The sequence below is a fragment of the Rhamphochromis longiceps genome, linkage group LG7 (assembly GCF_057381845.1).
Source record: "Rhamphochromis longiceps isolate RC_006_pf linkage group LG7, R_longiceps_female_GT1.1, whole genome shotgun sequence".
NCBI classification, from domain to species: Eukaryota; Metazoa; Chordata; class Actinopteri; order Cichliformes; family Cichlidae; genus Rhamphochromis; species Rhamphochromis longiceps.
Window position 1 is genome coordinate 47,196,995 of NC_140563.1, and position 141,417 is coordinate 47,338,411.

The 141,417-nt window shown below is 41.0% G+C and overlaps 10 protein-coding genes, 1 long non-coding RNA gene and 1 other non-coding gene across 16 annotated transcripts in view; 4 read left to right on the forward strand and 8 right to left on the reverse strand.

Annotated features, from left to right (window-relative positions):
* Positions 1–1,774: 1,774 nt before the first annotated feature.
* hcar2 (hydroxycarboxylic acid receptor 2-) lies at positions 1,775–5,805 on the reverse strand. The gene is made up of 2 exons (XM_085410967.1): positions 3,587–5,805; positions 1,775–2,709 (listed from the first exon to the last, which is right to left on the reverse strand). The coding sequence occupies exon 2, from the start codon at positions 2,657–2,659 to the stop codon at positions 1,775–1,777; it is 885 nt and encodes a 294-aa protein (XP_085267093.1). The 5' UTR covers positions 2,660–2,709; positions 3,587–5,805.
* Positions 5,806–7,133: 1,328 nt separating this feature from the next.
* On the reverse strand, positions 7,134–20,550 carry sapcd2 (suppressor APC domain containing 2). 2 transcript variants are annotated; one of them, XM_085413950.1, is made up of 6 exons: positions 19,489–20,550; positions 16,206–16,339; positions 13,645–13,791; positions 10,556–10,657; positions 9,713–9,829; positions 7,134–9,611 (listed from the first exon to the last, which is right to left on the reverse strand). In XM_085413950.1, exons 1-6 carry the CDS (start codon positions 20,294–20,296, stop codon positions 9,483–9,485), a joined length of 1,437 nt encoding a protein of 478 aa, XP_085270076.1. In that variant the 5' UTR covers positions 20,297–20,550; the 3' UTR covers positions 7,134–9,482. The 2 variants fall into 2 exon arrangements, with proteins under 2 accessions (XP_085270076.1, XP_085270075.1); XM_085413949.1 differs by having other exon boundaries at positions 9,713–9,832; positions 19,489–20,549.
* Positions 20,551–32,213: 11,663 nt separating this feature from the next.
* tmem141 (transmembrane protein 141) lies at positions 32,214–35,124 on the reverse strand. Its single transcript, XM_085413951.1, has 5 exons — positions 34,947–35,124; positions 34,725–34,791; positions 33,193–33,276; positions 32,958–33,068; positions 32,214–32,755 (listed from the first exon to the last, which is right to left on the reverse strand). The coding sequence occupies exons 1-5, from the start codon at positions 34,998–35,000 to the stop codon at positions 32,694–32,696; spliced, it is 378 nt and encodes a 125-aa protein (XP_085270077.1). The 5' UTR covers positions 35,001–35,124; the 3' UTR covers positions 32,214–32,693.
* Positions 35,125–37,541: 2,417 nt separating this feature from the next.
* trnak-uuu (transfer RNA lysine (anticodon UUU)) lies at positions 37,542–37,614 on the forward strand. The gene has a single exon. It is a non-coding gene; the product is annotated as a tRNA-Lys (tRNA).
* Positions 37,615–41,982: 4,368 nt separating this feature from the next.
* On the reverse strand, positions 41,983–44,988 carry zmynd19 (zinc finger, MYND-type containing 19). The gene is made up of 6 exons (XM_085413952.1): positions 44,712–44,988; positions 43,612–43,671; positions 43,421–43,527; positions 42,626–42,766; positions 42,297–42,477; positions 41,983–42,204 (listed from the first exon to the last, which is right to left on the reverse strand). Exons 1-6 carry the CDS (start codon positions 44,760–44,762, stop codon positions 42,061–42,063), a joined length of 684 nt encoding a protein of 227 aa, XP_085270078.1. The 5' UTR covers positions 44,763–44,988; the 3' UTR covers positions 41,983–42,060.
* Positions 44,989–54,481: 9,493 nt separating this feature from the next.
* On the forward strand, positions 54,482–63,419 carry bspry (B-box and SPRY domain containing). The gene is made up of 6 exons (XM_085413953.1): positions 54,482–54,942; positions 55,562–55,660; positions 58,561–58,791; positions 58,910–58,935; positions 59,024–59,148; positions 62,378–63,419. Exons 1-6 carry the CDS (start codon positions 54,556–54,558, stop codon positions 62,911–62,913), a joined length of 1,404 nt encoding a protein of 467 aa, XP_085270079.1. The 5' UTR covers positions 54,482–54,555; the 3' UTR covers positions 62,914–63,419.
* Positions 63,420–70,281: 6,862 nt separating this feature from the next.
* On the reverse strand, positions 70,282–77,524 carry coq4 (coenzyme Q4 homolog (S. cerevisiae)). Of its 2 annotated transcripts, none has more exons than XM_085413957.1 (7): positions 77,210–77,524; positions 75,519–75,671; positions 74,407–74,503; positions 73,305–73,407; positions 73,057–73,186; positions 72,475–72,568; positions 70,282–70,836 (listed from the first exon to the last, which is right to left on the reverse strand). In XM_085413957.1, the coding sequence occupies exons 1-7, from the start codon at positions 77,271–77,273 to the stop codon at positions 70,659–70,661; spliced, it is 819 nt and encodes a 272-aa protein (XP_085270083.1). In that variant the 5' UTR covers positions 77,274–77,524; the 3' UTR covers positions 70,282–70,658. The 2 variants fall into 2 exon arrangements, with proteins under 2 accessions (XP_085270083.1, XP_085270082.1); XM_085413956.1 differs by having other exon boundaries at positions 75,519–75,674; positions 77,210–77,500.
* Positions 77,387–90,190, forward strand: traf2b (Tnf receptor-associated factor 2b). 2 transcript variants are annotated; one of them, XM_085413955.1, is made up of 11 exons: positions 77,387–77,517; positions 81,901–82,103; positions 83,181–83,259; positions 83,500–83,598; positions 85,486–85,647; positions 85,754–85,828; positions 85,982–86,056; positions 87,443–87,655; positions 87,762–88,065; positions 88,306–88,454; positions 88,542–90,190. In XM_085413955.1, exons 2-11 carry the CDS (start codon positions 81,928–81,930, stop codon positions 88,758–88,760), a joined length of 1,551 nt encoding a protein of 516 aa, XP_085270081.1. In that variant the 5' UTR covers positions 77,387–77,517; positions 81,901–81,927; the 3' UTR covers positions 88,761–90,190. The 2 variants fall into 2 exon arrangements, with proteins under 2 accessions (XP_085270081.1, XP_085270080.1); XM_085413954.1 differs by lacking the exon at positions 77,387–77,517 and adding an exon at positions 77,804–77,947 and having other exon boundaries at positions 88,542–90,189.
* Positions 90,191–95,217: 5,027 nt separating this feature from the next.
* On the reverse strand, positions 95,218–106,905 carry fbxw5 (F-box and WD repeat domain containing 5). Its single transcript, XM_085413959.1, has 10 exons — positions 106,602–106,905; positions 104,588–104,783; positions 104,339–104,496; positions 99,702–99,885; positions 99,200–99,348; positions 97,977–98,306; positions 97,704–97,884; positions 97,469–97,616; positions 97,172–97,384; positions 95,218–95,863 (listed from the first exon to the last, which is right to left on the reverse strand). The coding sequence occupies exons 2-10, from the start codon at positions 104,772–104,774 to the stop codon at positions 95,590–95,592; spliced, it is 1,824 nt and encodes a 607-aa protein (XP_085270085.1). The 5' UTR covers positions 104,775–104,783; positions 106,602–106,905; the 3' UTR covers positions 95,218–95,589.
* LOC146666129 (uncharacterized) lies at positions 105,421–109,635 on the forward strand. 2 transcript variants are annotated; one of them, XR_014912738.1, is made up of 5 exons: positions 106,024–106,337; positions 106,899–106,972; positions 107,980–108,209; positions 109,167–109,256; positions 109,345–109,635. It is a non-coding gene; the product is annotated as an uncharacterized LOC146666129 (long non-coding RNA). The 2 variants fall into 2 exon arrangements; XR_014912737.1 differs by having other exon boundaries at positions 105,421–106,337; positions 106,899–108,209.
* A 1,386-nt stretch (positions 109,636–111,021) lies between these two features.
* Positions 111,022–114,777, reverse strand: prdm12a (PR domain containing 12a). The gene is made up of 5 exons (XM_085413960.1): positions 114,360–114,777; positions 112,728–112,918; positions 112,457–112,612; positions 112,121–112,235; positions 111,022–111,995 (listed from the first exon to the last, which is right to left on the reverse strand). The coding sequence occupies exons 1-5, from the start codon at positions 114,583–114,585 to the stop codon at positions 111,556–111,558; spliced, it is 1,128 nt and encodes a 375-aa protein (XP_085270086.1). The 5' UTR covers positions 114,586–114,777; the 3' UTR covers positions 111,022–111,555.
* Positions 114,778–119,002: 4,225 nt separating this feature from the next.
* fubp3 (far upstream element (FUSE) binding protein 3) overlaps positions 119,003–141,417 on the reverse strand; it is a 27,883-nt gene continuing 5,468 nt past the window's right edge. Inside the window, exons 2-19 of the mRNA XM_085413961.1 lie at positions 135,827–135,938; positions 133,039–133,072; positions 132,088–132,137; positions 131,878–131,949; positions 130,502–130,559; positions 130,109–130,271; positions 129,024–129,122; positions 128,735–128,839; positions 128,530–128,632; positions 127,738–127,838; positions 127,386–127,515; positions 122,831–122,991; positions 122,482–122,555; positions 122,295–122,371; positions 121,940–121,996; positions 121,701–121,751; positions 121,460–121,584; positions 119,003–120,858 (exon numbers count right to left, since the gene is read on the reverse strand). Of these exons, the coding sequence (XP_085270087.1) occupies positions 120,850–120,858; positions 121,460–121,584; positions 121,701–121,751; positions 121,940–121,996; positions 122,295–122,371; positions 122,482–122,555; positions 122,831–122,991; positions 127,386–127,515; positions 127,738–127,838; positions 128,530–128,632; positions 128,735–128,839; positions 129,024–129,122; positions 130,109–130,271; positions 130,502–130,559; positions 131,878–131,949; positions 132,088–132,137; positions 133,039–133,072; positions 135,827–135,938 (1,581 nt within the window). The 3' untranslated portion in view covers positions 119,003–120,849. The remainder of the gene's footprint in view (positions 120,859–121,459; positions 121,585–121,700; positions 121,752–121,939; positions 121,997–122,294; positions 122,372–122,481; positions 122,556–122,830; positions 122,992–127,385; positions 127,516–127,737; positions 127,839–128,529; positions 128,633–128,734; positions 128,840–129,023; positions 129,123–130,108; positions 130,272–130,501; positions 130,560–131,877; positions 131,950–132,087; positions 132,138–133,038; positions 133,073–135,826; positions 135,939–141,417) is intronic.

Here is a 141,417-nt window from a genome sequence, read left to right on the forward strand (position 1 = left end):
AATTAAAGAGATGCATTAACGAAAACAGATTTTCATGTTTTATTGAGCTTTTATACGTTTAAAAAAAAGCACAAAAAACACAGAAACATTCAAACGCATTCAGTGCACGATGAAAATAAAACACACCACAGTGTGGTATTCAGATTGTGGTAAGGTGAACTGATTTTACTTTCACTGAAGTGTCTCATGCATTGATAGGTATGTAACAGTGCTAGAATCCAGGTGTGCAATGCTTGCAGAAACATAAAGACTGGGCTGTAAGCGCAGCTAGAGTGATTTCTACTAAACAAATGTGAGAAAATTGGAGCTTCATTTTTGGATTTTAATACATTTAGAAAAAAAACCCGCCTAAGAGTTACTGAGTGTAGGTTTTACTGATAATTTTAAAAAAAAAAGTTTATTTTAAAATCATAAAATAAAGAGCCTTGAATAATTAGATAATAGCTTCTGTGCAAAATGGTTACACATTCCCTGTCTTCTAGGTTCAAGTCCTTTCAGCCATTGTGGTGGCAGATTTCTTTTCTCGTGTATTAATCACATATTTAATCATATCACATTAGTTACAGTAATATCACTTTCTCACTTTACTATAGTAAGAGCACTCCATTGTAATGGGAGACGTTAAACAGATAGTGGGACTCCTTCTGCTTATCAGGGATCAAGCAGAAAACAAGGTCATAATTGGCTCTGTGAGGGAGGAGGTATAGCCCCCCCCCGTGAGAGGGCCAACATGTAAGAGTTTGTGGAATGTTCTTTGTCTGTGTCTCTGTATATAAGATGTTAGGGCGGTGGCCACAATTCAGATGGACCTAGTGTTTCACTGGGATGCTCTCTCCACATTGCAGTGCGTTTACTAAACCCACTTCAAATCAAGCTCACTGGGTGTGTTGCAGGTTATTGTTAGATTTTCCACAACACCATCAAATGTTCCACTGCTGCTACCAGTATCAAGTATTTGTGTGAATTTAAAGGGAAGATCATGGCACCGTGAATTTTAAGGGATGCTGCATGTGAAAATTTATCATCTTTATGAAAGGGATTTATGACCTGTTGCCTCATCGCGGTCAGACTGCAGGTATCTGAGGTTTGAATATGTAAAATATTGCCAAAAGGAAGCGGCGACATCATCTCACCAACGTGTACTCATATCTGTCCACCATTGTTTTTGCCTGATTTCCAAACATGATATTTTATCGCTGGTGTTCCTCGTTGCCTTAAATGCAATTAGTCTCTGTTGTCTGCGCTCATGTGCATTAGATTCCTTGTAGTTTGCGACTCAAACTGAGGACATGGCTACACGCGAGGACGAAAAGGGCATGCATGTTTATTTAATCAGATATATAAAGAAGTAGGTGTGCATGGTTTTCTTTTAAAAAATTGAATTAAAGAAAATGTTACAGTGGCAGAGTGAAATCACATAAAGTGTCACAGCACACCTACTGACAGCACCCACTGTAACTGCTGTTTGAGGGTGTCACTAACTAACCTCTAAGATACTCATTCCTTTATTAATTATCCTATGAAATCTAGTAAAATAACAATGATTTTTATAACTTCCCACAGCCCTTAAAGATGTATTATTTCAGAGCTATCTGTAGGTCTGACCTTTCTTGTTAATTAAACCAAGAACTTCAAAATTCTGGGGTCTTGTAGGGCGCTTAGATCTATTTACCTCATTGGTAAATGTTTCATTAATCATAATTTTCAACATGCAATCAAGCAGGAGCAGTACATTTGTTCGAATACATCCAACATACATGTAGCCCCGCTGGATTTAAGTGTTGCTCCTCTGGCTGCAGGTGATGCTCCATGGCAGCCCCTCCTTGGACAGATACAGCACAGGCTGAATGGTGCTGCTGAAGTCCATCAAGCCGAAGGCGATGTAGTGAATATAGCAGCGAAACACATCGGGGGAAAAGTACTCTTTGAACGGGAAGAGTGCGACAGGTGGGAAGTAGTTGAACACTATGATGGCCAGGATAATGAGGACCATCTTGAAGGCTTTCTTCTTCACGGGATGCATGGCATCTCCGCCAGGCCGCGACTGCCTCAGCACCCAGAGGATCGCTACGTTGCAGTACACCATGAAGGCGAACGCTCCGAGGATCATCACCGTGAAAACCTTGTCGAAGTTAACGATGTTTCCTGCGCATTTGGCAGCTGCGTAGACCAGAATGATCAGCCAGACCACAATGGCCAGGACTGCCCTGTGCAGACGGTCTTTGAGCTTAGTGAAGATGATGGGGTGGACCACGGCCATGTAGCGGTCCAGGCAGATGCAAGAAAGGAAGAGGGGCGAGGAGTCTTTGATGCCGTAGAAGAAGCGCAGGACGTACCAGGTGCTGGTAGTCGTGGTGAGGAAGACGAGGTTTACGAGCTCCAGGGGAGGGATGAGACAGAAGAGGACGTCCAGAACTGCCAGATGAAGGATGAAGATGTCAGAGGTGGAAGAGTCGCGTTTGTTCTTGTGGATGAGCCACAGCACCGTGACGTTGGCTGGGATGCCTAGGAACATGTTAGTGAACTGCAGGCTCAGATACCAGATAAGTACGGCAGGCATGTTTCTGCAGGACTCATACACTGTCTTCTCAACCGCAGTGGAGTTGAGCGGTCTGTGAGAGATGAAGAGCAGAGACGAATTGATGTAGAAAACCTCCATGACCTCTCAACTAGATCAGAAAGGGAAGTATTGAGAAGATGTGCAAAGATCTGTAAGATAAGAGGCCAGCAAGGCCCGTTAGAATCAAGAGTCAAGCAGGAACACAGTATTGAAGTGTTTCAGGGTGATGGTTGGTAGAGGCGAGTTGACATAGAGCTGTTGCTATCCTACTGCTGCTTTAACATTTTACTTTACTGTGTCTCTTTAAGCTTAAGGTATGTGTGGCTAATTTTGTTGCTATATTGGGAGTTATACTGTCACAATACATGCGTTTGCATTTACAGCAGCACGGCACCTATTTTTGTATTTTTGACACTTGAGCCAGAGATAAATGAACGCGTGAAGAATAACCTCTTCAATACCCAAGTGAACATCCTGATGCTGCAAGTAAAACTGAAGTCTTATTTAATTTTTTTTTTACTAATAACAGCTGGCTAATGTTAGAAATATCATAAACAGAATGAGTTACAGCTGATTAATTCAGTAATGATACACCTCTCACCCTTTATTCATATTGTTATGAACAGAAATCGTCTTACCTTTCAGCCTCTTTTGCCTTTAACTGTTCAAGTATGACACCCTCAATAGCCTCGCAACCTCATATACAAAGTTTTTACACCCCCCCACAGAGCTGTGACGAGAGTGTGCATAATATTATCAAACGTTCAATAAACAGCTGCTGGAATTGTGTGTGTGGGTTTGTGCATGTTTCCATGCACCACACCATTTCTATTTGTGGCATGTAAATGTGCAGCCTAAGCTGAACAGAGCTCCATTTCATGTAGAACAAAAGTGCTCATAAAGGTTGCAGCGCTAGCCAATGAAGAAAACATGGCCACCAAGACTTATGAGCTAACACAGGATGCAGACACTTAAGCAAAACTGTTTCTACTGTAATCTAGCGATCAGGAGTTACCGGGTGCTCACCTGATTAATGTCTTCCTGAAGCGGCTGGTGCCCAAAATCTCCACGAATCATTCATGTGTCTCCTGTTTACCTCTAAATGATTAAGAAACATATGAAGGAACATGAGCCAACACTTCGGGGATCATCCAATCACAGCGTGGAGATGAGGGCGTGGAGGCTGAGGCTTTCCCTCTGGATGCCACGATGTCTTTTTGGGCCCGCGTGCACCACCTTTAAAATTAACACTGACAAAACTAACGCAAGTAATTTCTCAAATGGGTGAAAGGTAGTTGAAGCGGTTTGAAATAAACAGCTAAAGGGAAAAAAAAAAACAGGTTAAAACAAAGATTAAGGGAGGAGCAGATGTTGCGGCAAGTCGTCATCCATTCACAGCGATTGGCAATGATGCAACAAACTAATGGTGCCTGACGGAAAATCGGCAGTAAACAACTGATGCAACAGTCCAGAAAAATCACTTCTGATTGGTGTAACATGTGTAACAGGTTACATGAGACTGTCAGGTTTCACGGTGTGATGTCTACCGGGTGGGTTATCAAGCACGCCAAATGGGGGACGCGTCCCTATTCCTACTGAAATACTGCACGTCACCTCACGCAGTGATTCACAGTTACACCATGAATGCTTTGAGGATCTATGGAGACCTTTGATGTGGAGGATTACAGAATTACCTCTCAGGTGACCTTTGACCTTTTCGCAACTAATCACAATTAATTTAAAAGACCGCTGTGAAGTTTACAGTCTCTGAATATGTAAATGCCTGTAAATCATTCTGTCAGTCCCTTCATGGCGTCCTGCTCGTTTATAGCGTTTCATTGGTTTGGGTTGTTTGAACAGCTTTACAAGGTGCCTGCTGAGGTTTGCTTACCTTTGAGTTTGAGTGTGTGTGTGTGTGTGTGTGTTGTTGTCAGGTATACAGGAGGTGTTTCTCCCTCATGAAAGATGGAAGATTTCCACAGGTTTGCTCTGATACTCTATCATCAGAAAGAACAAAAGCAGATGGCAATGAAAGCAACATGTCAGCTGTTTTCTGAATCCAGACACTTTTTGTGGCTTCACATAACTTTTAAATGAATATTAGTGTTTTTCATCAAGTTCAAAGACTCTTACCTTGGTCATATTGTAGAGCATAATCCTTTATATCTATGCTGTTCCTGTGCAGATAATGATCACACTGATATCCCTCATCGGTGTCAGTTGTCGGTGTCGACGGTGACTCGAGTATAAGTTAGACTTGGCGAGCCTCCTTGTGCGCACACAGACCTGTCCAGGAACAGCGTGATTTTCCACATCTGTTGCATCGTATGACCATCTGGCTGCGAGCAGTTTGACATTAAACGTCACACTGAGTTACATTGTTTGGACCGCCAAGGTTTCGCAGTCCATGACAGTGCAGCGTCTTTATAAAGTATTTTATTTACAATTTTTTCTAGGAGAAAATAGTGTGAATTGGGAACAACTTGTTAGAAGGATCACATTCATTCTTTAACAAAGCGTGAACTCTCTTAGGCAGCTTTCCTGTATTTTGTTTAAATAGTTTTCTGGAATAGTTTTCCAGGCTTCTTCAAAGCTCTTCTTTGGATGTTGGATGCCTTTTGTTCTGTTCTCTGTCCACATGATCCCACACTGCTTCAATAATGATGAGGTCTGGGCTCTGGGGAGGCCAATCCACGAATGCTTCACTGTTTTTCTATCCAGTTATATTTGTACTGCATTTGCTATGTGTTTGGGATCATTGTCGTGCTAAAAAATGAAGCCATTGCCAATAAAACGTTTTCCAGATGGTATTGCACAGTGGATCAGAATTTGACGGCACTTTTCTGTGTTCATAATTCTGTAGATTTTCACAAGATCTCCAACACCTTTGACTGAAATGAAGCCAGAGGCAGAGCCTCCACCTGTTGTCACTGGTTTTCAGTCCAGTTTTTGTGATGTTTGGCATACCTCAGGCGTTTCTCCACCTTTCCACTGAAGCTATTTCTGAAGTGCTTTCAGTGAACAGTAGATGGATCCACTGAAGGTCTAGATAGCCTGCATTTGTATAGCGCTTTTCTAGTCCCTAAGGACCCCAAAGCGCTTCACACTACATTCAGTCATTCACCCATTCACACACACTGGCGATGGCAAGCTACATTGTAGCCACAGCTGCCCTGGGGCGCACTGATAGATGTATCGCTCAGTCCTGTGTCAGGTCTTTGTCTTATTTATTAAGGTAATGAACTTTAGATACTGTACGTTTTCAGTAGATAGGATTCATTTTATTCCTCGTGGTTCTTTTTTGTCCTCCACTTGGACAGACTGCACACCACACTGAGATATGCCAAGTTTTCAGTTAATAGCTCTTTGGGAATCAGCTTGTTGATGCACAAATACTGTTTTATGCCTGTCAAACTGTGCTATCTTTGGCATTTTTTGCAGATTGAACTAAAGACATGGAAATAAATCATGCATTTTTGCAACAGGCTGCTAGTACCAAAGTTATGTGTAGACACAACAATGGTTCCTCCCTTGGATTAGGTTCCTTTAAATGATGCTCAGTTGGTCCCAAGGGGTCCAAAGTGCGCCAAGAAAATATCTGCCACACCATTACAGCACCACAAACCTAAATATTCATGTACGGTGCAACAAATTCTGACCCTACCATCCAAATAAACACCAGAAACCAGAAAAAAAAACAACACCCCATTTAAAGTCACTTAAATCCTCTTTCTTCCCTATTCTAATAATAATAATAATAATGGATACTTTATTGATCCCCATGGGGAAATTACTTGTTTTTCTCTGCATTTGACCCATTCACTCAGTGAAGCAGTGGGCAGCCCACTAAGCAGGCGCCCGGGGAGCAGTGTGTAGGGACGGTACCTTGCTCAGGGGTACCTCAGGGTAGCCGTTAAGTGGATTCGAACCGCCGACCTTCCGATCATGGGGCGACCACTTTACCTACTGAGCTATCCCTGCCCCAATTCTGAAGTTCAGTTTAAACTTCAGCAGATCATCTGGATCATGTCTACATGCATAAAGGCAGTGAGTTGTTGCCATCTGTGGGAGAAGTGCAAATGTGTTGCATTAATTACATCAGGTAATCATCACTAACAGCCAACAAGGGAAATCTCCTGGAATTATGACCAGAATTAACAGCACAATTCACAGCAGAGCTAAACGGGTCAGATTATCCTTGAATATCAGTTCTACTTGAGTTTTTCTTTTGTAAAGATATTTAACTGCTTTGTCGTGTAAATTGCAATTGCAGTTCGTGACTAGCAAACTGCATCAAAATGTGGGAGCAGAAAAAGAGAAGCAAGACCACAGAGCTGCTCATCTTTTCTGATATAGAGACTAGCTGATATTGCGTTTGCATCAGCATCCACATTTCTTTTAAATAAGCTTTGTTCACACTGAAAGATAATCGATATGAAAAGAGCTCAGATTCAAACAACTATCATTCGTTTGTGTCATATTGTGCTGTTTTTATAATGTTTATTCTTTAATTTAAGTGTTTAGCGTCAGCAAAGCTTGTGGGAAAATGCATCTCGAAGAACCACAGAACCAGTGTCATCGCTGTCATGTTTATTTCTGACATTTAACCTGAAGTCCTCTCAATAGAAAGCAGAAGGAAAAACAGTTTCACACATCATGCAGTTTGAGCAGCAAGAAACATACAATCAAACAAGTTGGGGCTGGACACCCACACGGCACAGAAACTGTTATACGCAGACATCCCAGCAGTACCATACAGTTGCTATTAAACCATAATGTGTTTAATTATTTCTATTTCCACCCACAAACTAAACAGTACTCCTGTAAACTTGCAGACTGCTGGTAAAAGGGGAAACATAACAGGACAAAACAGGGTTTTCACATCTGTGCTAGCGTTTTAATCTCTAAGATTCAAAGTGAAATCTTTTCAGAGAATAGAGTGATTTAGTATAGTTCCCCCACCTGGCTTCTAAATCCTAAAATCTGATCCCTCAGGTCATCGAGGCAGGTCCTCCAGGGGTGTCCTGTGGTGTCTGGCACCAGATCGTTTGAGCCTCTGTGGATCAAGTTGTCCTAGGGCTGTTCGATATAACGATATATATCGGATGACGATATAAAAACATCTATCGTTTCATTTTACGCTATCGTTTGTTTCGTGGTGTCGCAAAATAAACTTTACGGCAATATTTTTTCATCATTTTTATGGTCACTGTTGTGGCTATATTAATTTCTTAAAGTTCTCTCTTTCTCTTATATGTAATATAACCACACTACGGACGGACAAGCGCCTGTTTTTATGCGTTGTGGTTAACAACAACGACGGTAACAGCATCGCGTGTCCGCTTGTTTATGTTCCACATAAACCTTTCACAATAAAGCTCAAGATCCTGTTGAGACTTTTCAAAATAAACTGAATCACGTGAAAGAGCAGATTATTTACGGATGAGAAGTAAAAAAGAGCCGCCAGGTGCTAAAAAATAAACCTTAGACTCAAACGTTAGAACAGGCTTTTCCCCGCAGCACGCCGTGTAATAAATACTCACAAAGAAAACGGCGGCTGTTACAACTTATGTCTAAAAATGTATCGTTTCATGCATCGGTTAAAACACTCGACTCCAGCTACATGACGCGCAGCTGGAAACACTTCCCGCAAGTCGAGCCGCCCGAGATTCACAGAATTTACAGAAAATGTTACATTTTTGTGATTTATATCGTTATCGGACGATAGAATTCTTATATTGGGATATGAGATTTTGGTCATATCGCACAGCCCTAGCTTGTCCTGCATCAGCGAGGCTGGAAGCCAGATGTCTGCCATTCTCTTCAGCTGCGTTCGCAGGGTGGCAGGCTGCTGCTATCAGTTTGACCATCAGGAGTGTTAAGCAAATGTTATAAGTCAAAGCAACACCAGCGCAAATTCTAGGGAATAATATTTCCCAACAGAACACTCCATTGTATCAAAGTGATCAGTGCTTCTTTTGTTTATCTGTATTACTGGGTTTTTTTCTGGCAGCAGCTTTTCCGAAACATTCACCATCTACTACGTTCATGCTCCGCAGCTTTCTTCCACATGCAAACTTCCAAATTTCCCTAATCCACCTCTGCCTCTCATTGGATAGTAGGCTATCCTTCCATATTTTTTTTCTCCAGTCTTTAAAAAAAGATAATAACATTCAAAAATTGAGGAACATTTAACATGCTACTATGAAATACAAACCGCTCTTTCATTAATTCATCTCTGTCAGCTTTTGAAATCAGGGAAACGTGCTATTAAGGATTCATTTACATCAAAGGGGAGAAATACTGAAAGTCGGGGACACAGTGTTTCTTATACAGATTGAAATAAAAGTACCAAACTTTAAAAAAAAATGTATGTAGGTCACAGCAAGTGTATCCAGCTAATGATTTGTTTTCCTTGTTTAAGAGTATGGCGTTTTATTCCAAGAGAAATGTCTCCTCCCTGCCACTTCCACTGTCCAATAGCTTCTCAAACCGCTACTTAAGGAGCGATGGTGGACTCCCGGTGAATGTAAACGTTCTCGTTATTTGTTTGTTGTGCAGTGGAGATCCTCTAATCCTGCAAGAAATGGAGTGATGGGACCATGAGCCTCAAGTTTCTAACCCTACCAGGAGTGTTACTGCAGTACTCGTACAACGAGAAGTAAAAAAAGAAAAAAAAAGAAAACGGATTTAGACAAGATCAGGGTTAGGATCAGGAGCGCTTGCATCTAGCAGCAGTGCGTGGTTTGATTTGGGTTGGAGTGCTCGCATTTATGGCTAAATGTGCATCACTGTCCTGAACGGGCAGCTGGGTAAACAGGAGTCAGTTTCAGATTACCGGCGTGCTGATATGACATCATCGTGTTGTCTCCTAGCTGACGTTTGGTGTTGGGTGGAGTTTCTTTTTTATTTCTTTTTTTTTTCAGATAAAGGTGGAATCCAAGGTGCTTGTGTCTTGTGCACTGCGGGCTCGGGCCTCAAAAAGCTGCTTTATCAAAGCAGACTTCTCCTGCTCCAGCTGGGTGATCCGCTCGCTTTTCTCCGTCACCTCCTTAAAGAAAAGGTAGAAGAGAAAATAAGTGTGCAGGCTTAAAACAAACAAACAAACAGTATGTTTGGTTGGTTATTGGTGACAGATTAAATATATAAAACCTGCGTGAGGAGGCGGTTCTGGTCCTTCAGTCTCTGAATGGCTTGTGGAGGAGCTGGAGCAGGAGGCTGGGCGTTAGCTGAGAGAGCTGCTGTCTGAGCGCCGCTGGAAGGAAATGGCTGCTAAGAAACGAACAGGAACCTGTTACACTTCAGCTCTGCCACAGTGTGTCACAGAGTAACAAAATTAACATGTTGAACATTAACCTGGCTTCCCTTTAACTGCTTTGCCTGCTTCAGGCTATTTATTATTATTTTGAGAAATATTTACTGCATTCAACATTTCCAGGTAACAAAAAGAAAAGAGATACTCTGAGTAGGACAAAATTAGGTTTTAAATACATTCCACTTATTTTTATTTAATTTCTTTCATTTGATGTCATTTAATAAAACTCTGATAATGCCGAGACCCACGTGCTTTATTACAGCTAAATGATTATAAGCATACTGTTTCTCAGGTTTTGTGACTCTCGGGGATTTTATTCTAAAAAATGCTGATTCTTAACCCCAAGTCTTTCATTAGAGTAGCAAATATTCAGGCCTGGTAGGGTTGTGGTTGGCTTATTACAAACACATACATTACAACATTACACAATTTACACAAGCTGACATTGCACTTTATCTACAGACAACAGAGAAAGACAATATTGAAACCCCACATAAAGAGTTCCTCAGGAGCTGGGCGTGCTAAGCATGTTCTGGCTATTGGACATTTTGAAAAGGTCGAGAAAAGTTTAAATCCAAACTTAGGGGTTGTAATTAGATTACACTAATAAATCCCAAATCATTAGCAATGCCTGACTCTGCTTAAATCCTAAAACAAAGAAAAACAAAAGATAAACTCACCATTCCCGTGCAGGAAATAAGCTCATTAAGGCAGCGGTTGGCTTCTTGTAATTTGGGAATGAGAGCATTCATGCGACTCTGATTGGCTTCTGTGAAAAAATCCTGCAAACGAGAGAGCATGAAAAAACGATCAGGATGACATTCAAGCATCAAGAGAAAGAAAGATCCCATGGCAAGCTGGGATGGTGACTTGACAAAGCATTTGTAAGCTCAGGTCAAAAATTGTGTCCAATCAGGTAAAAGTGCTTGAAAAACAGTTGCAGAGACATAAACCAAGCCTTGTTACATATTTTTATTTTGTCTGAGGTAACTGAATTACTCTTCTCCTGCCCTTAAATTATCAGTTTCCTGCATTTCTCGCTCACATTTACAAGCAGTGACTGGAAAGGCTATAGCAGAAAGTTGTATATAAAAGATGGAAGTAGTGCCTTAAACCTGCATTCTTTCTAATGGCCAGCAGGGGGTCACTTCTTTTTGTATGTAGCAGCCATTCCCAAACTTCACACTGCTTAATCCGCCCAACCTTAAAACTGAGACTCTGTGGAAAATAAAGCATTTCCTATGTGTCCTCATTCATTAATCCTGATGATTTTCCATCAACAGCCTTACTTTCCCATTTAAATTTCTTTCAAGCTAATAACAAAAGATAAGACAAGTTTAAGATCAAAAATTGGTCAGAAAAATGAAAAATCACTTTTAGATACTAACGTTTTTTTCCCCCCAGGATTTCAAAAGAAAAACATAATGGGGGAAAAATGTATATATGTATATATCAGCTTGTGCTACTAGTTTTTTTTAAGTTGCCATTTTTAACATTATGAATTCCTTTGTATTTATATATTTTTTTAAATCTTAAATTCTTATATAATCTTATATATTTTATTATTCATATTATTGTTGTTGTTGTTGTTGTTGTTGTTGTTATTATTATATTTTTTTTAAAAAAACTTTTAAATGAACCCTCACCCCACCTCCAGTACCATTACAGCCTATCACTGTGAAAGTGACTTTGATTTATTTGCTCAGTAAGCACCAGGGTTTTAATAGTTTTGCAATTTTCATTAGTTTTTATTTTTATTTAGTTTTGACTTCAGATTTTCAATTTTATATCAGTTTTAATTAGTTTTTACCAATTGTTTGCTAGTTTAGTTTAGTTTTTATTTTTTTGAAAATCCTTAGTTTCAGTTTAGTTTTGATTAGTTTCAGTTATAGTTTTAGTTGTGTTTGCAATAATTAAGTGCAACAAAATCCCAGTTTCATCATATCAGTCATGCTCTTCTGCTTATCCTTGGGTATGTTGCTATTCCAGCTACCATACCCTGCACTCTGGACAGGTCGCCTGTCTGTCGCAGGGCTAACACGCAGAGACAGACAACTCACATTCCCACCTATGGGTTCTTTAAATAAATAAATAAATAAATAAAGGCAGATGAACAACCATTGATACCAGGCAAATATAAAATTTATATCTTGGCCCCAATGAGACTTAACTCTTGCAGCACCGGGTGTTCGTAATTTTGGTTCAAGTGAATTGATAAACCTTTTGAAGGCAATTGACTCACACAGTTATGTAGATATCCCCGTCCTGTTGTCTCGGGATGCATCACGCTGCCTGCCTGGGGTTAGCTTCTGTTTTCTGGGGATGAGGTTTGAGTGCGCTCCCTTACCTTCTCAAGGTAAGCTAGGTTAGCCTTCTTGTGTGAGCTTTTCAAGTGCACTTTAAGGTTTGTGGGATTTTTTTCCCCTTTAGAAATGTCCCTCATAATTTGTCTCTTTCCACTACAAGACACTTGCTTTATCCAAAACACAGTCATATTCAAAGTAATCCCAAATTGGACTCTGGCGCTTTCTCCCGACCTTTCCTGACATGATTCTGCGCGTGGACGGAGCAGCAACACAGACGACTCGACTAACGTACTGCCACCTGCTGGCATAATGAGACACAGCAAGAAAAAAATCTGGACACTAAACTTCATTTTCACCCTTGACTATTGTATGACACGCACACATCAATGAAAACTAAACACATTTTTGCTATAAATTCAGTTAATTTTAGTTAGTTTTGTGAACACTCATTACAGTTTTAGTTAGTTTTCCTTTTTTTGTTTTTATTTTTATTTCCGTTAACGAAAATGTTTTTTCACTTCTAGTTTTCGTTATTTCGTTAGTTTTCGTTAACGATAATAACCTTGGTAAGCACTTTCTTTTACTCTGTGACTAACAATGCACTACTAAATTAGTGACTTCAAAAAAGGATCAGATGTTAGCCACATCCATCTTTTATATACAGTCTATATAAATGACTGAAAAAATGTCATACTTCTGTGACACGAGGTGAGCAAAGTTGATTAATTAATAACTGATTTGAAGCAAAGTCAAATCATATCAAAGCTGCAGTAGGCAGAAATAAGAAAATAAAGACTCCACCATCATCCTGCAGATTACTATAAGCCCTTCAATTAAAAAAACAAATAAATACAACATTTCAAACCCAACTTTCTGACATGAAAGTCTTCTCTTTAATCAGCTCCATCACCATGTCTATTATTTATATTCACATTTTTATTCATATCATGAAATCACAGGAGTTGCCTTAAGGTGCTTTATATTGAAAGGTAAAGACTTTACAATGATAGAATACAGCCTTTTGTACTTTTTCTAATGCTTCATAATATTCAGCTGATCTTTTAAGAAATGTGATTCCCTAAAGTCGCCCATAATTAACTAGATTTTCTAAAGCCTGAAATAGTGCACGGTCGTAGATCCCTGTTGGGCAACTTGTGTTAATTTAAAAAAAATAAAATAAAACAAAACATATTGCCTACTTCAATTTTCACGAAGAGCACTCAAACCGTGCAACCTCCAGTTCACACTGAATGCAATATCACAACAAATTACTGAGACAGTCGCAGCCTCATTCTTAGTGTTTTCATTCATTTCACAGACTAACAATTTATAATTGTTTTAAACAATTAGTCCTTATTCTAGATATTTCAGAAGCACCGTCTTGTGATGCAACATGGTCTATAAGTTTTATTTTAAATGCATATCACACTTTGTAGCTGTTTCACAGTAGTGTTTGAACTGACCGCACAGTGTGAGCTTTGGCCGATGTGCCGCTGTCTCTCTGTGACATTGTGGATTTGGTCCTGGTACCATTCTCGGGCCCGCTCCACCACTTCCAGGCCCGCCAGCAGGGAATCCTTCTCCTGCTCCAGCTCTTTCATTTGCTTCAACTGCGTGAGTTGAAATTGAAAAGCAGATGTAGGAGAGTGAAAAGAAAGAGGAAGAGAAAAGCTTGGTTAAGAACCTAAACCAAACTCGCCTGAAGTTAATTTCTGGATAGATTCCCCACTGAGACTCTAATGAATGAAAACATTTAAGTTTCGTGACATCACTAAGTGCGCTTTCGAATCAAGATGAAATCTAATCACTGATTTATTTTTATTTTTTTGCCAGCACTCTGCATGGTAGACAAACTCCAGTCCTTTCACAAGGGCATCCGCAGCACGCTCTTTTGTGCTGGCTGAGACAATGGCGCCACACCAATTGTGTGGGACTCTCTCCCATCATGAACAATGTTTAGAGGAGCAATCACCCCCAGCCCTATGGCAACCGCACAGCAACCTAAGAATGGGGTAAACAGCACTTCAGCTATGGCCACCCCAGTGTTTGTGAAAGAGAGACAGAGAGGAAGAGATGTGTGAGAGAAAAAGCATGTTTGTGTGTGTGTGTGTGTGTGTGTGTTTGCAGCCCAGCAAGGCTGCAATGAGTTGTGCTGACCAGGCTGTCCATGCAGCAAGCAGCCACAGTCAAGGCCTCACTGTTGGCATTCAGCCACCTGGTGTGTCATCTATGTCTATCTATCCACCCATGGCTCCATCCATCCAGCCAACCCTGCACAGCTCCCTACATTCCACAGATCATCGCTCATACACCAGTAAACATGCGGGAAACACTGCCTGACAACACACTAAAATCCTTCACCAAAACTCACTCTCACTCACACTAAAGTGAGAGTGTTCACAAATGAAGAGGAGAGGAGGGGGCCTCTGATAATGAAATGGTCGGAGGGGGGAGTCCATGTTTAGAATGAAGCACCAGTATCAAATCTCCCAAAGGGTGCAAAAAAGAGAAAATACTCACAGAAGAAGTAGAACAGCAAAAAGCTTAAAGGGTTATGGAAGACTTGTGCTTCCGTGCTGTCATGAATGCACACAAAAGCACAGATTTGATACCAAACTGATTCAAAGAACACAAGGTGTTTTCAAGCTAAAAGTGATAAAAAACAAGGATATTTATGAAGACTTATTCTGATCATTTGATTAATTGGCAAGTCTCCTTTCCTGACATATTTAATATACCTGAATATTAAAGAAACTAAGGCAGGAAGTGCATACATTGGTGAAGAAATGGTTTAAAATGGCATGCTGTCAATCAGCTAACTCACATCATTTAGTTACATTTTCTTTAATTAATCAGACTTCTTAGAGACTTTTTTTTAAAAATCATAACCCAAAAAGTCAAACTTACACTCAAACTGTATCAAATCCTCACAATGGAGACACTGTAACCACCAAAAAAAAATCTTTGTTACTTTGTAACTTTCTCACAATTTTGGGCACAAAGAAAAACCTCATAAGTACAAATCGTTAATTTCTACTGTCCATTTCAGCTCATACATCAAAAAGCTACTGGGAAATCTTTACTGACGCTGACACAATTAAATACCAATACAAAATCTTCAACAGTGTAACCTTTTCTTTACAAAACCATCTCACAGATAGTCAAAGAGGATAGAGGCTATCTCTCCCTCTCCTTCTCCATCCCTCTCAACCTACTCACCCAGAGGAAAAAGTGCAGGGCCTTGCTGCTGTAGAGGCTACTGCTGAGGGGGATGAAGACGGTAGTGTAGGCCACCCACACAGCCGTTAAAGCTGGGCCAGGCCTGCCAAGCGAGTCCTCTACTTCTACTAGGCCCCTGGGCCCAACTCGGCTCACTACCATCAGGGCAGCAGCGGGCCAAGCCGGCCTGGGGTGGGAGGGACAGAGGGGAGTGAGGGGAGGAGGAGGAAAGGGGCTGGGATAGAGGAAGAAGGAGGGGAGCCGGTCAGTAAATTTCTCCAGACACAGAGGCCAGGGGAAAAAGAAAGACACGGAGACGCTGACAAAAACACGCAAAAGGAAGAGGGAGAAGAGGTGAGCTGGAAAGAGTGGAAAACGTTGAGGCAGGGGGAGAGAGGGAGAGCGAGCGCTGGACCAGAGGGTGGGAGGGGCGGAGTCAGAGGGGGAGGCAGGGGGGCAGAGGGATGGGAGGGGAATGTGTGGGCCAATAGGAGGTGAAGCAGAATAGAGCCTGCTCTGGAAATGTTTTCTAAACTTGTCAAAATAGATATTTGTCTGTTTTTCATTAAGTTTCCACACAGGCCTCAGTCTCTCTATGAAACTCCAGCACAAATAAAACAGTGAAAAGGGCCGCCTGCTAAACTACAACGTGTATATGGCTTAAGGGTCACTGCTTAACTTATCTTTGCTTTTCCAAACAGGCTTAAACATGTAACATTTTCCAGCTGGTCTGTTTATTCCCGTTTGCATGGTAACTTCATAAAAACCTGAAACGAATGTGTTTGTCTGCTTTTCATTCACCAACCATTCCGTAATCCACTCCATTGGAAATGGTATGCCTCCTCTGCTCTTCCCGGCTCCGCCCGTGTCGCCTTGAGCCGCCGGTAAATCCTGTAGCTGATTCACTTTGAGACCTCGGCAAACCTGATTTCACAACACCTAGACAAACGTGAAACAGACAGTTTCAGCATAGCAATGCAGTCTGGCGTGCACTCGGTTATTCCTGATGACAGTGGATTAAAAACACAATACACTGCGCTGTAAAAACATTTGAAAAAGTGACAATCTTGCACAGTAAAGTAAAAATACTCCTATTCTTTGCTGCACTATGACATACTTCTATAATTATTCTTCTTTTGGCTGCTCGCTTTAAGGGTCGCCACAATGGATCACCTGCCTCCATCTCACACTATCCTCAGCATCCTCCTCTGTCACACCAACACTCTGTTCCTCTTGAGCCACTCCTCATTTCTTTCTAGGAAACTTTCTTGTAATTTTTTGTTGTCTTGAGCAATATCTCTTCAGGCTATTTGAAGGTCTTTCAAATCAAATGTTTTCTTTGGACACTGGCTGCTTTTTTCCAGTTATTTTAAAAGATTTTTTTAATTTATTTATTTAATTGTTTGTCATACTCTGATTTCCAAAGTACTTTCAGATGAAAAACGTCGCATATGAGAATGCATGTTACTAAAGTTCACAAAGAGTAAGAAAATGCTTGAACTGATGTATTTGGGCTGCCAGTTTTTACCACAGGAGGGAGCTGCACTCTGTAAATGTGCACTGATGTGGCAGCATTTCTATTTTCTGTTTTATTTTAAAGTGTGCATATGGTCATTGTCCCTTGTGTGAATGCTTATAGGGATGTAAAGCATCTGAGCTGTTTCCTGAGCCTTGTTGGTGCTTCTAAAGCCAGCAGTGTGCAGCACTTTAATGTTTAACAAGGGAAGGACTGACAGAAGACATCGGGTTAGGATTATTTCTTAAAAAAAAGGGACAGACTTTGATTTCAGTCCAAGCAGGTGTAGATCTGCTTCCAGTTACTCTATAGATCTAACAAGGTTTCTCTGCAGTGACAGAGAAGCGGTTCAGGTTGCAAACTGGTTCCAGATTGTCTAATCCGTCACAATCTCTTCCCTTGAGGTGTATCACATTCTTTCACCAATGCTTGAATGTTTGTCTAACAGTAGCAAATTGCAAAACAGTGATGTCAAACTTGAGGCAGTCAAGCCCTTTTTTTTAAAATACTGTTTCTACACTCCATTCAGACAGAGAGTTAATGAAACTCTTGCATCACTGACACTGAATCTGCACAGGCCTGCTTTTTTCCACATGAATAATAATCAGGAATCAGTGAGCGAATCAATAAAGAATCAAAGCTGTGAACTGATTCGACAGCAGCGCTGGTATCAGTCTAATCTAATTAAAAATCATCCTTATTCTTTTGCCCACATCTACTTTAACTCTTCTCCTGGCCTCTATACCTATGAATGTGGAGTTAAGTGAATGTTTTCCTCTTTCCAAGATCATGCTGTCACAGCTGAAGTACATGCAGGTTCACGTTAAGTGGGCACTATCTCCAAACTATTCAAAATCTATATGTACCACATCTCAGTGGTACTCTGTGGTATTTTATCATCATCAGATTTTTAGATTAGAGTGCACAGCTTTCACTAAACCAGGAGACAGAGAAAGACAGAGTGAGTGTCTGGGATATGTGATGAAGTTCACAGCGTTGAGGAGGATTTCACTGCTGCCGTGATTCAGAAAGTCCTGGCCTGTGTGCTGTAATCTGGACTAATCCAACAGGGTTTGGCTGCATGTGAGAGATTACAGCATGAACACTGCTGGTCAGTCTGTATTATGCCCCAAAGTGTGTGGACACATAAGCTGCACACTCTTGCTTTGATGCTTTAACATTTCTGCCATTAATGCGCCATTATATCAGCATGCAAACTTTTGCTGATTTTGGAATCCGGATCGTAGTCAGCACCTAATTCCAGTTCATCCCAGAGGTGGGGTCACAAAGCTGGAAGAACAATGCTGTTTAAAATGTAAGGGTTTCCCTCGATTTCATTTAATCACAGCGCCACAAAAGACAAAAAGCAGAATAGACGTATGTGAGTCTTTGCATCTGAGCATGAGTGAAAATCAGAATTCACACTGTTCTCAAATGGTATATGCAACTAAAGCCCTGTGGGCTCAACAGAGAGATGGCAAGAGTGTCACTCTTATTGTAGCTCCGCACAGGCCTGAGTGTACAGATATGATGCAAACTCGAACAGACTCAAGCTGAGTGTATGTGACTATATGAAAGGGCAAAAAAGAACTGTCATTCCATATATGACAGCATGTATATATTTAAGAACTTCACCACAGTAGTGGTGTAAGACCAGAAAGCTAAATACTGAAGACTCGAATGAAACTCTAAATCTCTGTAGTTTCTAACATAATCTCTGACCTATCTTAGGGTTAACGATGGCAATTATTCAACTAAGCACTCGTGACTGCAGCAGACCCTCTGTTTAAGCCATGACATAATGCCATAACGTGCTATCAAAATCCCAGAGACTGTTACTGGACTCTCTTCAATGTTCCCTTTTTTCACATGTGAAAAACCCCAGCTGAATAACAAACAGTGACTTGCAAGAAACTCTGAAGATATTGTGCACTTGTGTGGACATCACGGTTCAGTAGCCCCAGTCAAATTATAATAGGGGAATGAAGAGCGTAGGACTGCAGTGGACATATCAGCTCAGGTTATGCATGCAATGTAAGGACTCATCACAGAAATTTAGTGTCATTACTTCTGAGCCCTGGTGTTCTTAATTAGCAGCTTCTCAGATGCAGATTAGATGCTTTAGTTTTGGAACAATAAAAATCGATTTAGTTAATGCGCCCCCCAAAATATCTGCGAGCACATTAATAAATGATTGTTAATTTTGGTTAAGAAATGCCAGAAATGTCTTTGTTTTACAGACCTCAGATCAATCTCTGCCAGTCAGACTAATTTAAAGCCATCATACTGGACTTTGATAATTATGTCTGGCATTTATTAGTAAGTTATTAACACTTTGAAAGATTCATCGCTCTGGCTAGAAATTTCAGAGGTCGCGGAATTTCATATAATTACATGAAAGCAGCATATTGTGAGTCTTTGCATCTGAGCATGAGAAACAGATCCATAACTGAGCAAATATGGATCTGTTTTCAGTGAGCAGTTATGAGTTGCTGTTATAAATGATGACATAATGAGTCCTGCATGAACTCGCTGCCCCCTCACACACTTGCAGTTTTCTAGTGGCACTTACTTGGTCTCTGGAGCTGTGGAGACTCCAATGCCAGCGACTCAATGGACCTGCCCCTGCTCTGCTGGTGCTGTGCCGGGTTGGTAACATGGCTCGGGTTGGTAACATGGCTCGTGTCGGTGCGGTAACACCCACCCTCTGGAGCGACGGGAATCCGCTCCAAACTCCGCCCGGGTCTATCGAGGCCCGCGCTGTACCGCGCCGGTCCACACGCCGGGTACCCGGACCCTTCCTCCGGCCTGGCCCGGTTGTGCTGAGGGGGTGCCCGGTGCTGCTGGGTGTTCGTTACGTTACTCGGCCCCAGCGGGCGGACCTTGTTCTCAACCCGAGTCCCGACATTGCATTTGGACAGTGGTGCGAGTTTGTGGTGCTGCTTCGGAGCCTGCTGCGGGTGCACGGCCGCCTGGGCCTTGAAGTTGGAGCTGTTCTCCGGGTTGAGCATGGAGTACCGGAGCCCGGCAACAAAGCGCTCAAAAGTGAGGCAGCCGTGCGGTGGTGTGACCCTCCTGAGGCAGCCCAGCACTCCGCCTGGCAGGTCCCGAGTGTCTGCGCCCTGCCAGCGGCTCTCGATCTCTGAGATATGGACGTAGCCCCGACCACCGTCATCCAAAATGTCAAAGAGGGTCCTCAGGCTGTGCAGAAAGGCTTTGGGCAAACCATCTGTTGAATACTCACTTTCTTTGGGCTGCATTTTGGCAGTTTTAAAGCCGTCCGCGGGTCCCCGAAACACCTCTTTCCTCGAACCAGCTCTGCCGTAAATCACTGAAGTCCCGTTCAGCTTGCAGCTCTGGTCAGTCGCGATCAGAGCCATGAAGGTATTGATAGTCCCCAGCTAATCAGTCAAAAACACACTACACGGGTTGCCTAACTGCGTGTAAACGCAAAGATGAAGATACAGAGTGTAAAATAAATTCCCGCTTACTTACTGAGCAAGAAAACATATATGTTCATTAACTTTTATCCCCCAAAACGCCTCCGCTGCATATATTTCGGGAATAACTACCTCCGCCGCTCTGAGATCCATACTTTCCTTTTTCTGCCCAGGACCGCCCTTCAAACGGTTGTGCGCGAGCATCCCGGGACCAGCCATTGGCCGCGGTGTGCACGAGCTCCGCGCTCATTGGCTCTGACCTTAGGTAGGCTCCAGTTTGAGTTGTGCTTTTGTTATTACTAAAGCTGCGCAGACGTTATTCATAAAGCCTGGATATAATTACATACAGGGCGTTTTTAAATAAAAAAGACGTGCAAACTTTCACCTTACACACGTCATATCCGATACAGAACCCCTTTGTTTAACATTAACATTTGTTTAACATCTCTTTGTCTGCATTAAACTGACTAACACATACCGACTGTGTATAAAAAATACTTCTGTGCTCCATAAAGAAGTCTAGCAGGCAAAAAATAAAGGCAAGTATTCTACAAGACAGTAGAAAGTTGCTTGTTGCAGGTATTCAAGTTATCTCCTCATCATTCTGGTGCCTGCATGCATGGTCTAGATATTCATTGCAGGCAGCAGTGTCAAGTATTGCAATAAAAGTATTTGCTCTCTTCCTGGTTTCTTAATTTTTGTTTTGCATATTTGTCACATTAACATGTTTTAATCATTCAATATTTTTGATATTAGACGAAGAAAGCCAGAATAAATACAAATGCTGTTTTTAAATGATGATTTAAAAGTCTTGATATGTGTCCCCTAAACCTAATAAATGGTTGTGCCGACCTTGGCAACAAGAACTGCAGTCAAGCATTTGCAATATCTGGAAACATGTCTCTGCATCACTGTGGAGGAAATTGGCTCATACTTCTTTGCAGAATTGTAGAGTTTTGGAGCATAAACAGTCTGTTTAAGGTCATGCTAAAGTATGTCAATTTGATTTAAGTCCAAATTTTCACTATGCCACCACAAAACCTTTATTTTATTTATTTATTTTATTAATTCAGAGGTGGACTTGCTAGTATCTTTTCAGATTATTGTCCCGTGATGACCAGTCATTCTATTTCAGAATTTGTTTGGTAGAGAACAGAGTTCATGTTTTCATCAAATATGCCTTTGTTTAGGTCCTGAAGCAACAATGCAGCCCCAGACCATCACACTACCACCACCATGTTGCTGCATTGCTCTTTTTATGTTTTATGAAATGCTGTTTTAATTTTATGCCAGATGTGACGCAACACAAATCTTCCAAAATTATTATTATTATTTTTTTTATATCTCCATTCTATAGAATATTTTCCCAAAAGGCCTGGGGATCATCAGAATGGGGGTTTTTTTTATGTGAGACGATCCTTTGTGTTCTTGACAAACAGCCATATTCTGAATTATCTGCAAACCAGAGCGAGAGAGAGTGGAATTGGGCAATCCTATAGGGAGTTCCAGTAATACACTCAAAAGGTAATAAAGGTGTGGATAACTGTTTCAAAATCTTTTGGTGTCAAAGCAGGTTTTAATTTAGTCATGGTTCTCATTTGGTAAAAGCTTCCCATAACAAAATTTCCAGATTTAATTTAAAAGACAAGGAAATCTACATTTAAAAAAACCCCAACATTTTTCACTACAGTTTTTCCACATCTGGATAAAAAACAATCCAAGCTGAATAGAAAAACTTCAGTTTTTCAGTTCATTAGCTGAAGGATTTTTTATTTTTTTTGCCATTCAGGATTTCAAACCACCCAAACAGTCAAATATGTTCCTAATGGAGTGGTCACTGTTTAGGTGTAGCAGATAGATAAAAATGTGTGTCATCTGCATAACAGTGATTGTCAATTTTGTGTTTTTGAAAGATGAAGCCAAGGAGGTAACACATATCATGAAAAAAAGAGGACCTAAAACGGATCCTTGAGGGATACCAAGGTTAACGGAAGCTGGGGATAAGGGTTTCCCACAAGAACAGAAAAGGTCTATATTTTTCAAATATGAGGAAAACCCACGTAAAACATGACCCTGTAGACTGACCACAAGCACCAAATGTTTTAAAAGAATGTTATGGTTGATTGAGGTCCATCAACACTAAAATGGCACAAGAACCGTTCTCATCAGATAAAAGATTATTGTTATACACCTTTAACAGGGGAGATTCTGTCAGTATGTAAATAGGAATTGATAGTAACCTGATTTAAAGGCTGGCCTTTAAATCAGGTTACAGGGTGTGCTATGCATCTTTACGACTTCCTTCATCATACATCAGCTTAAATATTATGTAACATGCATTATGACAAGGTTTTCTTTCAGCGAGTTGACTCAGTCTTTATATCCAATGTTTACACAGAGTCGAAACACATCTTTTCTGACACTTTTCCTCCCACTTTAGCAGTGAGTAACATGGAAAAACTGTGTGCACAGATGTATGTTTATCTCGGACCTGCCCAGGCTTGAACTTTCCTTACCATTGTCATCAACACAGGGTGAACCGGTGATTTACCTGAAACATGCCGTGTCCTAAAGAATGTCTTGTAATTACCACCTAATGCTTACTTTACAGTTATTTTTCCTGTTGGTCCAGATTTTAAATTGCACGCTTTCCTTGCCTCGTGTACCAAATGCACAGTCAGGACACATAATCAATACCACCCCCTGCCCCTCCAGTGCACGTCAATCACACACCAGTTCTTCTTCTTAACACATCGATTTCTGTGGATTGATCGCCACTGCAGGCCACAAAGAAGAGCCAAAAAATTAAAGAGGTTTTGATTTTTCCACTGTGGGCCCAAGATCGTTTTTAGGATTTTTTTGCATCCCTGGCTCAATTTTTATGTAACCATTGAAAGAGAGTGAAAGAAATAGGAGAGACGGATGCACTGTCCAGCTACAGCTCAGCGTAATCGCTCACAGGGTCAGACAACTGAGCGCTTACTCCTGCTCTCCCCCATCTCTCCCTCTCATGTTGTCATGCACGTGCCAGACACACAGACAGACTCGAACCAACAAACACTGGGCATTGTTAATCATGCCAGGTTTTGCTGAGGGTGCCCCGAAAGGCCAGTCCATAATGCTGTTTAAGGTTTTGGGGGGGGTTTTGTGGTCATGTACTGATCCTTTGCTTCACTGGCCAGTCAGTCCTCTCATGTAACACTCTCTCTCCTCTCATTATCTCCTGTTTGCTCTGATTCTCAAAGTCTTCCCCTTCAGCAGTATCGGTGTGCATGTGACAAAGGATTTGAGAGCTTATTCAGTACATGATGCATGATTTTTTTTTTTTTTTTTTTGGAAAGACACAAAGAGACTTCAAAACCTTCAAATGCTGGAGGTGTTAAATCAAATCTGAAATATTGTGGGAGGAAGAGAGCGAGAGGAATTAAAAGAGTGGGGGTTGACTCAAGCTGAGCAGCAGGAAAAATAAAAGGAATATTATAACGAAGCCAAAATGGTTCATTATTCAGATTTTCATTTACTATGAGAATCTCCCATATCCGCTGTCTCTCTCAAACGTGCTTTCCACATCTCTGGTTTGAGTTTGTGTTTCCAGCTCTCAGAATAATTCTCTATATTTCGAAGGCTTGAACTTTGGATTTTTCATTCACTTAAGGTATTAAAAGTATGCTTGAAAGACTCTATTGTTTCAATGGGTTGCACTGCATGGTTCAGAATTTACACTACTAATGCCTTATTGTGCAAATAAGTCAGGAGAAAACAGACTGCTCATGTTTGCGTCCACTAAATCCCATATTGATAGAATACTATCTTTGTGAATATTTATGGTCCCCATTTTCGAGGTATCCTTGTAATCTTAAAATAATGCAGTCTCAGTAATGCAGGATTTGCAGTATTTAGTTGGTTGTTATATAAATAGCTCGAGTCTATTCATATTTACATTAGATTTTGTTTTGCATCTGGCATGACAATGCAAGTCTTCTTTTTGCATGAAAGTAGCCTAATAGCCAACAGCAGTCTTCTGCTGCTGTTGTCCATCTACAATAGCTTAAAGAAGCCTGGTCATTTTCCTCTGACCTCTGGTATCAATAAGCCATTTTCTCATTTTCAGACCATTCTCTGTGAACCTTAGAGATGGCTGAGTGGGGAAATCCCAGCAGTTTCTAAAACACTCAGACGCTTCTGGCACCAACAACCACGCCACATTTAAAGTCACTTAAGTCTCCTTTCTTCCTCAATCTGATGCGTGGACGTGTGGAATGAATGCAATGTATGAAATAAATGTTTGGTTCTGGTACTGTATATTTTAAATAGTGGCCGTATAGTTTAAATACTGAAAAACAGAATACTTTGTAATTTTTACATATTATTGAAGAAAATATTACAAGGTTATTAGCAGAATAGAGTTAAAGCAAAAACTTCCAAAGGAAAAACACTGAATTCTTCTCAGTCTGTCATAATGCAGACAAAAAAAGGTAACCTAAAGACTCTATTACAGCACACCTGAACCATTAGACGTCCAGGGGCTGAAAGCTAAATGTTGTCAGGATTAATATGCTGCTACTCTGAGAAAGCAAGGATTTAAAAGGAATAACTGTCCCCACATGATTTACTCTGTGTAGTTCAGGCACATGTTTAAATAAAAGGTTAGTAACTTGCTTGTCATTTACTGGTTTGGCCCACCAGAGAGTCCAATAAGCAGCTCTACATCATTAGCTTTACAGTAACAAGTAGAAGCTGGTTTTGGAAGTGCACTGTTAATTCTGTTGCACGACAACCCAACACATCCAAATATTAATACAGGGTTCATACACCTTTTTCAGGGTGAAATTCAAGTACTTGTTAAGTACTTTCAAGGTCCCTTTTCAAGCTTTTTTCCAGCACCCCCCCCCCAAAAGTGCATGTTTCAATTCGCATCACCTCTGTAAGACCATGTGAAAATTAAAACAAATCATCCTAGGTGAACTTGAACACCTTTGATCCCCTTTTGTTAAGACAGAGAAACACACCACACAAAAATACTGCAAAAGGACGGTCGCCTTATGTACATAGTGTATAAACTCAAAATGCACATTTCACTTAAAAATTAAGATGTGTACAAATCAACTTGTTAGGGATATTCTTCTCCTGTTGAAAAAAAAAAGCCCAAAAAGAAATAAATAAGTCTTCTCATCAGATATTGATGCTTCTTTCCTGTGTGACAGAAAATAGGAGACAGATGTTTGTTTGTTTTTTAAGTTAATTCCCAATAAAACTGTTTTATTGCTAACTACATTGCTGTCTGTATTATTGCTGAAGTCCTAAACGTCACGTTCAAAGTGTTTGTGCTAATACCATCATGTACAGTCAGACAGGCATGGAGAACAGCACTGACTGGGAGGCTTTGAACAGATCACATAGTTCAATTCAACATATAAGACTTTAAGAATGCACAAGCATCTACTTAAAATCTATTTAATTTATCATCTGTCATATTATTATGTACAATTCTAATGTATTTTGTTCATCTCACTTAAATAAACAGGCAGCCTTAAAGTATGAAATATTCATATACAAATACACATATAAATGTGTGTACTGTCTCAGTGGCTGATAGTGCCCCACAGGCCTCAGTGTGAGCTTGAAGACATTTATAATGTTTAAGTAGTTTAATGTGTAGGTGCCGACCATAAACACATTTTGAATGAAACTTTGGTAGCACAGAAACAAGTGGCTATTCTTTGTGACCATATGGATCACTCATATTACCATTATTTCACCCAAAGGCACCAAATTAATATTCAAAAAAGCTGCAGCAATACACACAAATATAAACAGTACTTGGTGGCAACTTTGCTTTTAGCCTTTAACCCTCTGGGGTCCAGGGTATAACTGGCCGTTTCTGACTACTTTTGATTTGGCCTCTATATTTCACCTTTAAAAACTGTTTATCTTGCCAATCTGTTATTTACTCATTTTGACATACTGTAAATATGTAAATATTGTGCTTAAAACATGAGTAGAAAGTGATATTTCTGACTGTAAAAACCACAAGCATGTTTAATGAATCATTTTCATAACTTGAAATGCAAATAAAAATTGTACATTTTTAAAAAATATGCACAAGTTTAGCAAACAACAAAGTTATATGGTACTATTTATTTAAAAATGCAGCCAAGGCTCAGGCGGTTTTTATATTGTGGAGGTAAGCATCAACGACACAGAGCTCTCAGTTCTCACTCCTTCTTTATTCGTCTCCAACATCAACTGCGCATATCGCGCCACAATACACAGGAACACACTTCCTATACACTGGGTGTGAGTGGAGCCCTCTAGTGGTCCACCACACATGCCCCCCCGAACACCCAGCAGAACTAGTCCAGGACCCGGGGCTTAAGCAAACGGCTGAACTGGGGGGGTGGGGAACTGACAGAGGGCAACCCAGCCCGGGAGCGAGGCTGGCACTGGCGGTCAGAAAAAGCTGCAGACGACTCGGACTCCGTTGATTTTGGGTCGCTCCTGGGGGGAAAAACGGAATCCGTCAGCCCGGTGGCAGGTAGGCGGCCGCGGCGAGGGGCCTGGGCCGGGACCACCTGATCCTCCTGCATAACATGTGCAGGCTTAAGTCTGTCAACAGAGACAACCTCCTGCCAAAGTCCAAAATGAAATGTTTGTTGCCTGGTTTAAGAACCCTGTATGGCCCGTCATATGGTGGATGCAGCGGAGTCCTATGGGCATCGTGCCTGACGAAAGCGAAACGAGCAGAGTCCAACGAACTCGGAACAAAAGTGTCAGGCAGGAAGTGGTGCACAGGACCAGGAACAGGAAATGAGTCTCTTGGGGGGCGAAAAGGCAACAAAGAGGTATCGAAACATGGGGGAGGGCTCTCAGGTAAGAATTCCCCGGGGACCCGGAGAGGCTGGCCGAGGACCAGTTCAGCCGGGGAAACCCCGAGGTCTTCTTTAACCGCGCTACGCAATCCCAGAAAAACCCACGGAAGACGGTCGACCCATTCGCCACTTGTTAAGGAAGCCCGGAGCGCAGCCTTAAGTGACCGGTGAAACCGTTCGCACATCCTATTAGCTTGCGGGTGGTATGCTGTGGTGCGGTGGACCTTGACTCCCAGGCCGTCAGCCATAGCAGACCAAAGCTCAGAAACAAACTGGGGGTAATGTCAGCAGGGGGCCCGAAACGTGAAACCCATGTTGACAAAAATGCCCTGGCCACCGTCACCGCTGTCATGGACGCCAGGGGTACCGCCTCCGGCCACCTGGTTGTGCGGTCCACCACAGTCAAAAGGTGCGTGAAACCCTGTGACTGCGGCAAGGGACCAACCAGGTCCACATGTACGTGATCGAAACGCCTACCCGGGACACGGAAAGGTTCGAGGGGTGCCTGTGTGTGCCGGTGGATTTTCGAGCGTTGGCATGGGATACAAACTGCCGCCCATTCTTTCACCGTCTTGCGAAGGCCCGGCCAAACAAACCTGGCGCTGACCAGTTTGACCGAGGCCTGGACGCCGGGATTAGAGAGGGCATGCACCAAGTCAAAAACACGACGACGCCACGAAAGGGGAACCACCGCTGAAAGGTCTGGGCGACACCTTTCAGGCCAAACGGCATGCGCAAAAACTCGAACAAGCCGAAGGGGGTAATGACAGCGGTTTTAGGAACGTCTTCGGCGCGCACGGGAACCTGGTGATACCCCCGCACCAAGTCAATTTTAGAAAAAAATCGACGTTCCGGCGAGATTGGCAGAAAAATCCTGAATGTGGGGGATGGGGTAACGGTCATTCTCCGTGGCATTATTTAAACGGCGGAAATCTCCGCATGGCCGCCACCAACCGTCCGATTTGGGCACCATGTGAAGCGGAGAGGCCCATGCACTGTTCGAACGCTGTACAATGCCAAGGCGCTCCATGGTTGCAAACTCTTCCCGAGCGACGGACAGTTTCGCGGGGTCGAGGCAGCGCGCAAACACCGGGGGCCCGACCGTGGGACTATAATGCTCAACCCCATGCTTCGTTACCGTGCTAGAGAAATTAGGGACAGACAGCGATGGAAACTCTAAAAGCAAATGCTGAAAAGCATCCCCAGAGGTCACTACATTATCCCGAATCAGGGGCTCGGCTGCCCGAGTAAAACAGGGTAGCGAAGAAAACGAGAGAGCATCGATTAAACGTCTGTTAGCGACATCGACAAGTAGTCCATGAGCACACAGGAAATCAGCACCTAAAATAGGTACAGAGCTAGCGGCAACAACAAAGTTCCACTGGAAATCCCGGCCATGAAAACAAACAGTCACCAACCTTTCCCCAAACGTTTTGATGGGAGAGCCATTAGCTGCAATGAGCTGCGGCCCACAGTTCGCTGCTAGTCCGTCGGCAGCGGTAGGGGGAAGGAGGCTCTTCTGGGAGCCGGAGTCCACGAGAAAACGTCTCCCGGAGTGCGAGTCCTCTATGAAGAGCAGCCTTTCTGTATTGTCAGCGGTCGCGGCTGCTACGGCGCGCTGGCGGGTCCGTTTCCCTGGGCCGTGAAAGCGCAAGGCGGCAGGCAGCGACGCGCTCTGTCGCCAAAACGCTGATGGTGGAAGGTGCCGCCGGCGAGTCCGTAGCCAGGGCGTGAACGTCGAAAGTGCGGCTAGCCAGGAGAATGCGATCCGCTTCTTCAGCCAGAGAGCGATAATCCTTCGCAGGCAGAAGCGGGGAGTTTGCGAGGACAGCTCTCACGGCGGCCGGTAGTTGGCGGAGGAAGAGGTGGGCGAAGAGGAAACCACCGTCATCCGGCCCAAGCAACGATAGCATGTTCTCCATGAGCTCAAGCGCGGTACCGCCACTCAAGCCTGACAGGTTGAGGAGCTTTTCAGCTCGTCCAGCGTCGGAGAGGGCATAGCGCCGAAGAAGCAGCTCTTTGAGGGCGGCGTATTTCCCTTGGGCGGGTGGGTCCCGGAGGAGCGCCATCGCGCGACGGGTGGCCAGCGGGTCGAGCGAGGCCACTACATGGTGATACTTCGTGTCGTCAGCCGAGATGCTGCAAAGGGCGAACTGAGCCTCCACGTGTACAAACTAGAGATGGCACGATACCACTTTTTTATGTCCGATACCGATACCGATATCATAAATTTTGATATCTGCCGATACCGATATGAATCCGATATAGTGTGTTTTTTAATCAACAAAACTGTTTTTTTATATCTTGCTGCATTTTGTATAAGTTCATACTCAAGTTTAAATAAACAACAACACTAAAGCTATTCTGTTAGACCTGTATGTAAAAAGTACAACAAAATATTTCATAGTAATAGCAATACTGATCAATCTAATAAACTTAAACCTACTCCATCCTCCCTATTCTGGTATTTTAAATAGTACTTAGCAGAAATATTAAGCAACCTAACTAATAGGGTTGCAAACTCCCAGCAAAAAAAAATAGGGAACCACCACCCATCCTCCACCTCATGATGCTTAATCGACGTAATCAACTTTAATTTGATGCAGTGTGGGGGAAAAATGCATAGAAATCAATTATTTTTCAAGAATAATTAAATAGATTCAACATCTTTCTTCTACAGAATTGCAGACTGCACAGATGGTACCTTCCCAAAGAAAAATGTAGTATAGCTTACTAGGGTATATTAGACTTAATAGTTAATATATACAGTAATGGACTTTTATTCATTTTACATCAGATTAAAATTTTGGGTGTAAGATTCAGATAATTATTTATTAAAAGCTAGACATTTTAAATGAGAATAAGAAAGAAAAGTATGTCTTTGTGCCCCCCTTTTCCCTGTTCATGCCCTATCGCCCCCCCCTGGCTAAACTTTGCTAGATCCGCCCCTGCACAGTTACTAGCCGTCAGCTGCGTAGAAAAGGATCCTGGTGTAGAAAGTAATATTAAATAAATTCTAACAACAGCTTATCAAGCTTAAACGTGCTGCTGTTGTTCAGCCGCTGGTTTCGTCTTTCTGGTGCAAAGTGGGCCAAAAACGAAGAGAGACAGACTCACAACAGAAAAGCCGATCAGCTGATCATTGATCAGTTTCATGATTGAAGTAGCAGCAGGAGAGGGAGGAAGAGAGAAGAGCCAGTCGCTCCATATATCGGTTGTTAAGCTTAGCGTGGGAATGCTTTACAAACATTCAGAGATAAACTTAGACACTTGCTTTACTTCTCTCTGGGATCACTTCAGAGATGAAACGCTGGTTTGGTAGTGAGGCTACAAATACACACAGCCGCTCTATCACGTGACGCATACTGCTCCGACATGCTACGGTTATGAGCCGAGTTGCGCTGTGTTGCAAGTTTTGTGAAGTGCTTTTCTGATATTTAATGGATCGGATTACATTTTTTATTTCTCTCCGATATCCGATCCAGTAATTTAGGTCAGTATCGGACCGATACCGATACGTAATATCGGATCGGTCCATCTCTAGTACAAACCATGACGGGGGTCATGGAGCCAAAAGTCCGGCAGTTTCAGCGCCACAGCGAACGTAGCTGCAACAGGAAGCGGAGGTCCGGCGGCCGCTGATGCATCCATAGCGGAGTCTGCGTTATCTGCGGCTCGTTGCATGCTCGAGTCAGGGGTCACCAATGTGGAGGTAAGCATCAACGACACAGAGCTCTCAGTTCTCACTCCTTCTTTATTCGTCTCCAACATCAACTGCGCATATCGCGCCACAATACACAGGAACACACTTCCTATACACTGGGTGTGAGTGGAGCCCTCTACTGGTCCACCACAATATAACCATTTCAAACTATTTACAGAACAATCAGGTGTTCTGCATCAAAGAAGAAGGCACTTAAATTATTTATGCAACTCCAAAAAATTGTTTGTGTCCACTATAACACAGATGAGAACAGCACAGGGATAAACCTGCAGGTCTGACAGCAGGTGTGTCACTCAGTGTTTACACTACAATCTGCCTTTGGTGGCTTTAAGGCAGCAACTGTGATGTTCACTAGTAGAACTGACACACAAAACAAAACAACGACTACACCGCACACTAACTACACAAGACAACACACTAACTTGAGACTCCAAACACCGTAAACGTCACAAATCTCTCACGTATCAAAACTCTCTGTCTCTCTTTCGCTCACTCCTAAAACTTCCCCCTCTTCCCAAACAACCAGATACCACATGTTGCCATGTGATTTTTTGATTGGTCCACACGGTACATTTTTCCACCAATAGGGAAGGAGTGTTTTTTCTTTTTCTTTTTTCACTCACAATCAAAGCGTGTTTGCTAGCGCTCTCCTTGGAAAAGGCTGTTTTTACCGTTTCTTCCCGGAGTAAACGCCAGTTCTATTCAGAAGAGAGAGAAAAACAAACAAACATCGGCTTTACGTGGCCTATCAACACAATTTAAAACCTGGTACATAGTTTGAAGTCCGCACGTTCGACCCAAGTTGAAATGGAGACTCTGGGTCCGTCGACCCCAGAGGGTTAATCAGAAAGCCTTAAGTTGGCTAGTTATGTATCGGGCTAATGTTTAAAGCTTTCACTTGAGTAAATGAACTCATATTACTGCTAAGTAATGTTAGCCAAGTTCACAGCATATTCCATAATAGCGCTGCCATACTGCATCACACTCAGTGTATTTCAATCATTTCTCCAGCGAGTTTGACAGCTGGCAAAATAATAATCGTAATTTAAAAAAAAATAAAAATAGCGTGTGTAACGTACACGCACTGGAATATTATTTACTAGGACTCATCATGCGACCGGAGAGCGCAAACTCCGCCATTTGTTCCATCAAACACTCATTAAAACAGCAACCTACAGGTATGTTAGCGCACTCATCCCCGACTGTCCGACGGAGGGGCGGGGTCACACGTTGAAACAGACACGAGGCAGCCCAGACGGCGAAATTTTGCTTTTACATTTTGCGACTCATTTTATTTCTCTATCTGATAAGAAAACTATTCAATCAGATAGTTATGTGTGGTGAATGAAATACAGTTACACTTTCAAGCACTTTTAAGCACCACATCTGAAATTCAAGCACTTTTCAAACCTTGAGAAGACAACATTAAAATTCAAGCATTTTCAAGGTTTCAAGCACCCGTACGAACCCTGTTAATAACAACAACACCGGATTACAAGCATTACATCTAATTCCTACTAAAAACCCACAACTAATTCCTGACCTCTGAGTCAGGAAAACCCAGGGTTTTTTTTTTTTAATCCACACATTGATACTGTTATGAAATTTAAGAGCTCCACAACCAGAATAAATATAATACACAATCATGTGGGCCATGCAAAATGTGCAGAGCACCACTGAGCTCTTTCTCTTTACATATTTATAATCTTTATATTGTAGATAATAAAATTTGTTTGAAACTTCTTCATTCCATCACGTCACCATATTTTGTCTTCTGTGGTGCTGTTGGTTCCTCTTGTTGGGGTACTGAAAGACAGTAAAGAGAAAGGTAGAGATGAAGCATACGGTCTTCATTTGGTGAATCATAAGTGATGAAATGATACGCGCCGATAACTTTTCTGATCATAAATCTATATACCTCAATAGGTTGACTCTTCAATCTTATATCCAAGACAACAGTTAACACAACATTAAATTCACATTTCATACAGTTCTGCACTGTGCTCACCTGGAGGTGGTGACCTGTCTGGGACTTTGCCTGTTTCTAGGAGCAACCAGAGGTCTGAGCATTTCTGCGTTTCCCAGCGAGTCACTGCGTAACTGCCCACTGATGATGCCACTGAGAGCACACAGGGGAGAGACAGTGGTTTCAGTGGCAGCACTGATGTAAGATCTACATTTGAGAGCTAAATACATTTCTTTATGTATTTTTAATAGCACAATCCAAATATTTTACTCCTCACCTATTGAAATGAGCAGGTTCCACTGAAGGGGATAAGGAAGCTTCCTCTGTAGGGCCTTCTGAATAGCAAAAAAACCTGCAACACCTGCACCAACAACACAACTCACTGTCACACATCTAAAACCAGGGAGAAACATTTACACTTGTAACTGTGCAGATTTTCTTATTGCTGCTGGTTGGTTTTTTTGTTTTGTTTTTTTCAATTAAACTAATTTCTAGGTTAAACCTAAAATGACAGATGACCTGACAGCTGAGTGGGTAGGACACAGACGGGTAAATGCCATCAGCAGTGGGCACTGGATTTGATTCCCAGCTGACTGGACATTCACTGTCATTCCCACACTTTCTTTCACTTTCTTGTCTCTTGTTGGCTCTGAATAAAACTGAAAATGCCAAACAGTCAAGCTTTTGTTTGGAGGGTGGTAGGTGTACTAGTTTCCCTTGGACAAAAAAGGCATAAATCCTCTCACTGGACACTTTATTAGTACAAGGCCTTCAAAAATGGCTTATTTCTTTGTCCTATGTCCTTGTGTTTGAAACCAGTTCAAGATGACCTGACCTTTGTGACAGCCATTAGAAGATGGTTACACTGTGGTCACAGAGGAACGGACATGGTCAGTTACTGAAGCAGTGAGTTACTCTAGACTTCCTATCAACTCAAAGCAGGCTGGCCATTCTCCTCCAACCTCTGACATCAACAAGGTATTTTCAACCAGAAAAGTGCTGATCACGGGATATTTTGTCTTTTTCACACTATCCTCTATCAATCATAGAGATGGTTGTTACAATTTTTTTTACTAGGACAGCAGCTTCACCTTTCTTCCCCACACTGATGCTCAGTTTGAACTCCAGCAGGTCGTCCTGACCATGTCTACATGCCTAAATGCACTGAGTTGCTGCCATGTGATTGGCTGATTAGATATTTGCATTAAGAAACAGTTAAATCAATGTACATTACAAAGTGATCGGTGAGTATATTGTCAGAGCTATGTTTGGGTATCCTTCAGTACATTTCTGTTATCATTTCTTCATTAAATCATTTACAGTATGAACTGCTGGCATAAAAACAAAAACAGTCCAGGATGCTAAAAAGCAACATCAAAAACATAAATAGATATAATAACAACAATAGTTATTTTAACTTTAATAATACAATCATTTTCTCCCTGTGCTGAGATCAGTGTGATCATTGTGGGTGATACAGCTCCCTCTTGTGGTACATTCTGTCTGCAAATCCTGACATCTGTATTGTTTGCCTACATTCACTTTGACCTTACTTCAGTGTCTTGATTTTCATTAAAAATGTCAACACAATGCAGAAAAATTTTATAACAACTGAGGTTCAGAATTACACATAAAAACAGCAGCACTGACTGGGTCAAAGTTAGAGCAACACAGCCAACAAGAATTTGGATGAAAGCATGAACGCATTAAGAATGTACAAATAGGAGAAAGTCAAAGATTGTAACATGGACTGAAATATTTCTTATTTTAAGTGTGTGACTTTTAATAAATAATAAATAAAAGTATTACCCAGCACAAAGGTCCCAGACCCCTTCATGAAAGCATGAGACTGACAGGCGGCGTAGCTCTCCAAACCCTGAGAGACAACAAATAAAAACAGCTCTCACCTGTGTTACACATTTCTGTTGTATCAATGTGAGCAGCTGCTGGTTTATTCCAAGTGTGCAGAGGGACAGTGTCCTCCAGAGTGCACAGGTAATAAAAACGCATAAAAACAAACACAAAACCCACCGGATGTTTGGCCACCAACGCGTCGTCCACTTTGGTGAGCCCCAGATTAACCATGTTGAAGCTGGAGGTAACTTTTTTTTATATATAAGAAATAACCACTTTAACTCATTCCCTAACTTCTTAGTCCACAGCTTGCTGTAGATGTACTATTAAGAAAGTTCCGTGTTTGAGAACAACAAACACCGAAGAAGGAAAAATAGAGCAGTCTGTCCAAAACTGTGGCGTCATCTAATGGAGGGAGAGTGGTACTGCACCCTTGCTAACTCAAGGTAGCATTTTAGAGGTTGCAAGAAAGAAAAACACAAGAAAATACATACATGAATGAAATATATACTAACTCACTAACGCAAATATCTAATCAGCCAACCACATGGTGGGCATTGTCAGGAAAGGTAGTTTAACAGATTTTGATTGTGGTGTGGTTGTTGGTGCCAGACTGGCTGGTCTCAGGATTTCATAAACTGTTCATCTACTGGGTTTGTCCCACACAGCCATCTCTGGGGAAAGAGGAAATATGTATTGGTTCTGTGTGAGAAAATGCCTGGCTGAGGAAAAACAGCCACTTTTTGAGCTGCTGATAAGAAGGCAATGGTAACTTAAATAACCACTTGTTAAAACCAACGTATGCAGAAGAACATCTCTGAATACATAACATACCGAACCTAGAAGCAGACTGCCACTCCTGTCAACTAAGAACAGGAAACTGAGGCTACAAATCATGCAAGCTCCCAGAAGATTAAAACATTAAAAAAAAAATCCTTGCCTGGTGTTGTGAAGTTCAACAGTAAGAAAAAATATATATATAATATGAGAGACAACAAACACTCATTCTGAAAGGAGTACTTATATATTAGAGAGGGTCCATTTAAGATTTTTCCCCAGACTGAAGAAATTTAAGTGCTGTACTTACACATGATGGGGAGATTTATCTTCTGCAGTGGTAAAGGTCCACAATTTAGAGCAACAGACAATACCAGCATTAAGTCGTGCAGTAGACAAGGAACACACACACACAAAGCAAAAAATGTATTCTTATGGAAATACACTTTCCTCATTTCCATAAGAATAAGGTTTTCTCCTCTTTGTTGTGCGCATGTGCAGAACCTGACCTCTGGGTGTTTCGGATGTTATCTCGACGTTTAAAAAAGATGGTTTAGCCAGTGCTACCCAAACTTCTTTGCCTAGCAGACACATAACAAAGGGCACCTAAACCACCACATGTGGCGCTTTCAGCACAAATGCAGACTTGAACTATCAAACTTTTCATTCAGGATTGTATTTATCTCCTTTGTTGGGTACCACTGGGCTTCACTGTTGAACTACTTCACCAAAATGGTCTCTAATCTATACTCAGAAATAAAAATTCTTCTTGTTAGCACTACAAAAATGTCAGATAGATCAAATCTCAATAATCTGCAAGTGCCCAGACTCTCTGCTGATGTCTGTGACCGGTCTGTTGAACTCTGACACCACAGTGGCCTAAAAGATTTAAAGACCTGAGAGCAGTTTCTGTCCTAGAAGAGAAAGAACAGGCAGATGGAAAGAATCCAACTGCTGAGACCCAAGAAACAACACCAAGGGTAGAGTTACAGGGAGGCCACAGCAGAGCATCCGAACATCTGTTGCTTGTTACAGAGGAGAGAAAACAAAGGGCAAAGGACTGCTGGAGATACATGAAGCATAGACTGTAAGAAAACATTAGCTCTCAAGGTGGTGACTGTGATGATGCATATAATGTTTCATTTATTATTCATCATACTTTCACAATAAGAGCATAAATATTGAGATTAAAAGTGAGCTAATAGGCTTAATAGGTTCAGTCAGTGCCAAAGCAACGTGATGGAAGACAGCAGCTCCATTAAAGAGCGACTTCCCCTTTAATCTTCTCAGCTTCTCTATTTTCATTCATATAACTAATAAAGAAATTTTTCACAATAAAATGTAAAATGTAACTGAAAATAAATACTGATCTGATTACTTATTTTCTTCCTTTCCCTTTGATTTATCCAGTGGCTCTATTTAAGACTCGGGTCTGTTGCCTTGAAACAGAGTGATAAAATAGTAATAGCTCTGCCTCAGACAGTTGGGGTAAAATAATACAGCTGGTATGTTTTTGGTCAAATTTTGGGTTTGATACTCTTAAGTGTATTTATTTTTACTTAAAGTGGACTAGCTTTGCTGATTCACAGTTCAAAATAATCTCTTTCCTTCCATTTAAAGCAACTTGCTCCTGATTGGCTGCCCCTCTCAGGCAGCACTAATGACGTCAGTCATTATTGCAAACTAGCTACATTTTATATGCATCTTTTAAGACATCATATGCATGACAGAACATAAGCTGGTTTTTGTATCTTTAGTATTAATTTTAGTGGGTTATTTACAAGACATGCATATTTGTGAAGAGTTTGGTCTAAATTAAAACAATAATAATAATAATAATAATAATAATAATAATAATAATAATAATAATGAAAAGAATATTTTACCCCAGGAGGTCTTTTGGACTGAATGGAAACATATACAGCGGACATGAAAAAAATAGCTAAATACACTACATCCTGGTAAAGTCTACATTTTAGCTGAACACACGTCAGAGCCCGGATAGCTCAGTCGGTAGAGCATCAGACTTTTAATCTGAGGGTCCAGGGTTCAAGTCCCTGTTCGGGCGAGAAATTTTGACGCGGAAGAGAATGGAGCTGAGAAAACAAGTGCTGGAAGTTGAGGTAAAGATGGAGAAAGAAGTAGTAGCGAGCGGACTCTCCCGTACCTGATTTTGGTTTGTCCAAGTAACTGCAGGTTAGCCCTGACTCTTCTGTACTACTTCTGTACTTTTTATTTTATTTTATAAATGTCGTGTAATGTTTCTTTGTCGCGGGAATGTTCGTAATGACATAAAAAATATTATAAATGTTGTTCTGCTTCATTCTAACCGGCTGATTGGTTTGTTTTACACTCCTGGAAACACACAAAGGAAACCCGTTCAACCAATCACATTCATCGCACTTTGATCTGCGACAAACTGCAGCGATGTCCACAGCACGCTTTAATGTTTAAATGGATCCAGTTTAAAGTATCAGAGATCTAATGTGCTGCTGTCACCTTATAAATAATCAACAGCACTGGGAGCTCACTCAGTGACAAAATCATAAACTGTATTTAAGCTGATGAATTTGCATTTACAGCAGTGTTGGATTTTGCTGGTATATTTTTATGCTCTTTAGAGATTTTTTTATTACCCTTTGATGACATGTCTGGAGTAGGTGGCACTCACAGTGATGGTTTTCCGCGGAAGAAAAGTCATATGATCCGTGGACCTCCCTCCTCCCTTTCTGATTTGTCAAATGCTGCCAATGCCACCCTATTTGTGTGACTATTCATCTCAATCGTAAGTGAATTCAGAAAAGGGAAAGATGTCCCGGGTATGCTGAGTGAGGAAAGTTAGAGAATCGTAAAGTGCAGAGGAAGTGAGGGCAGCTATGAAGAGTGGAGAGAGAGCAGTTGCCTTTAAGACCAGATTATTTAACACCATGCTTGAAGAAATGAAGTGTTGATGGTCAAGAAGCAGGCTGATGTGCAGCGCTGTAATATCTAAAAGAGTTGTGAAAGAGTTGTTATGCTCAGTCATGAAGAGAAGTGATGAGCAGCAGTATGGCTGGTGCCAAGAGAGGAACTGTGGTACTGTATGAGGAAGTCTGGAGTGAGGGTGGTGAGACTGCGGTGAGGAGTGCAGTAGGATTGACACAGGTTTAAGATGGGGAGGTGGATTACATCACGTATTGACTTTGAGTTCATTTTCGTTTGCGATGGTGATGGACAGGTTGACAGATGAGGTCAGGCAGGAGTTTCTGTGGACTATGATGCTCACACCTGCAATGATGTATGGTTTTGAGGCAGCAGAAAGACAGCACATTTGTAAGTATAACTCGGGTGCGAACTGGTGACTGTAGATATTTTTGATCGGAGCATGACAAAGTTACACAGATGAATCCCCTCCACTCAATTAATGAATTATTCTAGTACTTGGAGGCATTTCTTTGTGATACCAAGAGTTCAGATAATCAAGACACTTTAGGAATCAACTGCTCCGTTCAGGAGTCACCACAGCGGATCATCTGCCTCCATCACCACTGTGATCTTCTTTCCCCCCCGCCTTAAAACACTATCCCTCCTTTGCACCAAAACCATGTCCAAACCCACTCGAGCTGAGCTGTCCATCTAATGTACTCATTTGTAATCCTAACTCCCAGAGAAAGACTGAGCATCTGCACCGCAGCCTCCTGTTTGTTATCACAGCAGGTCTCATTATGGTCCTCTAAACCTCTTTCACAAATAACCCTCTGACACTCATCTCCAACCACTCCACCCTGCCTGCACTCCCTTCTTGCGCCCTGTCCATTGCGTTGGATGTCAACCCCAGGTATTTAAACCTGTCCACCTTCCCTCTCATTCACCTTGTCTCGCTTTTATCACCGATCTCTGCAGTGCATACCTCTACCTGCTCCCTGCTCTCACTGTATGTGGCCCCTGTATGCACATCAAACCAAACTCCACCAAATGAGGTTCATTTTTATTTATTATCATTTAACATTGGAAAAGCAACTGTCGGTTATCCCAGTTGTACTTCCATTCACATATTGTAGCTCTTTATTTCTAGGTGATTAATGCGTATATTTTTACCCAAAAAAAAAAAAGAATAAAAATTTATTTTAGACACAATCTGTACACGCTGTCCAAATCCACACCACACCCCTCACCTCATCTACGACAGGTATGCCAACACGAGAGCCAAATTTTAGTGCAGTGTTCAAAAACTTTCACATTCACACACGCGCACACACAAGGAAAGCAAATAAATCACATATACACATGCTTATTAAGTGTTGGGAATTCTCACCTAAGAAACAAGAGGACACATTAAGCAGGTGTGCATTGTAGGTAACACAAGGAAGGCAGGTGATTTGTGGATAAAGTCGACAAGGACCACCATGTCTATTAAAAAAAAAAAAAAAAAAAAAAAAAAAGCTCCAGAGCAGGAAATGGTTCAGTTCATCAAACCACTTTCCAAAATAAAAGTCACAAAAAGAGGGCCGTGGGAGGGATTCAAGTTTTACACTCCAAGACACCTCTCACGTGGAAGATTGTTTTTTGTCACATGACTGTGTGCAGTGTTCTCATGGGATTTACAAAAAAAAAAAAAAAAAAAAAAACACTGGGAAGGCAACAGCCAGAACTCAATCATTCAATCATCCATCTAGAATCAGGAAAGTAAAATAAATCAAGTAACAGCGATGAAATGTTTCAGCCCATCTAACCTCATCACCTCACAGATATACAACAACAAAAAAAAAAAGGTCCCACAATGAGCACTTTTTATAACGATGACTTATGCCTTCAAATATCACCAGGACAAAAGAAAGGTTCACAATCAATTTTTTAAAATAAATATAGCGCCATAGATAAGATTTTCTTCAAAAAAAAAAAAAAAAAAAAAAAAAACCCTTACAAACACACATGCGAGAAACTGAGCACTAGCTCCTCCTCGCCAATCAATGCACACATTCAGCGTAACCCTGGAGATGTAAAAATACAGTTTGAAAAGGCAGGTGTCTGTTCGGAAGAAACAACCCCCTCCCCCCCAAAAAAACCCAGCAAACTGAGCCCAAGAGGGATTTATACCAGCTGACAGGAGTGGTAAGCTACGGAAGGTCAGAGAAGACTTTGGTAAAGATCATTCTTACAGGTTAAGCTATTGAACATCAAATAATAAATTGCTTTTATATTACGCCATCAGTGCTCACTTTTACTGGGACAAATTGTGTGTAAGAGCATCAACAACACTGGTCGTACTGAAGCTGGTTTCTGCCAAAGTAGAAAAACAAACAAACAAAAACGCCAGTTACTTTCTCAGAAGACTGAGTTCATAAGTCAAAATTTCAACATAAATGCAATAAATTTAAAAATGTTTTAGTTTTGTTTGTTTCCACCCCAAATGTATTTATTTAATTTTTTTTTTTTTTTTACAGTTGCAGAAACAAGCTTCCATAGAAACCACTTTTCTTTTTTAAATGTTAACTGGAAATTCTTTTAAAAAAAAAAAAAAAAAAAAAAAAAAAAACCCACACACACCACCTACTTCCAGCACAAACTGAAGTCTTTAACCATTAAAATTATATATATAAAAAATAAAAAAGTGACGCCTTTATTTGGCAGCTACTTTATTACAGAACAATGATCTTACTGTCAGACCACCAATTTATAATTAAATAGGACATTTTTAAATTAAGTAATATGGCCCCCTTTAAGTAGAGCAAAGATGTCCGTTAACCTCGACTCATTAGCAATGGTGACCACCTCAAAGTCCTTTTTTGTACATGTTGGCAGCACAGGCGCTCACACACACAATACTGGTAGTGGGACTCTGTGAAATCTCTGATAATCTGTGTCGTGGTTTGCTGTGTGGGGAATACAGACAGGGAGGCCGCGGCGATGGCAGCTAAAGTGTCGATGACTGTGAGCGCAGCAGCCGTGTGCACGAGAGAGGTCAGAAAAGGGAGCGATACAGTGAAAAGGTCCATGTCCCATTGTACCAGCTGAATGACAGATGCTGCAGCCCCCCCAAGTCCCCTGTTTGGACAGACGAAGTGACACCCAATGGGATGACGGCGGTCTGTATTCCGACTGTGGTCCGGAGAAGCTTGTTCAGTTCATCAACAAGATGACTTTCTCCTCCTTACATACAAAACCGTAGCAGCAGGTAGTGCCCGAGGTTCTCCCTCGAGAGAAAACAAAGACCCCCCCCCCCCCAAAAAAAACAACAAAAACCAACAAACCGAAAAATAAAAAATAAAAAAATCCCATCCCTGTCATCCACATGAAAAGCAAGCTATGGAGAATTACCAGTCCTGGGAAGTGGCAGATGTCTTTTTGCGTTACTCTCCGTGCCCTCGTCTTCTCAGTCCTGAACTCCTTCAATCACTCAACCAATCAACATTGTCTCTTCTCAGGAAGCCCCCCCCACCCCGCACTTAATCCCCGCTCCCCCTCCCAAGTGTAACCCCATTCCCTCCCCGATGATCATCCTCCTCCTCCCCTTCCAAGCAAGGATGAAGACGGATCACCGCTCGGGCTCAGACTCCAGGGCCAGCGCCCGCTTACGCTCGCGACACTGTTTCTTGTGGGCCGGCCAGTCCCTCTGCTGGCACTGGGACCCGCAGTAGCGCGCCACCTGGCAGCGGCCGCATATGTTGAACTCCCGCAGCTGTGGAAAGACAAGGAAGAAGATCATCTTTGGCTCTGAGAGCACGGAGCTTTCGAATGGGAATGCTTTGCTACACGAGTTGGAATACATACCCTCCTCTCAATGAGCGAACAAGGAGGGTAGTGACACTCGTAGTAGGTGCAAGAACACTCCTCTTCCTCCACCAGCTCCCCATTTGCGTTGTAGTAACGTGTGCGACTCAGCTCCAGATATTGCTCTTCCACAGGGTCGGCTGGTACCTGCTGGATAGCCAGCCAGTAGAGGGACTGCTCTCTGTACAGATAACATGAGAAATGTTCGGCATGCATTACTTGTTTGGATAACCCTGGAATAAATCACAAAAGGATTTAAGACTCATTTCCCCTCAACAGCAGTGTGTCCTTTCTAGCATTTTCACATGTACCTATAAGCAATGTTTTACCTCTGCTTGCTGGAAATCTCCTCTGGTTTAGGGCTCCAGCCTACTGGAACCAGTCGAAGGTTGTCTAGTCGGTTGTCCACCGTCACAGAGTTGATGTGGATAACTTGAAAACTAGGGGCGATGCCTCCTCTGTGCTTCTCCCTGGGTAAAGACATTAAAAGTTAGCCAGTCTGCAACCAGCAGGACGAAAATCTGACCTTTGATAAGAAGAGTGTTTATTCCAAGGACTCCTCAGTAAGGAGCTGATGCTAGCTCAGAACACTTCTTATCCAATATGAAGCGTTATTGAAAGCCAAGTCCACTACAGAGCTTGAGCATGCACTAGTTTACTATACAACCTCTATTTCTCACGACTAGTGATAAAACTGAAAAGCTAGCTCGCTAAACAGTTGATGGTTTAAGTGACACCTGTGTCGCTGCGCCGAGAGAATTCGTTTTGCCATTTTAGCCCCTTCCCCTACTTTTGTTAAGCTGAAGCAATTCTCATGAGCACCCACTTATCTTATCTGACAACTTTAACACTGATTAAACTAAGATGAGCCTTACAATGGAGGGCGCTTTCACAAGAAGCATGCTCATAGATTTTCCAGCAGAGGATAAACCACAGAAGAAGCCATTTCCAGCAGGCAGTTCCACATGTTTGATTTGGCAGGTTGTCTATTTTTAAATCCCAGATGCAAGTCCACAAGCTTGCAAACCTGAGACCTGTCGCTTGTTAAAGCAGTGTGTAAACGACTACGATATGCAGTCACAGAAGAAAAAAACAACACCTTGACACAGTTTAAACAGACTTACCAGAGCAGCTCGTGCAGCGGCCTTCCTGCCCAGCGTCCTTTGCCGACGTCAAAAGCATAAGCAAAGATCTTAGCTCCATTGCCATCTGCATCTACTTCCATGCGTGCCTGGAAACAGAAAAACACTGCTCTATATTTTTTCTCAACTGTATCCGGATATCAGAGCAGTAGTGAAAAATCAAACACGCTTACCTCAAAGGCATAGTTCTCCACCAGTGGTATGTCCTGCTCATCGATCAGCGTGTACTTTGTCTGAAATAAGAAAATTCAGGTTCATTTTCATGTTTAAACCTACAACTGCAACAACAGCATCCCCACTCTCAGGGGAGCTTTATTGTTTGTGAATTAGCACTAGCAGAGTCATAAACGGGGGCACTACTTCTAGGACAAGTTTCAACCTTCCAAACTTTTTACACTGACCACAGCAGCAACACGTTTCTGAAGCAGTCCCAGTTGTCTCACAGACACCTGAGCTCTTCTCCAGCAACACAACATGAAGCAGATGAAACCTGTGTGACACTTTCTTCTTTCTATGATTGCATGTGTGTGGCGTTTCCACGAGTGACATCATGTTTACAGCTGAGTGACCGGAGCCCTGCCACTCAGCAGGTGGGCAACCGGCTGCTCACGGTTCAAATACGGTTTATTCCCAGTGTGTCCCGTGACTTCAGCGTTAGCAGCTGGGAGCGCTTTCTGACCCACCGCTCGCCACAGTTTCTGCTTCAAGCGTTAATTAGTACGATTAAAGCCAAAGCCGACACAGGCACAGATGTTGGGCAGTGTCGTCCTACCGGTGCTTTGTCACACTGCACAAAAGAATCAGTTGATGGCAATGGCTTCCTCATTAGCCGACACTTGAGGGTAATCCTAGTAACATGGCTAGCGTGGCTCTGCTAACTGCACCGCCGAGTGTTTGGGTATGACACGACCGCCGAGGGGTTTCCAGTCCACCGACAGCGGCTGTGACAAAAACTGAGCACGTGTTTACGTTTCTGGCGCTGTTTGGTCGTTAAATGTTAGCCAGCGGCTAGCGTAACGCGCTACATGCTAATTAGCGTTAGCGGCGGAGTTTGAGAAACCAGTCTGGCTCGGCACGGCCGGCTTTTCTAATCCGCTCAAACGCCTTTAAATCGGTAAAGCCGAACTACTCCCGCATTTGCGACTGCTTCATAATAAACAACTCTGTTGGCTAGAGCTGATTGAGCATCGCTAACTATATCTTTTCTGGTGACTTTTCTCTTCCCCGCGGGCCCTCCCCCGGCCGCACATGGCAGTCCTGGGATCCAGCTCACCTTCCCGGCCACACGGCCGAGCCGTACGATCCCGAGCTTGAAATCCGACATCAGGAGGACGGGCGGAGGCGACAAGAAGAAGCGTAGGGTCCAGCCTAAACTGTATTCAGGTTCAAAACCCGCCTCTTAGCCCCGTTTGCCAGGTTGCGTTAAATGGTTGGGTATATTCTGAGTCCGGATCTCTCCGGCAGCAGCCCAGCCTCGGTGACACACCGCCGCTGGCGCAGGAAAGCCGAACGAGCTGCCGCTGCTGGGAGGGGCGGGAGGTACCTCTAACCGCAGCGTCCAATCAAGCGTGGCGTTAAGGCTTTTTAATACAACACGTCACCTCACGCTGCCAAATAGGAAGCGGCAGTTTCAAAAGACCGCCTATTTTCAGTTATAACGTCATCACACTCTCGTGACCACTTCCAGCCATTTTCGCGCGAAATGTTTGATGGCTGGGTGGGATTATTGCAGAGGGCTTTGACGTCATGATGCGCCGTTTGCTGCTAAATTTGGCGACAGGCATTGAATGTGCATTGCGTAAGCCTATAGAGGAGGCTAACAATGATTCATAAGGTAAACACTGAGCCCAGTGGAATAAGAGAAACTGGTACACATGGATAAAAGAACATCATAAGACTGGAAAAATAGAGATAAATATAATAAAGAGAAAAGGACAAAAAAAAAGAGTCAGTAGAAAGCTGGGCCACTTACTGTTCAGGATCAAGGATAAAGTACACAGTGTATTCAGTTTATAGCTCAATGCAAGAACAAAAACATAATAAAATGAGAAAATTGGCCAGTGTTCAGATGATAGTTTACTATTACTTTAGCATCTAAGGAGCAAAAAACAAATTGAAAAACCTGATATGGAGAGCTTAAAAAGGTAATTGCAGTTCTTTAGGTTTGTGAAGACGTTTCATCTTTCATTGATTAATTTGTTTTACTAACAAAAGGTGGAGAGTCCCGGTTATTTAAACCTTAGTGAGTGTTGTGTGCCATGGATATGGTCATTAACCAGTTATTGATCATGTGAGTAATCACATCATCAAGGTGTGAAAAAAGGGTGAAATCTTCACTGTCACCCGGGGTTATGGGTGAAATCACTGTGTGATCTTGGCTCAACCCATGTGAGCTACTGAAGTCACCTGAGTCAAGGCTGAGTGTGGAAGGGGGTTTAAGAGCCTGGGAAGGGATCTCAAGACTATGTTCTGGTAATGGGGTCAACGATGGTCGTTTACAGGGGATGTAGATGGGTGTCTTCACTCTTCTCTCGAACAATCTGTCATCTCGGTCCAAAATGTCAACATTTGCGTCCTCAAAAGACTGCCCATTGTCCTTTAAGTGCAGGCTTAGAGATGAGTCTTGGGCCCATGTGTTTGTGGGGGTTTTTTGCAGTTTGGTTTCTCTAATACTGAGGTATGAACACGCCTCACTGCACTGCCCAGCATACACTATGTTGTTTACCTTGTGTTTGGGAGTTTGGAGAAAATTCTTCCAAGTTTCTCTGACAAACCTGCTACACAAGGGTAAACAATATTGCTGTCCAGCTGTCTTTCTGTTTGTCCCTAGTTGGCGTCTGCCCTTCTCTTCTGTGCATTTTTGATGATTTAATGAAGGCCCAGTTGAGATAACCACATGTTTCAAGAGCTTTCTTTACATGTGTGGAATATAGCTGACCTAGCCAGACCTACCATGACCTGGACGACTGAGAACCTACACAGACGCACTGAATCTGATATAGTTCTTTGTGTATTTTGAAAGATCAGTTTCTTTTTACAATCACTTAATTCACTGACTGCATAACATTTGCTCATAGTTAATAGAAGGCATTTCTTCCTACATTGTGTAGCATTTCTTGCTACACAACCCCATTACATTTTGGCTTTTCAGCACCTTATACTGGATTCTGTGTTTGTCAGCAGTTGTGATATGGTGTAAAATAAATGCACTGGAATTTTACCCCACTCTTCTTTATGACGGACTATTCATTTACACATAGCTCTCTTAAGGTCACACCACAGCATTTCTGTCTGGACTTTGACTGAGCCACCTGACAGGTCTCGTCCATGCCGCCAGCCGCCTGCCAAGTCATCCAAGTGTGGTCAGCCATGCCCGCTTCACCACCGCCACTTTCCACGTGGCTGGCCCCCTGATCTGCTCCGTCGCCATCGCTGGACCTGTGGCTGGCCGCCTGAACTCTTCGGTCATGAACTCCTGTGCTGTCAGCCTCCGGGTCGGCCCCCTGAACTTTTCAACTACGGACTGTTGTGCCCTCGACCCCCTGGTCAGCCACCTGAACAGCTTCGCCATGAACTCCTGTTCTACCGAGATCTGGGTCGCCTTCCTGAACTATGTTCTTGAACTCCTATGCACTTGTGTTTGGACTGAGTGCTCCAGATTGTTTATTTGGTTGTTTAGTTTCTTTTAGTCTCCTTTTGCCCTTTATGTGTTTCATGCTCCGTGTCTTATGTTGTCAAGGTTATATTGTCTCATGTTTTCTGTTTTATTTTGAAGGTCTGTGTCCTATGTCAGTGTAGTCAGCTTTGCTTCCTTTGTTTTGTTATGTCAGACTAGTGTCAGCTGTTTCCCCATGTGTTTCCACTTCCCCTAATCACCCTTGTGTGTATTTAGTCTGTGTGTTTCTGTTCATTCCTGGTCAGGTCGTCTGTTGTCCACGCCATGTTTCATGTCTAGGTTTTTCTTGTTGTTTGTTTGTTTAGTTCTCCCAGTTTAGGTTAATGTTAGTTTTACTTTAGTATGCCTTGCCCTTTGTTTGTACCTTTTTTACCAGTCTTATTAAACTGCTTGGTTTTTGTTAATACTCAAGCTTTGGTCCAAGTTCCTTCGCGTCTGCATTTTGGGTCCACTCTTCACAATACATACAGTCTGCCTCTGCCAAACACAAAGAACCATAAGTAAGCCTGTACTCTGTTTGGATAATATGGCGTTATGAGGTCTTTAACATATGGTGGGGCCTGATTATTCAATACTTTGTATCCTGGAGGTCATTAACCTAAGTCATTTTAAGTCATTATTATTAAAGTAATACTTGGTTCAAGAGAGCTCTGACTCTTAGCAGCCTGGCTACATTGCTGAAAAGAAATCGTTGGTTGATATTAGATATATATTAGAGAAGGAAGTAGATATAGTGTAATTAGATTTATTAAGAGATGATCAAACAAAAGGGGGTTTTCAGGAACTACTAACCAAATTCCAAAAAAGTTAGGAGGCTGTGCAAATTGTAAATAAAAGCATTCTGCAATGATTTGCTAATCTCTCAAAACCCTTTTTAAATTGACAACAGATCATAAAAAATATATCAAATATTTAATTATTTCATGAAAAATATGGGCTTATTTTGAATTTAATGTATGTAAAACATCCCAGAAATGTGTTATGTGGTAACAAAAGACTGCAAAAGTAGGTGGTAATAAAAAGAAACACCTGCGGGAATATTTTGGTTCTGGTTATAAAAAGGGCATCTTAGAGAGGCAGAGATTCACCAGTCCACAAAAGACTGCATCCACAGGTAGTGGAACAATTACAGAATAATGATCCACAGTGTAAAAATGTGACGATTTTGAGTATTGTGTCATGAATAGTGTGTAATATATTAAAAGGTTTAGAGAACCTGGAGAAATCTCTGCGCGCAAGGATAAAGGCCAAAAATCAATCTTGGAAGCCTGAAAGCTTCAAGTCTTCAGGTGGAAATGCACTAACACAAGTATGATTCTGTCATGGAAATTACCGCACTGGCTTAGGAACGCTTCCAAAAACCATTGCCTATCAACACCATGCATCCAAAAATGCAGATTAAAGCTCCATCATTCAAAGAAGAAGCCATATGTTCTTTGGTCAGAATTTGAAATTGTTTTTGGAAATTCTGGATGCTGCATCCTCTAGACCAGGGGTCCCCAATCCCAGTCCACGAGGGCTGGTGTCCCTGCAGGGTTTAGATGTGTCCTTGATCCATCACAGCTGATTTAAATGGATAAATGACCTCAACATGTCTTGAAGTTCTCCAGAGGCCTGGTAATGAACTAATCATTTGATTCAGGTGTGTTGACCCAGGGTGAGATCTAAAACCTGCAGGGTGTCCGGGGCTGGGCGCTCAGGTATGTACCGGCTCACTCCCGGTGGCTACTTGGCGGGGCCTGGCGCCTGTTGCTCAGTCAGGCCTCTTCCGGGGTGCGGGGGGCCCTCGGGCCTCCGGCCTCTGGGCCTGCGGCTCGGTTCACTCTGGCACAGCTGGCTGCCGGTAGAGCCGGCGGGCACGCCAGTGCAGCCCCCTCTAGCTTCTGCTCGGTGGCTACTGGGTGACCCCTAGTCTGGGGATCCCCAGCCCTTCCCATGAGGGTGGCACGGATGCCCCTCTGGTGGTCCTCCTTGGGCTCTCGCACTCTGGGGCCTCTGGATGTCTGGGGCCTGGATCTCCTCCATGCCTGCTTCATGCCCTGGGGGACAGGGCTATGGCTCTCTACATCCTCTTGCAGACCATTACATGTGGAAACCATTTGAATACAAGCGCGCTGATCCACACAGGTGTGCACATGGGTGTTCACTGTTCATAGACATAAACTACACCTTTCTTGGCTGCTACTTCAAAGCACATTGTGTGCTGTCTGTCCTGCATGCTGCACAACAACATTCAATATTTAGTATTAGTAGTACTGCTGTTTACACTTAGCTAGATTAATGCGATGGTGTTGTGTTTAGTATGTTGCTTTGTTTTTTTTTGCTTGTTTTCTATTCTTTTTCTCTCAACAGGTGATCCAGGAGATTTTTTTCCCCTTTCTCACTGTCCCTCTCCCCTTCTGTTTTTCTTTTTCTTCCTCTTTCTTTCTCCCTTTCCTATCCCTCACTCATGTCTGTCCTGTCTGTAACAACTGAAAATAAAATAAAATAAATAATAAAAACAAAGGTCGATCAAGTGGACCAATACGGCAATGCCATGATGATCCATTTGGCAAAATAAATCCATTGGGTATCCTTGTTGGTCTTCAGACAACAATTGTGATGGCTAAAGAACCAAATGGGACAGGCAAAAAAAAACAAAAACCTGCAGGGACACCGGCCCTCGTGGACTGGGATTGGGGACCCCTGCTCTAGACTAAAAAGGATTGGGACCATTTGGCATGTTATCAGCACTCAATTCAAAAGCCTGCACTTCTATAGTGTGAGGTGCAACATTTCTCTACCAAAAGCCCATCAGCTAGCCTTCATAGTTTCTAGACCTTATGACCTGTTGTTAAAAGAAACACAACCCTGTCCCAAACATTTTTGAGATCTGTTGCTGCCATCAAATTAAAAATTACTTTTCCAAGTTCAAACATTTTGTTACTTTGTAGGACTCAGAAGCAGCACTGATCTCATAATACAGCTTTATTTATGGACTTCCCTACATAAAAATGTAAAAGAACTTAAACTGGGGAGATAAAATTGCTAACTAGGAAGTTACAAAGGTGAGACAAGGGACAACAAAACAAAGGAAGACTAAGACAATATATACACACAGATAATGAGGGAGGAGGAAACGGGCGGAAAACACAGCGGGAGCAAACCAGGAATAACATGACAAGGGAAGTTAAAGTCAACACAATGCACATGAGACAAGAGGTTATCACAATAAAACAGAAAGCATAACTACTTTTGAGACTGAGCCTAAAACATGCAAACTTTACAGGAACAGAAGACAAACATGGTGACAGAACACAGAGAGACGCAGGGATGTGATCCTTAAAGATAAAATGGAAACAAAACACACAGACAAACAACACCTTGGGTCAAGACCCAGGGATCATGACAATTTACAGCACATGTGTCGAACTCCAGGCCTGGAGGACCGCTGTCCTGCAGGTTTTAGATGTGTCCTTGATCCAACACAGCTGGTTCAAATTGCTAAATTACCTCCTCAACTCTTGTAGTTCTCCAGAAACCTGCTAATAAACTAATCGTGTTATTTGGGTGTGTTGACCCAGGGTGAGATCTAAAACCTGCAGGACACTGGGCCTCGAGGCCTGGAGTTCGACACCCCTGATTACAGCATCCTAACAATTTTGCAATTGCAGAAAAGAGACAAAGTAAAACTAATGGCTTAGATGCCATTAGTTTTTTTTCTTCAAAGTGAATGTGCCGAGAAAACATGGAAAATCTGGAATATGAAGCCATTAAAAATGAATCCTTTTTAAGGAAGCCTATCATGTAGAGTCCTCATTTAGAATAATCTTTGTGGTCTCTCAGTCTGGAACCTCACACCAACACACGTTATGTTTAGTTAAGGGGAGCCAGCGCCCTCTGGAGATCAGGAACAGTATTACAGAAACCTCAAACCAAGCAGCTTGAGTTAGACTGAAAATGTAGAAGAAATGCTTAATAAAAGAGCAAATATGTAAGAATTTCTTTATTCCTTTTCTTTTTAAGTTATTCTGTTGAAATTTGCTGCTGTTGTTAGGATCCCTCTTGCACAGATGGCCTCACATTTGACATATACTTTGGTATACAGAGTTGCTCAGGTGCTGTTACTGCAAAACAAGCCCAAATGATCTCCCCTCCCCCACCACACTGACAGTTCATATGAGGCATTTGTGCTGATATGCTTTGTTTGATTTTTGTTAAATTTAGATTTTTGTATTGATATTCTTTATGGCCAAAAATGGTCTCTTTGGTCTCATCTTGCAAAGGACATTGTTCCAGAAGTCTTGTAGTTTGTTCAGGTGCACTTTTGCAAAGTTAAGCCGTGCTGCCACGTTCTTTTGAGAAAGAAGTGGCTTTAACCTGGCAATCTTTCCAAACACGCCAAACTTGTTCAGTGTTTTTCTAATTGTGTTATCATGAACTTGAACATTTGCTGAACATTTTTCAGGCATCTAGAGTCTGAAATGTAGCTCTCAGCTTTTGTAGCTTCTCTGAGCACGGCACACTCTGACCTTGGAGTGAATTTTCTAGGACGTCGACTCCTGGGAAAACTGGCAACTGTCTTGAATGTTTTCCACTTGTGAATAATCTTTCATACTCTATAATGGCATAACGGTATAATGTATGACTTTAAATCATTTGGTAATGGTCTTATAACCCTTTCCAGATTGATGGGAAGCTGCAGTTACTTCTTTAAGATCACTGATCACGAAGATCATATCAGATGTAACTTTATTTTCTAATGGAACTCATCAGGATGCATCAAGAGACAGAAAAGCATGAGCTTCATTTGTTTTTTGTCTGGATTATAAAAAATCTTTTTATTGTTTTCCTTCTTTTACTGTGTAATCACATAGTCATCATTCTCCCACAACAAACTCAGTGTGCTGGAAACCCTTAATCATTTCATGATATAAGCACCTCTTTGTCTTGTGTTTACTTGTTTCCCCTTTACAAAACAGCTTTTTATGTCAGTATAACAATGGTAGCCCTGTTTCTCTGTTGTTCTCAGTTCAAAGTGAACTGAGTGGAAACCCACCTTATCTGAGCCAAAAGGCATGATGCTGTCCTGTCAATCACTCCTATTCATTTCTCTAAAGACATGGCTCTGGGAGGAGTGGGTGGGGGTCGGGGGTGGGGGTGTCTCTTCCTGCTGGTTTGAGTTTCTTGAGATCTGATCTGTTTGCTCCAAAATGTACAGGTGACTTTCTTGTTACTATTTAAAGTGCTTTTGACCATTATTCATTTTTTCCAAATGTCTGTCAGTTTTTCTTTGGACATCAGCTGTTTTTCTCACTTTTCACTGTACTCCTTGTATGTGACCATTTTCCAAGGGGTGTTTTTTTATTTGCTGAACTGCATAACACTGGCACGTAAATCATTCAAGCATAAGAAAAGCATCTAACTGAAAGGATGAACCAGAGCTGTGTCTAAACATGAAAACTGGGCAAAGAACCAATTTTAAAACGTATCTTAAGGCACTTTTTTTTTAGCCTATCACAATAGCACATCTACAAAAGAAGTCAAAGATAGCACAGTTTGACAGGCATAACATTGCTCCAGAAAGGGGATTGCTAGTTAGCTATTAGATGAATGCTTAATATATCTCAGCATGGCGTGCAGTGTGACTTAAAAAAATGGAAAAATCTGGAAAAGTGGAGGACAAAAAAGACATGCCAAACCTAAAAAAAAACTATCTACATTTCCTCATGAAACAGGAAATGAGAGATGCATCTGGACCTTCAGTTGATCTATCTGCAGTTCACTGAAGCCTCATCAGAAATGGTCTCAGCTGGCTGTCATTAATCCATTCTTAAGGAAGGGAAACAAGGAGTCAAGGCTGAGTTGTGCCAAATTACACAAGAACTGGACTGAAAATCAGTGGCAACAGGTCTGATGGAGCGATGAATCCAAATTTGAATGTTATCTATATATGGAGGTCATCAGGGGAGAGTCACAACAGTGTGTGTCTGTGGAGTCTTTAAAAAAACTATTAAACACTTTTCTGTTTAATCAGGGCTATTTTTAGTCTGTTTTTCTTATTAATTGTGTTTTAATTGTTGTACAGCTCTGTGTGACATTTATATCTGTGAAAAGCTCTCTATAAATAAACTTTACTTACTCAACTTACTTACTTATTTACTTACCTGAATAGAAAGACACACAGTGGAAAACTATGACTCATTGATTAGAGCGTGAACCTCAACATTAATGGAGCTGCGTGGGATCATGTGGGCAGAGAACAGAACAAAAGGAAACCAACATCCAAAGAAGAGCTTTGAACGTCCTCAAGAAGCCTGAAGCTCAATAAATCACTGCACCTGTTTCTCATCCCAGCAAAATGTAATGAAATAAGAGGCGGCTAAAGAGTTTTTTTGGATGGCACACCTTACAAAGCAAGTGGCATTTTTTTGTTAATGGACTTGGCTGTGGTATGATATGTGATAGCAGACCATCTTCCAAAGTGTACATTGGGTATTCCCAGGTCTCTCTGGATTCACTGGCTTTTCCAGGGAGTGGGTGTTGCTCAGTATTGCTAAATGAACTGTCTCAAGGTGTGGCCGCACCGCCGATCCCTGCACATAGTCATAAAATGAACCATGAGTTTCTATCACACCTGTCCTTCCTGAAAAATATAATTACGCTCTGCTCACACACAGGTATCTAACAGACACTCCAGGGTCCTATTGTTGCATTGATACGGTCAGAAACTCACCATAAATGAGCCAAAATGAGGAAATAAAGCCTTTTTATTTTACACGTGAGAGTTTTACTTTGTTCGAAGTATAGCAAAACTCAATTTGACACATTTTAAGTATATAAAAAGTATAAATGTCTACAAAGAAACATTCTCATTAATTATCGGAGTGTGATTTACCTAATGTACCCTGACCTGTTCTACAATATCCCACTCAGTTTTTACTCATGCTGAATTTTAGGGACTTTGCTCAGTTAGTAGGATTTTTAAAATATTATCTATATATGAATTTCTTCTGAAATAACCACAATGTAGGGCTATGAATTAAAGTTGACTAAGGTTGAACTCCTGCCCTTTGAGCTGTGCTTTATTAAACAAAGTAACTGTTTTAAAACCAAAGGTGTTATCTGCATATTGAAAAAGAAAAAAAAAGGTTCTCAAGTGGCCAAAATCAGGAACACCAGTGAAACAGGGAAATGAGAGATACTATGAATATGTAACCGCAGGCTATTAGGCCATAAGGCACACCTGCTTGCATGATGGCATGATTTCAGACTCTACGGACGGTTATCAGGTGACGCTCGTGTGAAAACCAGAAGCTTTTTTTTTCTTTTTTCTTTCTTTGAGCTCTGACCTCTGAGATCCCTGTTACTTCCGCGTTCCGCTCACCTGTTACACCTGTGTTACTGCTACGCTCTTGATGCGACTCCTCCTCCGCCGGTGCACCTGTCCTGCTTTCGTGCCATGACCGAGGACTTCGAAACGTGTGATTTAACATGCTCGTCCCCATCGGGTGACCCAGAGGAGACTCTAAAAGTTAAAAGCTGGAGTATGGAGTGCGAGCAGCCCATTTTCTCCGCGCTGGGAGGCGGAATGAAGCTGCAGAAGACAGTCGACGCTCCGCGGCCGACTATGAGCGGCAGTCCCGGAAAAACCTCACTGGCTGCGGCCACCTCCGACACCGAGTCCGGGATCTACTCTGTTGAGAGTGAGCTGTGTGTAGACCACGAATCCGAGCTGGACTGGTTCTGCGGCACCGAGCAGAAACTCATCTGCTCCCACTGCGCCACCGTGGGCTCCTGCCAGGGACACACCGTGACCCCTCTGGCCACCAGAGTCACCAGAGTCAGGGTGAGTCTCGGGCAGCCAAGCAACAGCTGTTTTAACATATTTCACTCTTAGTGATCATTTTCAGTTCAGGGGTGTATAGCTACAATAAATACACATTTTCACCCGCAATAATCTGCCTGCAGGTCTCCAAATGGCTTCAGGAAGGTTTCACTTTGTCTGAGTGGAACTATCTTTAAGGGCAACTATTTTCTTCTAACCCTATTTAACATAAAATGACCTTTTTCTGACTAAACTTAACAAAATACATGTTTAAAAAGTAAAAATACTTTGATTTAATTGAGTTTTTGTGAAAGATTTTGCCCATCATGACTGACAAAGTGTGGATTTTTATATTTCACCTACAGTTGTATAACCATAACAGTTATCCAGATAACAGTTATTATGAAACAAAGTGGCCCGGGTGTTTCCATATTTGTTAAGTTATTGTTTGTGTAGCTCTTAGGGCTTTTTTGGGAGTGCCACACTGGCTGATTCCTCTCAGCGGTATTTGAGAATACAGGATTTTCTTGCTGTGTTTCCAGCTGATGAATTCCACGTGGTTTTTAATGTGTTTTTATTCCTGAACTGCAGACAGTGTGCAGGCTATTTAGGTTTTTCTTTTTTTCCTTTTTCTTATCAGGACAAACTGGTGGACGTGTGTGAGAAAATGCAGCTGCAGGCCCTGAGGATTGAGAGGTTTATCGAGCAGACACTGGCAGCCAAAGAGCAGAAGCTTCAGGTGATCCACACCCACGCAGGCTCAACACACACTCATGATGATCTCAGCATCCAAATGCTATGGAGCCTGTTTAGCAAGTGCATTGTGTTGACATTTGCTGGATCCTGTTTCAGATGTGAATTTTTGGCCACGTTTTGGGTTTGTGTATAGTGATAGAAATTTCTACAAGCTGCTATCTGTTTCTACTGATCAGTCAATTTATAAATTTTTTTTCTTTTACTATTAGTATAATATACATATATAAATCAACTCTCTGAGCCCAAAGGGAAGTCTTTATTTTGACTGTTTTGTCCATCTAAACCCAAATTATTCAGTTCACATTAGAGCAGAGAAACGGAAGCAAATCGACATATTTCAGAAAAACAAACAAAACTGGGACATTTCTTTGATAAATATGCAAACTAATTGATTATTGGTAAATTTTTCTTTTGAATTTCTTTGCACGTAAAACAAAACTTAACATGCATTTACCCGTTTATTCCTTTATATGACCGTATGTGTAAGTTCTATAAATATTAGGAGGCAATTATTTATTTTCTCTTACAATTAAGTATTAACCCGGGGGTATAATAATGAAAAGATAATGATAATATATTTTATAACATGTGCTTCACATGGTTTAAAAGACTTTGATATAATCACTGACTTAAAAATATATAAAAATGTAACGGATGAAGACTGTAACAACAAAGCATGGGGCAAGTCTTGCTGATTCAGTGCACGTAGCAAAGTCTGCAGCCTCTCTTAGCTTAATGGGTGTTCAGGACAAGTCGTGCTTGTGCACTAAAGAGACCAAATCGAGCCTCAAGCAAACAAGAAAAGTCTGATAAGTGGAAAACTACCACCACACCTGAGCAGGAATCAAATGTTTCTGTAACAAAATAGCTTTACACAGTGGGGGGTGGGGTGGGGGGGGGGGGGGGGGGGGAGAGCGTGGTCAGTGAATCTCTGTACACTTTGCTGTGCTTGGTCAGATGTGCGAGTCACAAGTATCATTAACGAGCTGTCGTCCGTGCCCACCGTCAAGTGCTTGTGTCACTGCTTATGAGGAGCAGCAGCTTCCATTAGGCGCAGGTGTAGGCCAGTGTTTGAGTTATAGGAGAGAATACCAGATAGGAAGTGGGCATTAAAAAGAGAGACGACGTCACAGTATGACAAATTTTATGCTATGGATAATAGAAAATAAATTATATGCTACGTGCACTTAAATTTATTACAGCAGTGCAGGTGTTACATTAAAACATTTTAAAAAACAGACTTGTAGACCTTCAACCATCCACTACTGACCCATCAGGCAAGTTGTAATAAAATTGTTACCAAAATAATGGATACTAAAGGAGGGATGTTACTATGATACTAATAATGAGATTTCACAAAGCGTTTCACTTAGATTTACATTTTTTTTAAAGTCTGTTTTTTATTTTTATTCTATTTAACTAAAAATAATACCCATGCTACTGCAGGCCAACATCTCAGATAGCTGACACAGTTTGATTGGCTCACGGTGTGCCGTATGTATATTGTCATGTTAGTCAGTTAAAGTATGAAGATGTGAAAATTAGTGCTGGGACTGTGGATGTGGTTTTTATGGCATTTTTCACGCATTTGTGATATTCAAAGAACTGTACAAGTGACGCTAAATGATTAAAAGAGAGTAAAAACCATGTGAGACTAATTCACAGGAGATGCACAAGGATCTTGCAAAGAAAAGCGTCTGGACTTCTTTAATTTGCTTGAAGACGTTTCACCTCTCATCTGAGAAGCTTCTTCAGTTCTAAGGTCAAATGGTGGAGAGTCCCAGATATAAACCTAGTGGGAGTAACCCCCCACAGAGGGACAAAAGGACCCCCTGATGATCCTCTAATCGCCTGAGCCAAGGTGGGAAACTGGGCGTGGGTTCCAATCAGCCAGAGTTTCGGGTGTGTTCATTGTGAAACCTGGCCCCACCTTATCATGCGAATTCCTGAGGTCAGATGGCCCAGGATGTGAGTGGGCGTTAAGGTGTCTGGGGAGGGATCTCAAAACTGGATTATAGATGGCAGAGAGTTGGTGTCGTAAACCCCCGCCTCTGTTCAAAGATGGTCGCTCACAGTGGACATAGATGGCTTCTTTCACTCCTCTTTCAAACCATCTGTCCTCTCTGTCCAAAATGTGAACATTGGCATCCTCGAAAGAGTGTCCTTTATCCTTAAGATGCAGATGGACTGCTGAGTCTTGTCCTGTGGAGGTGGCTCTTCTGTGTTGTGCCATGCGCTTGTGAAGTGGCTGTTTGGTCTCTCCAATGTAGAGGTCTGGGCATTCCTCGCTGCACTGTACAGCATACACCACATTGTTAAGTCTGTGTTTTGGCGTTTTGTCTTTCGGGTGAACCAGTTTTTGTCTGAGCGTGTTGCTGGGTCTGAAATGCACTGGGATGTCATGCTTGGAGAAAACTCTCCTGAGTTTCTCTGATACACCGGCTACATAGGGGATGACAATGTTGTTGCGTCTGTCTTTCTTATCCTCCCTCGCTGGTGTCTGGTCTTCTTTTCTGTGCCTCTTTGCTGACTTTAAGAACGCCCATTTAGGATAGCCGCACGTTTTGAGTGCTTCCTTTACATGTGTGTGTTCCTTCTTTTTCCCTTCAGGCTTAGAGGGTTCTCAGTCATCCAGGTCATCGCTTTGACTACGATGACCTGGATGACTGAGAACCTTCACAGACATGCACAAGGATAAAGATTTTAATTTTGGAGACAGTAAATGTTTCATTTTCAGTTTTCTCGTGCCAGATTTTAAAGGAAATCATTTTAAAATCATTGATAAATCAATAAAGGATTTATCATTTATGCAGTTGGATTCCAAACCACAAGTATTCACTTCACACTCATGCATTTCTTCTTCCCTGCTGTCTTATTATGCAGGCAGCGGCGAGCAGGGCGAGGGAGCAGGTGCTGGCTCAGGTGAGCGCGGCACGTGAAGCCCTGGAGGAGGAGGAGCAGCGTCTCTTAGAGGAGGTGCAGAGAGAGGAGGAGCGTGTGGAGCAGTGTCTCCTGACCCAGAGAGCCCACTGGGGCCAAGCGTTGACGAATCTGTCGCAAACACGCTCCCGTCTGGTGCACACGCTGACGCACACTCCCGACGCACAGCTGGTGGTGAGAGACTCGGGAAGCTTTAGCAGGAAGGGGTTAACAGGGGCGGCTCTAATAACTGTATCCTGATAACAGTCATAATCACTGAGAGTAATCACCTGCTTAATGTCTCATTTTTCAGACCAGTGTCCAGGAGATAGCTGAAAGGTAATGTTTCTTTTTTATGAAGCAATATTTTGTGAATACTATTTTCTTGCTCAGGAGCTGTATCATTAAACCTCTTTTCTCTGCTCAGGGTGGAGGAGGCAGAGGGGGTCGGGGAGCCCTGTGACACAGACCAGCTCAGCCTGAACCCGTGCTGCACTGAAAGCAAGCTGCTGAGGGGTCTGTGGGCTACTGCAGTGCTGCTCGGGCCAAACAGTCAGTAGATTTCTATTATACTTGTTAATCATTTTGTGTAAATGCAGCACATTCAAAATTCAAAAGCATAAAAGTTTTCACTGCAGCACTACAAGGTGTATTTACCAACCTTAAAAATCTATGAACGGAGTGGATTTTGTAGAGTATGCTCAGAAAAAAGTATAATATCCGATTACAGTTTATACAGATGTAAGAAAACTGCTCCTGTTCCATTACTGATTCTCATTGGCTCGGCTTTGAGTGTCACCGCCATCGCTAAGCAGCATGTCAAAGATATTACATTCATGCTGAGGGTCAAATGGTTATTCACGATGGAGGTATTTCCCCTGCTTCCTGTGATAAGTGTTGGGATCATCAATCAAAAAAAAAGGAATTATTACACAGAACACTTCTATTAAAAGTATTGCAGTATGTTACTTAATTACACCTAGGAGTAAGTAATTTGTTTTACTACTTCATTTCACATTTCTCCATAAAATCACCTTAAATGCATTGTCTCATAATCAGCATTTAACTATATAAACCTGAGGCTGCAAACACACAGATTCTACTTTAGACACATGAACAGGTAGAAACAGAGGCCTCATCATGTTGTTACCTGTTAAAGTTCAGGGTCTGGCTGCTGGGCTGGGGTCAGTGTTCACTTAGCTTTAACATCACTCTGGGTTCTTGGCTAGCTTAGCGTCTGTGTAGGTGCTTGCAAAGTCGAGATTGTGTTAGCAGCATAATGCAGATATTTCTGTCCTGGATGCAACCCCATTCTTTAACAACAGTACATTATATTCCATAAACTAAATATCCAAAATATGGTTAAAACTAGGGGTGGGTTTTGATAATCGATTTATCGATTAAAATCGATTCTGGCTTGGATAACGTGATATCGATTCATTAAAATCCTGAATAGATTTTTTTTAATATAAATTTATTTTGCCTGAAATGCCAGAATCTCAGTTTCGACAACCACCAAACAGCTAAAACAGTAAATGAGAGCAGGTGCACGGATTCTGCACAAAGACCGCCGACGCATCAGAATCGGTGAGATGTCGCCTTTCTCACTCGACGGCACGGACACGGTCGGGGCTGAAAGCCGACAGCTCGCTGATTCTGATGTTTTCTTCATTATTCCCTTGCTTGTTACGCACAAGTCTGCTGTTGTTTACAGCACTGTCGCTGTTTTTTCCCCTTTTGCTTACTTCCAAAAAGAAAACCTAATTTCTGCCGTTCAGTAGGCTTCTGAACAAATTTAAACTTTTTAAAATTTTGCAAAACGCTTAGCCGTGTCTCTAATAAAACCACTGTAACTTCAGAGGTAATGTTCATCAATGGTTTTCTTTCGTTTTTGATGTACTGCAGAATATTTTTATAAAATCCCAGGCCAGGAAAATCACCTTCATGTTTTTCTGTGTTTTATCTTCAGCTACTTTGACACAAAGGCATCTGCTGTGATGCTCACACCTTTGCTAAAGTCTTGCGAGTGTCAGCTTTCTTTTTATAGATACAAAAATATGTAAATGTACTGATCTGAATTATAATATTCCTGACTGTCTAAGGCAAAATTTCCCAGATTCAAATCGAATTGAATCGAATTGAATCGAATCGTGGATCGAATCGATTCGGGACCTTGTGAATCAGAATCAAATCGGTTCTAGAAATCAGTGACGATACCCAGCCCTAGTTAAAACCAATTATGTTTTTTTGTTTCTCACATAAAAGGAAAGTAGTTATTGTACCGCCGCAGTGAAATGGCAGAGTCAAACCTAACTGAAACTCAATGATTATTCTAAAATACTCTTTAAAATGTGACGGTTAGTAAAATTATGCCTTGAAATGAGGCATAAAAATAATTACCATTTTAATTTTAGTTTAGTTTAGCACAATATTTTCTGAATTAATTGATTTTAAAAAAGTTGTGTTATTTATTAGAGAAATAACAAACTGAGTTCATGTTTTTATACCCAAATTTGATCTGGCACTTGTGTCTGAGAGGTCAGGAGTTCATGAAGAACAACATTCAGCTACTAAAACTCATTTTTCTATTCAGGAATCCAACTAAATAATTTGGCATCTTAATCTAAAAATAAATGTGCTTCATTTTTTTTCCCCTGCTTTTTTTTTTTTTGTAAAGTAGTGAATTTTAAATTGTATAATTACATTTACAACAATTATACTAACATTAAAAATATAATTTTATTAAAAAATGTTGGTAAATATCATTACTCTTCATTTGCAGCTGTTGCATAAATGTTATATGTGTTGGTCTACTAAATTTGTAATAAAAGTTTTAAAAGCAGGGATGTTAGAGCTTGTTTATATAAATAAATTGAAGATGAATCAATTCTGGGCAGGAAGAATCCTTAGAGTCCTTATTTGTGGGTCCCCTGCAGTGCTCACGTCCTGCTCTACTATATAAATGTTATTGTAGTCCATTGTAAGGTGGTTGTTAGGCAAGTTTATAAATGTATGTGTGTAAGGAGTTTTTGGGGTGTGGTCCCTCTCCTAAAAAACGGATAGAATATCTTCAGTCAGGTGTTACTGTGGTGAAATCAAAACAAAAGGTGTTACTGATGCACAAATTCTACAAGTGGATCATTTTAGGTCGTTGGTAGGTGGTTGCTAAACAACATGATGACATCATAATGCGTGATATAGATAACAACCTTCAGACACCTAAGATACACATGTGTGCTACTCCTGCTGTGTAGGGTGAGTATGCAGAAAGACAGAGGTTTCATAATAAGATGATGACAACGTCACTCTCATTGTCATACAGACACAGACTGACGCCCTACAAAATATCCCTGCTAACTGTAGCAAATTGAACATAAAGCACATACAGTACTTACATTTATTTTTTAGCGACACAAATTTAAGCATGTAATCACCCATTTATCTCCAAAGATGATCTGATTTCCTAATGCGTGTGTGTTTGTTGTGCCTGGACATCTGAATGTAGGGTAAACTGAAACACATTATACTTGTGCAACTTAGAAATTCAGGAGTTACTGGTATATCAGGAAGATCTGGAAGATGAACGGGGCAGTACTGTAAAGTAATTCCAGGTATTCTGTGTTTGGAGAAGAGGCCATGTGCCATCTGTTTGGCAGCGCTCGGAATTTGCTTGATGTCCTGTTTATATTCTCTGTATTCATGCATATTCTCATGTTTAATAACGAAACAATATAAAAACAAAAACATGATAGTAATCCACCCTTTTCCTTTCTTCTCACAGCTTCTGGATCATCATGTTTAAAGTTCGATGAGCGCACAGTCAGCCCTCTTCTCTCTCTGTCTGAGGACTTCTGCACTTTAACTTTCCTCCACAAAAAACCGCGGCAGTCTCCACCCTACGACCCAGCACGATTTGACTCTTGGCCCAACGCCTTAGGCTCGGTGTCTATGTCCTCTGGCACCCACAGTTGGGTGGTAGACGTGGGCCAGAGCGGCGCCTTTAAAGTCGGGGTCTGCTACGCCTCCCTGGAGCGCAAAGGTTCTGGGAACGAAGCTCGACTGGGCCACAACAGTCAGTCCTGGGTGCTGTCTCACTACGACGGAGACTACTCCTTCTGCCACGCAGGGAAGAAGGTGCCGCTACAAGTGGCGAGGAGGCCAGAGAGGGTGGGCCTGCTGCTGGACTGGCAAAGTCAGACGCTGCTGTTTTACGAGCCACACTCCTGCGCTGTGCTGTACTCAGTCTCACAGAACTTCAGTGCCCCGCTGCTGCCGGCCTTTGCCGTGACTGACCGCAGTATCACCATACTGCACTGATGGACACACACACACACACACACACACACACACACACACACACACACACACACAGTTATATAGTGCCAAAATTGCTAAATGAGCATTAATGATGTGAAGAAACCACAAAGAGAAACAACGTCCTCTAATGTAGATTTAATTAGCAGCTTCGCTGTGTGAGCAGTAATGAGAACTCCAGACACTCAGTTTCTATTTATTCAGTCCTGCTGTAGACACCTTTATTTTTTACTGTTTCTTATTATTTTAGGCTTAAACGTATTTGTGAGCTGATCCCATTATAAAGTAGTGTTGTTATAGTAATAACATTTTTTAATAAAGAATATTTGTGTTTTTAGTATGATTACATGTTGCTAAGAAGTATCCACAAAGAAAACATCGCTTATTCTGGTTGATCCAGGACTATTTTAAATGTGGAAAAGAAACTCCCTTTAACAATAATCTGAAACTGTTTTGTATTGTCAAAATTTTAGATGTTATGTGGTGAGTAAAGGAGTTACTAAACTTGACTCTTTTATTACTTGAGTCTAATATTACCCTGTTATTTCTTTGAGCCGCAGCAGTGTTCGATGTTGTGTATGTGTGGCATGTCCACTGGGATACAGTGAAGCACAGCGTAGTGTTTAAGTTGGATTTTTGGTACTTTCGGGCAGCGGGAAAGGCAATCAGGAGGAAGCTGGCGCAAATAATCCAGCTACTGGTCATTTTCCACATGTAAATATATGAGAATGATACTTCTTGATAAATCTTACATAAAAAGGGGCATTTGTGAAGGTTCAAAGAGAATGGAAAAATTAAAAAATGAAGCATTAAGAAAGAAAACAAACCAACAAACAACACAGGTGACAAACATTAAAAAACAAGCTGGATGATAGTCAAACTAGTTTGATTCAAAAGCCAAAGTAAAAAAGTGAGTTTTAAGATGTGATTTAAAAGACTGAATCGACTCGGAAGTATGAATATCAACAGGAAGGTTATTCCAGAGTCTAGGTGCTGCAGTTGCAAAGGCACGATCACCTCTGGACTTCAGCCGAGACCTTGGTTGTACTAAGAGCATCTGACAAGAAGATCTTGGTGCTCTTTTGGGGTTATACAAGTAGAGGACTTTAGTTAGATAGCTAGGTGCCAAGTTGTTTAAAATTTTAAAAGTAAGCAAGATAATTTTAAAATCAATGTGATATTTGACAGGGAGCCAGTGTAAGTTGGCTAAAACTGGAGTGATGTGATCATACATTCTAGTACCAGTTTAAAGGTGTGCAGCAGCATTTTGACCTAACTGCAAACGATGGAGAGAAGAGTCGTGGAGGCCCAAGTAGAGAGAGTTGCAGTCCAGTCTAGCGGTGATAAATGCATGAATAAGTTTTTCAAGGTATTTCAGAGGAAGATAGGGCTTCGCTTTGGAAATCTAACGTAACTGGTAAAATTCTGTAATTTGAAAGAGCTATCCAAAAATACTCCGAGGTTTCTTACAGTGTGGGAGAGATGGCTAGCAAGAGGACCAAGAGTATCAGTTTGCTGGCCCAAAGGACTATGATTATCAAAAATAATAACTTTGGTTGTATTTTCATTCAGGGAGAGAAAATTATTTGATGACCAGACTTTGACATCATGAAGACAGTTAAACAGTGGTTGCAGTGTGGTAGAGACATCCAAGTTCAGGGGAAAGTAAATTTAGATGTCATCGGCATGGCAGTGGAAGGAGATATTGTATTTTTTGAAAATGGATCCCAAGTGCAGCATGTACAAGGAGAAGAGTTGGACCCAAAACAGACCCCTGTGGGACACCACAGTAAATACGGAAAGAAGAGGAAGAGAATTGCACCATAGCAACGGAGAACGACCTCTAGCCTTGATAAAAGAATGTTATGACCAACCGCATGAAAAGCAAAGTCCAATCTAGTAAAACTAAAACCACAGAGCAACCCGAATAAGCGGTTAAAAGAAGATCATTAAAAACTCTTAATAAAGCTGTCTCAGTACTGTGGCGAGGTTTGAAACCAGACTAGAAGTTTTCACCAATATCATTAACATCTAAAAAGGCCTGAAGTTGCTTAAGAACTATGTTTTTCAGGATTTTGGACATAAAAGGGAATTTGGAGATCAGCCTGTAATTAGAGAGAGCATTAGGGTGAAGGTTTGCACAACAGCATGTTTGAAGGCAGTTGGTACACAACCTAATGTCAGTGATGCACTCAAAAAAAGTAAAATACAGGGCCCAATAGTCTCCAAAGCTTCCTTGAAAATGCGAGAGGGAAGAGTGTTATGTGGGAAATTAGAAATTCTTAAGTGATCAATTATTACCTTTAAGGCAGAAAAAGACACTCAAACTGCTGAAAAACAGTTGAACATTTAGAAGCTGGAACTTTGTCTATCACTGAATGTTATAATACATTCAATTAACACTTTATCAGGTGCATCTTGCTAGTACATGGTTGGCTCTCGTTTTTGGTTCTTCGTGGGATTCAACGATGCTGCAACCATTCCTCAGACTTTTCCCCCCATATTAATATGATGACATCACAGTTACTGCTGATTTGTCGGCTGCTCAACTGTGATGACGATCTCCCACAACAATAACCCTCAGATAGGCTGTGGGTTTAACTAAGGGAAACACAATAAACCAAGAAATTATCCCCCACACCATTACACCTCCAGCAGCCTGACCCATGCTTTCATATACTTTACACCAGATTCTGACACTCCTATCTGAATGTTGCAGCAGAAATCACGGTGTGGTCTTCTGCTTCGAGGCGTACATCTCTTCTGCATACTTTAAATATAACAAGTAGTTATTTAAATTGCTGTTGCCTTCCTATCATGTCAAGGTCATGTTTATTTACATAGCACATTTAAAACAATAAAGTCAGCTGTGTAAAAGTGCATTAAAAGTATATGGCTACAAGAAAAATTACACTAAAACATTAGGAAATTTTAATATAATACTTAACATTAAAATAAAATAAGATTAAAAAACTGAAATAAAAACGTAAATACAAATAAAATCAGACAACAAAGGATGAGGATGTCAACTGGTGCCAAATTCCAAGGAGAATAAATGTGAAAATAAATGTGTTTTTAATGAAGATTTAAATGTGTGTGCTGTCTATCATGACTGGCTATCATCTTAATGCATTGGTGGCATGTGATTGACCGACCGGATATTTGAATTTGCGTGCAGCTTAACAGGGTGTGACTGACAGAGTGGCCAGGGAGTGTTTTCCCACTCACTGAAGCGCCATCTACTTTTTAACCACTAGAGGGCACCACTGTCCGACCTTAGAAACCGACATCATAAGCTTGATGTTGGTTGTGATCTCCAAGTTTCCTCTCAGAACAGTGAGGATCACGGATAGAGTCAGTCATGCAAAAATACAGGATATTCCCAAACTGGGTACATACTGTCAATGAGAGTCTGTGAAACAACTTCCCCAAATTTTAAGATAAATGAAACTGACATGGCTGCCCAAGACAAGTGGCTGGTGGTGCAGTGATTGGCACTGATGCCTCACAGAACAAGTTCCTGGATTTGAATCCATCAGGCTTTAGCTTTTCCGTGCTGAATTTCTATGTTCTCTGTGTGATTGGGTACTCCGGGTGTCTCCTGACATCCAAAGACATGCATGTTTGAGGTTAAATGGTAATTCCAAATGGGTCATGGGTGTGTCTGTCTCTGTGACAGCTGGAGTTAGCTCCAGCCCCCTCATAACCCTAAATTGGAAAGTAGATTGTACATTCACGAGCACCAGAGAGGAAACATGTAAACCTCCAAAAAGCGATCCCTAAAGGTTGACTCTGTTCATCTGGACGTAGCGTTTTCAGTGGGAGAAACGTTTCGTCACTCATCCAAGTGACTTCTTCAGTCTCAGCTGATTGCAGCTGCAACCTTATCAACAGTATATTTGTGCAATGACTGATCAAAGACCGTTGATCATACAAATCATGCTTCGTCATTAGGATGTGAAACAAACGGTTATTTCAATCTTACACAGTAAATTTTCCAGCATGTAGCAATCACTATAAGACCGTAGACTCTGCATACAAAAGTGTCTTCTGCAACAGATAATTTCATTTATAACGAGCGCACTTTAACATCTGAGACAAAATCAGGCATTTGCCCAAAGAAAATTATATTTTGTATCTGAAATACTACATTGGAAAAGTTAAACAAAGATTTTCTGTTCTTATATTTTTGAGCAGTGAATTAGGGACGATTTAAAAACATCTCTTGTGACCTCACTGACATGTATGTTTTTACCAGGAAAGCTGCTTCTGTTCGGCCGTTACAGCTCGACAGGTGTACAGAATTGTACTTCCTCCTCGTGTCGTTATTACTGTAAAAAGGAGAGTAAAGTTTGCGATAAGACAGTCAAAAGGTCAAGGAATACAGCTGCCCTATCACACACTCCTTTCCCCATCAGAGTTCATGAATCATCAGGTGCTTTTGTTCCTCAGTCATTTGACAACTGCATTCAGTTTTGCAATTACTCACTGCATGGATATCAGATCAATATTAGCATTTATATAAACCCTAAACAATTGGCAATATTTACACATTAAATGGCCACTTTATTATGTACAGTGTTTTACTTACAACTAAAAGCTACCTTTTGATTATCAAACCGAACATCAGAAGGGGGATTTAAGCTACTTTGAATCTAGCATGTTTGTTATTGCCAGACAGTATGAGTATTGCAGGAACTACAGATCTACTGGGATTTCCTGCACAGCCATCCCTACGGTTTACAGAGAATGATCTGAAAAAGAGTGTGTGGGAGTTCTCTGAGTGACACTGATTGGAAGGAAACAGTAATTCAAACAACCACTTGCCGAGCAGAAGACTGCACCAGTTGTCACTCCTGTTATTGAAGAACCAAATCCTGAGGCTATGATCATGCAGGCTCACCAAAATTGGATAACAGAAGGTTAGAAAACATTGCCTGCTCTGATGAGTCTCGATTTGTGCTGCAACATTCAGATGGTTGGGTCAGAAAACTACATGGTGTGAACTACAAGAAGTCAGGGATCCATCCTGCGTTGTATAAATACATTGGTTCATTTTGCAGACCCGTAGTACCGAGGATCTGTTAAACCCTACAGCCTACATGACACTCAATAACTCAGGTGTTGTTGATTGTCTGATGACCGTTTCCAGCAGCATGAAGTATAAAGGTAGCTTTGAAAGCAAAAAAAAAAAAAGCCAACCTGCTACTAGCAAAATGCACCTAATAAAGTGGCCACTAATGTATTATAACCTTACAAAGTATTGCTCAATCGGATCAGCATTTTAGATTATTTTTGTTTTGTAAATTCAATTTCAATTTGTGTCCTTTGGGGATTTTTAGACCAATATAATAACAAAACATAAAAAAAACTAAAACGTTGTAGTTATACTACAAGGTATGAGAGACCTGAGCACGAGATTTAGGAAAGGTTGGCTCCGCCCCAGTGGAGGTGTTTCGCTCCCCCCTCACGACTCCCAGAGTTGGATCATACTATGATTTTGCTAACCTGCAATCTCGTTTTATAATCCTGTTTAGTTTTTTTGTTGTACAGGGTGGGCCATTTATATGGATACACTGTAATAACATGGGAATGGTTGGTGATATTAAAGTCCTGTTTGTGGCACATTAGTATATGTGAGGGGGCAAACTCCTCAAGATGGGTGGTGACCATGGTGGCCATTTAGAAGTCGGCCATCTTGGATACAACTTTTGTTTTTTCAATAGGAAGAGGACCATGTGACACATCAAACTTATTGGTAATGTCACAAGAAAAACAATGGTGGGCTTGGTTTCAACGTAACTTTATTCTTTCATGAGTTATTTACAAGTTTCTGACCACTTATAAAATATTTTATAACACATATGTGTTCAATGTGCTGCCGATTGCGTTGGATTGTCAATGCAACCCTCTTCTCCCACTCTTCACACACTGATAGCAACACCGCAGGAGAAATGCCAGCACAAGCATCCAATATCCGTAGTTTCAGGTGCTGCACATCTCGTATCTTCACACCATAGACAATTGCCTTCAGATGACCCCAAAGATAAAAGTCTAAGGGGGTCAGATCGGGGGACCTTGGGGGCCATTCAACTGGCCCACGACGACCAATCCACGTTCCAGGAAACTGTTCATCTAGAAATGCTCGGACCTGGCACCCATAATGTGGTGGTGCACCATCTTGCTGGAAAAACTCAGGGAACGTGCCAGCTTCAGTGCATAAAGACGGAAACACATCATCATTTAGCAATTTCACATATCCAGTGGCCTTGAGGTTTCCATTGATGAAGAATGGACCCACTATCGTTGTACCCCATATACCACACCAAACCATCACTTTTGTTGTTCCAGCAGTCTTGGAGGGATCCATCCAATGTGGGTTAGTGTCAGACCAATAGCGGTGGTTTTGTTTGTTAACTTCACCATTCACATAAAAGTTTGCCTCATCACTGAACAAAATCTTCTGAGTGAACTGGGGGTCCTGTTCCAATTTTTGTTTTGCCCATTCTGCAAATTCTGTGCACCGATCTGGGTCATCCTCGTTGAGATGCTGCAGTAGCTGGAGTTTGTAAGGGTGCCATTTGTGAGTAGCTAATATCCGCCGAAGGGATGTTTGATTAATGCCACTCTCCAGTGACATGCGGCGAGTGCTACGCTGTGGGCTCTTGCTCAATGAAGCTAGGACAGCCACTGATGTTTCTTCATTAGTGAAAGTTTTCTTGTGTCCACATTTTGGCAAATCCAACACTGAACCAGTTTCACGAAACTTAGCAAGCAGTTTGCTGACTGTAGCATGGGAGATGGGTGGTCTCGTAGGGTGTCGTGCATTGAAATCTGCTGCAATGACCCGGTTACTGCGTTTACCAGATATCAACACAATTTCGATCCGCTCCTCACGTGTTAACCTCTTTGACATGTCAATGGCTGTGAACAAAGAGAAACTTGTAAATAACTCATGAAAGAATAAAGTTACGTTGAAACCAAGCACACCATTGTTTTTCTTGCGACATTACCAATAAGTTTGATGTGTCACATGGTCCTCTTCCTATTGAAAAAACAAAAGTTGTATCCAAGATGGCTGACTTCTAAATGGCCACCATGGTCACCACCCATCTTGAGGAGTTTGCCCCCTCACATATACTAATGTGCCACAAACAGGACTTTGATATCACCAACCATTCCCATGTTATTACAGTGTATCCGTATAAATGGCCCACCCTGTAGAACACAGAAAGTGAAAAGTACCAGGCGATAAAACAAAAAGTCAGAATACCCCTGAGAGCACATTTCAAGTTTCAGTTAATGAGCAATGACAGATGAACAAGTGCAGATATTTTGTGTAAATACATCTTTCTGTAAAAGTACCACAAATCCAACTTAAACACTGTGATGTATTTCACTGTATCCAATGAACTCTGCCACATGCACACAATAGAAAACACAGTGGCTGAGGTTACAACTTCTGAGCAAAAAGTAATATTAGTGTCAAAAAATAAGCCTGTTTTAATAACTACAACAACTTTAATAATTCTAGTTACATGGCAGAATCAGACACAAATAAAAGCGTCTCATCAGCTGAGATCATCTTCCGTTAAAACCAGAAAAACAGGAAAGGAGATTTTTCAAATCTTTGCAGAGGGAAATTCTCCCTTCCCCCCAGCATTACAAATTTCCACAGAATCTTTTACATATTTCTGGTTTAGTCTCTTGTAGAGCAATTTCCAGAACATTCATTATGTTTTCCCTCTTCAGGTCTTCTTCTTAGCCTTTGGTATGACAGGAGGTGGCTCGATGTTGAGCTCTCGCCGGAGGTCCTCGAGGCTCTGCTCCCAGCGCCTCTCGTAGAAGATGCTGAGGACGCAGCGAGCACACCGTCCGTTCTGGAGAGCCCACGGGCCCAAAGATGTAAAGAGTGACTGTAAACGACTGGGAGAAGGAGGAAGAAGGAAGATGAGAGCGTCATATAACAATAATGAGGAAACCTGGCCAATAAACAACAAAGTCCCCTGATACTGAGGAAGTTCACAGGTATTAAATGAGGAAGACTTTATATTTGCAGGAAAACAGCCCACATACATTTCATCATCCCACACCCACGCACAATTTAGTCACTTACAGGATTTTACTGCTTCCAGATGTTTTATTTTGGACTTTTTACACTGTATCCACTAAATCTGAGTACAAAAGGACTTCTGATCATCTCGATTAGTTTCTCCATTGTGCTGAACTGAAAGTGAAGAACTGTTATAAAGACGAGGCGGTCATTCGGTGATGACAGTAAATGCAAGTTTGGCTTCTGGGTAACTGAGATGGTTTATTGCTTTTTATTTCAAGAAACAATGACACGTCAAATACTCCAGAAATGGACTTAAATGGATTTACATACACTACATTGCCAAAAGTATTCACTCGTCTACTTTCACAAGCATATGAACTTGAGTAACATCCCATTCTTAATCCATGGGGTTTAACATATTGGCCAACCCTTTGCACCTATAACAGCAGAGTGCATGCTTAGGTACTTGATTTTATTCACCTGCTGCCATGGAAGTGATCAGAACACCTGAAAATGATTTGGATTTGGGAGTGAACACTTTTGTCTACAATCTAACATTCACTTCCATCTCCACTTGGAGAGTGGTCCGGGTTTTCACTTCTCCCTCTGGCTCCCTTTTTATTCTCATATTTCACGAGAACAACTGATTACAACATTGAATTCCTTCCTGTTGAGCTTGCTGTTCCCCTTTTAGAACAATATTTATCTGATCTTTAATAGCTGGATTTCTTTCTCTCTCTCTTTTTTTTTTTAGCTAGATTTCTGTTGCAGGAAGAGAGCTGACTTAAAGTCTGGGTTAGTTACCAAGGTAACAGATGCTCTGGTGGGGTTTTTCACTGAGCCCTAAGTTTCTCTCTGACTCTTCCCCTCTTGCTGAGGCAGCTCTGATTTCATTTCCTTTAATATGAAAGCCATCCACAGAGCGCATCGATGTTCATGCTGAAGTTCCAGTTAAATATAAATTCTTTAGCCTTTAATGTGACCGATTTGTTATTAAATAGTAATGGATGTAGAGCACAGCTTTATATTTGTATCATTAGTTATTATTAATCTCTGGCTTTCTTCGGTGTGTCATTCCTAACTGAAAGCAGCAGATGCCTGGTTCTCCTGGAGGTTTACTTCTGTTAAAAGGGAGTTTTTCTTTCATCCTGTTAGTCATTGGTGGGAAATCTTGTTGTTTTTTTCTCTGTGTTATTGTAGGGTCTTTACCTTAAAACATAAAGCACACTGAGGTGACTGTTGTTCTGATTTGGCGCTTTATAAATGAAACTGAATTGAATCGAAATACTGCATTAAAATGGAGAATCCTGGCATCAGAGCTCCACTGATGATGTCACATTTTTTCATAAGCTGCACAAAAATGTAATCATATAAGGAGTTTAGTTCTAAACTCAACATTATTGCTGCTTTTTGAAACAGACGTCAGCCTGTAATCAGACTCAACCCAGCACTTACAGAAATTTCAGCAAGTCAGTCAAACTATAACTCTCCTGTTATCCCAACTATACCTTGCATTTAGCCGTAGTGGCCCTAGCACAGCTCCAAGAGCACACATGGGAAGCCCGGTCTGAGTAGCTTCAAACCATTTCACAGCGACTTCACCTGAACGGAAGACACAGAAAAGGACACAAACATGCAAATTAAAGATTAAATTAGGAGAAAGAAAAGGAGAAGTTGTCAGCCAACAGTGTATTAAAATAACTTCTGTGTGAACCCTATTTCTCAGAGTTTTTGGCAGGTTTATTCTGATATAGAATTGGTCAAATAGGAGATGCCTGCAAAACTGAAAACTCAGGTCAACACTTTATATCAAATGGACTTAAAATGTATGTTTAGAGATTTGTAGGTTTGTAGAGACAACTGGATGAGAAAACTTGGGAGCGAAGAAATGAAGTTCAAATCTTTTTGCTGTAAAACTGGAAACATTTGTTCAGGCATGCACAGAATAACTCTCACTGACATACAATTAGGTATGCACTATATAAAGACAATGCGTGGCTTGGCTGTGAAGTTTCTATAAATAAACCTTTACTTTGATAAAAGTAAATGTCAGAAAATAGCATTTTCAGATTACACAGAACTCGACTCACCCAGCATGTTAGTGGGCATGCCCAGTAAGGTGTGCAGCAAGTCGTGGACCTCTCTGTATCTCTGCATGACATAAGCTAGCTCCTCGTTGTCCACGAACTTCACGTCTGCTCTTGAGTCAGGAGTCACATCCTGAGGGAAAAATTAAAAAAACGGAAGAAGGAAGGAAGCGTGTTTATACCAAACAATAAGTGTTTACAAATGCACAAAAAAACAAGTATATATGCACATCACATCAGCAAATACTCACATTGTCCTCCAGAAATCTGAGGTATTCCCTCCCAAAGGAGCCGTCAGGCAGCGAAGCCATCTTTGTCAGATCGAGCGTAGACAGCCGGATCCTCGGCCTTTCTCTGCAAGATCAAATCAAATAAGAATAAAGCGCAACACTAATTCCAAAAAAGCTGTGATGCTGTGTAAAATATAAATAAAAACTAATGCAATGCAAGCTTAACCATATAGAATGTTTAAACTGTGAAAAACTGAAACCAGCTGCTGGACTTTTGGATTCCAGCTGCTCAGCAGTCCTGGGTCTTCTTTGTCATATTTTCACTTTAGCATCGTCTTGCTTTCAGGCCTTCCCTGAAAAAGACATCATCTGGATGGGAGCGTATATTGCTCTAAAATCTGTATATACCTTTCAGTTGCTTGATGTTACCTCTCCAGATGTGCACTGTTGCACTCCCATACCATTAGAGAGAGATGCAGGCGCTGATAACAAATTGAATAGTCGCTCTCCTCTTTAGTCTTGCAGCATCCATGTTTTCGCCCCAAAGATTCTAAATTTGGATTTTTCTGACTACAGAACTGTCTTTGTCTTTGCCTCGATCCACTTTAAATGGATAGCTTAGAGAAGACAGCAGGGTTCCTGCCAGGGTCCAAAAACACCAGAAATGTAGTACTAATTTTGGCCTTGCCTATGTGCACAGAGATTTCTCCAGATTCTCCAACTAAACTGTTGATGATGAGCAACTCAAAGTTTTCACAATTTTACACTGAGGAACATTAATTCTGAAACTGTTCAATGACTTGTAGATGCAGTTTTCTGCAGACTGATGAACCTCTGACCATCTTTACTTCTGAGGAATGCTGCTTCTTAAAGATGCTCTTTTTATACCCAGTCAGGTTCCTGCCATCAAATTATAAAAATGATACATTTTCTCTGTTTAAACATTTAATTTGTTGTCTATGTTCTATTGTGAATAAACTACGGGTTTATCAGATTTGCACATCACACCATTGTGGTGGTTTTTTTTTTTTTACATTTTAAACAGCGTCCTTCGAAGACAGGAAACATATTTTTAATGTGCCCGAAGCAGAAAGCACTATGACGTTCTGCCACACTGACTCACGTTAGGACAGCGTAGCCTTCAGGGTCATTTCTCATCCTGTCCCTGAGCTTTATGAGTGCTAGGTGTCCCGTTGTCTCCCCCAGGACTGCAACCATGTCTGTAAAGTACCCAGAGTTTCATGAAATCCAAGGGCACCGAGTTCAACATCATGACAGTACAGTGAAAAGTTGACGATATTTTTATTTACAGTAAAGAAACCATGTGTTAATTCTAAACAGGTCACTACTGTTTACTCATCATGGAAGCAATACTCAGAAACTTCACAAACTTTTAATCAGTCTGCTTTAAAGACGGAGCTGGGAAAGACCTCTGTGCCTGTGAAAAATGCATTTTTAAAAAAAAAATCCATTTATTTATCAATTTATTTTTGGACATGAATCGATACTAAGCAGTGGATGTCATGAGAAACCTCACTAAATGTCAGCTGACAGGTGTTATGACTCTGTTCCTTCATTGGAGTTTCAGGGTAACTAATATGTGGCTGTAATTTGTATTTAGTCTCATTTTTGTTTCCAAGACATTTTAAGTCACGTACTAAAGGTCTCCAGAGAATAAGCCCTTGAGGATGAATACAAAACGCTTTATCAGTACATGGGAAAAGAAACTAATCAGTGGTATCATTTCTGAAAAATGGAAAACAATCCCACAATCTGAAGCCACATCAAGGTCAGACTTGTTCACATCCCTATCAGTTGGAGACTGGCTGACATCAGTTTTACCAAGAAGCCTGAATTCCTCAAAGTAGCAAAATACCAAAAATACACAGCTTTTTTTATTCTTACATATTTTGTGCTACTTTGTTCTTTTTTGGAGATCGAGAAGACAGTTTGTACAGTGAAAACACTGGCTCAAAAAATACATGTAAATTAAGGTTAGGCTCCGATCTCTGTGATTCAGACACAAAGGCAAAAAAGTTCAAATGTAAATTTTGGCACTAAATTTTATACAGTTAACTCCAAAGCCCCTCAACCCAAAAACAGCTGTGCTTTAAGGTTTATAACTGACCTTGTAAACAGCACTTTGATTAAACATCCTCATCTTAACCGATTTATAGTCCCTAACACACAGAAAGAAAATCAGTGCACACGGAAATGCTCACGTGAGTGTCTCACCATGTCTGTAGGGGTTTTGCAGTGCCGCCACACCTGACCCAATGGACAAGAGAGCTTTTTGAACGGTGGTGGTGGGAATATGTCCAGGGTACAGTCCATCGTAGTGGATGTTTGCAAACTCAGTGCTGCTGCTGTGCAGCTGCTGAACACAAACTACTACGGAAAAGATGGAGTGGTATTAAATGCTGCACTATTCTATAGAGACATATTTATTCTATTGCTGTTATAACAAAAAACAACTAAACCGATTATTGATAGTGGAGTGTCCAAATACCAAAACCTTTATGGCAGGATAAACCATTCAGATCATTTATTTGTAGTAACAGACTGCACTGCACATCAAAGTTATTAGAGTTAACTAAAACTAGAGGGGAAAAAAGAAAAAAGTTTTAATTAAGTAAAATTAAAATAAAAACTAGACTTTTGAAACAGATTAAAACTAAATTAAATGACTTTTTTGAACCTGGAAAACTGACTAAAATTACATTTAAATAAATACAGAGGAAATATCCTCAGTAACTATCTGTTAGTATGGCAAATATTTTATAATAGCTTGGCTGATGAGGCATTGATGGATATGTGTATTGAGACTCTGGATGTCTTGAACAATGTGAATCAACTGCTTTCAAAAGATGTTTTTTTTTTACTTAATTTTTATTAACACTTAAAAAATTAGTCATTCATTGTTATATTACAGTTGTCACATTTACAGTTATGGCGGCAGAATATAGCATTCACAAAATTACTTTTCTATAATAATAATAATAATAATAATGCTTAAATATAAATAAATCTAAAAATGAAAATTATAAATAGATAGATGAAGCTAATGTGTTTCTCTCCCTTCATTGTTCAAATAATGCAAAAATAGGTCTCCGTCTCCTCATAAACAAGTCTTTTCGAGATATGTTCCATTAGTTAGAGTTCCCAAATTCTAACTGCAACCACATATGATATGATGGAGGGTTGTGTTTCAGCCATCAGACGAGTTTTTATTGTAATACCTGCACTGATTTTCCTAAAGCTTTCCTCTAATGTGTGGCCTCAATGTAACAAAGATTATAGGGACTAAAAGTAACACTGAAACCTGTAAAATTAAGTATTTTCAAGCAATAAAACCTACCTGAACTTAAAGTGAAAAACTGATTGACGTAAGTGATAAAATCAAAAACTAAAACACAAAACAATAATGACAACAATGTTGGCTCCTTCTGAGAGAAGAAAGCCACAGTCCTGTCTTGTGTATGTGTTTTGGCAGAAACGTGTGCTTAATTTACGTCACATTTTGAGTCTGTACACGCCATGAATGATCTGCATGAGCTACAAGAGCATAGATAGCTCCATAAACACATGGGACACAAAGCTGGAGAACACTTTGATTTATATGAATTATAAATCACTGACATTCAGCACTGTTTGATGACGTGTCAATAGATCATCCCAGTGTAGTGTATGTGTTGTTCGCCTGCTACAACGTTTTCTTTAAGAGTGATTCGGTAAACAATGATGAACATTTCCCTGACGTTAAGCTAACAGTTGGTTGACATACTGCTAAGTAACGCGTAGCCCTGTGCCTGGTGTATGCTGACAGCAAGGCTCCCACACTACTTCTTTCCTTTATCAACTTACCACCAGGTTTATTTTTAAGAACACTAAGCTGTAACACAGAGGACACCTTCTTAAACTCGTACCTTTAGAAACTGTAAAACAGTGTCGCCGCCGGTTGATCCATCGGAAGGGTATCAGCGGCCACATTCTTTTGCGGTAGTACGCATGCGTGAGTGGAGCACTTGTTTTCGGCTTCGGAGCAGCCCAAACTACGTTGAGAGGGGTGGCTTTGGGCTTTCATATAAAAACCCAGCCGTTACTGCGCCCTCGCTAACAGCAGCTTAAAACTAAGTGCACTTAGTGACACACCCGTCCGTGAATTATGATAAAGAGCGAGTTCTAAGTTGAGTTGCGTTTTCCCCTCGTTGAGAAACACAGGCCAGACTCCAAGGTTAGTCAGTTTGCATGCTGTGAATCCCTTCCTATAACTCACTAGCAATTATCTGTCTGAGTAGGTAAACGTATAAGTCGTAAAAGCAAACACACTTTAATGTTAGCTGTTTGAAGTTCGCAGGTGCTCATTAAAATAATTAAAGTGTTTTTTACGTGCCAAAGTACACAATTGCTTAATAAAAGCAATAGCCCAAACTCTAAAATAATATTTAAAATATTACAGGAGCTAATCTAGTAAAATAGATGCTAAACAGCCTACATCACAGTGGCTAAGCTCTCTGTAAGCTCTCTGCTACTGAACGCGCTGGCCGGGTTTATATACCGTAGTTTCCGATGCTTACGTGTTAAGGGTGTAGCTAAGTTACGAGGTGAAATAGTGTCCGTGGTGGTGACGACTGTAAGATCCACTGACAGTCTTTGCGAACTCGGTGAGTAAACATTCAGGTTTGGGCTTTTGTATGAGAAAGGGTCTGAAGCACCCTGCATTTTCACACTGAACTCGCAGAAGTTCAGCGTTAACACGCAGGGCAACATGGCGAGCTGAGAGGACGAGTCTCCCCAGGAAGAGGATGTTTTTTAGGCTTTGAGCAACGCTGGGTGTAGCTTTAAAGAGCAGCTGTGGTTATTTGTCTGAGACAGAAGCTGAAATGTTGAGACTGAAATTTTGTATTCTTTTTGTTGTTGTTGTTGTTGTTGCTTTATTTCGTTGTTGCTGGCTGTGTTGTTCGTTTCACAGAAAAGTTTATGCTGCTGTACATGACAAAGGTCACTTTTCAAGGTTTAGCTGTACGTAGGCCTCGTGTGTGTTACCTTTTATATAACTTAAATTCTTGTTTCTGATATTTCAATGCACAGTGTTTCATTGTGTGTTTCTCTGACAATTATGACTAGTTTCCACGCGATCCAGTGATCGCGCTGAATTGATGTTGTAATTACAACATTATCCAAACACGAGCTTGCACGCCTTTTCGCTCACAGCAGGTTGCCGCAGCTTTTCAGTTAAGTTTCGTAAGAATGAAGTTAGGCTTGAACTTCTTACGCAATACCAGTAACAGAAAAGTTACTCATGATTTAATGTGAATGGGGTGAGTGGCAGAATTGAATTGCGTTCAAATAAATACACGCGGGAAGAAAGAGCTTCCAAAGAAAAGCAGCGTTTCCTGCCTTAATATGAAATTATTAACAGTGTATTCAAATCATATATTACTATATGTTCTAATTCAGGGTGAGATAAGTAAAACTCTAAAAATAAAGGTTCAACAGAAATCTAGATTTAAAACAAACATATACAAACAAGATGCCAAAGTATTTCATTTTGTTAGAAATTTCTAAGATTTAAGTAACAGTTAAGAGGTTAAATTTATGTGAAGCACAGTTATAAATAAAAATGAAATGAAACTCTAAAAGCTGGCTCTTTAGACAGTAAGCTGATCTTGGCTGTAATGTGATTCATCTAAAAAAAATTCTTGTAGATGAGTTTGTAGGAAGGACACAAAGCTTCTTATTTTTTTTAGCTATGGGTATTTGGATTTACATATATTATGTTTATTTATTTATTGAGTGATGTATTGGAGTTGGATTAACTATTTCCAGTTTCAGTGTTAATACTCCCACTGAAATTAAAACATAGGGGTTTTCCTTGCATCTATCTTTTGATTCAACATCCACTTTCTGTGTGGTCTTACTTCCCCCCATGAAAGTTAGTTGCTTTGTTTGAAAAGGATCTAAATTGGTCTAAGGAAAAATCCACTGAAAACACGATTCAGATATGTTCTGCTTGGAGACCACGTCTGCAAAAAGTTCATTGAAAACTCGTGACCATCAGGAGTGGTGCTGTTTTGTAGACACAATTTGGAATTTACCACTTTATTTCTTTGTGGGGAAAAACCTGAGCTGTTTTGTTGGAATTGCATACACCATTCACATTTAGTTAAACATTAACATTTACTTTATGGGTGTTGTTCTGTTCACCTTAGCACCTGCTTTGACTTAAGAACATAAATGGTTGAATGGTGAGACAGCACTGTTAAGCTGTGTGGCTTTTGCCACATATTACCTTAAGCCTACAAACACCACAAACTTAAACAACCATATTTTCAAGTTTGTGACATGCAAAGGTGCACTTTGTCCACATTCCTTGCAGTTTTCTTTGACATGCAGGCGTGTATTATATATAATTTATACACCTGTAAAACCCACTTACACATGCAGTGGAAATATATGAAATATATCAGTAAGGAAATATATCAGTAAGAGTTGTCATCTGCTGGTTATGGGAAAAACAAACACTAGACAGTCCCCACACATTTTTTCATAAGGGAATTTATATATATATATATATATATATATATATATATATATATATATATATAAATAAAAAAAATTGCATAATACCGACAGAATAAACATTTACAGAAATTTGTGACAGAAGGGATATTTGCAAAGACAAAATAAGCCCTGGTGCTGTTCTTTATGCAGTGGGTGAAATAGCTGCCACTATATGCTGTGATTTTAGTCTGAGGTAGACAAATGTAGGAAGCGTGAGGTGAACTGTGCCAGATTATTACTGGCAGTAATAAGTGATTAGGAAGCAGACAGTGCATAATATTCTGGTGTCTGTGAACCAGGTGGGGTGAGTTTTCTGCCAGTTGGGCATTTTCTTTATTCACTTTTTTCTTCACAGATTTCAGTCTAAAATGATTTCCTACCATAAAGTACTTTAATGGAAGAATGATTTTAAACAGTTAGAATTAGTGAGGGAAGATATTGTTTAAATGTAAATGTAAAAAATATGTTTACCATCTTCTGATTGCCAGAATATAACTCTTGATAATTTCTAAGACATACTGAACACAGTTAAAGGAGGTATTTTAACCAAAGACCATGAGGGTTTCCTAAATTTGGTGCCTTAATTTAACCAGGTATAAAATAATATAAAGTGTGTGTGTGTGTGTGTGTGTGTGTGTGTGTGTGTGTGTGTGTGTGTGTGTGTGTGTGTGTGTGTGTGTGTGTGTGTGTGTGTGTGTGTGTGTGTGTGTGTGTGTGTGGAGAGAGGGTGCTGGCAAACCTTTTCCACTTGTAGAATATATATTCAAAAAGGAGCTTCAAGTTAATGCATTTAAAAATTGAATTCATGTAAAGCCCAGATATTGATTGGACATTTTTGCTGGACATTATATTTTAAAATGCAAAGATATTACATGTTGAACAGAATTTAGTTTTGTTTTAAAGTTGAGCTGATTGTGAATTTGATGCCAGCAACATGGTTTGAAAAAGTCAAGACACAAATTGTGTAATCTGGTGAAGCATCAAACATCTAATTGGGGTAATTGGGAAAACAGGCAGCAGTGTAATTGGGTCTTAGTCTTTTAACACGGTTAATGGTCACTTTGACTTAAGTAGCTAATGTTAAAACGATTTTTAAAAGGGTCTGCGTCTTTCTCGTCCTTTAATTTATGCCACTGTGTTTCACTGTACCTTCAGTACCCGCTATTACTTAGTTAAACTTACTCAAATTGAGCACATGGTGGAGCTGTGGCCAGCACCCCTATAAGTGCCATTCCTGTAAGAAACCGTGACTTAAGTGATCTTTTAGTGTTAACGCTTTAAAGCGAGCTTGAAACTGAAACAAAGGTAACAGAAACTATTTGTGGAGGGTGAGAAATGTTGACAGCATTGCAGGAAAAGTATTTAAAGGAAAGACCCAAAATACATGTGCTATGCTGTCTGATGCCTGGCATCATCATCATCGTTTCTGTGAAGTACAAAAGATATCAGCAAAGCTCGTGTAAATGCTGTGTTTGCATTTCATACCGCATTAAAGTGAGAAATATTTCACTAGTATTTCTCAGTAGAAAGATGCTTATCTGATTATTATCTGGAAATGCTGTACAACAAAACCAAGTTCTACAGTTTAAAGTTACTCAGCTCTTTGTAAGCAGGGGATTTTTTTAAAACGGGTTTAGATACGTGTTTAAATAGATTAGGTTGTATATCCTGATGCTGCTTCTCTCACAGCTATGTTTATCCCACCAATCACAAGACTTTTTCTGATAACTCAAAAAGAAAAAGTACCTATGTCTTCAAGTCATTTGACTTGCTGATCTTGTTTCAGCCGTTGCAGTGTTAAGCAGGGTTTTCCATATTTTTGAATATTATTACCATGCTTTTCTTTTTTTGTGTGGCATTGCTGGCTGTGCCAAGACTTACACAGTAGCGTGGACAAATATTTCCTCGAGGGTCACACAGATTCTCATGGTGATCTTTTAAATAGTTAAGCTTGCCAGCGGGTAATTCACTGCTAGTTTGAGTTTATATTCCATCTTTGCAGTTAGTTCCTGCCTGGTTGTTGACAGCTGTTTCTCTGTGTTCTCATTAACAGGATATAGCACCAGATTGATGGAGAAGAATGGCCCGTATTTCTTTGGACTGTCCCAACTCTTTACCAGGGATTCCCCTCAGTGTCCTGTCAGTGCCCATGGAAAATAAATATAAATGTCAGCAATGTCTCCAGGTCCTGAGGAAGCCTGTCCAGGCTCAGTGCGGCCACCGCTTCTGTGTACACTGCTTCAAGCAGCTCACCAGGTAGACCGGAGGTCCTTAGACCAAACTGCTTACCCCGCACCTAATGTTTCCTGTCTTACTGGACATGCTTCAGCACACCCTTTCCTCATCTTTCCTCAACTCTGGGAGTTTTGTCCAGACAAGATCAGTTATTAATGCAGACTCATGCCCCACATGATGGACCTGTCATACTGATGTTTGTGAATCACAAGGATGTGGTGTTGCTGATTCATTCTAAAGGTCTTCTTTCTAAAACCTCTTTTCTGAGTCATTCACACACTGGTGGATTGTTAATGCATGAGGTGTATTTGTAATGAATACCCAATCCAGTGTTTTCATTGCCTTATGTATTCAAATTCATTACAGAGTAATCGTAAAGAATATTAACAAAAACTAATACATGAGGAAAAATGCTGGATTTGTATTGAATATTCACTACAAGTACAAAGAGGTGTCACACCAACGTATTTGTAACGAGTATTTGTGATGTGTATTCGTTACAGATACATACATGGATACACTAATTCATTTCTAGTTGATGTCCGTTTCAGTTATGTGTTATCTAATGTTTAATGAAAGTATAATTAAACAAAATGTGACAGAAAATGTGGAATTTTACCTTTTTTTTTTTTTTTTTAAACCGGCAGACTCTTTGTTAATTCCCCAAACATTTAAACAACAGTAACACAAGTGATTGTGAAATGTGTGGATTTCGCATGTGATTTGTCCGAGTGCTTTTATTTGTTTCAAAATAACCAGATCATGTACGTTATAAATTCACCATGTGATGTGTCGCACCCACACGTGCCCTTTGTTTATGCTTGTGTGTGTGTTTTGGTTATTCATTTAATCGCCTTCAAACTTGCTAAAGCAACTTTTTTTTGTTTTTAGTTCTTTTTTTTTCTTCTTGTCCCACTGATATGATGCTTACAAGCTTCTTTTCATTTCCCTTGTATTGATTAAACGTTCCTCTGCTCGAGCTGTGATCCACACTGGTCAGCAGTTGCTGCAGTTTTGGATCAGCAGGAAATTGTTGCTGACTGTTGGCGTCGAGCCGCTGCTTTTACAGTAAAGTCACAAACCTGTCTTGTTTGGTAGTTCTGGCCCAAAGCCATGTGAAGCCTGCCGTCAAGAGGAGATATACGAGGAACCCATTTCCATTCTAAACAGCAGTGAGGTAAGCCTTTATATGTATTCAGGTTTCAAACCCACTGTCTTTGTTATGCTAGGAGTAGTCAGCATGTGATTACTGCCCTTTAGAGGAAAAAATATGACTGCAATCTGGCGGGGGTTTCCCTAACCACACAATGCATCAATGCATCCCACTCTTGTCTGCTTTCTTTTAAGAGCATTGAAGGCTTTATGAGTTCACTGATCTCTTTGTTTTTGCCCTCTCCCCCCACCCCCCACCTCACAGGCTTTCCCAGACAATGCAGCAGGCCGAGAAATAGCAAGCCTGCCAGCCAGGTGTTTGAACCAGGGCTGTAACTGGACTGGATCTATTAAAGAGTATGAGGTAAAGTATGAAATCTGTCTTTTCCTGTGGCATGGGCATTGCTGCCTTTTACCTGGGTGTAGGTTTACACTACCAAAAAAGAGCCTTGTCAGTATTTATTAATCTACGTGAGAGGGTAATCTGACCTATAATCTGCGTTCCCGGGTCACTGTGTTCCCTGAAAAAAGCTCAGCTTTCATAGCACGCTCTGTACTATGTGCTGCGTTGCTGCAAACAGGAAGTGAAACTTAACAGGCGGCTGGAAAGTCCCAGCCTCTCCTCATTTATCAACAAAAGCTCAGTGGAAAGTACCAGAATGGAACAACCCTGTTGAGCTTAGCGTGACTGGGTTACTGACCATTAAACTATAGAGCTGTTAAGGAAACTGCTTGTATTCATTCAGTTTAGCAGAAACCCAGATTTCATTGAACACAGACTGGAGTTTGTAAAAATGCATGAAAGACACGTGAAGTAAATAAAGCTGGTTTGTGTGTGTGTGTCTGTCTGCAGCTGTGTTTCTACTGTAAGCATCAGTTTTAGATGAGCTACGTAGTTTGTGTAGTAAGCAGATGGCACCATGATGCTTACACTGTGAAAAGGATGTTTACAACAATTCTTGTCTGTTTGTGGTTTTAACTAAGCGTACCAGTGTGACCTAATCTACATCACTTTGTGACTGTGCATGTATGTGCGCGTGTGTGTGTTTTTCACCTGGGAAATGTTAAAATGATATGCTGTTTAAATGAAAACGCTAGGCGAATGTGTGGGATTTGCACGGATTGGAAATGGAATCCCAAGCACTAGCACGCAGATGAATCTTCCTCTTATTAAAAAAACAATAAAAAAGAAGACACCAAAAGATCAAAACATGCCAACCTCTTATTGTTGCTTCGCAAACTATTATGCTGTGTGATACACCCACTTTGCATATATTTTTGGCCTGGTATCTTAGTCACTGTCACTGTGTGGGAAAAGCTACAAATTGCTAGTCGCACACACCCATAGCGAGGCCTTCTGAAGCTGGGGAAAAAATAGTCACATCAAGGCGTTGGAGTGTTGTGCCGAGGACAGGGATGAGATTAGGAATCTTCTAAATGTGAGTCATTTTTATTGACGCGATCCGGTTCAAGATTTTTGAGCGTAGCAAGTCTGGAAAGTCAGCAGTCAAAGCGAAAAACCGGCTAACGTACCTGAGCTTCTGCTTCTGGGTCTGCAGCATGCCTTTGGTAGTCATTCTGAAAGACTGCAACTTCCCTGTTGATTAACCCCACCTTAAGCTCCACCCCGTCTGCGTGATTCCCGGTATTTTTAAATGGTGAATACACAGCTTTAAATATATTTCTTTAATTATTCTACTTCCCCTTTTATCTTCTCTTCATTATAATTCTATTTCTATGGTACATTTTCATCCCTTTTTTTTCCTATCAGATGTTTGTGGAGCTCGCTTTTTGTTTAAATTTCGTTTGCTTAGCATGTCATTCGAAAGTAAGAAAAGTGCATATAATGGGGGTTGCAATGAAAAACAAGTAAATATCAAAATAATCTTGATCACAATCGTGTGCGCAATCATAGAACCGTAGTTATCTCTTTCATACTCAAATCAGTGTATTGTGCTTTTACTTTCACTTTTTTTGTCAGTTGGAGGTGTTTTGTTTTTTTTGTTTTTTTTAAAGAACAAAACAAAACAAAAAACACTTGTTTTTCCACATAGAAGCTAAGGATACACCCTGTACCAGAGCAGCTACACCTGCATTTAAACACTTCCTGAAAAGCGGTTATTTATCAGTGATTGGGAAGGGTTTGACCCAACTGTCAGTTTGCTCTTTCACAATGCTGAAAACCTGCTTTACAAGTAACAAACAGGCAGTTCGAAAATAATAACAAATAAAAAATGTCTGTTATTTTCAGGCTCAGCACGAAGGTCGCTGTGAATTCGAGCGGATCCTGTGCGAGGGCTGCCAAACCCTTATCCTTCTCACGGAGAAGGACAGACACAATGAGAGAGAATGCGAGGCAAGAACTCTCAACTGCAAGTACTGCAAAATGACCTTCAACTTCAAAGAGATAAAGGTGGGACATAAAGAGACTACACTAAAATACACTGTTTTTTGTTTTTCTTCTTCTTTGTTGGCATTAATGGACACAAAGTGACGTTCTGCTATACGATGCATTTCAGGCCCATGATGAGATCTGTCTGAAGTTTCCCATGCAATGCAAGGACTGTGGAAAAAAGAAGATACCAAGAGAAAAGGTTAGCGCCGTTACCTTCAATGTAATCTAAGTGGTTTAGGGCAGTCTCCTTATGATACTTAGTTTCTTTTTGACTAGGAGTCCTTCACTTCCACTTTCCTGTTGATGCACTGTTTATAAATGGTCTTTTATCTTTGTTCATTCTGCATTTCAGTTCAATGATCATGTGAAGTCTTGCGCCAAGTCAAAGAGCACGTGTCCATTCAGTGAAGTGGGCTGCAAGTCTATGGTAGGTGCAGTTACATAATCACCAAAACTCCTGTCTTATGTTTTATCGTAGAGGGTTGACCAGTGTGATCGAACTCATTTTTCTCATTTCGATGCTTATTTGTGGTTTAATAAGGAGTCTAAATGTATGTCCTGTACAGTAAGGTAGTAATGTGGCTTATACTTTTCCTGTTGTAAGTAAATTATGAAGTTGAAATCAGATGAAGGAGCTGGCCTGGCTAAAGTCACAGCATCACTGTTTGGTGTTTTTACTGTTCTGTTTTACATCAACATAAGATATGAGTGGCTGCTTTGTGCCTGATGTATGCCGTGAATCTGTGTAGAGCGTATGATGTAGCCTACGTAAGCGGCACACGCTGTTTCCAGTATTTATACCTGTGCAGACTGTGTAGTTATACTGATTATAGGGTTTCAGGAGCGTAGATTTAACACAGAAGTCTAAAACCACTGTTAGAGGTTTAACTTCCAAAAGAGCCAGGGAGTTTCCAACTAAACAAGGCTAATCATCTCCCACCAGCTGCTTTGTATTTGGAGCACAGATAGATGTGAGTTATCTCGTGAAAGCTAGAATATGTTGCACACAGAAAAGATTTCGGCGGGGGTCATTGGATAAATTGGTGTCATTGCAGAGCAGACTTAATGCTATTAAATGCATTTTCTCATCTCCTTCTTCCTAATGTGTTCCCTGAGGTTAGTCACGTGACCCTTTCACATGAGATATTTCGCGCTCTGTGCTTTCGTCAGTAGTTTAAAGTTGGCTGAGCTCAGTTTGGCAAATGTGATGTGATATGATATTATACCCAAGCACCAATGAGAGCTTAGGCACCTTTGAATCAAACTATCGTGGCAGTTAAGGAGGTGTTTGCTCATGCTGCCAGGAAGCCGTCTAAAAGGTTAGATAAGGCTGTTTCTTCAGTTCTTCTAGAAGCAATCAGCACTACTCAGCAGGCATCTTAAAAGGCCTCCAGACACATACTTAGAGCTATTTTAAGCTTTATCTAAATTGGGTTTACTTTCATTGAGCCAACAGAACAAAAGAAGCTGCATGTAAATACTCAAGTGAAACCTGTTTAAAAATATATAAAACATTCCCCGCTTGCCCCCGCTATCCGGTCTATCCTTCAAGCTTGGGTCCTCTACCGGAGGCCTGGGAGCTTGAGGGTCCTGTGCAGTATCTTAACTGTTCCTAGGACTGCACTCTGTGGACAGAGATCTCCGATGTTGTTCCTGGGAACTGCTGGAGCCACTCGCCTAGTTTGGTAGTCACCACACCTAGAGCTAAATTTGTCCTACTGAAGGCACAAACTGGACACCACAGCTCAAAACTAACTGGTTTGACCTTTGTCTCAATAAAACTTAGACGAGCTCTCCCGTGTTTCTGTGTCAGGTAGAGAACGGGAAGCTCTGTGACCACGAGTTCAACAGTACTATGGAGCACTTGCGTCTGCTGCTGCCTCTGGTGCTGTCAGCGACTCGGGCTCGCTCAGAGGGCTCTGGTGCCGGGGAGTGGCAGGAGGACTCCGGAGTGGGCCTGTACAGGGATCCTAATGAGGGAGCCGGGCCCATGACCTCGGTCCAGTCTGTTGACCTGGAAAAAAAAGTGAGTCTCAGCAGGTTTGATGTCGCTTGTAACCACTCTGTTCATTTGGTGAAATGGGAAAGTAATCATTTGTTGCTTCTTCTTTTTTTTTTTCTTTCACCAACAGGTGAACGCTTTAGAAAACATCGTGTGCGTCCTGAACCGCGAGGTGGAGCGCAGTTCTGTTACAATGGAAGCATTCGCACACCAACACCGCTTAGACCAAGAGAAGATTGAAAATCTGTCTAACAAAGTCCGACAGCTGGAGAGGACGCTGACCATGAGAGACTTGCAGCTGTCTGAGACCGAACAGCTGATGCGCGAACTCCAGTTCTGCACCTACGACGGAGTATTCGTCTGGAAAATCTCCGACTTCTCGCGCCGAAGGCAGGATGCCGTGGCTGGTCGAGCGCCTGCAATGTTCTCACCAGGTAGGATGGAAAAACATCACGTGTGGTATGCTTTTAGGTGAGAGGGATTTTTCTGTTTTGTTTTGAGGTCATACAGTTCACATGACATTATCTTCTGGCGTGTAGACGGAGGGGAATTCCACGCCCGCTACACCCTTGTTGTTCTTCAGGGAGCGTGCATGGCTCTGCTGATTTCACATGATGCTGTTTTAGGCTCCGTTTCCATTTCTGACCCTTCTTTTTTTTGTTTTTTCCACGCAGCTTTTTACTCCAGCAAATATGGCTACAAAATGTGTCTAAGGTTGTATTTGAATGGTGACGGGACGGGCCGGGGAACGCACCTTTCGCTGTTTTTCGTCGTCATGAGGGGAAAGTGCGACGCCCTGCTCAAGTGGCCGTTCAGTCAGAAGGTGGGGAACCATTTTAATACGTTTACGCACGAAACTCTCAATGAGCGGCACGAAACCAACTCCTCTTCTCTTCTTCTTCCCCGCCAGGTGACTCTGATGCTCTTGGATCAGAACAACAGGGAGCACATCATCGATGCTTTCCGACCAGACGTCAGCTCCTCGTCCTTCCAGCGGCCGATCAGTGAGATGAACATCGCCAGCGGCTGCCCACTCTTCTGCCCGCTGGCCAAACTGGCCGGAAAGAGCCCTTACCTCAGAGATGATACAATTTTCATTAAAGCCATTGTAGACCTGACAGGCTTATAAGGGTGTACTGTGGAAGTAACACCAAAAAACTCTTTGTTTTGTTTTGCTTTGTTTTGTTTTTTTAAAATACAAAAACACAGAAACAAAAATCTAAACCAAATAATGAATCATTTTAATAGTAATATTAATAATAACAGTAATAATAATAATAATAATTATATATATATATATATATATGACAAAAATACAATGTTATTATCATATAGGTTACTATATTTATATATTATCACATTAAAAGCATCATTAGGATGTCATTACACCTTGAGGGCGTGCGATGTGACATCTGCACTCATTCCGAGGATCCATCTGCAGTGAATCAGTGAATCAGCGGTGAGAGCTGAGAAAAGCTCTCTGAGGAAAAAAGGGTCTGAAGTCATCTGTTATCCTGATGTTACCCTCCTTATATCTGTATTGCATCTTGTAGACGATAATTTATCTCTTATATTATAAGCAGCCTAATATCATAATAGATATAATACACCTTATTTAGCTTTGTGGGAGTGTGTATGTGTGTGTTTTGTTTTTCCCACCACTGTGAGATTATCTCCAGTTACTATTTATTTATGGCTCGAGATAATTAAAGTTAACTAGTTCTAATAAAATGTTTTAGTTTTTACAGGCACATACTTAGACAAATGGGAGATGTGTTTAGTTTTAGCCTGTGTTAGCTCATGCAGTATAGGAAAACAACGACCAATGACAACCAAACAAGCACTGATGGAAAGGAATCAAAAATACTAGATTATCAAAGCTCTCGTGTTGATGAGGTCGTGGTGCGTGCACTTGTCACTTAAACGGCTCGATCTGGTAAACATTTTATATCAAATTTTAAATGAATCTAAAGGGGATAAAACGATGATAAAATATGTAGCCTGTTTCAAATAATCCCTTAATACTGTATTACTAAATAATCCTGAAGCATCTACTGTTACACAGAGTAGCAAATATATAAATAAATATATACATGTACACACTTTATTGTATTATGTCAGTGCTACTGCTAACTATAATGCCTGATCAGTTGTACTCATACTGTACTCAATCATATAAAGTTAGTTTTGAATCTTTCACGACTCTGATGACTGGTGATTATTTATAAAGTGTTTTAAGGGATGCTAAAGTACCATTTGACCATAGGTACATTATTAATTTAACCATTTTTTGTGTGTTTCATTTAAGATAAAATTTCACAAAATTCTATTTGATTTTAATTAAAAGTTCATTTAAAGCATAACAATACTATTTCCTTGTTTTATTTTTGTCTTCTTGTTTATGACTTGTTTTTTAATCCTGTTTATACCTAAACATGATTAATTCATTATTAAAAATTAATAATTGTTGGATGTAGCAACGTGAAATGTAGGCACAAGGGTGTAAGCACCACAAATAATTTAAGTCAAACATATCTTGTAAACAAAAAAAAGGTGTTTTTTTTTTAACCACATGTTTTCTTATATTTGTCTTTTTTTTTTTTTTTTTCTAAAATAACCACGTGTGAATGTGAAAATCCCCCCCCCCACACACACACACACACACACACAGGAATAACACTACAGGTGATTCCTTTTATGTAAAACTCTGATGCCTTCTCCTAAAACAAACGGATGATGCAAACTAGCAAGGGCGCTAAAGAGAAGAAAAAAAACCCAAGCACCACGCTGCAGTGTCGAAAGCAAAGGAACATAGCTGTGTTTGTTGAGCTGTGTTTGTTGTGAATATAGATGTGGTGTACCTGTTTTTCCTTGCTTCACGTTGTTCTAGGGGAACTCCAGCTATTTCACATATAAAAGGTTTGATATCCAAAGTGCTCGTCAGCCCATTCTGTCGTCAAGGAGGCGCTTTAAATGATGGGAAATGTGTGAACTTTTATTCGTTTTAGGGCAGAGTGTGAACATAAAACCAAGTTTAAGTAGCCTGTTTAGCAAAACATATGCCGGCCTTCCTGCCTTGCAAAGAAACACAAAGCCTGCTTTGGTGAATGCCCAAATCAGCAGAAGCAGTGTGCACAGCTGTCCTGTTGTTGCACCTTTGACTTCTGTGAGGCTCTAATAGAGGTCCAAAGAGTTTCCAATGTAAGTGTATGACAGTTTAATAACAACCTCTTCCACTCAGACCTTGTAGATCTGAAGGTACTGAGCTCACTGAACAAATTCCTAAGAACGAGTGAAATGTTTCACTTGGATTATGAAATTTAAGACCACTCTGCTTCCCAGCAGCCTCAGCAATGCCTTTGTACCTCAGGCTAACATAGGTGAAAACTGAAAATGTTGACTGTGTTAATGTGTAGCATGTCAGTGTGCTGAATTACAAATAAAACCAGAACTGCAACCCCTTTACTTTAACCAGTCCATTTAAACCATGTTTCAGCCACTTTTTAGGTTTCATGTCAGTCACATCAGCTTCACCACACAAAGCATGTTCACCAAAAATGAAACCCCACTAGCATGATAGAAGAACACAAAATGACTCATTATACATGCCAGTGATGGTCTTCACTGAGGCTGTGGAAATGCCTCATCATGGTTGAGATAAATGTGGTTGGAAAGAACCTGCCAGAGGGACGGCGCACGTGTGATCAATGACTACGTGAGGAATGAAAATCTTTCTTCTGAAAGCCCCTGGGTTAGATTCTCAAGTATTTAGATGGTGACGCACTTTCTAATCTAATCTTCAAAGTCAGAGGCTGTGAGGTCACCAGATGATATCACAACAAGTGCAGCTGTGCCATGTTTTTGACCTATTTTTATTTTTTTCGAGCCCCCTTATAACTGAAATTAGTTATTGCCGGTAACTGTTGATCCACTAACCTACACACAGCTATAACTGATACACTTTGGTTGATGCTTCTGTTCTCACCCAGAGTTATCGTGTATCGTTTCTTAGATGGTGACCAAGAGTGAGTGCTAAACAAATGACACAAAACTGAAACCGTACAAAAGTAAAGCCCCTTACTTATCACAAATCCACGGAACTAGAAACTGTTCTAGTTGAAATGTTTTAGAGATGTAGTCTAAAGTAAAGTTGCGACACTTTGTATATTTAGATATTTGACAGCAAAGTGAATTCTAAAAAATCTGCAACACTGTGTGAAATTTAAATAAATACAGAATGCGGTGACTTTGTAAATCTCATTAACTAATTTTTTTTTAATTTATCATAGAGCATAAAAAATATTAAATGTTTAAACAGACATTTTATTGTTGCATGAAAAACATGAGCTCATTTTGAATTTGATGGCAACAACATCCCCTCTTCTGTCAACATCTGGAAGCGAGCAGACCAGCTACTGGGCTCTTTCTGGTTCTTGTCTGATATACGTAGGATCCTAGTTGTGTAAAAACTGGTGTTGCTCCAAATCATGCAGGACCCTTTATGCATAAAAGATTTCTCCAGTTTTTAGATGATATTATAGATAGGTGATGAAATATTTAAAGACTGTGCTATTTTAATTCTGCTCTTTTCAGTCCCATCACCTCAGATAAAGAAAATCAAAAACCCAGCTGATCAGTCTGCCTTTACAAACATCTGTCAAAAATGAATGAGTCTTTCTAAAGATCATACTGAATTCAAGGGTGATGCTCTAAGGCAACAAGTCGGTGCAATTTCTCCCCTCCTAGATACTCTGCAATTGACTATAAGTCGTGTTACTGAAAAGTGGAAGCATTTAGGAACCACAGCAACTCAACCATGAAGTGGCAGACCACGCAAAGTCAAAGAGCACGGGTCTGCTGAGGACTGAGGTGCAAAAATCACAGAAAAGTCACCAACTCTCTGCTGACTCACTAACTGCAGAGCTCCAAACCTCCTGCGGCATCAGCAGAAGAGTTGTGCGCCGGGGGCTTCAGGGCATGACGCAGCTCCTGTAGGTAATGTGCAAGAAGCCCAGTGCTGTCTGAAAAGGTGGGCAATACAAGTTCAGATGCACAGGATAAAATTATTTCATGAATTACTTAAAAAACAAAAACAAAAAAAAACAACTAAATTTCCCTGCTGTATGGTTCACATATATCATCTTTATCTGTGCTGTAGGTGCTGTATCAAAAATAAAATGTCTAAAAATGTCAAAAATAGAGACAACAGTTACCAGGGATGTACTTTTTTCCCCCCTACATGACTATTAGTAAGCGGCATTGACACTTTGATGGAAAATTTAATTCACACAGAAGCTAAAAATATGCCTGTGTAGTATGTGTCTATTTTTAGATTTGACTCTGATACTGGAGAAAACTCAAACTGCACCAATAGAGCGCTCAGGGTCGATTTCTAAACTTCATTAACTGACAAATACTTGCAAACAGGCAATAACAATAAGGCTAAGCATGCATTGAGCTCTCTTTTCAAAACCTTTAATCAAAAACTGCACAAGAAAGCAACATTTTATTGGCAGAAAAGAATATCAGTCTGACACATGTTCAGTTTTCTGGATTTGCAGGGCATGCGCTTTATTAACGTGGAGGTTTTGAAAAGAACACAAGCTGGAAAAAAATGATCATGAGGAAGCAAACATTGGCAAAACATGACAGTGTGATGAGGAGGAAGTGAAAGGGGAGCTCGGGGGGAAAAAAGGAGAAAGTTTGTGACTTTTTAAACAAATTTAAAAACATGGGGGAAAAAAACAAAACACTGTTCAGTTGAATGAAACCTGCTTGTTCAAGTGTCGGATTCACAGGGGATTCTGAAAAGTCAACAAGTGAAACAGTCGCCCAATCATAATTAAAGCCATGTTTTAAAATCAGTCACGTCCTCTTTAAACAGGCATCTGCGTGGAAATGTAAATAAGAAGCCAGTAAAGTACCTTTGTGCTGGTTGAACTGTAGCTGTAACCATGCGTTACTTTTTGTTTTGCTTTGTGTTTACCAGCAAAAGCACCTCAAAGGGGACTTAAAGTATGATGTAAATACCAACAGACATTTCAACACAATTTGTCTTCAGTCCTTTATACTTTCTGTCTGTTTCTGTGGAAGTGTTTTTAATCTGTTGTTTCTTGTCAACTTACCAAAAAAAGACTAATAAAATTAGTCAAAATATTTTTAAGCATTTCTAAACTGAATTTAATTTCAAGTAATAGGCGCCACTTGTGCAACCTGAAAGGTCCATGAAACTCATTATTGCTTTGCTTTGGGTAAAAGTCTGTGGCACTGGTACGCAACGTAAGTTACAACATGAAATCCACTGAATATCTTTATTACAGCATATTAATGTTTAAAAAAAAAAAAAAAAAAGAGTGATATTAAAAGTTACATGTGTGCCACATTAAAATAAAGATTAACACTGCCTTCTAATCCTTAAGGAGATACATTAGTTATTTATACACTACAGCACTGTTCAGCAGTCTGTGGACAAACTGGAGAACGGCGGCTTTCATTTAAAATCCACAGGACCAATTGGAGCTCGAGGTCGGGGTGTCAAACATAAGGCCTGAGGACCATAATGGGCCCGGCAAAGACTTCAATGGACGGCTTTGGAAAAGATTGCATAGATTTGGAAATTTTTACTGTATTTTCATAAGTTTTGCAGCTTTTTTGACTCACACAGACCTCCCCCATTCATACCACACCAAAGCAGTTAAGTAACAGATTCCTGTTTTTACACTATCAACCAAAAAAAACAAAAAAAAAAAAAACGTGGGTCCACAGTTTAACAAAAGAGTAATTAACAAAACCTTTACGTTTTATAAATACAGGACAGTCTGGGCAACGTGCTACCACTTTTTCTGCAATTTTACACATTTATCATGTAGAAAAACGATCATGTAGTGTTGAATGTCAGGGATTAAATGTTTACTTAAATGTTTTTACTGGTCTGGTTCTCTTCAGATCAAAGTGGCCCGCAGCATAAAATGAATTTGACATCCCTGATTTAGGTAATTGCCTAAAAAGGCTCTACTTGTAAAGTTTCTTTCTCCAGAGGGGGGACACAATATGTTGCTAAATAAGAAAAGCAAAATTAATTAACAAAATTCTGCAAAATAAAGGGTGCAGCGTTGTGATGCTAATGAATGAAAAGGGTTTAAATACATTTTTATATTATACAGATCCAATAAACACTCAGCTACACAAACAACTCTTCTTCACAGCCAGCGGTTCCTCTTATATTAAACTGCTCAGTAATTCTACATTTAATAGAATAGTGATGAATCATTTCCCGGGCACAGACAAAAAACAAACAAACAAACAAAACAAACAAACAAAAAAAGCAGACCGCATTAAATGCAGCTCAAACTCCTTTTCCCTTTTCGTTTTATACTCTTTTATAAAATCTTTGAGAAAAGCGTTTATGAGGAACTTTTAACTCGAGACGTCAATTGGATACAGCCGCTGATAGGAAAACGAACATTTCTCAGCTTATTCTCAGTTGCACTTTGCCCTAAAGGAGCAGGACCTTTGTATACATGTGTACGTCACATCCAGGAGTCCAAACTGTTCGGACGCAACTTTACTGATTTTTTTTTTTAAAGAAAAAAAAAAAAAAAAAAAAAAAAAAAAGGAGAACAACCATCTTTCAGGGGAGCAGTTTTTGGGCATCTGTGTTTAGGCGTCAGCTCTACACTCTCTACATCTCTACCTGTGTTAACGTTGCGTATCATTTCTGTCTGCCGTCAGTTCTGCTGGCACAACAGCGCCCCCTTGTGTCTGAGCCGCTATCGTTTCCTGTCAGCTGAATCAGTCACTGCTTTAGGTCACGACACCGTGAGCTCAAGCGAAAACAACAGACTGTGCCCACGCTGTACACATACATGGAGTGTGTATATATTCATACCACAAAGGGAAAAGATCAGACTTTCCTCACCATGCTTCCCCCTCCCGCTTCAAGTGTTTTCCAGCCTGACTCATGGTTTTCCGTTGATGCAGGAGTTCTTGCTGCGGCTCAGCCAGGACGGCAGGAGGCTGCGTGGTCTGGGCGGCCGGGCGGAGGCCTGCGCGAGGCGGATCATTCGCGGCGAACGCCACACCTTGATGGTGGAGTCGTCGCTGGCGGACAGCAGCAGCTCCTGGTCGGCGGGGCTGAACGCCACCGAGTTCACCACATCGTCGTGTGCCAGACGCGCCAGACAGATGTTGTAGTGACGGTCCCAGATGTAGCCGTGCTTGTCCTCGGCTCCACTACAGGTGGGAGATTGGAGGGTAAGTCAGAGCGGTTACCGAGCGTTTGATTTAGTGTGTAAACATTTGCAGTGAATATCAATTAAAACTGACAAACACATGAATACGTTTACTTTACTTTGAAATAGATCAAGGTAGTCCCCTGTGAAGCTGGAGCTGTGTGTGGTTACGCAGCGCTTTTACCTCATCAATGTTTCAATCAAATAAATCGTGAATAGTGAGTTTAACAAAACTGTGTTATACATATTTCTATTAAACCACAGAGTTCAGAATTTGAGTTATTCAGACATAAACATACAATCACAGCCCACAAACCCCTTAAAACAACAGCATATGATTATTAATATTTATCTATGAACACATTTTATTTCATTTATTTCATTTGTGTTTATCTACTAGGTTTTTTTTTGTCTTTTATTTATTCTTCTGTACACCACTTTGGTCCATGTGGTTGGTTTCAAGTGCTTTACAAATAAACCTGCTATAGTATCGTGTAGTATGGTACAGTATGCGGTATCGTATTTCCCTAAAATGCAAAAGATCACCAGTTTGGGACTAGGAGGAGACACCAACCGAGTCTCAGTTGTGGGTTTCTATCTTGTGAGAAATCTGAAGCAAATCAAACTTGCTGATATATCGGCTGTGGATCTACATTTTGTCTTATAGTGATAATGGGTGTCACTTCACTGCATCTATGAACCTTTGGTCTACCTCTTTTCTTCCTGCCTGGCAACTCTTCAACATCTACTGTCCGTTATGCCCACCATCTCTCCTCCGTACATATCCAAACCAGCTCAATCCGAGCTGTCCCTCTATCCTTGTCACTCTCAACAAAAATCTTCACATGCCATGGGAAATATTTGTTTTTATATAAGTAGTGGGGGAATAATATGGACAGTAAGTGGAAAATCTCTTCATGACAGCACCCATCATACTGAACAGATTCTTCTCGGTTTCGAGGGAAGATTTTGTTTCTGCTTCATTATTTTCTTTTTGCTCAAACTCACGACTGACACGTCCTGAGTGTAAACCTTAACATCCGAAAGCAGCGTCTTCATTCAAACGAGCTGTCTGATTACTGTTTTAAATTCTGACACACCCCTGTTACTAGAAATAACGTCATGTACAACTGACACACTGTGACGCACTGTGCCAAAACGAAAAAAAGGGAATTTCTTACATCCTGAGCAGTGAAATGGTGAGCACGTTTACCCAACACTGCAGTATCGCTTCCTTTTCTGTTGCCCAGTGGAGAGTGGCTCAAGTGTGAAAAACTTCTGTGTCTGAGGAATAAAATAACAAACACACCTGGCAACAAAGTCTCTGCTGACGTCCAGGAAGATGAAGAAGCACTCATCGTTGGGTGTGAAAGCTCGATGAGCGCGCAGGCTTCTTCTCTCCTCTCTCAAACTCTTCAGGTCAATCACGTGCAGGTCGATCTCCTCGGCGATGGGGGGCGGAGACATGGGGTCTGAGATCACACATCCAGCTGGCCAAGCCCGGCTATTAACATACAGGTATCTGACCAATGACAGAGGAGAAGTGATGTTAAACTAAAAAGCTGATACAGGATCAAATAAGCTCAAATATTTCTCATTTAATTACCTGTGGTCTGGAGAAAGGCCCATGCCAATGATGTGACCGTGGATATCAATAACATGATCCAGGGAATCAAAAAACTCGTCTGAACTTCGCTCTTCGCCGAGAACAGGACCCGAAGTGGTCATCTGTTCAGGCCTGATTCGCTTAATGCCTGGAAAGTGAAAAAGGAGCTTCCAGGTGAGAGAGGGTTGGCACAATTTTGAGAAAATATCGCAGCGTTGCTGAATAACTTTGTTACCTATCTGGTGAGGGGAGTATGTAAGGCTGCCGGTGGTGAAGAGTAAGTACGTTTTGTCTTCCTCCCCAGACTCGGACGGCTCAGTGAGGCTGGGGTCAGGGGGCTTCGTGTAGGCTCTGCCCATCAACTGAGCCACCTGGGTCTCAATCTCCAGCTCCTTCTGCCCCACGTTTTTTCGGCTCTGGGAGGAAGAAGGAAAGTGCAACAAAAGAAATTGAATTTAAAAAATGAAAAAGCTAAAAAAACAAAACAAAAGCCAAACAGATTCTTTACATGTATAACGTGCTCCAGTCCCGACATGGTCGGCTGAGGGAGACGAGGACTGGGGAGGCCGTGACTTCTCGCTCCCCTCTGGCACTCTTCCTCCTCTTCTTGCTCCTCTTCTTCCTCGCTACCGGACGTTGCCAAGTCAAAGAGGAGAGGCTGGTGGTGGTGCTGCCCCTTCTGCCTTCGGGCCTGAGACTGAGCTTCATAGTCCAACAGCAAGTCCGGGTTATCGTGCCGCCGACAGTGGGCCACCATCACCGTGCGAATGGTGCTGGCGTTGATGTTCTGGATCTTGAAAAGGCGCTTGACCACGTTGACGTTCTCCGATTCGATATCCTGTTGCAGGAAAGGAACGTTTATTTTTTGTTTTTCCCCTGGAAACCCACCGCTGCACATGCTCACATATATTCATAACCACGAGCTCCTCGATTTTATTGAATTTGCTGAATATACGCAAGATTTTAGAGATGTGTGAGTCTGTGCTCCAAAACAAGAGCAAACCCACAGAGCACTGCCATATTAAAATTAAATAGAAACAAATATGTTTACAGTCTGCTGCTTTGAAAAAAAGAAAACAAACCAAATTTCTCAGAGTTATTGAAAGAAACCAAATGGATTAATACCTCACCAACAGTCTTTGATACTGAAAAAGAAAAATAACACCACCTTTCTACTAATGTGTGGATGCAATCTTTGTTTTCTCAGCTGTTGGGAGGTTTTTCCGCTCACGGTCATGTAAGCACCTACTTGATAACACACAAGATCCTGTTTTCTAGATCCTCCTCCTCACTTTCATAACCTGAGCCTTTAGTTTCTCTGCCCCAAAACTTTGGGATATGCCTACACCGGATCTCCGGACCATAAATCCCATGTATTCAGAACCGTTCATTATGACATGGCCTTAGTCTACAATCTATTGATCAGTTTTTACAGTTTAGTGGTTTTATGTGTTTTATTATCATTTAAGCATGTATATGTTTTTAATTTCATAGACTAATGTAAGCTGTCTTTGAGGGCTTTTCATGATCTCAAACGCATCTTACAATTAGTTGCTTTCTACCTGTGCAAACACACTCTAGTTAGACTCACATGTTGACAGTGAAAATAGGTTAAATCAGGGGAAACACACATTTTCCACTCGACTACACATATTGCTCATTTCCTCCTTTATGATAACTGCATGGCAGATTTTATAATAATAATATCAAGGCTACAGTCTATGGTCTCACCTGGAAGGCTTTATTGAGCCAGAGCACAGAGCAGGATGTCATGTTGCCTATCCAGTGCAGGTTTCCAGATATCAGGTGGGTCTCATTCAGCCAGCAGCCAAAGACATCATAGGGCTTGTTCCTGACCCGCGACAACAGCGTGTAATTTTCTGTAGCAACGCATCGAATGGGGAGAGCGTCACAGAGAACACATTAATGAACAAATGCAGCTTAGACTAGCACGTGACGTTTTAAATGACTTGTCAGTTCGATGAGTAACCCTGAGCATAACCTCATAGTTGGAGAGTTGGATAATGAAGTTGGGTGAAAGCTCTTACACCATAAAATGTGACCAAAAATGGCATTTAACATGGAAGTTCATTCAGAAATGTAATCATTAATCGCAAAATTTAAAAAAAAGTATTTTTTCCTTCTTTGAGCCTGAACTATGTAAATCAAATCAAGCTATTTAATGATGTTCATGAGGTTTCAAAACCAATTTGGAGTATTTCATGGTTCCTACCTAGACTGATGACAGCGATTTCTCCTGATGACGAGTGGTGTGGTCCCAGGTAGACACCCGAGACGAGCAGCAGGCTGTCATCAGCGTTGAACTGGGAGAACTGGGTGTAGCCCCAGTTAAACTGCCGCATGCTGGAGCTGTGCACCAAGGATATATTACCATCTGGCCGCTCAGTGTCCCATAGCTGCACACAGGAAGAGAGAAGATGTGAGAGAATGTGCAGGATGGATATTGATAAGACTTTAGAGAAACCAACGCCACATCCATGGCATCTGAGGAAGAGCCTCAGAAAGGAGAGACATCTAAGGCAAGAAGAGGGGTCCCTATTTGCCTCCAACTCTCTCAACAACACCAACGACCAGGACAAGGGACCACGACCTTCCCCAGTCCCCCAAACCCCTGACAGGCCATCACCCTCCTCCCCCTCCCTTTCTCCCTCCTCCCCACACCTGAAATTCACTGAGGAGATGATGGAGCGGGTCAATGCTGGGCTCAGATCTACCCCCCGTCCCAATCCCTTTTTGTCCCCCATAAACCCCCCACCAGAGCGGCCAAAGGTTCGCCATCGAGCCCCACCCTCAACAGAGCAATCGAAGTCACATTGCCCAGCCTCGCCCCCCTTAGTTCCTCTTCATGCCCTGTCTCCGCAGTCTGATGCGTGATGTGTGAAGGGTCTGGGCTGTGAGGATTATGGCAGTGATGACTTTTCCCAGGAGAAGCTGGGACCCTGTTTACTAGAAGGTTTTAAAATTTCTGTACTTTTAGGTGACAGGAGACATGTGGCCTGGTCAAAACACAGAGAGCTGCACTCTAAAAGATCTTTAAACATAGTAAACATACCTTGTGTGCCACAGACTGCTCCCAAACACGAGGGGACAAGTAATACCTCTAAAACACTTAAGTTGGCTTTATTAAACATTAGATCTCTAGCTGGGAAAACATTTTTAATTAATGATTTAATCACTGAGCACAGCCTTGATTTTATGTTTTTAACTGAAACTTGGTTGGACCAAAGTAACAGTGGAGCTGTTCTCATCGAGACGACCCCTCCTAACTACAGTTTTATCAGTGAGGTCAGGGCGAGCAGGAGAGGAGGAGGGGTTGCTGTCTTATTTAATGAATCATTTCAATGTAAGCAGCTATCTCCTGGAAGTTTTCAGTCTTTTGAATATGTGGCTTTACAGCTGAAGGCCCCATCCAAAGTTGTGTTTCTTAATGTTTACAGGCCTCCCAAATACTGCACAGACTTTTTTAATGACCTCAGTGAACTGCTGTCTGTGATCTGTGTTGATTTTGACTGTGTAATTATTGCTGGGGATTTTAACATTCATGTGGACAACCCTCAGGACAAAGGGACTAAAGACCTGAGTAACACTCTGGGCAACTTTGGGCTGACTCAGCATGTAACAGAGGCCACACATAATAGAGGACACACTCTTGACCTACTGATCTCCAAAGGCCTGAGCATTTCAAAGGTTACTGTGTCTGATGTGGGCCTGTCTGATCATTACTGTGTTTTCTTTGAAAGTAAAATCTCAGCCCACACAAATATATCAACAACAGTGATCACAAAACGGTGTATAACTGAACACAGTAGTGCAATTTTTAACCAGGTCTTCCCATTAACACCTGACCTGTCCAGAGGGTCAGTCAATGAGCTCGTCAATAGCTTCAATGCTAACATGTTAAATGTAATGGACACTATTGCTCCCATTAAGGTGAAGGTTATCTCTGGAAGGAAAAAGTCTCCATGGAGAAACTCCACACTGGTGAAAAATGAAAAAAGAGAGTGTAGGAAAGCTGAGCGCAGATGGAGAAAAACAAACCTCCAGGTTCATTATGACATCTATAAAGAGAAACTTCACAATTATAATTTACAACTGAGGAATGCAAGGAGGTCCTACTTCTCTGACATCATCACTAAAAACAGCCATAATGCTCGGGTCTTATTTTCTACAGTTGACAGGCTAACAAACCCTCCTGTGTCAGGCGCAGCTGAACTTCATTCGACCATGGCCTGCAATGACTTTGCCAAATTCTTCACAGACAAAATCCAAAAGATTAGACAAGCAATTGGTACATCAACAGCAGATCCAGAATATGTACTGTGTCCACCAAAAAACACCATGAAACAGTTTCACCCTATTAACAGCAAAGACCTGGAGGACATCTTAGGTCAACTGAACTCCTCCTCCTGCTGTTTAGATGTCCTGCCAACAAGTTTTTTCAAAAAGGTCTCAAAGACTTTAGAGTCAGACCTGTTACAGATCGTCAACTTTTCTTTATTATCAGGTGTGTTTCCAGAATCACTAAAAACTGCTGTAATCAAACCTATACTGAAAAAGGACAATCTTGACAAGACACAAATGAACAACTACAGGCCGATCTCAAATCTCCCGTTTTTAAGTAAGATCATTGAAAAAGCAGTTTCTCAACAGCTCAGTTACTTCTTAAAACAGAATAATTGCTACGATGCCTTCCAGTCAGGTTTTAGACAGAACCACAGCACTGAAACCGCTCTGACCAAAGTGTTTAGTGACATATGTCTGAATACAGACAGTGGAAAAATGTCAGTCTTAGTTTTACTGGATCTCAGTGCAGCATTTGATACAGTTGACCACAACATATTACTCAAACAACTGGAGAACTGGGCAGGTCTTTCAGGAACTGTACTAAACTGGTTCAAAACATACGTAGAAAACAGGAAATACTTTGTATCAATAGGTAACTTCACATCTGAGCAGACAAGTATCACATGTGGAGTTCCCCAAGGTTCCATCTTGGGACCCCTTCTGTTTAACATCTACATGCTCCCACTGGCACAGATTATAAACAACAACAAAATAAACTATCACAGCTATGCAGATGACACACAAATATATATCACAATGTCACCAGGAGACCGAGGCCCTGTACAGGCTCTTGGTAAATGCATTGAGGAAATCAATGACTGGTTGTGCCACAATTTTCTCCAGCTAAACAAAAACAAAACTGAGGTAATAGTCTTTGGCGCCAAAGAAAAACGATTACAGGTCACCAGAGAACTTCAATCTATACATCTAAAAACCACAAACCAGGCGAGAAATTTGGGTGTAGTGATGGATGCAGACCTAAACTTAGAAAAACACATTAAGACAATAACAAAGTCAGCTTACTATCACCTCAAGAATATATCAAGGATAAAAGATCTGATGTCTCAACAGGACCTGGAAAAACTAGTCCATGCATTCATCTTTAGTAGGCTTGATTACTGTAACAGCATCTTTACAGGTCTACCTAAAAAAATCAGTCAGACAACTACAGCTCATTCAGAACTCTGCTGCTCGAGTCCTCACTAAGACCAAAAAAGTGGACCACATCAGTCCAGCTCTGAGGTCCTTACACTGGCTGCCTGTCCGTCAGAGGATAGACTTTAAAGTTCTGATGCTGGCCTATAAAGCTCTGAATGGTTTAGGACCAAAATACATCAATGACCTCCTGACCCAGTATGAACCATCCAGATCCCTCAGGTCATCTGGATCCGGTCTTTTATCAGTTCCCAGAGTCAGAACCAGACACGGAGAAGCTGCATTCAGCTTTTATGCTCCTTATATCTGGAACAAACTCCCAGAAAGCCTCAGATCAGCTGAAACACTCAGTTTATTTAAATCCAGGTTGAAGACTCACCTGTTCTCAGCTGCATTTGAATAAAGCACCAAATCCACACTTTAAGCTTAAATTTCAAAACTTACATTTAACTACTGATTTTATCTACTGTTCTGATTTTATATACTGTTGTTTGTTTGTTAATTAGTTAGTTAGTTTATTTGCTTGTTTTAATCAATTTTAAATCATGCTTTTTATTTGTTCTTGTTTCTAATGTCTCTGTAAAGCACTTTGAATCACCTTGTTGTTGAATTGTGCTATACAAATAAACTTGCCTTGCCACTATCGGTTTTGCTCACAGGGCTGAATATTTAGCAAGTCCCTCGTCTATTCTTGGTAATATTCTGTGAGAAATAAAAAATGGCCTATGCAAGCTTTCAGCATCACCATTTCTATAAAAACTTCTTAGAGCACGAAACTTTTTGACACTACTCATCATTTTCCTTGAACCACTGCAGTCACAGATGAGACTGATCACTGTTAGACAAATAAATAAAAACCAACATAATTTTTTTTCTAATTAATCACGACTCTACGAACAGTATTTAACCAAAAAATAGAAATATTTTGTCCCAGAAAGTTGACTCTGTTCATCTGGATGAAGTGTTTTCAGTGGGAAGCGCTGGATGATTGAGCAGGAATCATGACTAACTCTCCACTACACTTCTATTCGTCCTCTCAACACTGTATTTTTTTCTTTGCGTGATGGTATTGAGTACTTCAGTTGTGCCATTGGTTGTCCACTAATTTCCGCGAGCACTGCTGCATACTTTGCACTTTATGGCCTGGAGTAATACTCACTATGTATTTGGACAGCAAGACATTGCTGCACAGGTAGTCAGACATTTTTCCCTTACTCTGTTTGCACTGTTTGTGCAAGTTGCCACTGATCTTCTGCAACAACCCCCCCAGATGAGTAAAATACCTAAAATTGAGTAAAAGTGTCCCCTTGTCCTCCATAGACAATAAGAAACCTCAGCAGCATATCTTACCTTAACAGTACAGTCTTTTGAGCAGGAGGAGAAGCGGTGACCCCGATGAGAGAAAGCCAGGTGAAGGACTTGGTCGGTGTGCTCTCTCAGAGTTTGAACCTCCACACAGGGGATGCAGTCAAACAGACGCTTGAACTCCCTGTACCACGATACAGCCGCTGCACACAGGCAGGTTTTGGAATTAATGAGAGAACATTTCAGCAGTAACTAAATTCCTCTCAGAAACAAATAAATAATAAAGATATTTACCAGGGTGCCGGGGTACCAAGCGGGGAATGCGGTAGTAGCTGTAGAACAGCTCCCTCCACAGGAACTCATCTCTGGAGACAGCCAGCCACTGTCGGCAGGTCAGACCAGCTCTCAGCACAGCATCATGGGGCAGACGCAGAAAGATCTCCAACACCAGGCTGTCCGGCAGAACTGGGCCACACTCCATCCTAACATCCTGAGTAACACGCACACACGGGTATAGTATAGTGCTGTGCAAAGGTTTCAGGCACAAAGTATAAAAGAGCCAACTTTTTATGAAGCTTTTTGGTTTTGTGTTTGAGCAGTCTGTGTCTGCATTCAGGTTAAAAAAAAAATAAAATCTGCTAGGATACCAAAATAGGGAACTCATTTGTCGATGTGCATCTTGAAATCATCAAAACAGGAAGTCTTGTCTCAGATATCTCTGGCCCGGAAATATTGACCATTGTCTCCAGAGGGAAAAATTAGCTGATGGATTCCCGGACTGCTACATATTAGGTGATGATGATTAATTAGTCCCTGTTGTTGTTAGAAAAATTAGCAGCAATATTATATCTCAGGGTTTCATCTGAATATAAGCCATTCTCTGACTAATAGCAAAGAGGTTTTGGCCAGAGAAAAACCACAAGGACAATGATTAAAAAAATAAATTTTTAAGCACTTTAAATGAGGTTTGTGGAGTATTTCCCAAGAGGTAAGAGATGGGGGTACACCCTCAACAGTCTACACGTCCGTAAAGTAAACTTAAAATATATTTTTGATCATTAAATGGTCAGAAATGGCAGGAAAATGTACAGAATTGCAACTTTATCTTGACCAATCACGCTTATCTATGTGGTCTAACTCCAAAAGCCCATTTTAAGCCAGGAAGGAAACTGGACAGTTTCTGTGAGCTTCTTTCAACTCCAAATTAAAGCTGTCCAAACAAATATTTTTATGACTGCACATTTATAATCCTTTTTATGTTATCCATGTGAGTATATTGCATTTTATATTCTATTTGCTGCATTTTGGTTGAGATTCAACCAAGGATAAAAAACCTCATTCACTGCTTTATAAAACACACAATGTAAAATAAAGACATCACTCAGGCTCCATGAGATTAACTCCTATTCTGACTCCAGTCAGTTGAGATATGACTGAAATTCTATTTTTATTATTTATTGCACGAGCTATAAAGAACAAATACAGATCCAGCTTCTAGCATTAGCGTTTTCTGTTCATTTCAGCTCAATTATAATGAAAATTTCAGCTACACTTTTAAAATAAAATAACCAGTCAGGGTGCTGCATATTTTTGTGGCTCCACCATTAATGAGATTATCTGAAGCCAGACAGCTGTTGACAGCTGTTGCAGCGCAAAGACAGCGGCCCATTAAAGACATCATCGTGATGTCAGTGAACCTACGACCTGCCCTCTTCCTTAAAACCTGCTTTATTTGCAGAATTTTGAAAGGAAGGGGGAGCTGACATGTCGAGTCCTCTTCACAGCAGCTGGAACAGGGCCATGTTAGCGTGGCATTTCCTTACATCACAAAAGTGCAAAACGGAAAATTTTACGTGAACTGAGTTTTTAAAAATGTGATCGACACCCTCTCCAACTTTGGAGTAAACGTCCCCAGCTCTTCCGTGAGGGACCGTCGTGAAACGATGACCTAACATGGACATTTTATGTCGGGTACTATGTTTACAGTGAAATCAAACCAGTCTAGCCTTCCTCCTCACAAACCGGACATCTGTAGAAATACGTTGTAAGTAATAAACGTTTGTATTTGTTTGCCAGTCTAAATTGGAAAAGAGTTTCGTTTTCAGCTACTGCAGAAGACTATGTAGCTAGCTTTAAGCGAGCTAACTTATTAAGAATGCAGCTAGCTGTTAGCTGACATTTGTTTTCAACTTTTAGCTGCGCCCGGCAACACTCAATATTGACTGCTAGCTGCTAATTTTACAACTAAAAGCTTTCGTTGACTAATTTAAAGAGCCTCGCTTCATACAGGTTTAATGACACAACCCACCTGCTGGATCAGAGTATGTTGGAGAGAAAAATCCAACGGCTAGCCAGCGCTAAACGCTAGCCACAGAAAATGACAACAATCCTGCAGCAGCTACGAGACGGACAGACGCTACTAATAGATGGCAGAATAATCGATACACACACAGAGGAACTTTAACGTATGCAGTCCGACAGAAGAGTTCGGAAAAATTGATTTAAAAGTCAAAAGTAAAGATAAAGAATAAATGTTGTGTCATATTGAGATTACTAAAGCAACTCTATTTTATTTAACTGCATAATCGTTTTCTTCTTCTTTCAGCTTCTCCCTTTAGGGGTCGCCACAGCTGATCATCTGCATCACTCTAGTATCCTGTTATGTCACACCAAACCTCTGTATGTTCTCCTTCTGTGGTCGTCCTCTTTTGTTTGGCAGCTTCATCATTAACATCCTCTGCACATGTCAGCCTTGTCTTTCTAATTGTGTCTCCAAACCCCCCAACCCGCTGAGATACTCCTCTAATCTTAACATCTCAGGTCTCACTGTCATCTTGTAAGCCTTTGCTTGCTGCTATCTATCAGTCACAAGTCAACCCTGACACTCGTCTCCACCCACCTCCACCTTTTGTCTTCACCACTGTCTCCTGCTCATTCGCACACATGTATTCGGTTTTGCTTCGACTGACTTTTATTCCTCTTCTCTCCAGAGGACACCTTCACCTTTCCATGCTCTCTTCCATCTGCTGTGACCGTTCATCAACTCCTCAAAGTCCTCCTTCCACCTTCCTGACACACACTTTTCTCTCTTTCTTTCTTTAATCACGCAAAGCTGCTGCTAATCCTTTCCAGCTCGATCCCTCTGTCTAACCAATCGATGCAAAATCTTTTGTCTCCTTCCTTAAGACATAAAAGTAACTTCAACAAAGTTAACTCGGCCTGTTCAGCATTTACACTTAGGATATTTTATGACTCATATCATCATCATCATCATCTCCAACTCTGAATTTGATATGTTTAGTTAGATGAGAGACAGAGAAGAAAACTCAGTTTCTGCCAATAGATATAACACTTTTTTTGGGTAGTTTTTTACTCTTGTTTATGTTTTTTTTTTATGTAAAGTGATGCAACACACACAAACAGACATACACAAATAATGTGATTGTTTTGATGAATGCAAAAAGAGAAATGCAAAAAGAAAACTCATAAAAGAAACTGTTCACTTTATTTCTCCAACATTGTTTCAGCTCTAAGATTTATGTTGACATGGTGACGTTGGATGGAAAATTAAGAAAAAGCTGATGGAAAACTTTTTTCATATGTGTGTAAAAATATACACCACCCCTATAAAAAGCCATTTTATTAGCATCAGTAAATTATCTCATTTTCTTTTCTTGCCCATGAAGTAAGCAGACAATGGAGAAATGAAGGGCAGTAACAGGAGTGGTGGCTCGTGGTAAACTGACACCCCAGTTGTGTACTGAAGCCTGTGTGACTGAAAAATAGCTGAGTCATTAGGTTGGCACTGTCGCTGCACATATAACACTGACTACTGACCAGCTACACAAGATCTGACACAAGACTGACCGGTGAAGAAAACACTGACGTGGAGCCATGCTGTGACTGATATGTTCTGGTAAGATTTTAAATTTCCCTAGATTTTTTCCTAAAGTTTTAAACATAAAGATTTATTAATGAATATATTTATTAATTAAATAATGTGAGTAATGCATTTATTTTTGTTTAGATAAGCAACATTTTCACCGCTTTTTTTTATGTTTTATTTTTTTAATGAAATAAAGATGTAAAACATAGACATGCATCCTGGGTGAATGTGTTAATGGCATATGTCAATGGAGCTTGCAAAGAAAAGCGTCTGGACTTCTTTAAGTTGCTTGAAGACGTTTCACCTCTCATCCGAGAAGCTTCTTCAGTTCTAAGGTCAAATGGTGGAGAGTCCCAGATATAAACCTAGTGGGAGTTTCCCCCCACAGAGGGACAAAAGGACCCCCTGATGATCCTCTAATCGCCTGAGCCAATGGTCAGTGGTCAATGGTAACTTTATGTGTGAAACTGGGTGTGGGTCCCAATCAGCCAGAGTTTCGGGTGTGTTCATTGTGAAACCTGGCCCCACCTTATGCGAATTCCTGAGATCAGATGGGCCAGGATGTGAGTGGGCGTTAAGGCGTCTGGGGAGGGATCTCAAAACTGGATTATAGATGGCAGAGAGTTGGTGTCGTAAACCCCCGCCTCTGTTCAAAGATGGTCGCTCACAGTGGACATAGATGGCTTCTTTCACTCCTCTTTCAAACCATCTGTCCTCTCTGTCCAAAATGTGAACATTGGCATCCTCGAAAGAGTGACCTTTATCTTTTTCTTCAAGCAACTTAAAGAAGTCCAGACGCTTTTCTTTGCAAACTCCTTTGACTACGATGACCTGGATGACTGAGAACCTTCACAGACATATTGCTGTTAATGGCATATGTTACACCTGATAGGGATCAGTTTACCTGCTGCACCATTATCTCAGCAGAAGAGGCTAGGCTAATGCTGCAACAGATAACAGACAGATAAAGTTTCTGTCTTTATTTAGCGCTGCACAATGTGGCTGCCTGGGTCGTGTCTTGCTGTTGCTCCTCAGCAAAGGACGGGACATCATCAGGAGAGGCATACAAGTGTAAAGGTGTTCATCATTGGGTAACATGGTATCATTTCAGAACAATAATTTGCAGAGTTGTCCTAAACATGCTGTTACTTACCTCGTTCTCCAGGAAAGCAAGTGTGGACAGTGTCTGATGATGCAGCGACATCCAGTCAAAAGCCTTCCTAATTCCTCTCAGCGGTGCGGAGAGGAACGACAGCCACATTTTCTCCACCCGGACACCCTGCAAAGTGTTTAATCTCCGCTCTGGTCTGACTTTGTGTTGCTCTGTGCTTGTTATAATGATGACTTATCTAAAAACTCCTGTTTGGGAAGCTGGATAATGTCTGACAGCTGACAAATACAGCAGCATCAGTCAGGTCATCATGTCACATCATGACTTTAACCAATAAAGAGTTGTGCAGGATGTTTCATTTTGTATTTCCTGGTGTGTTTCCAGTAAAGTAGTGATTTCTAGTATTTGTCAAAAAAAAAAAAAAAGAAAAGAAAAGAAGAAAGACGATTGCTCGTACAAAGTGAGGCTGCAATCAGTTTTCAGTAAAGTGACTTTTATTTATCGAGCTAAAAAGTGTCACTGACATAAAAATTGTCTTTTTCTAGAGAGATCTGGCCAAGAGTGGGGCAGAAAATGCAACAAATATAAAATAACAGTCGTATAAAAATATCTGAAGTGGCCAAAAAGAACTGGACTGGTTATAATAGAGAGCACACAGGAGTTACAGTAACAGAGAATCATATAACCCCTACAGTCTATTTACCAATATGAGCAAAGATAGCACATAAAAACACACAAAATGACCTTTTTGTGAAACCATCTCTTCTCTCTAGTGTCTCTGGCGCCATCCTGTGGAAGAAACTACTGTTTCAGGCTGTAGGACTTGTTGGGGATCAGTCTGCTGAGCGTGCAAGATTATAAAAATATTTCCAAGGTTTATGAAAACACCATGGCAACACAGGAAATATGCACTAATCATAAAAACACGCCAACTACTTGTTAATGGGATTACACCAAATATGTTAAAGTATCCATGCCGGTCAGTACTTTAATACTGTACACTGCATATTAACTTTTTATTGTTAAAATTCAGCACCTCATCTTCTGATAACTGACCATGATGAGGCAAATGATCAATAGTGGGTTATCGACACTCTTAAGGGACAACTTCCACTGGGGATTAAACACCAGGGGCTCTCCACCATTTGGTTTTAGAATTGAAAAAGCTTCTTGGCTGAGAGGTGAAACGTCTTCAAGAAACTGGAAGAACTCCAGTCGCTCCTTAGATGCCCATCTAACTACTTATAATAATGGTTATGATGCAAAGATTATTACAAGTCCAGGCCAAAAATGATGAGCCAATGAGCTAGAGAAGTATCTACGTTTTTGAACATTATGTTTCATCCCTTTTTGCCTCCATTTATATGTATTTAAAAAAAAAAACACACACACATGGGCAACAAACACTCCAAAACCCAGAGACACAGACACAGCCAAAAAAGCTTAATCCTGAGGCACACGCACCATTTCAGAAGAACAACTTCACTGATTTAATTCACTAAATTCTTCTCCTGCATGCTGACGATAGGGAGAGGACTCAAACCAATATCATTTATTCTATGTTTCTATTTTATATGTTGACTTTCCTTTAAATATTTGGAGCTGTTGTGGAAAGTAAAGAAAGAATCTAACTGTCCAAGGAAACATGATGCTTTTACATATGATAATAAAACTTGGGCATATGGTTAATGATGAACTAATGTATGAAAATAACTGAAACACCACCACATGTAATATCATATCATTTATTTAGAATAGAAGAAAGCACAAATGTATTTACATTCACATGTACAGTAGCATACAATTCCATTTTTTATATAATTACCTAACTCTCCAAAGTACCCAGTCTGTACAACGTTAAAGTGACTATTTTAGTTTACAGTGTGGAACAATGCAGCGGAAACCATGTACTCCCTTAGTTTCACATGACTGTACACATCTGTGATGGTACTTTACACCTGAGCTGGTGAGGATTTGATGCAAACATATCAATTAGATTTAAGGATTACGCACAGAATCACTGATAACAAATGATATAAAAACGAAATATGGGTTGTCTTTTCTCTCTTTCTTTCATCTCCCAAAACACAAAAATCAAAGCATGATTTCTGACAAAAAGAAACACGCAAAAACAAATTAGGCGAGAAATGCTTTCACCGTCACCTCGACTCGTGTTTTCCTTTCACTGAGCACCCTTTGCTCTAATCGGCTCTAATCTAAAGTGCAACGTCGTCCTGCCTGGCAGTCCTTCCAGTGTTTCCGTCATCATAGCACCATGGTTGGGATGTGGTGCACCAGGGGCATCTGGTGGGGTACGGCTGTCATTTGTGGGGGAGGAGGGGACACCTGGGAGGACGCATCGGCTCCGGCAGCCACTGGTTTGTGCCGTGCGCTCTTCTGGTGCGCCCGGAGGCCCGCCAGCTGGGAGTACGCGCTCTGACACACGTGGCACTTGTAGGGCCGCTCGCCGGTGTGCAGGCGCACGTGGTTGCGCAGAGTGGACGACTGGCTGAAGCGCCGGTTGCAGAAGCGACAGACGAAGGGCTTGTCCAGAGTGTGAATGCGCATGTGGGAGCGCAGGTTGCTGCGGGAGTTGAAGCCGCGGTGGCAGATGACGCAGCGCATCCGACCCGTGGATGAAGAGGGGGTGGCGGAGGAGGAGGAGGGGGAGCACGAGGAAGGGCCGTCACAGGGGTGGGAGTCATCTGGGGAGAAAAAAAGAGCAGGAGATGTTTGAAAACCTTTTCAGCTCGAGTTTCACGTGGTTACCGTGATTTTTTTTTTAAGTAGCTCCTTTTTCATTCACAGTGAAATAAAACCTGCTTCTCACCATTTCTGCCTTTCTTCTGGTGTTCTTCTTCGGTTCCGGGAACTCCAGGGATTCCCAGGAACGTGTTCTGAGTGTTTCCATACCAGACAAGCAGCTCTTGGTCTGGCGGGATGGTCTGAGAGGGAAAAGGCGAGATAAAAAAAAAAAATATCAGTTAGACATCGTGAAATTTCGATTAGTTGCTCTGTGAATGATGCAAATGATAAAGAAAGAAATCACGGGTTAAGTTCTTATTCTAGCCAGCAGGTGGCACCTGCATTTTACACGCTTAGAGGTATTTTAATGCCATGGGCATGTTACAGCTGCTATCTGGACTGAACCTAAGTGCGTCCTCACCTCCACGGCCTTGTAGAAGATGCTGCTGCCGATCTGCACCACCTCCAGGTTTTGCTCCTGCTCATTCCGGGCACACTTGATGTAAGTCATCCAGCTGCGCTGATCCTCCTGACTGGCGTCGATGAAATAACGCACTGTGCCGTCTTCGTTGAACACCTGAGCGCACAAGGCAATAAAAAGTGGGAGAAATTTATAAAGAGTCCGACTAAGGAATTTGGATAACACGGGCCTCATCAGGCTGCGGGATGAACAAATGAAGTTAGAAGCTCACCTCCCACATGAGATTGTTGTTTTTGAATAGGTCCACGTGTTCAGGGGACAGGAGCCTCCCTGTGAAGGGGCCCATCTCGGTGCCGGCTTTGATCCAGGTCTTCGAGAAGATGCCCAGACCCTCACCGGGGATCGAGCTCTGGGCGATGATCACCTCACTGGGCAGCACCAGGCTGGACAGCTTCTGCACCTCTACGAATATAAAGAGGAAGAAACGTGAGAATGTTTTTTGTTTTGTTTGTTTGTTTTGTTGTGTTTTTTTTTTATAAGGAAGTTAAAATACTGAGAGCAGCTGGTCAGTTTAGATGATACCGCGTACTATGAATCTTTGTGTCAGTTAAAGGGCATGGGAGCCAGATCACTGTGGTCGGGAGACGTTCAGCACCAAAGCTTTGCTGGAAAAAAGTCCTTAAAGCAGCAAATGAACTGGATCTTATTTTAGTCACGAAATATTAAGCTACACCTCATCCTCCGTTTAATTCGATTATCTGGCTGAATTGAAACTTTTTGTTGTGCAAAAGCCTCTCGGAAAGCATTTTCATCCGCAACAGAAAGGAGGGAGGAAAAAAAGAAAATCGTGCTTCTTTAATGTCAAAATCAAAGATTTTTTTTTTATTACTTCGGCTGCCAAAAAAAAAAAAAAAAAAAAAAAAAAAAAATCCCGTCCGAATAGGGGTTAAATGGTCCTCTATTGCGCAGGGTCCAACAATTTGTCATGCTTCAGATGTGATATTCATTAAAGTTTACTGGAAAAGAAACGGCTAATTCCAAATTCATTATCCTTTTAAGAACTTTGTAGCAATAAATTTGCACTGAATGAAACGCGGACTTGTTAAAAGCCTCAGAAATTTCTGCAACAAAAAAATGGAAAGGCGATTAGATGGTTGACATGCAATGAATAGCATTAGATTTAGCCTTCACGGTGCATTATGTGAGGAACAGCAAATCTTTTAAGGAGAGAGAAAGAGAAAGGCTCCGGAGCCCCATAGCTGCCAAGAGAGGAAAAGAGACTGTCCGGAGATTGATGAATGCAGGATAAAAAAAAAAAAGAAAAAAAAGAAAAAGAAAAACCCGGGGACATCTTAAAGAAAGGAAACCTTTCACTCCGCGAGGTTTAAGTGGAAACTTTCCCAGGTCAAGCACAAAGTTAACCAAATGAATTTAATGCTCCGCGTCTTTCAGTTACACGCCTAACAAGCCTCCAGCGCGAGGTCTCGGAGCTGGGGAAGGGTTAACGCGTTAAATGGGTCGAAATAAAAGCAGAAAAAAATTGGGAGAAAACGTGGAAAGCAGCGAGGAGTCAGGGAAAGTTTAGGACGTAAGCGCCGTAGAAGGCCAGTAACAGGTCCGTGTTTATAGCGATGAAAATAAATGAGAATTTTGAGAGAGAGAAAATCTATGGGGGAAAAAATACAAAGTTTTATTGTCGGCTTTGATTAACGAAGAAAGATGATTTGATCAAATACTTCCAAAAATGTGTCCTACGGCCATAAAGCGCAAATCAAGGGGACCTTTTACGCACAACCTGGTGTAACGAAAACAAACCAAAATCGGCATTAAAAAACCACAAACCCGCACTGCAGTGTGGGTAAACATTTGAATGAAATAGTAGAGCATCAGCAGCTCAGCCTACCTCCAGCGAAGGACTGAGCCAAGACTTCGGCGGTAAAGGCGGTCTTGGGGCTGCTGCCGGTGCTGCCCTGCCGCTCCTCCGCCAGGTGTTCGCCCAGCACGTTCCTCCACCTGCCGTACAGGAAACTGTGCAGGATGTCCGATGTGATCACGTCCGACAGCGAGCGACTGGGACACTTAAATCCAGATTTTAGAGCCAAAGCGTCGGCGGGTAGCACGGAGCCCATGTTGTAAGACGAGTAAAAAAAAAAAACACAAAGAGCGAGGAGGGGAAAAATCAACCCAGAAATGATGATAAGTGAAGCTGCAGCGAGCGGAGGAGAAGAAGGAGAAGAAGAAGTGGACACACAGGGAGCTGCTCTTCAGTCCGCCCCTCTCTCTGCTCCAAACTGTGCGCAGTAAAGCTGCCCTGCCTGGTTGTGGGGGTCTCTTTATATAAGTGGCTAGTGTGACCCCTGTCTAATTACTTATTAATGACACACCCCTCACCGCGTGGACCTGCCTGCTGCACGGCAACAAACCAGCAGAGACATTAAAACCAACGGAGACAGGAGGGGAGAGTGAGGGGAGGCAGGGAGGGTGGGTCAGCGGAGGGGCAAACTTTACTTTGGTAATTATCCGCACATAAAGCTGCATATTAAATTAACACACATGCGCAAAGCCATTGTAGTCATGCTTGTGAGATCGAAAAAGGCACACAAATAAAATAAAAAAAACCGCTTTAAATGCACACCTGTGCTGCCGGGGAAGGGGGGGGGGGGGGGGGGGTGTGCTTCCGTGGATTTGTTGGGACTTTCTTAATGATGTATGTTTGATAAATAAGAATAAAGAAGGAGAAGGTGGTGTTAAAATGATGATGAAGAAGAACGAGAAGTTTCCCCTCATGCGTACAGAAGTGGGTCATTGCGTCTGGGAGTTGCTCGCCCATTTTTTTCTCATGCATTTCGTATTCATGTGGTGGTAATATTAATTTTTTTGTGAAGAGTTAGCGCGGGAATAACAAGAATGGAAACAAGCTCAACTTTAGGGTTTTCTTTCTTTCTTTCTTTTACAGCTTTGTTCGCATGCAAAAGAAATGCAAAGCTGCTTTGACGTGGTTCACTTTTTCAAGCCCTTGTTGAGGTAAGCGGTTTAATATTCATGGATGTTCGGATCCCCTCCACCCCCACTCGGTATTGTGGCGACGTTTAGATGAGTATATATGGGCCCTTTTCTTCTCCATATAGTCGCAGTCCTCTGTGTTTTTTCCTCTCCTGCCTATTTTTCGGGCTTGATGGACTGGGGCTAAATGGGCAGTTTTTCCTTCTTTTCCAGCAGAGAGGACATCTTTATTCCATCCCTGGCTCACAGGTTTCCTATTCAGCTCCCCTCCCAGTAATGTCAGGGCCCTGAAAAGTGCTGCAAATCAATCTTTCATGGTGTTTTGAGGGCAATTTGACATCCATGCACTCCTCTTTTCAGTCCAACAACTACAAGGGGATTGTCCGAAAAAAAAAAAAAAAAAAAAGTGGGCAACGTTGAGCTCTCTCTCTCCCTCTTTCTCTCTGGACGAATATGGACTATGGCGATGTAATGGCACAGAAGATATGGCAAGTAAATACAATAGCGGAGAGTTTTGTTGAGCTGCAGAGATAGTGAAAAGGCAAGGTGAGTGACAGGGCACGAAAAAAGATTACCGTGTACAGCTGCTTTTTATGAGCGGGCCCCTCCCACGTTTGTCTCCTTTTTCCCAGATGAAATTTCTCTGCTCTTTCAATGGGATTCTTTCTCATCTAGATTGATTTACATTTATAGCATTCATCGCACAAATCCGAGGTAAATGGCGGGGACGGGGGGGTGGGCCGCTTCTTTATTAAAGAGGAATTAAATGAATTGAATTGGGGTAACGCATGGATTTGATTTGCTTATTTATGCATTAACCTGTGGCATTATGCGGAGCTGGTAAAGCCGCGGGCATGTCAGCAATGGCAAATCATCCCGCTTAGCCGTTCCATTGTAAAACAATTTAAGCCATTATTCTGTCCATTTAAAGCTTATCAATTTAATGTGGATGATTGACAATTATTGCACAAAGAATGTGGTAATTGATGGATTTCAAAGAGCTGCTGGGAAACCTATCAAAGGCGAGCGTTTGTTTGTGGGTAAATAGCGGAATTTTACGCGAATCGGAGGGGGTGAGAATGGAGAGATACACCCCTGAAGAAAAACAGGAGAAAACACATGATTGGCTTTACACATTAAAATGTCAGAGAATAAACTGAAAATTACTCAATATTAAAAGATGCTTTCAAGAATTTGCTTGGAATTTTTTTCCCCCGTTTTTGTTGCTAGTTAGAAATAAGAACGTAAATCACTGACACTTTACCCAAACATCCGCATGAATTTAACTGAGGCCCGCTTCAGCGACACACACACACACACACACACGCTGTCCAACCAGCAGGGAGAAAGGAGCGCAGAGCCTCCCGCGGGATCCTCCGCAGTGTCATTAAAAACAGATTAAGGTAGCTGCCACAGTGCGCCGGATCCTGGAGGCCGGCTCATCTGCTGCAAAGGTGAGAGAGGTGCAGCCCCCACCCCACCCACACCCCTAAGAGCCTCTTTTTCTTCACCCCTCTCTCCCTCGGTTGCGGGACAGGACAGGCCACCTGCTGGATGTGGAGGTGTTGTGTGTGTGTGTGTGTGTGTGTGGAGGCCCACCTTTACTTACAAAGCATGGAAACTAATTGAAACATGGTTTGGTTCGTCCTGCCCAACACTGGCTGCGACGTGAAGCTGCGAAGTTATATCAGTCTCCTTTTTCGATCAATCAGCAGAAACTGCAGTAATAATTAAAATGTCACGACTTGATTTATCCCCTTAAATCTACTTCACACTTCTAAAGAGAAAATGTACCCAAATTTAGTAGCAGCCGCAAAACTGCTAAGCTGTGGATAAAAGTCCCACAAATCCAGTTTCTCTCATCATTAGTTTGGAGTGCGATTTGAAAATAAACAAATACTGACAACTGTACTTTTTACCTTTTAAAAATAATGAGTCTGAGACAAATTGATCGTTTTCTAAAATATTTTCTAATGAAACTGCACCAAATTGCATGCAGACGTAATAAAAACAAGTCGTACAGTCAGCTGAGTCGAAGTTGGCCTTTCCAATCAGTAATGCTCTTTTATACAAACAAGACCTGGACACAGAGCAGGGGGAAGAGGATAAAACAACCACTGCTGCCATTCCCCCCATCTAACAGTGTTAAAAATATCCAATAATTCTGAACTGCGAAGGCTTTTTCATGCCGAGTAGACTATAATTACCTTATATTAAAAATGTTATTCTGGAACGATATTCCCAACATTACATTGCCATTTTACCTCAAATATAGCCAAAATAAAATTGAATTATAATGAAAATGTTCAGCTATGATTGGGGAGGAAAAAAAAAATCTAGGAATTTAAGAGTGATTCGGGCTCAGGTGATGTAAGATAAATGCAGAATGACGCATCTAATTTTAGACACTCTGCAGAGTGTTTATGAAATTATAGATCATTTTGCTGTTTACAAGCTAAGTGAGGTGGAACAATAGAGGCCTCAAAATGAAGTAAAGGTCCCTAGAACTACATTGATTTGGCACAACATTTGCAAAACCTGCATAAAGTCATTAAAATAATTTGAGGAATATTTTACTTGCACATAAATACATCAAAAAAAAAATGTGGTTTACTTTAAATGCTCTGCTCTTCTCATTTTTCAGACTGAAAGCAGTCGCTTTTAAAAAGGCCACAGTACTATTGTACAAGCAGGATCATTTTTAAATCAACGTTTCAATACAGGGGCACCTGCCTGTGCAACAGATCGGCATATTCAGCATAAATTCCCCATCATACTGTCAGTTTGGATAAGCAGGAAAATGCTTCGGTGTGTCTACAGATAATGAAGTGCCCCTCTCACTCTGCTTAAAAAGAAAAAATTATTAGATGGCCACAAAGGACCCAGCAGATCCAAAACGTCCACAGGGATGGCACGTTAAAGATGAAGAGGATCAAAATCAAGGGCTGGATTTGGAAACAGCTGCACGGCATCAAAGCAGGGGCCGCTACGGGGCCACGCAGGATCCACTGTGGCAAGAGCCTCCCTGCTGAGGGCAAAGATGTGCAGTGACAAAGCTGGAAAGAGCTGCAGGAGAGGAGGAGGGGTGGGACAGGACAGTGGAATGAGCTGATGCTGGCTTTAAGCATTTAATGTGCGAGAAGGATGAGGAAGGAAAAAGTGCAAGAATTGTTTCAAGTGCAATGAGGAATGGCTGTAGAGGAAATGTGGCCAAGTAGTGCAGCATTTGGAGCAACAAAAAAAAAAAAAAAAAAAAAAGATAAAAGGAAGGCCAACTTTAGATTTCCTGACAGGCTCTGAAGGTGAAGTCTGCTATAGTACAACTCCAACTGAAGTCCTCATCCAGAAACTTAAGGCAGTGGCTTATTTTAATAATAAATCAAAAATCAGTTTCAATGAAAAGTCATGCAACAGACTCTTAAACACGCAGGTATTTTTTTTGTCTGTGGACGTAACGCAGTGGAAGTATTACAGCATGCAGCAGCTCGGCAGTGCAGGAAAGTTACCATTATGAACGTGTAATAGCATAAATCACCCACAAGAGAGGCTTGCGGAAAATTTATTTGAATTTGAGAACTGGCAATGGACTATAGAAAATAGATATTCTGCTTATAAAACATGAAAACATACATTTGGCCTATATATCCTCTATGTATCATCTGTTAGTATATATATATACACACACGAACACAATAGAGCTCTCAGAAAGTTTCAGATGTGAAATTTAACACTTTAGTATCAGAATACAACCAAAGACATCCAAATGATTACAATATTCAAACAGAAAAAAGAAAATAAAATAAAAATTCAGCTCAACAGTACACAATAAAGGTAGTCCGGATGTTTTCAATACATGGTTAACTGTACACAAGAGGAGGAAAAAGAACCAACCAAAATAAACACCATAATTAGACATTTTGAATTTATATCCCTTTTCATTAAGAAATGACGTTAATAACCAGAATCACTTGCTATAATGACGCATCATTTATATTAGATCACACAAGAAAATTAAAAAAAAAAAAAAAATTAAAAAAGGTATTAGCATTGGACTGAGTCCAACGCCCCGCTGAGTCCACAGCAAGGGCTCAGAGGGGGCGCCGGCGAACTGGGAGGTACCAAATAAGACAGGTTTTGATCATAATACTTAAAACATAAAATACTACATTAATTATTACACAGGTACGAATTACAGGGGCTTAGCAGTCTTGAATAGTTCAGGTACAGAACACACACCCAGGAGAGGAGAGAAAAATAAAATAAAAACAAAATCCACCACGTCTTGTTTTGCTTCATAACAAGATGCAACATCAAATTTCAAATCGCACATTCACAATCTGAACATTTTCAGTATGAAAACAGAACAGAAAAAGAGGGACAATTTTCCTGCAACTCTGATCGCAGGAAAAAAAGTATTTATATATCTATATATATGAAACAGATGTTTAAATTAAACAGTCAAATATATGAGCATATATATACATAGTTGTACAAGGTAGCAAAGTCAAAAAAGCTATTTGCAACATCCCCCTAAATCAGATCAGTGTAATAAATTATCCATGACATTTGCATTTGGAAAAAAAAAAAATCATCTTAAAACTACAAGTTAAAAAGTCTGTCAAAATATTAGAGAACCCATCTTTGTTTCAAAAGTGAAATAAGATATTGCACCTTTCTTTAAACCAGAGTACAATAAAAATGACAATGAAACAGCATAACAATGCACAACAGGAATTAAATTAGAACTATTGCCACTGGCTGACATTAACCCACCTTAAACCTTTTAACCTTTAAAAAAAAAAAAAAAAAAAAAAAAAAAAAACCTGTAACAAAAAACATCACAGTTTCATTTTATTGAATTATGTAAAAGGAGAGAAAAGACATTTTAAACAAACGTTTTAAACATCTTACGACATGTGACAACAAAACACTGTATTCAAGACTGCTAAGCACACAATCATGGTTTCATTTCGACAGAGCTAGAAAAAAATAGATCATATTGCCTTTTGAAATGTTACAACTCTTGGGTTCATTTTGGCGCGCAAACTGAGCAAAGACAGGAAAATATAGGAAGAAAAAATATAACAGAACAGCTCTCTCAAGTCCAAAGAACAAAGGGATCCCATATACTGTCTATCCAAAATAACAGTGTACATAAGCATTTAGTAACAAATAAATGTTCCTGATTTTAGAAATATTACTTTATTATATAAGTCACTCTACAGCTAGTGTTTCTCACTAAGAAAAGAAAAAAGAAAAGTCTTCAAGGCGCTGGAAATCTAGACCCCCCCACCCCCACCCCCAGTTTAAAAAAAAGAAAAAGAAAGAAGAAGAAGAAGAAGGGTTGTTTTCATCCTCAGTGATTCAAGTCTTTAACCTGGGCGCCTTCTCTAATGATCCTGTAAAGTTAAAACATGACAGCGTTTAGCACATCGACATTTGTCAGGCACTTCCATTAAAACGTGCGACTACTGACAGCACTGCAAAAACGCTGCATCGTCACAGTGTTCGGTGCAGCAGCATACTGCGAGCTTTCTAAAAACAGTTTTAATTTTGAGTGTGAACCATTTCTAATTAACAGTCAGTTAATGGATAAAATATTTACAGTCTTAATGGGAGTAAAGTTGCTTTTTCTTCCTATTTTCCAAGAGCTTAGTATTAAATACACCAATTTAAGCTGGAAAAAAAAAGTGATAATATATATTATATAAATATTTTACTTTTTTTAACAAATGTAATTTTATTTATCAAGAAAAAAAAAATCCCAACAAAAAAACCAAACAAAAACAGTACATATTTTTACTACACCTGGCTAAAGTAAAATATCACTACTATGATTTCTTAAATGTAAACCACAATCAGCAGCAATACAAAAAAAAAAAAAAAAAAAAAAAAAAAATCCTCCTAACTTTAATATTTACTCCAGGAGTATAAAACTGAATGCATGCCGTATGAGACGGGCTGATCCTTCAACATCTGTACATTTGAGTCCGACCTCACCTGAAGACCCGGGGCTTGCGTCTGAGCGCCCTGGCTGAAGAAGGCCATCGGCTGTCTGTAGACGTCAACCCAGGTGCTGTAGTCAGGATTGGAGGTCTGCTGAGATCCAGGACTAGCCGCCTGGCCTGAACAGAAGGAGGGGAAAAACAAATTAGGTGAAGAAGAAACAAATGCAGGAATTGAGCATATGCTTAAATCCGTATCTACTGCACTCCTAAAACAACACGGTAAAACTACATACCCCATCCTTTGTTGTATTCAGGAACAGTACTCTGGGCCTGGGTTTGCTGACCTATAACGAGCAGAATTTTTATTTTCTACTCCACTGACTTTCTCTTCTTTTTTTTTTCTTTTTTCTTTTTAAAAACAGGCTTGTGTGAATAAAAATGAATGTGCACAGATGAGATTCAACTTCAGTCTTGAAAGAGTAAAACAAAGAGCTGAGGGATTAATGTCCTTTTGTTCCTGAGTGACACTTGCCTAACTTTTTGTAATACTGCTCCCAGTCCATCTGGCCCGTCTGGGATCCATTGTGACCTGAAACCAGACACAGATAATGCCGCCAGAGTTACTGAGGCTAGATTTTACTTTTCCGCTTTTCCATCTGCAATACTGCTTTCTGATGATTTCCACCGACAGCAAATGGAAAACACGTCGGTGCAAGAAACACGTGGATAACCTCCGGGAAAGCTGCCAAAGACTGAGAACAGAGCTAGTCGTGCTCTGCTGCCGAGCTTTTGGTCGCAGTTTTCAAATTTATAGCTAATAAAACTTCTTAAAATGCATCACAGTATTCGTCTAGATAAAGAAGCACATTCTTGGTGAAATTACTCACCGTTATCCTGTTGTCCTTGGGGTTGCCATATCTGAAAAGTTGTCCCCCATCCTCCAGTCATGAACGTCTGAGGCCCACTTCAAACAGGAGATTGCAATCGTGAGTTTAAACGGCATCTGCTGAACATCTATATTCACATAGGTGTGTGTTAAAATGCACTGTGAGGAGGAGAGAAATGGACCCTTACTGTTGCGGGGGAGTGGTTGGTCCTTGGTTGTAGGGATTCATACCGAAGGTGCTGTTCCCCCCGATTCCTGGGCCCTGGACAAGATAAAGAGAGGAGACCACACTTGTGTTTAAAAGGAGCCAACAGGCAAGGTCAGAGGGCAGGGCCGAGCGCTGATGCACTCCATTAAGTCCATTTGATGGATTCTTCATGTTTAACCTCTGGTGACATCCTGCTGGCCACCAGGACCAGAGCAGCCTAGCTCAACCGAGAAGCTCCCCGCTTTGACATGTGCGCTCATGAATATCAGACCAGACAATGGACATTTTGGGGAGGGAGTATCGTGGGGGGCTGGAGCTAGACCACCTACCCCAATTCTCTCATTGATCAGCTGGCGGGCCTTTTCCATCTGCTGAGGGGTGCCTCGGATGGAGAAGATGCGCACGTTGGGGTCGGTGTTGGGCGGCGGGTTTCTCTGCAGCTCCACGTGGGCACGAGACTGCTCTTTGATGTTCTTGATGGTTTCTCCACCTGAAAAAACAAAACAAAAACGCACTCAATTTTCATATGCAGCTTGCACACATTTTTCAAACAACAGTGCATTTAAGCACTAACGCCAAACACTTGTGGGCTGAGGTGGGTTTGGAAGACTCCAGATCTAATCTCCAAGTAAACTCCAAGATCTGAAGTGCTCAACTATCAGTACTGGTCAGAGTTTATCATAATAAAGCAGTGAAAAGCTTACAGCTAATTGGGAACAAGGTTATGTGTTTAGCACAGTGGTTAACACATTCGCCTAACATGTTAAAAGAGCCCTCGCTCTAGACCAAGAGGAGGAACAAATCCTTGAGAGGGTTATGTCAAGAAGAGCCTTCATCCTCCGCTGTGACAACCCTTTGTGAATACGGGAGCAGCTGAAAGAAGCTCCAGACAAGGAAACGATTTTAGTAACGTCTCAGTTTTATTAATTGTTGACTATGAATGCACCCGACTAATATTTACAGGAGCTGTAATCCACTTTAGATTTCATTACCACTGTCCTCTCCATGCTACTGCTATCACTGATGTCCACAGCCCTTCCTAACGATTGGCTTTCATATACCGCTAGTTCCCAATTATCTGCATGACTGAATTTGTAAAAACCATAAATAACAGCTTCCCCTCTTCTTTCTATTTATGACTCCATCTATGCATCGTGCCATCTTTCTAAGGCCAAGAGGCTAAAAGCCGTTACACACCCAACTCACGAAATTCAGAATTTTCAGAGTCAAACTGGCTATGACACACACACACACACTTTTTGTGAGAAATTTGCCCTTAAAAAACTAAAAGAAATTACAATAAAAAGCAGTTAAAAACAAGATGAGACCAAGCGATGATGAGCTGGTCCTGTTGTTTCTGTGGTTTCATCAGAGTTGGAGCTGTATCACGACGGCTTTTGTACATGTAAAGCTGCATTATTTTAGTGTAATGATCTGATTGGCCAGATCGGTTTATTCAGATATGGGAAGAAAAAATAAAAAATAAATTAAAAAAATAAAAATCCGTGTGCACGGCTGTATCAAAAAACAACAAAATAAATAAAGGAGAGTCTGAAAAATATTTCGAACGCATGAACTATTTGCACAGATTTCACGCAGCCGGCGTGTAAAGGTCTTTACTTTAAATTAGGTTATTACCTGATAAGTGAAGGAAATGATATCTGTGTGTGACTTCATCAAAACTAAAGCAATGAGAGAAGAAAACAGTTGTCGCTCACTACACTTTCTGGTCATTCAATACGAGACCGTCAAGTTTGTCTTACAGGGTTTGCATGAAGACCAAAGTCATCGTAACCTCTCTTCTGAGGTCCGACTCGGTGCTTTGCTCCACAACACATGGAGCGAGCACTGGGCCAACTTTCTCTTCTAACCAAATCTAAGAGTGCTACCTTAAGAAAAATACGGCATGTGTCTCACCACTTATCTACCATTCTCTTGTAACATCCATGCAAATCAGGAAACAAAGGAAGACATCTCCTGCACGACAGCCCCTCCTCTGCATCGGATGCCAGCTTCCCGACGTGTGGGGAGAGCAATTACACCAGCAGGGAGAAATGAAACATAGCTGGCAGGAGAAAGGGGGCCAAAATTGAAGCGTATCCTCCTTCTGGGATATCGTTTGTCTCTTTTACCCCCTTTCATTCTTGACTCGGTGTTGTCCTCTGTGATGAGGGGTGGGGGGGGGGGGGGGGGTGGGGGGGGGGGGGGGTGTGTCTCCGAGGGTGCTTCCCGGGGGGACACCGGGGCTGTCCCAACATCAATTACATATTTGTTCACTTGTGGCTGACACTCTGATGACCCTGGCTGACCTCCGAATGAAAGCGCTCATCAAAAATCTCTCCTCCTCCGGTAGCCTTATTCCATGCTGCCAAAAGACTGCACATGGGCCATTAACCCATTGTCAACCAAATGAAACTTCTGCCTTAATGAAGCCATTATGAGCTCTTCTAGTCAGACAGCAGAGAGCAATGAAGACCCCGACTATTCATTTCATGGACTGGGCTGTAGTGAGGACAGATAATACAGGCTTTATTAATGAGACTGGTTTAGCGAGGTGGAGAAAAGGAGGGAGACAAAAGTGCAACTGGTGACGGCATTCAGGGCGAAGCCAAGGGACTGGTTAGCTGCTGGTGGGGAAAATAAAACTTCTAGTGGCATTAAGGGAAAGTAGAATTAGCAGAACGGGCAGCGATGTTTCTAATGTCGTTGTATTCAGCTTTATATGACATTACAGTGGGGTGTTATAGCTGAAACAGTGGAATAAATAAAACTTCTAAAACACGAACAGAAATGTATATTCGCTGAACTGCATGCAAGTATTTTCCCACTTTAAAAAAAATAAGGATGGGTATTGACTCGTGTTATGGGATAAACACCAATGCACCATTTGACTTGTTGTCCAAGAAGGCCAAATAAAATGAAATACTGCTGAGACTGAAACCCCAGCCTAATAACAAACTAAATGCAGCTGAGGTAAAAATTTTATTTATTTACTTTTAAACAGTGAAAGTCTCTGCTCCACTGGGAGAGCAGGGAAACAGACAAACCTGTAGCCCCATTCAAATACATTAATCTCCAAGGGAAGACTGTTTATATATATTTTTAACACCTTTTACAGAAGTCAAATGAAGGGTTGGGCTTTTTTTTTTATTTTTTATTTTTAAGATTAGGAATCTACCAAAGAAATAAACAATTAGAGATCACACCTTATTTTAACATCTCATTGGTTAGTTTAAAAACTTAAAATAGAAGTTATAAAATAAAATTTTAAAAATTAAATAGAAAACAACGGAGTAGATAAAAACGTGCCTTCGTGCTCTCAGCAGTCTGTCACTAATGAGATTTAAAATTAAATAAATTTTAAAAAAAAAGGACTAAAAGTGCAAACAATTCAGTATATAAACAGTTTAAACCCAAATACCTCCCCAAAAAGCCAAAAAACCCCAAAAAACTAAACCTTTTATTACGTCTCAGACGTACTTATTGGTAGTTTATTTTTGTCTCTTTGACAAGAAGAGCTGAAAAAGTCACAGGCCCCTTTTAAATATTTACTCACTCAGCTTAAATTAGCAAAACAACCCCATATCAAAATCACATCATTAAAAGCTTAAATCATTAAAAAAGCAAAAACAAAAAACAACAAGTGGTTGAAATTATGATGAATAACAAAAGTTCCTACACAAATGGTAATTTTAGCCAGTAGCAAAGGTAGCAGCCCACTGTGGGTTTAGATGTTTCAGGTTAAAACTTGTGCGGTGTAACTTTCGGATCAGGATTCAACTTTATTGTCATTACACACGTATAAATACAGGGTAACGAAATACAGTTTGCATCTAATCAGAAGTGCAATAAGAGCAATTATATACAGATAAGTTAAGCAAATATACAGATGTACTACGGCAAATGTACGGATATACTGATATATACTTTGTGATGCTGGTTATGTGTTTTGCACTAACGTCACGTCTCTGGTAAAGTCTGAGTAGGTTGGTGGGTGGCTTGATTCGTCAAGCTCGGTGTGGCAGTGTGTATGAGGTCAGAACAGAGGGGCAATGAGCTGCATATGGCATCGTAAAGATATTAATCACTGCACCCTTTAAGGGATGCCTGACAGCACCCAGACCCACCGCCATCTCCACCATATTGGCCCACTTCATATGCTAATGCACAGAGAGGGGGACGCAACGCCCAGGTTTATTTGTTTCCCTCGCCCCACTACATGCACAAAAGCCACTTGACATTTCTATTGCCATGTTTTTATCTTAGGTAAAGAGGCCCCCTTTGACCTGCCCTTCCCCACACAGACACACACACACACTAAGGCAGCATCCATCCTAGCATACAACACACACACAGCTCCTTCCAATGCAATGGTCAATGACTTTTAAATAGCTGGCAATAGAGTGGGCATGAATAGCCAATAAGCTAATTCCTCCTATTCATTCCCTCGCTGCACTCTATTGGGCTGAAAGACCCTCATTAGATGCCAGGCAGCCTTCCACATGATTGAGGGCTGTTATTATGCACCTTTAACAATTAATGTCATATTACACGCATTATCCCCGTCATTAAGCCCTTAGTGAAGCCAATGAATGCCACTTGTGCTGTATACATGAGCCCTGGAGGGATAATAGGAGGGTGGTCACTCACCCCCTCCTCTCCTCATCAGTCTCTCTCAGAGGCAGGACACCAAACGGCAGTTATTAAAATGGAAACTGCAATCTGCTGAGCTGGATACTCTTATCAAGTCTGCTCATTTTAATCAGGCTTATGCAACATCAGCTCAAACAAATACAAAAAACAGCATCTTGTGCTTAAGCGTTAGTGATATTTAAAAGAAAAAACTGTATCTGTGTTTAAATATCTCCAGAACATTTTCCTTACCTTTGCCAATCACCAGGCCACACTTATCAGCTGGTACTGCATATGTCATCTCTTGCAGACCTCCAGGCCCTCCCATGTTACAGTCACCTCGCCCTCGACGTCCTATTACGCCGCCAAATCCATCTCGCTCCTGTCAGGAGGAGACAGGAGAAAGGTCATTATAATAAAGACACAAAAGAACTTGACAGATTGTTGGTGGTCAGGAAAAAAATCCCTGCATATGAGCAACTGCTCTGATGGACATTTAAAATAAAAATAAAAAAAATTATTCATAAACAAATTGTCTAATTAAATATTTAAAGCCAACTTTGCATGAACAGATGCAAATACACGGGGACTAAGAAGCACATACCTGAGCTGTCTGAACGAGTTCATTGATGAGGTGGACCGCATGATGACAGTGGTCGGGCTGTCCCATCACCTGAGCTACACGGTCGGGGCTGATACCGTCATCTGAACAACCACATTCAAGGGAGGAAAAGTTATTTTAGAGAAGCTTAAACCGCATGAAGACTTTATATACTTTTCTGAATTTAAATTAAGAAAATATAGGTGATATGTTTCTAACTTTAGTGGCTGCCTGTTTTTTCCCCCCGTGACTGCATGGACACGTCTCCAGAGAATTTACATGAAAATGCACCAACTACGCATGCACTCCAGGAGACAGATGTCAAACAAAACCGTAACTTCTGAATGAACAGCTACTGACAGCTGGGCTAATTCAGAAAAAGCTTTTCTGTGACTGATTGTAAAGTACATCACCACTACAACTATAATTTTGTCATCTTTTACATGCAGGTAGGCTGATAAGGACCAAAATGTACAAGCTTAACACTTTACAAATGTAAAATTATTATAATAAAGTACAAAAATTTGATTTCAAGCACTTGCAAAGACACTCAAGAGCCCATGGTTGTACTAAATCCATATTTTGTGTGTCGTTCATGTCAGATTTTAAGGGCTTTCTTGACCTCTTACTCTACAGTTTACATTAACTACAAATGATGACAGCTTATTTTACGACAGCTTAATTAAAATACCAGAGATGCACATCAGCTACTCCCTTGTATGCGATTTAATTAATCTAGACCCAATCGTATTAGGCAGAAATGGCCAAAATGAGGCCTTGTTCAATCCTCTTTACCTTGCTTGAACTGGATCCTGACCCCAGCGTCATTCTGAATCTTCTTGATCATCTCGCCATTCCTGCCAATGATGATGCCAACAGCAAATCTAGGCACAACCACCTATGTTGACAGAAAGAAAGGAAAATGAAGAACGCTTAAATGTACTCTGAGCAAATTTAGCTGGCTGTCCCGAAGCTGAAAAGCAGAGAAAAAGGCTCTCACGTCCAGACTGCTTCCACCCATTTTGGAGCCAAAATCTGCCCTGCCAGCTCTGTAGTCCCCCTGGTCTTTGTCCCGGATGAGCTTCACCACAAGTTCACGGGCTTGCTAAGAAGAAAATTCAAATACTGGGTAAACGATCCTGCATGTGAAACACAGCCAAGTCGCTCCTCAAAAAAATAAAAAGTTTCGAAATAAAATGTTTGAGTCGAAGGCTGAAGGCATAAAATGTGTAAAATTGAGTGTAAAACAGGACAGATAGTGGCACACACTGAGCACTTCTGAGGCTGACCTGCACTTTGTGGGGATCCCCAGTGATTCTCAGGGGCTTGTCTGCTCCAGTGGGCATGGGGTCATCCTGAATCATTATCATCTGCACTCCTGTTCTCTCCTGCAGGGGTACAATCAGACAGAAGAAGAAACAACCACCAAAGAGTTACCTGGGGAACAAAATACTACTCGCTCCAAAAAGGAGGAGATTCTAGCACATCTCAAAGAACAGGATGTATTTTTTGTTGTTAAAAAACTAAAACAAAACTATTCTGAATGCAGCCGTTCACACAAACCATGTACTTTTGCAGGATAAATTTGTGGCATTTAGCTTTGAATTAAGCTTGTTTTTGTTTGTTTGTTTACATGTGAATAAAGATATCTGACCAATCAGACCACTGCATTTGACAACAAGGCTCAAAACACACACTGGTACTGAAACAGGTCCCTTGAAAAATGTTTGAAAAGGGCCCTCCGATTGTTCCTACTCCAGTGATTAATGCTTAAAACAGAGCCCAGCTGATTTCAGTTTGGGTCAGTTTCTACTGGACAGGTCAAACACTTTACTCATTCCTAAATGCTCGATGAAGAATCACACAAACCTTAAGTTTGTCCCAAAAGAACCAGTCTAAAGAAATCAATTTCAACTTGACCACCTTAATTTGATCTGTTCTAAAGATGCAGTTTGTAAGTCAGTGGATAATTTAGAACTAGAGCTGCTTCCTTCTTCCTCAGACCTCTTTTAGAGGATGGCTTTGTGCTTTTAGTGTCCTTTTTGCAGAACTCTCAGATAAAGCAGACAGTTACCACTTCAAGGCATATTTTTAATTACAGTCACGTGATTCAAACAGACTAACACGAAACCACCTTCTAAAAAATAAAAAAAAGTTTAACCCTGTGCAACAGGGCTGTGACGTGTCCCCCGAAACTTCCAACAGTTGTTAAACACCAAACCCATTCTCTCCATTTGCAATCTTTATAGTCCTACAATCTGTATGCAAAATGTTGCAATAATAATACGAAGTTCAAAAATCAGGTCATCACCATGGTTCGTTTTTACTGTAGTGCATGTGTTGTGTTATCAGTGCAGTGCATCTACTCGCGGACCTGCAGTTGTTTAATGGTCTCTCCTCCTTTTCCAATCACCAGGCCGACTTTGTTTGCAGGGATCAGGATCTGCTGAATGGAACTGTTCCCGTCCATCTCATTGTGGAAGCCTGGACCATACCTACACTGCTCGATAATCTCGCACAGAAGCCTCTTTGCCTGCCTGAAGGGATGGAGCCAAGAGCAAGACAAGGGATTTGTCACTACAACCTGCACAACCACCCCCAAAGAAAACGCTTTGCAGTTGTGAAAGATGAGCTCAGGTGATTCATTCACTGATCAGCACTTCAAGTGAAAAGAGACTGGAGTTCAAGCCCTGAATGACAAAAGGGCACACTTTCCTAATGACATGTGGAGTTCCAGTTAATCTGTCAAAGTTAATGTGAGACTTACTCTATGTTCTCTGGACTGCCAGTCAGCGTGCAGGGTCTGTCCAGCATGCCTCCACTGTCTGCAAGAAAACAGACAATTAAAGAAACTCATCACTAAAAAATAAATCTTTGCATTTACAAGTAGTTTTGGTTAAGTTTTAGTTTCATGCAATAAAAAAAATGAATGCACTGCATGTTAGAAAAGGTGAGTTTCATTTTGTTAATTTAGCTTGAGTGGGGAGGAAAAAAACAAAACTAAACTCCCAAACCCTCTGTACTAGGCTCAAAGACAAAGAATAAATGAATGGCAGAACAAAGACGAGAGCCACAGAGAGGCTGGAAAATAAAAATGCCAAGTGCCACAAACTGCAGGTCCTCTAAAGTGTAAAGTCCACTTGCGACTGGCTCTTATGTTATGCAATAGGTTACAACCTGGTTTAAAACAAACAAACAAAAAAACCCAAAAAAAAACAAAACCCTGCATTTAGACTTTCTTCCCCTTCCCTAAATGGTAAAAGTTAGCAACACATGTTAAAGTCCAACTTTCACTATCTGGAATCTGACAGTGAAATTTAGCCTAAAGTGTGGAACAGACATCCAGGAAGTCTGCGCCCCAGGATTTGAGTGTTTCTAATATTTTATTAGTCCTTGACTTTGCACTAATTAGCAGGCATGTGAGCTTCAGCTATAGTTTGTGAATGCCGCTTACCAACCAAGTTTGCTAGCCTTAGCAGAAAACTTAGTAATTGATCTTATCACATCATACTTTAAGTCCACAAAAGTACAGGCTTGCTCATGCAAACTTAAAGCTTGATAAAAACAAAAAGTTCAGGTAAATATTCTATACAAAATCCTGAATTCAATATTTTCTTAATCTGCAGGTATGCTGCAAATGCAGAACGGCCTCTGGCAGAGACACGAGGCTTCTGCTAGCATAAATTGTATCTTTAAAATACAATCATGAAAAATTAGCAAGTTTGCTCAGACTTAAAAGAAAAAAGATATTAATGGAAGGCTGAAGCTTTGGAGAAACCCAATGTGTCACCAAAACAAGACCAAATAAAACAGAAGATGAGAGTTTGAAATATATTATATTGTACATCATACATATACAATAAATTAAATTTTCATCTGGGGCTTTTTTGATGATTTTTCACCTCGTCAACATTTAATTTATGTCAAACTTCTTTCCAGCCACAGTTTGACCCTCAGAGGAAACAACATTCACCATCATCTTTTATTGCTGCACACAATAAAAGCGAGTAACGCACACGGCGCAGTATTTATATACAAAATGAAAAGTGACCATGTTATGTGTTATTACATTTGTTTTGCCACCTTGAAAGACCTCACTGCCACCATGTTTTTATATTATGTTTATGATTAAACTGGACTTACCTGAAGCAATCTGGATCTTACAACCTGATTCCTGCTGAATTCTTGAGATCTGCTCGCCTCCTTTTCCAATGACTGAGCAAAAAGAGAGAAATTTCAGCATTTAACTTTTCTCCCCCGCCCCACAATTTAGATTGAGGCCCAGTGCTTTGACCCAAAAACTGAGCAGAATGTCAATACTGATGATTACAGGTCAAATGTTAGGCTACTTACTGAATCCCACCATCTTATCAGGCACTTTGAAGTCTTCTGTTGTAAAAGCCCTGAGAGAAATTGGTACATGATCAATATTCTGCCCTTCTGCCAGAGACATCTTGTACACATCAAAAGAAATAATGCTGAAATTATTGGGACTACAACTAATGACCGTTTTCTATACAATCAACAGAATAACTTCTGAAATTTGGGGCACATCCTGCGAGTCCATCACAGGGCACATAATTTACTTCATTTTATTTTGTTTGAGGCTATAAGATTGTGAGGAAGTTACAATTTGAACCAAAAGGTTTGCTTTGACCTATGAGGATCAATTTGAGTACCATATTCGTTTTATTCTTGGACATTAATAGCTTTGCATGACTAACAGTTTAAAATATTATTACCAAGGCTTGGTGTCCACCCACAGTCAGAAACAAATTTTGGCTAACTTTATTGTGAATGGCTGTCGCTCATAAACAGAGGGTTTGAACAGCAGGTGTGTGGAGCTTCTGTGGTTGCAGCCAAATCAGCAGGGGGCTGAGATGACCATGCTAGGGAATATCTGCTCACACTGATTACATACAGAGCCAAGAGTAGGAAAGAAAAGCTAATAAGCCTGAGCTTTTGACTCACTGAGAAAAATTTACCACATCACTTTAAACTTTGACCCCATTTAATGTGATCACCACTATATTAATATTTGTATGATGAGATAATCACAAGTCCACGTTAAAGGTGCTTTACGTTTTTCTAATTTAATTTACTGTTAAACTATAGCAAAAGTACTTAAAAGCAAAAGCAGCAACAACTTTATGATAACCATGTAAAACTGGGTTCATATTCATCTTTGACGGCACAACAACATACTGTTAACCACAGACATGCATGTGCTTGTATGAGAAAATACGCTGATAAACTGAGTGCACTTCTATGAACACAGGACTTATTCAGGTGTTTTCTGCTTACCTTTGATGTACCATTGCACTGAGATGGTTCCCCACTGAGAGAAAAAGAGGGGAAAGCACACCAATTAACATGTGACAAATAATCTGAGATCATGGTTTAAAATACAGCAGATGCACCACAAATATCTGCCCAAGTGATCGCCAGCGAAGCAGCAAAATGAGAAAGAACGAGTCAGTGGTGGAGGGGACGGCTCTGCCAATCCTTCATGTTTGTGGCTGACCTGCAGCAGGGGGCTTTCACCAGCATGGAAATCGGGCCTGCAAGTGTATGAGTGAGTGTTTCAATCAGAGCCGCTCAGAAAGAGAGAGGCAGCAGCCGGGTCAGCGACTGCTGGTCCTGAATTGAATTTTGACAGGTAGCACCAAGCAAGGGTCCTGCAGGGTCACTGGAGGATGTGCTGCCATGGACGTGAACACCTGAGTTGATATCTCGTGGGTTCAATCAATTTTATGGCTGTTTGCACTGATTTCACTTCTTCTGGAAAAGCACTGGGGTTAACGCTTAAGAATGGGACCGCTATGAATATAAACGAGGAAGGTGTGTGTCTCACTCGTACGAGGACAAGACTGGATGATCAAGTCTGAATGCCTCGAGTGCCTGTGTACTTGTTTGATAATTAACTGCAGTGATACACAGATACAATTTCTGTCATTTCCCCTCCAGACTGCAAGAAAAACCTTGACTGAGAAAAAGCTGAGCACACAGCGATCCAAACAATGACAGTAGCAAATAAACCTCAACTAGAATTGCATACAATTTTCTTATCCGTTCATTCAGGGTGGAACTATCATACAAACAACTGTGAGGAGATAAGACGACAGGATAAATGTCTCGCGTTTCCACTTCGGGGATATGAAAGACATCAAATCTTTGTTTTGTGTGCAAGGCATAGAAAAATGCAATGTTTTGCTGTTGTAGTTAAAAATAAATAAAATAAAATCACGACACTGCAGTGTCAGGTCCAAGCAGACACAAAAACACTTCAGATTACAACAGTTCCTCCTATACAGATGAAATGTACACAGGCAGTTTGGCAACTTCTACACAGAACCGTGAATACTGAAAAGTGACTGAATGAGAGTCACTCAGAAAGAGTTTAGAAAGAAAAGCCATTTATTACAATTCAAATTAGTAACTCCTTATTTAATATGACCAAATTCAGCTGCTTTTACATGAAAATGTCTCAAAGCTTTAGTGTAGTCTGGTTTGAGATCTCCAATTTGCTGTCCACACGTCTGTTTATTTATAACAGAGCAGGTTTCATGATGCTTTCACTGTACATTTTGCGGAAAAACTGTCAATTAGCCAGAGCTCTAGAGGCAAGAGTAAAAACAAAAATGTATTTCTTCTGTGCCAAACCCTGAAAAAGGATCACGATTACTGATGCAAATTGTACAAGTTATCCAATCACGAAATAACTCAAGAAATGTTGTTTTCCCTCCATCTTAAGCAAGAGATGGAAAAAAATAATAATCACAAGCACAAGGCATGGCATGTGCTGCAAACATTTGGCCACCAGTGCACTTAAACTGTTATAAGCAGCGATTAACTGCTTCTAGCAACTGCTGCCACAGCTTTTTGTTGAAAAGTAACGCCAAAAGGCGATGCCTCATTTTCTCCTTCGGATTGGATAATGGTGTTTGTTGGCTAAACTCTGTGGAGCCCAGTATGAAACAGAGTTGCACAAACCCTTGCAAGCTAAAAAGGCAAAGAGCCATGCGTCATGTCACCCATTTTTTATTAATCATTAATAATAAAACAGAGCAAATAAAACAAAGATCAAGTTCAGTGAGGAAAAGGGACAACACCCAAAACAAACTTCCCTACATCAGTTTAATTTCACTGCATGCTTTCCTTTGGTTATCAACCACACGCCTGCTGCGGCTCTATATCCCAGATTTTGAAAATCGCTCTCCAATAGTGATAAACGCGTCTTGTTTTCATGCAGCAGAATGCCCGTGTAAACATTATGCAAGAGAAGCTGCAGAACCAGAAAACATATCTGTGAATTTTATGCTGCCAACATATGAACTATACACTCGCTGGCCATTTTGGTAGGTACACATGTTCAAATGCACCTAGATGCAAATGGGCCTCCAAAGGAAGGCATAAATTAAGATTTACTAATGTGTGCAGTGATGCGTCAACTTTTAAACTCGCAAGCACATGCTTCAATCCACACCGGAATAAATACTGATCATTACGCACAATTTATAAAGTTCGGCTTCACAAATTAGACAAATTCTCCTTTTAAAAAGCTTTGTCTGAATACAAATGTTTAAAAATACACTCCCTCACTTACAAAACCTTAAATGTGTGCGCATGAATTGCCTGATAGACACAGATGTCATATGCCCATGTGGGGTTTTTAAAAGTAATTTTACACTTCCAGCGTTGCATAGATCCACAAATGTAAGCTGCGTTCATGTGCTAGTGTAAAACTGGGACGTCTGGGCTATTCTTGCATTTTTTTTGTTTTATTTTTCTCCAAATAAAGTGGTTGTTTCTTCAGTTCACTACTTCTTCAGCTACCAGATTGCAGAGCACCTTTTAGATGTGGTGTTAGTTCATGGATGTGCAGATGACAAATCTGCAGCAGCTGTGAGTGGCCATCATGTCAGTATCAAAATCTCTGAGGAATGTTTTCAGTAACGTTGAATCTCCGCCATGATGGATTGTGGCAGTTCTGAAGTCAAAAGTGGTTCCAAAGTGTACCTAACAAAGGGGCCAGTGAGCACGTATGTTATAAAATATGCGGCGTGTGCGCGTATATATCCTGAAGACTCACCTCCATTGTCTAGTGAACGTTTCTGGCCTCCAAAGCCATACATGGAGGGGTCCAAGACTGGAGATGAACTGTTCATATTGGGCATCTGGTCTCCTCCCATCTTGGCTGTCATCTGCGGACAAAACAGCAGATACATGATGATACCCTTTCAACATACACTTCCTTTCCAACACATAATCTTGGGCAACCTTTTATAAGTGTGACACCTCGTCTTTCCTTCTTGCTTGATTTAAAGCATCAGCTCTGGAGCAAAGTTTGGTCTCTCTAGGGTGTTATCTATTTGACAGCTGCAATCTGTGACAGTATATATATTCAAACGACTGATCGATGGTGATGCTTTCCTGGAAACATCTGTCACATTCTGGTTCTCACTGGCTCAAGTTTTCAAGCTTTCATCAATAAATCATAAAGATCAGAGTACATTGCAATATCACAACTGACAAGATATGTCACAACAGCTACCTAAAACACCGACAAAGACTCCCAGGTCCTTGGAGCGAAAACTGAATCTCTTTCAAAGGGCCGGCTAGCAATTAAAGGACCTAATGTATAACACACAGTGACTAAACCAAAAAGCAAACAGCAACACAATTTCACTGCAATTATATACAACGCAGGGTTCTGCTTAACCAGCGGCCTGACAGCCAGCATAAATGTCAGGCAATTTTGGTCAGCTGCTGGTCCAGATGCACTTCCAAAAAACCCAAAGATCAAAAATGATACAGCATTGACAAGCCATTGACCAGGTGTTTGTGACACTGCCTCCTGGTGACAGTAAACAGCTACAACAGATAGAAGAAAGTACAAAGCCGTCATTGGTTGTGCACAGGACTTTAGTTTGCTACTGATCTCCAAAATTGAAAGGCTGTTGGGGAAAACTGTTGACACCACAATATCCCCCACACACAAATCATGCAACTTGCACCAAACAGTTGCACATTCAACTTTTCTTTATTTTTTCAGTTTCTTTAAATTATAATATAATTCAGGGAAATCTGGCAAATAAATATAGCACAGAATATCTAAACCCCCCCCCAAAAAAACATAACGAAACAATACGCTCAGCTTTGACCAGCACTTGTTTTTAAATTACCAAACAAGCTGTAAGGCTCAGCACTCCACGTTAGCAACACAACATTTGTTTCACTACCCAGTTTTCTTGTAGTGATGGAAAGTGTTCGAGCCCATCTTTAAAGTACAAGTAGAGTGCAGCTATTTGCTTTAAAGCTCAACTAAAAACTGATTTAAAGCCATTTCCAAATCAGCCACTTGCCTAAATTAGATGCTTGCAATGATCGACATTTAAATCTTCTTGTGAGCACCGGCTGCATCTTCCATTCCCCCATTATATGTGCAACCTCTCCTTCCATACAAAAGTATTGGATTACAGGAAATTACACTGAATTGCCATATGCGCCTGACTGGAATTTCTTCCCCGATATGAAAATATAGTGATGGAAATTAGAGTTTCCCATCACCTTCAGGGACAATTATCCACTTCATGAAGTGAGAGGCCTGCAATGGAAATAAGGAGGCATAAAGGGAAGCAGGTGTGGGGTTGTTTTTTTTCCATGGTGATGTGGCATTTAAGTACATGTGTAACAACACAAAAACACATTTCTGTATTAAGAAGAAATGTGAAATGCACATCTTTTCATCTCAGCTGATTTTTTTTCCCGCATGGAGAGAGGCTGAGCTTTTCGAAAACCATCTCTACAAAGTCCTAACTTTGTATTTTAGTAACTTTCACTGTGAGAAATCATTTTAAAAGTAAACGAGACAAAGCAGAGATCTTCATTAACCTAAATGTAGTTTCAAATAAAAGCAGAAATTCTTCCCTTGTGTAGAAGCATCTAGGGCTGAACGATTATGGAAAATAATCTAATTGCGATTTTTTGCCCCAATATTGCGATTGCGATGCGATATGCGATTATTTTTTAAGGTCTTTGTCTTCTGTATTATTAAACAAAGACAAGCAATACATCATATAGTATGGCCAATACTATATTACATTAATTTTAAACTGTTCTTTCCTGGAAGACAGACCTCTGTTATGATGACATGAGGTGATGCATGAATTGATGACTGACATTTTTATTTAACTTCTTCAATCACAACAGTATATTTGAACATACACAATAGTTTATTTTTAGCTTACAAACATCTGAGCATAAAGTGCTGACAAGGAACCCTGGTGTAAACATTAAAATGAAAGTCAGTGCAATGTGCAGATTGCAGAAATATACATAAAAAAAATCAGTGGCTTTACCACACTCAGTTTTTCGACATCTGTGAACTACTAGACAGTCATTCAATTAAAAAATAATATTAAATAAATAAAACTAATAAATAAAAAATGCACACATCTTACTGATCTCTGCAGTCAGTAACATTACACATAAAGTGCAAACATAATAGCAATTGTATAAACACACACACAAACACGCCTTTAAAGTTTAAAGGCGTGAAATTGGACGGTCTAGTTCTGATTAGCGTCACCGCTGTCTCGGTGGAGTTTAATAAACTCGGCCGTCTGCTTCTTGCTATCTAAAATATAACCAGACACTGGTGTAAATTCTCGACTGTCTCATACTTCTGTTTAATAAGTTTTCTGTTTGACGTTTAGTCAGCTGTGTGAAAACCAAGGAGGAACCCACCCGGGGGATTAATAAAGTTTTATTTTATCTAATCTAATAACTTTAATCTCAGCCAAACCGATTTACTCACGAACAAACAAAACACTGAAAAAAGCCCAACAATAACATTTTTAGGTTGTCTAAGTGACTTATATATTACGTTTAACCCGAGCAGCGAAACTCCGCGGTGATCTGAAAATGATGTGCCGGGAGTTGTGCCGTTCTCGGCCGCATCAGTAACCCTCGAGCTCCCGGCTAGCTGTCGAGCTGGTGGGTAGCAGACGCCTCTGAAAACGTCACTTTTGCAAATATGCGATATCTTGATAAACAGAGCAGATATTTGATGTTTACACAACTACTTTCTCGCCTGAAAATATGTTAAAAGTTTATTTTGTGACCCAGAAAGATTAGTATGAGTAATTTTAAAACTTAGTAGCGGCCGCCATTGCTGGAAACTGGAGTTTGGCTGGGCCGCGCTATGAATTCTGGGATATGGTAGGCCACGAAGGACACACCTGACCCATCCTTCAAATTCGGGGAAAAGGAGGACTCATTTGTCGGCTACATTCGGAGGAGTCTACGAATTTGGACAGCCTTCGGCGCGTCGCTGTGACGTAATCGGTCTACAAATGCGGCCTCAGGAGGATGCAGCCCATGAATTTGGACATGTCCAGAGTATAATCGCAGCCTTTGCGGTTAGAAAATTGCACTTGATCATGTCGCGATATTATCGCAAATGCGATATATCGTTCAGCCCTAGAAGCATCCCAGCTGCAATGATGTCCCATGTGGAAGACTGCTAACTGGTTGATAAGTGGGCCAAAATAGGGAAGGGAGTGACAGCGGAGTTACCAGGAACAGGAGCCATGCAAAACCTATAACCAAGAGTGTACCACACATCGGTCGTACCACATATTTTTGACACTGCCCCTTTCTGACATCAGACGCTCTCTGCAGGTTGATGAGCAGTCTGAAGCTGTCCACAGACCTCCACCATTGAACTACAATTTCCCAATCAGGCACTCAACACTCACTTTTTGCTCACGTAGAACGGGGTGATGAACAGGCTTACACGCTGTGTAATAAATACTCACAAAGAAAACGGCGGCCTTTAGAACTTATGTCTAAAAATGTATAGTTTCATGCATCGGTTAAAACACTGACTCCAGCTACATGACGCGCAGCTGGAAACACTTCCCGCAAGTCGAGCTGCCCGAGATTCACAGAATTTACAGAAAAAGTTACATTTTTGTGATTTATATCGTTATCGGGACGATAGAATTCTTATATCGGGATATGAGATTTTGGTCATATCGCACAGCCCTAAACTCACACATAAGGCACACTGTCGATTTTTGAGAAAATGAAAGGATTTTAGTGTAAGGTTATAGTCCGAAAAATACGGTATACGAGTTTTGTAAGGTAGTTTGTTTCGGGGCAGGAGATACAGCACGCAGTTTCACACACTCTTCATTTTTCACTTTATGGCGCTGTAAATGGTGAAAATACTAGTAGTGCTAGCTGCACGGCGTCAACACGTTAACGAGGTAACCGCTAACCGTAACGCTAACACGTTGACGCCATGCAGCCCCGCACACGGGGCGATCCGCGGCAACTCGTTAACGGAGATTTGCCGTGTTAATACAGTTATGGCATTAACTTCATTTTAATAACGTTAACGCTGCAGCACTAAAATAGTAATCTCCAAATGTTTTTTTACCGACCAGCTCCTCTTTGATAGCTGCCGTGTCCATCTTGTCGTTACCTGCAGGTGAAGCGATGGGGGAGGGGGAGTTGTGCACAGTGAAGGAGAGAGGCGAGGCAGAGTGACGCAGCGTAGAGACAAAAGAGGCAAACATGCGGCTCCACAAGTATAATTATAATGTAACATAGACTATATCGATATAAACGATATCGTCACATCTCTCATCTCGTATAAAAATATATCGATATATTTAAAAACTCGATATATCGCCCAGTCCTTGTGCCATCATCATAGCGGTACTAGCAGACTGCTAAATAACTACATAATTCAAAACATTTTATATTTACCCAGCAAAAATTAAGGCAATTTAAACACCAGCAATTGCTACATGCTGCATTTATACAGGAGCTGACTCAAACCTTATTGTAAAAGTAGAAAAGCTTCAAGTTTATCACCTTTACCACATCCGTCTATATGAATTTGTTCTCAACACTGCGGATACTCTCAGTTAAGCTACTGTTCCCCTGCTGCTCTGTACTGCCTGACCCCCCACCACCACCACCCGTTAACCTGCAGCTGTGGGTCAGGAGAGCAAACTAGTGCAAGTTAAATAATGTTAGGGGAAAAAAGATTTAACTGTGGGCAGAGGTGCAGATTAATTTATCATTTGCCTCCCCCTTTCTGACTTTTGGACTCCTGACATTGAACAAATGTAGAAATCTACATCTATGATGCAAGAGGTTGACAGGCATGCCATCTCATGGATGGTGGCTCACTGAAGGGTACACACTTCATATTCATAAGCAGAAAGCCTTCTGTGTCCAGTGAGGCCATAAGGCAAACAGCACTGCAGCCTGGCCTGTCCTCCGGGTTTCACTTCTTGAATGCAACCTTTGCAGAGCAGCTATGCAAAACAAGAAAAACTGCTACTGTCAGTCAGGTCTCATACTTTAATAAAAAACAAATGTGTTAAATGTCAAATACTTATTTAGGGATTAAAATGGCTTAACAACACTGAGATAATGGGAAATAGGGGGCTTATTGCAGAGGTGAATTAGACTAGCAATTTAATGTGACTTGTTGTTGTTATGGCTCAAGACCATTTAATAAAAGCAGAAAGTAGGAAATGTACGGCTGAGCCATTTCGGCTCCATGATTTAAATGTTAGTCACTTTCAGCAGCTGCTCCCAAGCAGGGACAAACAGGTACTAGCTTTAGCTGCATCAGAGGGAACTTAAACGACACAAAAA

Coding starts and splice junctions, on each gene's coding strand:
- sapcd2 (XM_085413949.1), bottom strand. CDS start 20,296: ATGGCTCTGATCGCGACTGACCAGAGCTGCAAGCTGAACGGGACTTCA. Junction 16,340..19,488: donor TCCACAGCTCCAGAGACCAA/GTAAGTGCCACT, acceptor ACGTTTGTCTAG/GTGTTGTGAAATCAGGTTTG. Junction 9,833..10,555: donor TTATTTCCTGCACGGGAATG/GTGAGTTTATCT, acceptor TTCGTTTCTTAG/CAGCCATTTCCTTCCAGCGG.
- zmynd19 (XM_085413952.1), bottom strand. CDS start 44,762: ATGTCGGATTTCAAGCTCGGGATCGTACGGCTCGGCCGTGTGGCCGGG. Junction 42,767..43,420: donor CCGCTGCACGAGCTGCTCTG/GTAAGTCTGTTT, acceptor GTCTTTACCCAG/GGAGAAGCACAGAGGAGGCA. Junction 42,478..42,625: donor GAGATTTCCAGCAAGCAGAG/GTAAAACATTGC, acceptor TTATCTGTACAG/AGAGCAGTCCCTCTACTGGC.
- hcar2 (XM_085410967.1), bottom strand. CDS start 2,659: ATGGAGGTTTTCTACATCAATTCGTCTCTGCTCTTCATCTCTCACAGA.
- tmem141 (XM_085413951.1), bottom strand. CDS start 35,000: ATGGTTAATCTGGGGCTCACCAAAGTGGACGACGCGTTGGTGGCCAAA. Junction 33,277..34,724: donor GTCTGGGACCTTTGTGCTGG/GTAATACTTTTA, acceptor TTGTTGGTGCAG/GTGTTGCAGGTTTTTTTGCT. Junction 32,756..32,957: donor AGACAGGTCACCACCTCCAG/GTGAGCACAGTG, acceptor ACTGTCTTTCAG/TACCCCAACAAGAGGAACCA.
- traf2b (XM_085413955.1), top strand. CDS start 81,928: ATGGCCCGTATTTCTTTGGACTGTCCCAACTCTTTACCAGGGATTCCC. Junction 82,104..83,180: donor TGCTTCAAGCAGCTCACCAG/GTAGACCGGAGG, acceptor CTTGTTTGGTAG/TTCTGGCCCAAAGCCATGTG. Junction 83,260..83,499: donor CCATTCTAAACAGCAGTGAG/GTAAGCCTTTAT, acceptor CCCACCTCACAG/GCTTTCCCAGACAATGCAGC.
- bspry (XM_085413953.1), top strand. CDS start 54,556: ATGACCGAGGACTTCGAAACGTGTGATTTAACATGCTCGTCCCCATCG. Junction 54,943..55,561: donor CCAGAGTCACCAGAGTCAGG/GTGAGTCTCGGG, acceptor TTTTCTTATCAG/GACAAACTGGTGGACGTGTG. Junction 59,149..62,377: donor AGTGCTGCTCGGGCCAAACA/GTCAGTAGATTT, acceptor TTCTTCTCACAG/CTTCTGGATCATCATGTTTA.
- prdm12a (XM_085413960.1), bottom strand. CDS start 114,585: ATGGGCTCCGTGCTACCCGCCGACGCTTTGGCTCTAAAATCTGGATTT. Junction 112,919..114,359: donor GGCTCAGTCCTTCGCTGGAG/GTAGGCTGAGCT, acceptor TTATATTCGTAG/AGGTGCAGAAGCTGTCCAGC. Junction 111,996..112,120: donor CCAGAAGAAAGGCAGAAATG/GTGAGAAGCAGG, acceptor TTTTCTCCCCAG/ATGACTCCCACCCCTGTGAC.
- coq4 (XM_085413956.1), bottom strand. CDS start 77,273: ATGTGGCCGCTGATACCCTTCCGATGGATCAACCGGCGGCGACACTGT. Junction 74,504..75,518: donor GCAAAACCCCTACAGACATG/GTGAGACACTCA, acceptor GGTACTTTACAG/ACATGGTTGCAGTCCTGGGG. Junction 73,187..73,304: donor TCAGATTTCTGGAGGACAAT/GTGAGTATTTGC, acceptor TTTTTCCCTCAG/GATGTGACTCCTGACTCAAG.
- fbxw5 (XM_085413959.1), bottom strand. CDS start 104,774: ATGGAGTGTGGCCCAGTTCTGCCGGACAGCCTGGTGTTGGAGATCTTT. Junction 99,886..104,338: donor CAAAAGACTGTACTGTTAAG/GTAAGATATGCT, acceptor TCCTGTGTGCAG/CTATGGGACACTGAGCGGCC. Junction 97,885..97,976: donor GACTGGAGCACGTTATACAT/GTAAAGAATCTG, acceptor TCTTCCTCCCAG/AGCCGAAAAAACGTGGGGCA.